At 38.7% G+C, this 144,179-nt stretch overlaps 1 pseudogene; it reads left to right on the top strand.

Annotated features, from left to right (window-relative positions):
* Positions 1 to 93,610: 93,610 nt before the first annotated feature.
* LOC138805055 (U6 spliceosomal RNA) lies at positions 93,611 to 93,707 on the top strand (annotated as a pseudogene).
* Positions 93,708 to 144,179: the final 50,472 nt, after the last annotated feature.

The following is a 144,179-nucleotide window of genomic DNA, read 5'->3' as shown; positions in this document are numbered from 1 at the left end:
GGAGGCACAAAATGGCTGATGTGATATCATCTCCTCTTACTCCTCTTCATGTTCCCTTGTTCCCCAGACTGGCTGAGTCTAGGTGCTCATTGCTGGGATGGTTTGTCCCAGTTGGTATACAAGGAGGTTTGATCTCAAGGCCTGGGCACTGTCCCTGAGCCCTTCTGCTGAAGGCTAGCACCCTACCATTTTGAGTTATAGAAACACTTGCAGTGTTTTCTGGTTAGAGATAAGAGGCTCGAGCCATTCTTCCACACTGGCTCTTTGCAGGTTAGTTGCGAGATGAATTTTTATGGATTTTTCAGCCCAGGCTGGCTTTGAATTGCAATCTTTACCACAAAAGGCCTTTGGTATTTCCCATTATAGCAACAAGGAGATCAAATGGAATAAGTAGAGCTTACCTGGTCCTTATGAAGAACTGACCAACAAATATTCTGCAATGACAAAATTGTTAGATGGGAAAATCTTAGCATACACATACTAATATGCTTGCTTTGCATGCATGAGGCCTTGGGTTCGATTCCTCAGCACCACATAAGCAAAAGGAAAAAAGCCAGAAGTGGCCCTGTGGTTCAAGTGGTAGAGCACTAGCCTTGAGCTTAAGAGTTGAGGGACAGCGCCCAGGCCCAGAGTTCAGGCCCCACAACCAGACCCCCCCAAAAAAAAGAGTCATGTAGTCAGTTCTAGATTACACAATACAAAACCAAAAGGGCAAAACTCAAAACCTAAAATTTTTGACAACAATGTTTAGACATCTTTGGTAACAAAGTACATCAGATGGTTGGGCCTCAGTTACCAAAGTCTGTGAAAAGAGCAACTTGTGAACAGGACAAATTTGAATAGATGGATGGAGAAGAAATAAGCTTGGTGGAAGGGTCAGGATTGGAGGGGGCCAAACGCTTAACCCACCATTTGGCCAAGATGGCGAACTCAAGATGGCAAATTTCTTAAAAAATGCAAAGAAAGCCTGAACAAAAAAATCAAGCCTAGTTTGGCTAGCCTTTTAGAGGGAATCTAGAGGGGATTCCTTGAACCTAGCCTATGTCACACTCTTCAGGGCACAATAAAAATAATTGTAGAAAAGAAAGGGAGAGATATAGAAAGTTGGACATGAATAGCAGAGAGCAAAGAGAGCCTGATAGTAAGCAGACTTCTGACCATGTACCGTTGCAGAGGCAAAAATTGTCTAAATCAGACAACAACATAAAAATATTAGGTGCTCTGCTATCCAAGGAGCACAAGAGGCATTTCAGAGGGGTTTCATAGTTCAGGCATGACTCGCAACACCCCATTAAATGTGTAGGATAGTCAGTCTGGTGAGTGAAGGAGAGATGAAGAGGCAGAAGCAGTGTCCTGACTTCTCCCATAGCCCACTAGAGATTAATGGTGATGGCCCCAAAACCAAGTATCCTCGGCTTCGGAAGTGACCAGCCTTTTGGCTAAAAGGCCATAGGAGTTCTCTGGTGTGGTGTCATATCTGAACAGAGATTGAGCAACATAGAACCATAGAGAGTAGTTTCACTCACCAGAGTAGAGAAGTGGTGTGGACATGGATGGGAAGGCCAGCAATGGTATTGGTGAAAAGTCTCGCGTGGTGTCTCAAGGCAGTTTGGTTCACAGAAAAGGGGTGGTTAGGAAATTCTAACATTTCCAAATCAAAAACCATATACAAGTCATGGCCCCATATGTAAGATATATTAAAAAGGTAGGTTTCATTCGGTAGCCTATGAAGAGAATGCCACACACTATTAAGGTAGGAAAAGACGTTTATTTACCGAACTGCTGCCCCCACCATACATGGTGGAGAAGCATGGCTGAAAAGGAAAGGGGGGATAGCAATTTCTATTTCTGTATATCCATCTCTGCTAGGTTTTCCTTCCTTTGTGAGTAGAGTCTGGAGTTATTTCTTTATGATTGTTTGAGTGTCCTGGATGTTTGTTGTAATTTTCCCTGTGGTATCTCTGATATTATTGATATGGGTCTCCTCTCTTATTTTGTTAGTTACTCATGCCAGTGGTTCATCAGGTTTATTGATTTTTTTCTTAAAAACAGCTTTTTAAAATTAATTTTATTTATAATTTTCTCAGTCTCTATCTCATTAATTTCAGCTTTTATTTCGATTATCTCTTTCTGCCGAGCAACTTTCGGTTCAATTTTTTCTTGTTTCTCTAGCAGTTTTGGTTGCTTCATAAGATTGCTTTCTTGGTCTCTGCTTTCTTGATATGTGCACTGAGAACAATAAATTTGCCCCTTAGGACTGCTTTTGCTGGGTCACATAGGTTTCTCTGTGATATTTCTTTATTTTCATTGAATTGTAGGAACTTTTTAATTTCTTCTTTAATTTCTTCTGTAACCCATGTATTGTTCAACTGAGTGCTGTTTAATTTCCATGCGTTTAAGTTTTTCCTACTTTATGCCTTGTTATTGAGAACTAGTTTGATTCCACTATGTTCAGATTGAATACAGGGTATTATGTCGATCCTCTTGTATTTGCTTAAATTCCTTGTGATCTATTGTAGAAAAAGTTAGGGGTTTGGCAAGAGTAAGAACCTGCTGGTGTAAATGTCTGTAATTCTAGCTACTCAGGTGGCTCAGATCTGTGTATTCAGGTTCAAAGCCAGCCCAGGCAGGAAAGTTCATGAGGCTTTTTCTGGGGTTGTTCAGCACCAAACTCTGCCTCATGTCTGGGTTTGTTCACCAACTTTGTCACCATGGGCTGGGCTGGGCTGCTTATGCAAGCCGGTATGGAGAGGCCCTCCACCCCACCAGGAGTCAGGTGTTAACCAGTGATGTTGCCTCAGGCTTGGCTGGGCTGCTTATGTGGGCCAGTATGGAGAGGCACAAAGCGACATGGGTCTAGATTTGTTCCCTGCAACTGTCCCTGTCCAACTATCGCTGAAGCCCTGGGCTGGTCTGGGCTGTTCCTGTGAGCTAGAGCCAAGAATCATTGTGCCCAGAGTCTGAGTGCTTTGCCACTACTGCCAGCTGCTGCTGCTGCTCCAGGGTAGGCTAGGTTGTTTATACCAGCAGGACAGAGGTGCCACGCTGTGTGCATAGGGTCGTTTGCCACTGCAGACAGCTGCTGCTGCTCCAGACTGGGTGGTGCTGCTTGCACCAGCCAGGAAGAGGCGCCATGCCAGGGAAGTTGAGGGGAGTCTTCATGCCAGCTCTGCCTTCTGAGATTTGTTTGTATCCTCTGGGTTGGCACCAGCTCGTGAGAGTCTTCTGGGAGTCTTGGAATGCTTATGGGTACGTGGTCCTCCGAGGGTCCAGAGCCAGGCCACTTAAGCAGCCTGGCAAGAAGCTCCACCACTTAAGCTGCTCAGCATTCAGCCCTATCACCAACAAGGGGTGGCTGAAGGTTATTTCCACTTGACTGTCTGTGTAGGTTTTTCCCTTTTCTTTTTTCACTTACTGTACCTCTCTGAGTAATCTCCTTTTTTTGTGGGTCACTTGGAGAAACTGAGCATTGAAATTCAAACTGTATTTGGTTGGGGAGAGCTGTGGTGTTTACCTACTGTTCCATCACCATCTTGGCCTCTCCCCTTCAGGTGGAGTTTTTCTTAGGTGGATGGTGGGCCTTAGTTACCAAAGGATAGGTACATAAAAGAATATGTTGTAAAGCATGCAGATTGTAGTTAGACATTTCTGTTAATATAGCCTTCCCAAATTTAGGAACCAAAGGGGTTGGTCTACCCTAAAATATTTCAAAGGGATTAAATCCTTTAACATAAGGGCTACATCTTGCTCAAAGGAGAGCAAAGTGGAGGAGGCTCACCTAGCCATGGACAGTCTCTGTATTTAATTTAGTCTCTGTATTTAATTTAATTTAATTTAACTAAATTAAATTATTTCAAATGCCTTGAACTCTGAGTTCTATAAATGGATTGTAACTTCCAATTTATTCCTAGAACGTTAGTTAATAATTGAGAACTTAGACAATGAATGCAGGGCCATCTTGGTACACCCCAAATAAGGGTAAGCCAAATCAAGAAATTATTACATGCCTCACCTCAGCCTGAAAAACTGTCCACTATTACTAACAGATACGAAGACCCATACTTTCCAGGCTTAACCTCTGTGAAGTCGACTTTCCCAAATTCACCATCTGAGGTTCCTCACATAAGAATTCTTTCCATATGTTCCAGCTTTTCAGCATTTACCTGTTTGGAAATTACACACACACATTACAAAGGATTGTCAGCCTGAGGCCCCACTGATTTTTGAACAGTTTTAGGCAGTTGCCTGGAGCAATTTACCAGGGTGCAAATATCTACACGTAAACTGAAAGAAAGCTTGAGAGGGTTTACATTTTTCACAAGTCCAGTGTCAACATTTGCCCACATATTACCACTGTTTTTGTTTCTTCCCTTAATCTTAACGAGTAGTAACTCTAGAGACCCCACTGGTTTTAGAGTGGTCTCCCAAGCTACCTGATCAGCTCAGATGTTTCCCTGTATCTTAAGGTCTCTAGGTTCTTTTACTCCTGTATAGTACTCTGAACCTTGGAGACTTCTTCCATGTTATTCTCCTTTTCTCTCAAACTTGCTTTCATGATCCCACTCTCCTTCTCAATGACCTCCTTAACCTACAAGTGTTTTCGCAGGGTCACAGGAGAGTTCGTTTGACTCACCAACTGCTTCTCCTTCTCACAACACCTTTGCTTGCTCTACAGCTCCTCACTTAAGTTCACAAAGATGCTATTGAGAGGTATTTTTTTCCATCTCTTCCTGTTCCATTGGGACAAGATGTTTCTGCATTACATTTATGGTGAAGATCTCAGCAGTCTTTTTGGCCTTTTACTCTATTAGTTTCCCTTTCTAGTTTTCGACTTCAGTGTATTTTTGCGACAGATCTTTCAACTGTTTGTTTAGCTCTTCTGTTTTTCTTCCTAATGCTCTTTCCTTTTGCCCGGCATTGTCTATCAGAGCATGTGGTCCTATAACTCTTTCTGAAGAGTATCAATCTCTTTCTTGAGCCTGATATTTTCCTGTCCACTTTTCTTGGCCTCATCTTCTATGACACAACACTTCCCCGTCTTCTCTGCTAGCTACTTTTTCCCTCTTTCTCTGTTGCTTTGAATTTCTGGTGACAGTCTTCAAGGCTTATAATAGATATTTACTTCACCCTAATACATTCTTATATTAGGTCGGGATCCATTTGCATGGCCAAAATTTCTTAATGCAGCATCAGGATCTCTTTTTGGCCTCACTTGATGTTAGCAAGGATGGCAGCATTGCTGTCTTGTGCTTCTGTCGACCTCTGACCTGTGGTCTCCTAATTTGCCTCATGCTCACCCAGGCTAATGTACCTGAATTTCATTTTATTCTAAGTGTTTTCTAGGTTCCTTTTGAGGATTTTCTTCTCATTTTGACTCTCACAAGTTTATATCTTCAAATCTTTTCTTCAGGTCAAACTATTCTCCCTGTTTTCACCAGTGTCCAGTGCTTTTAAACTCTTGGTGGGTTTGGACTGGCACATATTGGAGATTCAGTCTTTTATAAGCCTGTGTTTTGAGATAGAAGTGTGTGAATTTTTCTTTGCCTCATTTCTTAAGTTCAGAGGGCTGATTTTTAAATTGAACACAATTGGCATTCAGAGCCTCAAGCTCCTTTTCATATCTCCTGTTCTTATCTCCTCCAGAGATATGAACACATTTTCCAAGTGGTTAATGTGAATACATAAGCTGTCATTTTCTATCTTTCTCCTCCTTGGACATTGCTTTTCCCAATGTACATTTTGCTTGCAATAAGGACACTGATCTAGTCCTAGAGGTTCCCTACTGCAATTTGCAAATGAATTGTACTGTCTTTGCCAAGGGTTTCTTGATCCCTATTCTGGTACTTCTATCAAAACTCAACCCCCCTTCTTAGAGTCTTTTTTTCCAGGGTATCTCTGTTATCAAACACCTCCTGGCCAACCACTTCCAACTTAAAATACACCTTTCTTTCAAAACCTTCTAACTTTTGAAGCTTTCTTCTAATATCTGGGGCTGACTGGGTAACAAAGGCCATATTTAAGGCTCATTGATTCTCCAGGGCTTCAAGATCTATAGGCCTATAAGTCTTATAGAATTCTCAGAGAAATTTCAGAAGAGCATTTGGGTACTCACTGAGGAACTGTACCATCTCACTCACCATAGATTGATGACTTGGCTTTCTAGCCACTGTGGTATCCCTGCCAATCGAACCTGTCAATAATAGGTAAGCACTTCCATACTGCAATCACTGTTAGTCTCTGCTTGGGTAAGTATGTGGAAAGACTTGCTCCAAATGGTCTGGTTCATTAGTCGGGATAATGTCTGGTCCAAGGACCACCTTCAAGTCACCGAGCAGGATACACTCCCTTTTCTACCAGGTGAAAAGCACCTGTAAAATTTGCTGACACTCATCCAACATGTGCTTGTGTGTGAAAATTACTGTCTCTAATGAAGTAATGAGCCCCTCTTTTTTTCTGAAAATGATGCAGTTTTCTGTTTCCAGTTATACAGGTCACTAGTTGTAAAGGGAACATATATTAAAAAGGGGGCCTGCCCACCATCTCCTCCATGCTCCTATCTCAAGGGTAATAAGGGTAACTTACCACATTGTACCACCTCAGACTGGTACAAGTAACCACTTTTGGTATGTGAGGACTTAATATTAGAGGTGCTGATGGCAAAGAACAGGAGAGAGAGTACATCAATGAATCTTCCTCTGAGGGACTCTATAACCCTGGGGGAGAATATTTTTTGGATATGGCAAGTTTTAAGGCCTTGTTCCCCCATCCTGAGAAAAAGAGTAAGCAGAAGTGCATACAGGATACAGATAGAACTATCAGCATACACACACAGACCAATAGTCACAGACACTTAAATTACATGTCCCACACCACTCAATGTTGAACTCTACAGGAAGTCCCAGATGACAGAGAGAATGTCCCAGATTGCCTATTGAGAAGACCACAGATGACCTCTGGTGGATGTCACATATGTCCTCTGTAGGAGGCTCGAGATAACCTCTCATAGAGGTTCAAAATGGCCCCCGAAGATAGTGTCCTCTCAAGGAAGCTGAGATTACCTCTCAAGTAGCTCCCTGATGGCCACTCAAGGAGGATACATAAAAACTCGAGAGGAGGTTCCAGATATCTCTCTTGAGAAAGGCACAGATGACCTCCAGAGAAGGCCCTATATGTCTTCTCAAGGAAGTCCCACATGATGTCCGAAGATGGTCATACATTTCTCATCAAGGTACCCCGAGATGACCTCCCAAAGAAGTTCCAGATGACCTCAAGAGGTGGTCCTAGATTGCCTCTTAAGGAAGCACCAATGACTATTTTTGAAGAGGTCTCAGGAGGCCTCCTGAGGAAGCACCAGATGACCTCTGGATAAAGCCCAATATGGCCCCTGGAGAAGGCCCCAAATGACCTCCAGGTTAGGTCTCAGATGGCTTCTCAAGGAAGTCGCAGATGTACTATTGATAATGTTCCAGATGGCTTCCCAAAGAAACCCTACATGACCTCTCAAGGAGTTCCCAGATGGCTTCCCAAGGATGCCATAAATGACCTCCAGAAGGGGTCCCCAAAACCGGCTGGCAAGCTTGCACAGACGCACCCCTAGTGGAGTCTAAATGACTTTTATCCATGATGGTCCTCCGGAGACAAAAACTCGAGGTAGACTCTCAACCCTGAGGGTTGACACTCTCACCTATGGGGATTTTTCCCTGGGCCTGATGCCATCCAAATGGATGATCTCGATGAGGTCTCTGAAAATTAGGAAGTCTATAGTTGAAGAGAATCCATTGAGACACATATAATAAATGTTCTCCAGACCACCAACCACCAAAATTATGATATCCAAAGCTCCAAACATCAATGGGCAAGCCTTTTTTTCCCTTTCCCTTTGTCTCTCCTTCGCTACAGAACTATACTTCCTTCGAGGTCTTTCCATTTTTCCCTTCTAACAGTTCCTTCTTCTCTTTAGGCCTCTCCACTCTCCAAACGCCTGAACTGCTTTGCCTGGATCGTCAGTTGTCATCCTTCACCTCCTACCCCCTCTCAACTTCCTCTTCTCCCAGGTCTTTCCCCTTCTGCTATCACACCACTTCCTTTCTTCCAGGACTTTCCCCTTTTTCTCTTTCCTTCTATTGCTCTGAACAACTAGCCTGTAAAATATCTGTACCCATCCTACACTCCATCTGCCTAACAGTTTTCAACTGTCACATCTGAAACTGCCCAAAGCCCAATCACTTCTTAACAGCTCAATAGACGGGGATTAATGCACCAGCCCCTCCCACAGAATGCCCCACATTCTTTGGTGGCATACTTTGTCCTCTCCAGCTGTCCAGGTGATGGTGCCTGGCTGATTATCGGACCCTATAGATTATTGTGGCCCTGATGGTTATTACAGTATCCTTCTTGTAAATTAGTTGCAATTGAAATTGGAAATTTGATTGTGATATTACAAACTCATTATGACATCACAAACCCATTTTGACATCATCATAACACGACATCACAAACCCATTGTGACAATGTTGTCATTGTGACATCATGATTCCTTTGTGACATCTCAAATCTATTATGATCAATTAGCTCCTTTGAAAAATCACATGACTTTTTCAACATCATAGTCACTTTGTGTACCCATATCCTTGTTGTTAACCAATGACAATTGAGATCAGACATGCCATTTTAACATCAAAAAGTGTTTGTGACATCCTCAACAGTGTGACATCACATTTTCATTATGAGAGCATCACCAAACTCAATGACATAATCGCATTATGACAACAATTCTCATAGTGACATCAAAGACACATTGTGAATGCCTGTTCTGTGATTTCATTGTATTTCAAATGTGGCATGAGAGTTGATATCAAAAACGCATGTTTGTGCCTACACAATCATTTTGACATCATAAACACTTTGTGATAGCACAGGGCCATTGTGATATCACTAACACAATGTGACATCACAAAACTCTCCTGTCCTTATAACTTTTGTGACATGCTAACATTGTGATATCTTAGACCTTTTTGCCCTCAAAATTTGTTTTCAACCTCATATTTCATGTATGACATGAGATACCAGAAATCCACTAACATTATGACCATGTGTCATCACACTGACAGATATCATGTTCATCGTGTCACATGACATCACAAAAGGTTTTGATGTCACAATTAGTTGGTGATGCCATACAGGTAAGGGGTCACAGTAGGTCTTTGATGTCACAATTTGTTAGTGATATCCAAAATGGCATTAAGGATCTCATTTGTCATGAAATCACAGAGAATATGAGTTCACAAATGGACTGTGGTATCTTCAAAGGCATGTGTTTTCACAAGTGTGATGAAGTCCTAGGAGGAATATGATATCACAGTGTGACACAATGTGCATGATATCTGTCAGTATGATGTCACAATTGTCATGATGTCACAGTGGATTTCTGATATCACATATCATAACAAATATTATAAGGTTGAAAACAGATTACAAGCTCATAAAGGGCCTAAGTCAAAACAATTGCAGCACGTCACAAGACTTATGAGGACAGGGCAGGTTTGTGATGTCACAGGGTGTTAATGATATCACCATAGCACTGTGATGTCACAAAGTGGTTGTGATGCCATATATTTATGAGATAATAATGGTTTTTTCATATCAACCCACATGCCAAATTTGAAATAGAATGAACTAAGATAATAGGCATTTACAATGTGTCTATAACCTCACAATGACAATATAATGTCATAATGCTATGAGGTTATTATAAATTGGTGACATTGCAAGGACATAATGGTGTCATAATGAATATTTGTTGTCTTATTTGTGATGGGGTAACAAATGGTGATGTTACAATGGCATGTATGAATTCCATTGTCATGTGTTCACAATGAGGATATGGGCATACAAAGGGACTGTGATGTCACAAATGCCATGTGTGTTTTCAAAGGTACTTAACGGTCATGATAGCTTTATGATAAACTGTTGTGATGAGGTCACCAAGGGTTTTTGATGACATAATAATTTTGTAATATCTCAAACACAGGTCCAATTTCAATTGCTAGTATTTCACAATGTGCATACAAGTTCACAGAAGGATCTTGAAGTCCTAATGGACATGAATTTTTTTAAAGTGATGGGGTCATATTAGGTTTGTGAATACACAATGGGTCAGATAGCATCATGGCAATATCAACTCACTACATCATGTCAAAATATTGTGTTGTTGTCACAATTGGTGATGAGGTCACAAAAGATTGGTGATGTCACAATGTGTTGGCATGTCACAATGACATGATGGTTCCCAATGGTCTTTAACTTACAATAAGTATAGGATTTCACTAAGGGATTGTGGTTTCTCCAAAAGTATGTGTTGTCACAAATATATTGAAATCCTAAAAGGTTTGTGAGGTTAAAATTTGACACAATGGTTATGAAATCTGGCAGTGTGATCTCGCCATAGTCATGATGTCACTGGGAATTTGTGATATCAAGTGTCATATGTGAAATCTAATGAGGTTGACAACAGATTATGAGGACAAAAAAGCCAAAGGTATTAGAGTTGCAGTATGTCACAAAAGTTATGATGACAGAATGGGTTTGTGATGTCACAGTGTGTTAGAGATATCCCAATGGAAATGTGATGTACAAAGGGATTTTAATGTCACAATGGTTAGGAGTTCTTGATTTGCTTATGATATCAACCTACAGGCCACATTTTAAATAGAATGAAATACGAGAAAAGGCATTAATAATGTGTCTATGATGTCACATGACAAGGTGAAGTTATAAATATATCATATCATTTTAATTTTGTGATTTCACAATGAACAGATGGTGTCAAAATGACAATGTGATGTCACAATTGTGATAAACTCACAAACTGTTTTTGATGTTAAAATGTCATGTCTGATTCTTAATTGTCAATATTTCACAGTGGGGATATGAGTACACAAAGGGAATGCGATGTCACAAAGCTATGTATTTTTTCAAAATGCATAAGAGGTCATAATAGATTTGGGATATAACAATGCGATACTGGTATTAAAAATATCAATGTGCTGTCACAATGGGTTTGTGATGTCACAGTGGTGATGAGGTCACAATGGGTTAGTTATGTCACGAGTTTGTAATATCACAATTATTTGTCCAATTTCACTTGCTCCTAGTTCACCGTGAGGACAGTGTAATAACCATCAGTGCCCGTATAATCCACGGGAACAGATAGTCATCATGGCCTCTTGGTTTGGACCACCAGAGAGAGAGGTGTATGATGCTGTTGAAGGAGATAGGATGTCAAGCCCCACATGGTGAGCTGCCAAGAAGTGATTGGGCATGGCCATTTGGGAAGTGATGATTGAAAACTGTTATGTAGGAAAAATATTGCAGTAGGGGAAGGGTACGGCCTAAATATAGGCTGCATGTTCAGAGCAACAGAAGGGGACAGAAAAAGGGGAAAGACCTGGAAGGAAAGAAGTGATGAGACTGCAGGAGGATAAAGAGCTTGGAGGAAAGGAAATTGAGGGAGAGCAGGAGCTGAAGGATGGCACCTGGACACCTGGATAGGGCACGGCAGGCCTGTCAAGAGTGGAACAGCCTGAAGAAAAGAAGGGAATGGTGGAAGGAAAAAAAATAAGACCTGAAATGTCAGACAGGTCTGTAGTGAAGGAGGATGAGGAGATAAGAAAAAGCCTTGTCCTTTGAAATGTGGAGCTTTGGATATCATTATTATTGGGGTTGGTTGTTTGAAGACCAGTTAACAAATGGCTGTGCTGCTCTGTGGAGTTCTGAGGGTTCATGTTTGAGGCTGCATGGTTGAGGCTGGGCATCCAGCCCAGGTCAAGGTAGTAGCTTGTTATAAAATGTATAAGGACAAGACAGATTTGTGATGTTACATTGCATTAATGATATCACAATGTCAATATGAGGTCACAAAGGGATTGTAATGTCACAATGGTGATGTGGTCACAATGGGTTTCTGAAATCAACCTATATGCCACATTTGAGATAGAATGAAATCACAGAATAGGCAGTCACATTGTCTCTAGGACATCACAATGAATATGTGATGTCATAATGCTATGGTGTCATTGTCATTTAGGGATATCACAATGGGCTCATGGTATGCTATCAACAATGTGATCTCACTCTGGAGATGATGTCACAAAACGTTTGTAATGGTACAATGGCATGTCTGATGTCAGTTGCTAAGAGGTGCTAAGAGGTCACAACAGATTTGGGATATCACAAGGTGATCGTGATATCACTGTGGAAATGTGATGTCACAATGGGTTTGTGATGTCACAGTGGTGATAAAGTCACACTTGGATAGTGATGTCACAATGAATTTGTAATATCACCATTATATATCTAATTTCATTCTACTAGATCACAATGAAGATACGCATTTACATAAGGAGCAAGAAGTCAGAAAAGCCATGGATTTTGTAAAATATTATGCGGACATAAGAGATTGGTGAAAATGCAATGGGACAGAGATATCCCACTGGCAATGTGATGTTACCATTACATGGGATAGTATTGTTTTGAAGTCACAAATAGTTGGTAATGCCATACAGCTGATGAGGTCACATAGATTTGTGATTTCACAATGGGATGTTGATGTCACAATCTCATGCCAGGTCTCTAACAATAAATACCTAAGTTCACAAGGCATAATGTATCCAAAGGCATATGTTGGCACAAGTGGAATGAGTATTAACAGGTTTGTGATGTCACAATGTGACTCAGTGGTCATGACATCTGTCAGTGTGATGTCACAGTGGTCGTGATGTCACAGTGGATTTCTGATATCACATGTCATACCTGAAGTATTATGAGTTAAACAATTTATGAGCTTAAAGAGGCCAGAGTTCACACTGGCAGCATGTCAAAACATTTATGAAGATAGGAGAGACAGTGGGTTAGTGATATCATACTGGCAATGTAGCGTCATCGAGGTATTGTGATGCCATAATGGTTATGTGTTCACAATCTATTTCTGATATCAACACACCTGTCACATTTGAAATAGAATGAAATCACAGAATAGACATTCCAATGTATCTGTGACATCACAATGGCCATGTGATGTCATAATTCTATGATGTCATTGTTGTTTTATGATGTTACAATGGGATGATGTTGTCTTAATGACAATGTGATGTTACAGTGGTGATGATGTCACAAAGGTTTTGAGATGTTAAAATGGCATGTCTGATCTCAATTGTCATTAGCTCAAAATGAGGATTTGGGTAAACAAAGGTCCTGTGATGACACAATGGCCATGCTTTCTTTCAAAGCTTCTGAGGTCATAATAGGATTGGGATGTCACAATGTGAGCATGGTGACACAATGGCAATGTGATATCACAATGAGTTTGTGATGTCACCACGGTGATGAGGTCACAATGGGTTAGTGATATCTCATCAAGTAATATAACAATGACATATACAATTTCAATTTCTTCTAATTCACTATGAGGATACTGTAATAACCAGTGAGGCCAGAATTATCTGTGGGAGCTGATAATCATTATAAATTCTTGGCCTGGCCCACCGGAGAGTGTGGGGAATACCGCCAAAGGTGGAGGTGTCAAGCCTCACATGGTGAGCTGTCAAGAAGTAATTGAACATTGGGCAGTTTGGGAAGTGACGGTTGAAAACTGTTAGGCAGAAGACACATTGGAGTGAGGAGGGGTACAACCTATATATGAAGTGCATTTTCAGAACATTGGAAGGGGACATAAAAATGAAAGCTACCCAGATGGAAGAAAGTGGTGAGACAGCAGGAAGGGAAAAACTTGAGAGGAGAGGAAGTTGAGAGAGAGCAGAAGGTTGGCAAATGTTCACTGGGGCAGAGTAGGGCAGGCCTGTGGAGACTGGAGAGGCCAGAAGGAAGTGGTGGAAGGGAAATAGGGAAAGACCAGGAAGGAAGAACAAGTCTGTAGTGAAGGAGGGAGGAATGGAAAAGTAAAAAGCCTTGCCCATTGAGGTTTGGAGTTTTGGAGATCATAATTTTTTGACTGGTGGTTTGCGGACCAATAAAGAAAGTTTGGGGCTGCCCATTGAAGGTCTGAGGTTTGGTGATCAAGGCTGCTCTTGGACCTGTGTATCCGGTCCAGCATAAGGTAATCACAGTCCGCTTTCTAGTGTAAACTGGATTATTATACTAAATGTGACTTGCTGGTTTGTCTATTTGCCTTAGAAGTTATAAGTACACGAGTTCACAGAAAGAGCTTGAAGTCTCAAAGGCCATGAATTTTCTAAGATGTGATGTGGCCATATGTTTGTAAAAACACAATGGGACAGTGATATCACAATGGCAATACCACAATATCATGTCAAAATAATGCTTTGATACCACAATTAGTTGTTGATGCCATTCTCGTGATGAGGTCACAATAAGTTTGTGATGTCAGAAAGGGTTCATGATGTCAGAGTGGCATGGCAGATCTCAATTGTCATTAATTGGCAATGAATATATGATTTCAAAAAGGGACTGTAATGTTTCCAAAGGCATGTGTTGTCACAAATGTGATGCCGTTCTAACAGGTTTGTGATGTCACAATGTGACACAATACTCATGATATATAGCAGTATGATGTCACAGGGGATTTCTGATATCACATGTCATAACAGAAATATGAGATTTAAAACAGATTATGAGCTAACAAAGGGCTTAACATATGACAATGGCAGCATGTCACAAAACTTATAAGGACTGGTTTGTGATGGCACAGCAGATTAATGACGTCACAAAAGATTGTGATATCACAATGGTTATATGGTCAAAATGGGTTCCTGATATAGAATGAATTCACAGAATAGGCCTTCACACTGCTATGACTATGATGTAACAATGTCATTGTGATTTATCATGCTATGATGTCATTGTTGTTTGGTGATGTCACAACGAGACGAAGGTGTCATAATGACAATTTGATGTCACTGCTTATTTATGATGTTACAATGGTTATGAGGTCACATTATGTTTCTGATATGAACACACATGTCAAATTTGAAAAAAAATGAAAAGGCCGGGCGCCAGTGGCTCATGACTAATCCAAGATACTCAGGAGGCTGAGATCTAAGGATTGCACTTCAAAGCCACTTTAGGCAGGAAAGTCCATGAGACTATCTCCAATAAAAACCATTAGAAAACCAGAAGTGGTGCTGTGACTGAAGCGATAGATTGCTTGCCTTGAGCTGAAGAGCAGAGACAAAACCCAAGCCCAGAGATCAAGCTCGACAACCGACAAAAAAAATAAAAAACAGGCCTTCACAATCTCTCTATAACATCACAATGACAATATGATCTCATAATGCTATCTTGTCATAGTTTTGTGATGTCAAAAGTAGTTAATCCTGTCATAATGAGAATGTTATGTGACACTGGTGATGTCTCAAAGAGTTCATGATGTTACAATGGCATGTCTTATATCAATTGTCAGTTCATAATCAGGGTATAGTTACACAAAGGGACTCTGATGTCACAAAGGCCATGTGTTTTTTCAAATGTGCTGAGAGGTCCAAATAGGTTTGGGATGTCACAATGTGATAGTGATATCAAATGGCAATGAAAGCTTACAATGGGTTTGTAATGTTATATTGGTGATGAAATCAACGTTTTGTGAAGTCACATCTCATACTCACATGTCCAATTTCAGTTGCTACTATTTCACAATGAGGATATGAGTTCACAGAAGAAGACTGAAGTATAAAAGGCCATGAATTTTCTAAAATGCTATGAAGACATACTAGGTTTTTGAAAAAACATTGGAACAGTGATATCGCTATGGCAATGGGATGTTGCAATATGATGACTTAATAAAGTTTTGTTACCACAATTGGTGATGCCATACTGGTGATGAGTTTACAAGAGGTGTGTGATGTCATAATGGGTTGGTGACATCAAAATGACACATGTGATCTCAATTGTCAACTCACAATGAGTATATGGGCTCACAAAGGGACTGTAATGTCTCCAAAATCATGCATTGTCTCAAAAATGATGAAATCCTAACAGGTGTGTGTTGTCAGAATATGACAAAATGCTCATAACATCTATCAGTGTGATGTCACCATGATCTAGATGTCACACTGGATTCAGGTATCACATTTCATACCTGGATTGGGTATGAGAGGATTGGAATTTCACAGTGGGTTAGTGATATCACTATGGAAATATGGGGTCAAAAAGGGATTGTGCTACCACAATGGTTATTATATCACAATGTGTTTCTACTATAATAGGTTTGTGCTGTCACAATTGGTTTGAAATGTCACAATGACATGCCGATTCTCAAATGTCTTTAATTCAAAATGAAGATATGAGTTCACAAAAGGACTGTGTTGTCTCCAAAGTCATGTGTTGAGGCAAATATGATGAAGTCCTAACACATTTGTGAGTTCACAATGTGACACCATGGTCTTGATGTCTATCAATGTGATGTCACAATGTTCATATTGTCAGAATCAATTTCTGATATCAGATGTCATGCCTGAATTATGAATTTGAAAACAGAATATAAGCTTACTAAAGGCCTAAAACATCCTAATGGCAGCATATCACACGTTATGACTAACAGTTCATGGTCTTTGGAGCTTCAGATACTTTCTTTGAAATTGTATCCTCATTTTGAACTAGTAGAAATTGAAATTGGACATGTCATTGTAATACTACAAACTCATAGTGACATCACAAACTCATTGTGACCTCATCATCACTGTGACATCAAAAACCCATTGTGATATCACATTACTGTTGTGCCTTCACAATCACATTGTGACATCACAAAGCAATTGTGAATTCTTAGCACCTTTAAAATACACATGACCTCTGTGTCATCACAGACCCTTTGTGTACCCATATCCTCATAGTGAACTAATGAAAATTGTGATCACACATAGCATTGTAGCATCACAAATACTTTGTACAATAATTATGACTGTGAAATCACATTGTCATCATGACACCATCATCTCATTGTGACAACACAAAACCGCAATGACACAATACCATTTTTTCTCTTTTTTTCTTCTGTACGTTTTTTTATTGTAAGTGTACTGTACAGAGGGATTACAGTTACATGAGTAAGGTAATGAGTACATATCCTATCGAACATTGCTGCCTTGACATCACCTTGTCACTTTAATGTCATAGACCCATTGTGAATGCCTATACTTTGATTTCATTCTATTTCAAATGTGCCATGTGGGTTGATATCAGGAAATCATTATGAACTCATAACCTTTGTGACATCAAAATGTCTTTGTCACAGCACTTTGCATTTGTTATATCATTAATCCACTGTGACATCAAATACCTCTCCTGTCCTCATAACTTTTGTGAAATGCCATTGTGATATCTTAGGCCCTTTGTAAGTTGAAAATCTGTGTTCGACTTCATATTTCAAATATGACATGAGATATCTAAAATCCAATGTAACATCATGATATCACACCCCTGGACATCATAACCATTGTGTCACTTTGTGACATCTCAGACCTGTTAGTTCTTCACTTTCTTGACTGCATTTATTTTGGTGACATCAGAATCCCTCCCCAAACTCATATACTCATGGTGAGTTAATGAAAATTAAGATCCCACATGCCATTGTGACATCAACCCCTTGGGACATCTCAAATCTATTGTGACCTCCTCATCAGTATGGCATCACCAATTGTGACATCAAAACATTATTATAACATGATGTTGAGACATCACATTGTCATTGTGAAATCACTGTTCCATTGGGTTTTCACATAGTATGAGCACATACTATGAAGCTCCTTCTATCACCCGGTATCCTCATATTGAATTATGAGTAATTGAAATTGGATGTATCATTCTGATATTACAAACTGTGACATTACTAAACCATTTTGACCTCATCACCATTGTGACATCAAAAACCCAATGGGACATCTCATTTTCATTGTGACATTATGGATCACATTTTTCCCTTTGAAACCTGTTATGACCTCTTACCACCTTTGAAAACACACATGGCCTCTGTGACATCACAGAACATTTTTGTATCCATATCCTCATGGGGAACTGACAACTGACATCAGACATACCATTTAAACATTAAAAAATCCTTTCTGACATTATCATAATTGTGACATCATGTTGCCATTATGACACCATCAGCTCATTTTGACATGTAAAACTACAATGACTTCATAGCATTGTAACATCTCATTGTCATTCTGATATCATAGACATGTTGTGTTTGCCTATTATGTTATTTGATTCTATTTCTAATGTGGCATGTCGGTTGATATCAGAAACCCATTGTGAGTTCATGACCATTGTGATATCATGGTGCCTTAGTAGCATCATATTGCTATTGTGATGTCACATTGCCAAATTGATGTCACAAAGGGATTCTGATGTGACAATGGTTATGACATCACAATGAGTTTCTGATATCAACCCACATGCCACATTTCAAATACAATGAAATCACAGATTTGGCATTCATAATGTGAATATGATGTCACAATTACATAATGGCAAATGCTATAATGTCATTCTCATTTTGTGTTGTCACCATAAGCTAAAGATGTGATAACAAAAATATGGTGTAACAATGGTTATGACATCACACAGGGTTTATAATGTTACAATGGATATGAGGTCACAATGTGTTTCTGATATCAACTATTATGACACATTTGAAATAGAATGAAATCACAGGATATATATTCACAATATGTCTATGACAGCAAAATGGCAATGTGATGTCTTAAAGTTATGATATCACTGTAGATCGGTGATGTCACAATGAGCTGATGATATCATAATGACAGTTTGATGATGTCACAAAGGATTTGTGATGTCACAATGGCATGTCAGATCTTAACTGCCATTAGTTTATAATGAGGATATGAGAATGAAGTCACGATGACATACACAAATGAACTGTGATGACACAAAGGCCATGTTATTTTTGTCAAAAGTGCTAAGGTTCCTAACAGGTTTCATTTGTCAAAGTGTTAATGATATAAAAATGTGTAAGTGATGTCAAACGAGTTTGTAATATCACACCTTATTTCAAATTTCAATTGCTACAAGTTCACAATGATACAAATTCAGAAAAGGAGCTTGATGTTCCAAAGGCCATGCATTTTCTAAGATGTGATGAGGTCGTAATAGGTTTGTGAAAGCATGATGGTACAGTAATATCACAATTGTAATATGATGTCAAATTATAATGTCATGAGTGTTGTTATAATCACAATTAGTTGGTGATGCCATAATAGTGATGAGTTCAAAATAGTTTTGTGATGTTGCAATAGATTGGTGATGTGACAATGGCATTCGACTCCTCAATTGTCAATAGCTCACAGTGAGTATATGAGTTTAGAATGGGATTGTGAAGATTCCAAAGGCATTTGTTGGCATAAATGTGATGAAGTCGAATAGATATGTGATGTGACAATGTGACACAATGGTCATTACATCTAGCAGTGTGATGTCACAATACTTAAGATGTCACAGTACATTATTAATATTTTATGTCATACCTGAAATAATATGAGGTCAAAAATAGAATGAGCTCTCAATGGTCCTAACATAACACAGTGGCAACATGTCAAAACTTATGAAGACAGGACATGTTTGAGGTGTCACAGTTGTTTAGAGATATCACAATGGCAACATTTTGTCTCAAAGGGATTGTGATGTCACAATGGTTATGAAGTCAAAATGTGTTTGTGATATGAACCCACATGCCACATTTGAAATATAATGAAATAACATAATAGGCATTCATAATGTAAATATGATGTCACAATGAAAATGTGATGTCATAATGGCATGATATCATTATAGATTTGGGATATCATAATGACCTGATGTTGTCATAATGACAATGTGATGTCACAGTATGATTATATTGTAAATGTTTGTGATATCACAATGGCATATCTGATCTCAATTGACATTTCACAATGAAGATATGGATACAAAAAGGGACTGTGGTGTCACAAAGGCCATGTGTTTTTTCAAAGGTGCTAAAGAAGTCATAATTGGTTTGGGAGGTCTCAGGGTGATAGTAATGTCACAACAGCAATGTGATATAACAATGGCTTTGTGATGTCACATTGGTGAGGAGGTCACAATGGACAGGACAGCTTTGTGATGTCACAACAGGTTATTGATATCACAATGGCACTATGATATCACAAAAGGATTTTCAAGTCACAATGGCTTTGAGGTCACAATGGATTTCTGATATCCACCAATATTGCTTGCTTGAACTAGAATGAAATCACAAAATAGGCATTCACAATATGTCTATAATTTCACTATGATGTATGCTGTCATAATTTTATGATATTTAAGCTTGGTGATGTCAAAATGGCATGTCTAATTTTATTGGTCATTAGATTACCATGAGGATCCCAAAGGGTGTTATGTGCTGAGTCCTTCAAAAGGCGCATTGTGCTGAGTCCATTACACAGATTTCTTTGTGATATATTTTTAAAGTATGCTGTGTGCTGTCATCCAAAAGGGTGCTATGTTCTGAGTCCTTGTGAGGTAGGTATCCCTGAAAATCACACACACACACACACACACACACACACACACACACACACACACACTAACAGAGGGTAACTGTGCACCTGCTTAGTGTGTGAGGTGGATAGAGAAGAGTCTCTCCCAGCCTTTGGGCAGAGGGAGGGGTTCGATGCCATGGGCAGCTGCTGGGTTTGGGAGGAAGTCCTGAGCTGAGGTGAGGCTGCTTCTTCCATGGCCTGTTAGCCTTAGGGCAGTCAGGGCACCAAAAGGTCAGGGATGGGGGGTGTGGTCGAGTGGGGAGGGGGCATGACTGAGGAGAGGAAAGGATGTGGCCGAGGGGACACATATCTGCTGCAGCCAGGGGCACATGGGGGCTGGCTCACTTGTGCAGCGTGGGTGTGGCAGCCCAGGAGAAAAGTGGGGGTCAGAGAGAGACAGCAGAGAGAAGAGCAGGAACAAGCACCAGGGAAGGCGGCATCAATGGCTGGCTTCTGCTGCTGTAGGATCACAGGTCTGTGCCAGGAGCACAGAGCACACAAAGCCAGCACAGCAATCACATCCCTCCCACAGGCCCTGGGAGGCTCAGAGGCCAAGGAGGCACTGAGTCTGAGATTCCAGTGCCATGAGCATAGCTGGGCCTAAGGTGGGCTCAGCCCTGCCACCTGCCAGCCCCTGTCCTGGACCCCTTTCCTGCTGTCCCCGTGGCATCACGTTTCAAACATGGGCTGCTGGCTCGGACCGGCAGGGCCTCTGAGTCATCCAGTGATGTGCCCCAGGCCAGCTTGTGGCCCTGACAATGTCCTGGACCCCATCCTCTGCTCTGGGCCTGAGCATCTGCCATGATGCTGCCATTGCTTCCTGCTACACCCAGAATGGCAGGCTATAGCATCTGCCAGCAGCACACATGAGTGGCTGTCCCATAGGCCCGCACCTTGTGACCTCTCCCTTCCCCACCCCACCCAGACCCGCGACTCCCACTTCCCTTCTCACATCCCAACCTTGCCTCACCTGTGCCAGGGGCCAGCCCTGGTTATGCCACAAATACTCCCCAGGAGTGGGGGGGGGAGTGGGTGTCATCCCAAGGATCCCACCCCCATCCCTAGTGTCAGTGTCCCAGGAAATGGGGAGATGGAGGGTTGGGTGAGAAGGGGGCATCACCAAACTCCTGGCCTGGAGCAGTGGGAACCACATAGCCCCACATCTTCACACTTCCTCTCCTAGGTTGGAATTTTGTGGCTTTATAAAGAGGTGGGGAGCAGCAACTCCACACCTGCCTTCTCAGGTCTTTTCCTTTTTTCTGGGGGTGGGGGGTATTGGATGCCAAAGATAGGGGCCATTTGCTGTGTGAGTTCTTGTCCTCTGTTCTCAGTCACCCTCTCACCTGAGGAGGGTATCAGAAAATCCCACTAGGTAGGTTACAGCGCTGGGGGTCAGATGAAAGGTGAATATCTGGGAGGAACACACTCTCTCTGACACATATACACCTGGCCTGTACCCCCCACCCCAGCTGTCAATAGTACTCACAGTTTGGTCACATTTCCCAGCTCTTCCAGCATCTGCTGGTGCTCCTGGTCAATCTGTTCTCCTTGTCCCTCCAAGAATCCACCCAGTCTCCCAGAAGCATCTAGGCTGGAAGTAGGGAGTGTGTCCATGTGTGTAGCCTTTAAAACCCCATCCATTTCCTCAACACCATGCCCACCCCAGGTTAGACATTCCCTTGGGGACCCCATGACCCCCTGCTTGTTTTCAGTCCTTGCTCTGAGGAGCCAGCTGTCTGGGGATTCCTTCACCCAGTGTCCTGGCTTAGGGTTTTGGTGAATGGGGATATAAGGCTAGTTGTTCCCAAGGGGAAGAGTTTGGCGCTGGAGAAGGCGAGAGGCAGGGTGGTGCTGTGTCATTACAGTGGTGCTCCCCTTGGGTGGGAACCCTTGGTTCTGAAAAGGGAATGGGGAATGGGAACATGCATGATCTAGCTGTACATTGCCCCAGATGAGTAACCAACAAACTTAAGAGAGGCACTACTCTGAGTCTGAGTGTGTGTCTGTGTGTGTGTGTGTGTCTGTGTGTGTGTGTGTGTGCATGAGAGAGAGAGAGAGAGAGAGAGAGAGAGAGAGAGAGAGAGAGAACGAGAGAGAGAGAGAGAGAGAGAGAGAGAGAGAGAGAGAGAGAGAGAGAGAGAGAGAGAGAGAGAGAGAGAGAGAGAGAGAGATCATCTTTCTCCTTGTACAGCCTGACTGTGCTCAGGTGAGTGATCATTTGGCAAATTGTAGGTGCTGCATGGAAGACACTTCTGTCACTGTTCTGGATTTGTGTGTGTGTGTGTGTGTGTGTGTGTGTGTGTCACCATGTCTAAAAACAGCAAAAGCATTTTATTTCTCTGTGTGTATGTACTTGTTGTTGTTCTTTTTTCATCAGTACCAAGTATGAACCCAGCCACAATTTTTGTTTTCTCCTTCACAGTTTCATGGGTCCGTTATGGAAGATTTCAGTAGACATTCCTTTCCTCCCCTTTCCACCTCACTTTTCCCCTTTTCCTGTAGCCCACAATAGCTGCTGGGCCTGCGTGGCCCTCCCCTAGGAGACCTGTGTGAACTCGAGTGGACACCTGTCCTTCTATCCCAGGCCAGAAGCTTGGTGAGGCAAGTGTGTCCACAGCCACATTCTTCCAGACAGACACTTTGCTCTCAGTGTATAGTTGGAGCTAATTTAAGGGTTGGGAATGTGTCTGCCAAACATAATTAGGAAAGGAGATGGGGGAAAGGGTAGGGCAGGGGCTGTGAAGCTATGAGGTTTTGGGGGCTGGAGTACAGTATGACATGGCAGATGTTTCACCATGACCGAGGATGAGAGGGGAACCTTACCTAGGGCGATTATGGTCTCTGTGGGCATCCAAGCCCAGGGCTCCGGGGCCCCACTGGTGGTATGGATTCTCTCCCGGGGCAGTGCACCAGTGGTCAATCCTCCCTGGATTCCTGCAGACTCCAATCTGTGTCCTGTCTGGGACGTTTCATGCTGGTGGTAGGTTATTCCATTCCCCCTGCTGGAGCCCGCTTGGTATCAGGATATGGCAGTTAGATAGGGATTGATGAATGCCAGTTTCTGTAACCTGCTGTAGGCTGTCTGGAAGCAAAAGGGGACCACTGATTTTGGAACCCTTTATGTTTGATTGGGACAATTTAAATGCTACATTTTCCAGGTTTTTTTTATTTAAGCTGGCAATTTCCACGAATGCCTTGGATGAATGCCAAAAATGTCATTCAAAGTGTCACAGGCAGAGGTCCCAAGCCAGATTATTTTCTTGCTTTGAACCTTGTGCCTTGATTAAGCTTTTCTCTGGCAGCTGCTGAATCTCCTCCAGTTCTCTCTAGGGTGACCACCTAAGTCGGGGACGTCCTGGGGAGCAGAGATTGTGACCTTGCCATCCCCAGCCTGCCAGCTGTGAGTAGAGACGATTCCCAGCAACTGCACTGGATTATCGGAGATTCAGAGACCCCAGGCTGCCTCAAAGATCCTTTGTCTGCAACATGAATCTTGGGGGCGGGATGTGGTAGACCATCCTGGCTGGTCCCAGGGGGAGGAGAGGAGGCCTCTTGAGCCAGTCATTCAGCTCATGGCAAACTTGTTCATACCTGAGTGGGGAATTGAGTGCCACAGAGCTGGTCAGCCGCTGGACAGAGATCTTTGAGAAGATAGGCATCCTAGAGGCCCTGGAATACAGTGAGTACATCATAGCTCACATCCTATGAGTCAAAACAGTTAAGTGTGGTGCCACCAGGAGGGCATGAAGAGGGAGGAGAGAGAACTGTGAGAGAGCTACATCAGGCTTCATCAGAGGAATAATTACAGGGGATAGTTACCTGAATCAGATGGGACTTTTCTGTAGTATTGTCATAGACAGATGCTCATTTATTTATCCAACAAACATATACAGTGTGCACCATGCTCTGGGAGGTCTTAGACAATGAAAGGTTCCAGGCTGTTTCCACAGAACATCAAGAAACCTTGGTTTGAGCTGGATGCTGGTGCTTCAGGCCTGTCATCCTACTTACTTAGGAAGCTGAGATCCAAGGATGGAGACTTTTGGCCCAAGCAGGAAAGCCTGTAAGACTCTTGTCTTCAATTAACTACCAAAAACAAAACAACAGAAGTGGATGTATGCCTCAAGCCATAGACTGCTAGCCTTGAGTAAAAAGGCTCAGGGATAGCACCTAGGCTCCGAGTTCAAGGCACATGACTGACACAAAGAAATGAAAGACAGAGAGAGAAACAGAGAGAGAGACATAGACAGAGACAGAGAGAGAGAGAGGAGGGAAGGACAGAGGGAGAAAAAGAGGAAAGAAGGAAGAAGGGATAACATGCAAGACTTGGTTTGGTGTCCCTGGATCAAGGGAGCCAACCATTCACAAGCTCTGTAGGGACAGTTTCAGAGATCAAAGCCAGTATGTTGGATCAAGCGACTGACCCCTCAGCAAGTTCATGACATCCAGGAGCTGTGTGCTCAACCGAGTGCAGAGCAGCCTCAGTAGACCCTAGGGATCAGGGTGGGTTACCAGATTTAAATCATCCCTGGCCCCAACGAGTTTATTTTCTGGTCAGATAAGAAGAAAGTGTCCAAGGGCTAGGGAGGTATTGGGGTGAGGGAGTGTAAAGGGTGGGGGCAAGTGATAATTAGGAAGATGAAGAGGGAGGATGATCCCAGGTCAGGTGTGTCAGGATATTTTAGCTATGATCTCACCTGACAAACCAGACTACCAGTGATCGAGCCTTTGATCCAGCCACAATGCTGTTAAAATTCCTGGCACCTTGGTTTCACCGTTGACGACCTGGCTGTCGTTCACTGCAGGATGCCTGTGCAGTACAACCTTGGGGGCTGGGGCTTTCGAGTGCTCAATCGGGCTTCATCTGAAGATGACACCCCTGGTGTTCATTCCTCCATGAGAGTCAGAGGTAAGCATGCCACTGGCACAGGACAGCCTGGGAATGAGGGCGGGAGTTGGGACCCATGTTGCTCTGAGACTTCATATAGAAGGTGCTAGGGCCCTGTGACTGCCATTCTCAGTGGCAGAAGGGGGTCTCTTTGGTGGCTCAGTCTTTAATCTAGATGGCAGATTTGGGATTCAGAGAGGGCAGGCTGAAGGTGGGGCAGGGCTGGGTAGAGACTGGTGGGAAAACCAGAGGCACTAGGATCTGAGCAGGGTTGCTTTTTTGATAATACTCAAACAGAGGAACATTCCTGGGATAGAACAGCCCTTTTCACCTTCCCAAGAGAGAGGGAGCTAGAGCTCCCCAGTCTCAGTCCCTTGACCAAGAAACCCTTTGGTTCCCATATCATGTGTTTGGATTACTAGATCTCATTTTACTGTCCAGTGTTGAGGCAGGACTCTGAGAGATCCTGAGTCTTTGATAATGTCCGGGGATCCTCAGTATGAGATCATACTTGAACGTCCTAATTTGTTGCATGGTCAGTCCCATCTAAGACTGCCATGGTGTAGGACAAATTATCTAGAGAATCATAGCAGGGTGGGATCTTTTCTGAGAGTCTTGATTATTACGTGTGAGCTTTGAGCACCCGTGTGCCCACCTGCTTCCCTTTCTTGAGTGGATCTTTGCTAGGAAATGCTTAAAATTAGGGGTTGTCTTGTCTTTTATGCTCCAAGATAGGACTCTAACATTTGAACCAGAGCTTTACTTCTAGCTTTTTTGGGTTTAATTGGAGATAAAGAGTTCTCATGGACTTGGTGCCAAGGGTGGCATCCAACTGCAGTCCTCAGATCTTAGTCTCCTAAGGAGATAAGATGACAATCATGGAAAAGTATCTTTAGCCAGGTGCCAGTAGCTTATGACTGTCATCCTCGGTACTCAGGAGGTGAGATCTGAAGATCACAGTTCAAAGCCAGCCTGGGTAGGAAAGACCCTGAGACTCTTCTTCTTCTTTTTTTTTTTTTTTTTTTTGTCATTCGTGGGGCTTGAACTCTGGGCCTGGGCACTGTTCCTCAGCTCTTCAGCTCAAGGCGAGCGCTCTACCACTTGAGCTACAGCGCCACTTCCGGTTTTCTGGTGGTTTATTGGAGATAGGAGTCTCACGGTCTCTCCTGCCCGGGCTGTCTTTGAACCGTGATCCTCAGATCTCAGCCTCCTGAGTAGCTAGGATTACAGGCATGAGCCACCAGTGCCCGGCCCTGAGACTCTTATATCCAACAAACCACCACAAAACCAGAAGGGGTGCTGTGGCTCAAGCCTTGAGCTGAAGAGCTCAGGGAAAGCACCCAGGCCCAGAGTTCAAACCCTACAACCAAAAAAAAGAAAGAAAGTAAACCATCTTTGCCTGCAAAAATGTGGAGGTGTGTGTGGGGGTGCTGTGGTTGAGAGACCAGGTGTTGGCCTCACTGTACAGACATTTCTAAGAACTCCCCAAGTTTTCCCCAGTTTGAAGCCACAGTAGGATGGGCAGTCCCTTACCAAGTACTCAAGAGGATGAGGCCTTTGGCAGGCAGTGAGTGGGTGAATGGGTGCAGAGGTCGGATTGTTGTGCCTGTATTTTCTCCATTGAAGGATGGATTTGGATGCTGAGTGTCAAAGTTTGAAGTCAAGGGCTGCAAGAAGTTCGTGGCCTGACAAATTGGGTTTCCTCTGGGTATATGAATGTAGCTAAAGCAGGGTGCTGCTGGTGGCTCACAACTGGCATCCTAGCTACTCATAAAGCTGAGATGTAAAGACCAAAGTTCAAGGCCAGCTTGGTGATACTTCATATCCAATGAACCACCAGAAAACAGGAACTGGCGCTGTGGCTCAAGTGGTAGAGTGATCATCTTCAGCTGAAGAGCTGAAAGTCAGTGCCCTGACCCAGAGTTCAAACCCCATGACCAGCAATAAACAAAGAGGTGGCTGAGTTTTCAACATAGCAGTGTGTATGGTAGGAAATTCCATGCTAGGTTATGAGACATTCCAGATATGTTAGAGGCTCAATCTTGTGTCGACAGTTGGAATGAGTACGATAGTGCCATCTTCTCACAGGTCAGATATGATCCAAATGGAGGGAGTTCGAGGTTCTGTTCACAGGAACCGCTGAGGCCTAGGAATGTCCATGTGTGTGCGTGCGTGTGTGTGTGTGTGTGTGTGTCTGTGTCTGTGTGTGTGTGTCTGTGTGTGTGTGTGTGTGTCTGTTTATGTGTCTGTGTGTCTGTGTGTGTGAAATTTTCCCTCATCTTTCTCTGTCCCCTTCTTAGGTGCCTATCCTCCTCTTTCTGACTTCAGATTGTGCCCTTCCTCCACACCGACCTTGCCTTTAGCTCCCTATCAGGGTCTACAATGAGTCGTAAATTGCCAGTGGCCTGTGTTCCATATTTTCTCTGGGGCACAAGTCTGGCTGTCCAAATATTTGGCCGCCTCCAGCAGATTCTGGTACAGCAGTGCCAGCTGGCATAGGGTCTCCCATGCCTCAGAAGGAGGGCCTCAGTCATATGATGTCCTGTCCTTTTCCTCAGCTGGGCCTATGACATCCCTCTCAACAGGCTGGCAGTGGACTGGGGAATAGGGGGTGCTGGTGGCTCTGGCTAACTCAAGCTTGACATCTGACTGAAGGCCACCCGAGCAAGGAGGATCCAGGGCTACATGGGAGGTGAGACTAAGGTGGCTTGGAAATATTGGTCAGTTTCTAGGAAATGTAAATGTACTTTATCATAGGAAAGTCTATCTTCTGGCCCTACCTGGGCCTTCTAGACAATTCCGGATGCCCAGAATACAGAGGCACAGACTTTAGATTCCAGGGCCAGGGAACTGGGGGATGAGAGACTGGTATGACCAAAAACTCAATGTTCTGGGATATTAGTCTTGACCTGGCTATGCCCCTCCCTCCTTGTGTACGTTCACTTCTTAACCCAGTGTTGGCCACACACTGGCCACATGTGTCAGTACTGTGGAAGTGACGGAAGTGGAGGTGAGATCTAGGATGACCAAAATCTGGATTTATGGCCTGCGGGGCTGGCAAAGGGTGTATTAAAAAATCTTTGAGCTGTAACTCAGGACCTAGGCACTGTCCCTGAACTTCCTTTGCTCAAAGCTAACATTCTACCACTTGAAACACAGCTGAACTTTCATCTTTTTAGTTGTTTAGTGGACATAAGGGTCTCATGGACTTTCCTGCCTGGGCTGGCATCAAGCTGCCATCCTAAGAGCTCAGCCTCTTGAGTAGCTAGGATTGCTGGCACCTGCTAATGATGTTAGTGTGTATGTGTGTGTGTGTGTGTGTGTGTGTGTATGTGTGTGTGTGTGTGTGTGTGTGTGTGTGTGTGTGTTTACCAGGACAAGAACTCAGAGCCTAGATGTTATCCTTTAGCTTGTTTACACTAGGTTTGTGCTGTACCACTTGAACTACAGTAGCTCAACTTCCCAGCTTTTTGGTGAGTCATTGGAGATAAGATTCTGCCCAGCCTAGCTTTGAATCTTGATTGATCCTCAGGTCTCAGCCTTGAGTAGCTAGGATGACAGGCTTGAGCCACTTTCACCCAGCTGATAATGGCCTTTCTCCACAGTGGACTTAGAGCTTCTGAAATCTTCTTTATTTTTTCTGTGCCTGTACTGGGGCTTGAACTCAGGGTCTGGGCTCTGGTCTCTTAAAATTTTCCCTCAAGGCTGGTACTCTACCACTTGAGCCACAGCTCCATTTCTGGCTTTTGGTGGTTCATTGGCAAGAAGAGTCTCACTAACTTTCTTCCCCTGAGCTGGCTTTGAACCATGAGCTCTGATTTCAGTCTCTTGAGTAGCTAGGATTTACAGAGGATGAGCCACTGGTGTCATTGGGTAGAAGCTTTTCTTAAGCAAGTGTTCTTCCCTGCGTTTGCCCTGACTCCTCCATGCAAAGGAGGCCTTAGGGTCAGGAGCTGTGAAAAATAGGCGTTCAGCCACAGGAAATGGCTGGGGTCCATTGCGAAAAGTCAAGCTAATCTTCCCCTGGGCCCCATTCTGGACCCTACCCTCTGCCCTACCTGTGACTCAAGTACAAATCTTGACCCAGCCTTGAGTGTTCAGCCAGACTTTTCTGAAGACACAGAACCTTCATTCCCCCCCATACCACCTGCTCTACACCACACCTCAGGACCTTTGCCCATGCTGTGTACCTTCTGCCTGAGGCACTTTGTCCTGTTCCACATCTTAGAATTCCAGTGGAATTTTGGCACTAGTTATATCACCTCCTGGAGCAAGTCCTTCCTTCCATTCTCCCTCTTTCTAAAATAATATTGAGTTCCTAGAGATGGAACTTGGTAGGCTGACTGGCAAATGCTCTATATTGGTGTGTGTGTGTGTGTGTGTGTTTGTGTGTGTGTGTGTGTGTGTGTGTGTGTGTGTGTGTGTGTGTGTGTGTGTGTGTGTGTTTGTGTGCCAGTCCTTGGGTTGAAATTCATGGCCTGGATGTTATTCCTGAGTTTTTATGTTCAAGGCTAGAACTCTACTACTTGGAACACAGCTCTACTTCTGGCTTTTTGGGTGTTTCATTGGAGAAAAGATTCTCATATAGACTTTCCTGCATGCACTGTCTTGCAATTATGATCCTCAGATTTCAGCCTCCAGAGTAGCAAAGAGTATAGGGGTGAGCCACCAGCACCTGCCATCTCCCTCTTCCCTATAACCTCGGCCCTCCTCTGAGTCCCAGAAGAGTATGTCTCACCAAGCTCACATATTTTGCTAATCATGGACTTGAACTAAGGGTCTGGGCATGTTCCTGAGTTGCTTTTCCTCAAGGGTACATTCTATCACTTAAGCCACAGTGCCACTTTTGGTTTTTTCTGTTTATGTAGTACTGAGGAATCGAACCTCCGGCTTCATGCTCTCTAGGTAAGCACTCTATCACAAAGCCACATTCGCAGCCCAAGGCTCACTTCTAACAGGATCTAGGAGGGTGGGATTTCAGCACAGAAATCGATGGCCATTTTATATCTTTGCCAGGATTTGGGACCAGCCTGAGACTCGGCAATGAGGAATGATGAATGTGTGATAGCCACCAGGCCCCAGAGATCTAAGCTCACATCCTACAGAGGGATAGGAAATATGGAGCCAGAACCTTCCACAACTCCTACAGCCTAGGAACTGTGGCCTCCCTGGAGGTAGTGGTTGGCTGTTAGATGTCCCAATAAGATACCTCAGCCAGAATGTAATGCACCTATTGCATACACCAGCCCAGGCAAGCCTTCGGGGTTTCACTTATTAAATGGCAGAGAAGGATGCTTTGTTCACGCTACTGACTCATACTTAGTACTCTCTGAGTGCTTTTCCCAGCTTGCCCAGGTTGGGGGTCTGGGTAAGGGCAACCTGCTGAAAGCCCATTGTTCATACATCATCCAAAACTATACATAGAGACATGGAGTTACTGAATTCTTTTATTTCATTGGCAGGTCCGAGGTTGAAATATGAGACTAGGCCCTATTACTGATCTCCTTTTGCTCAAGGGTAGACCTCTGCCCTTGAGGCACAGGCCCAACCCATGGGCATATTTTCCTGTGATCTCTTAGAAATAAGAGTGTCTAGGACTTTCCTGCCCTGGCTGAATTCAAATTGGCATTCTCTACACCTCAGCCTCCTGAGGAGCTAGCATTAAATACAGGAGCCACTGACACCTGGCTTTCTTTTCTTCTTGTTGTTCTTTTTTAAAATCATGACAATCTGAAATCTTCACAGTGTTATTCCAATTGTTTACATTTGAAATAAATCATCTAGGCCTGGAGTTAGAATGCCAGGACTGCCACTCACAAATGGAGGGAGATCCTGACAAACTCATTCCTATTTATGTGAATGCTAATGGAATGTTATCAAAGTAATCAAAGTAATAATTAAATTTGCAGTTAATTCATGATTCTATTTTAGAATGCCACAGAAAAATTATTGAACTTAAATCTTCCATTCTAGCACCATGGTATGATTCCTCAAATGGAAGGATATTGACTAATTTTTAATTAATGCTTTTATAAGTATTCAGCCATTATATTTCATTAAATGGAGACATAACTTAAACTAATAATTGGTAACTATATATATATATATATATAATTTAATGATATACTCACATTCTCTCTCTAAGTGTGTGTGTATATGTATATATACACAGCTATCAGTATATATATTGGGCACTATTGTGGCTTGATCACAGGTCCTCAGCATTTCCTGGCAGCTCAGTTTGCCAGAGGATGGTGAGCTAGGACTGTGACCTCATTTATGGATTGGGCATTCTAGGCCATAAGTTGAAATCCCAGCATGGCCAAAAATTTATTCATGGAATAAGAAGCCACTTTTGACACATTTTTTTTCCTGAAAAATATCCTGGGTCTCAGTATGATATATAATCTATATGCAAATATATCCTGTGTGATAGGATGTAATAAATGAAATGTTATGTGTGTAATAATACTACATAAATAAGTGTAATAAACGTCATACTCACTAAACCCATGCATGTAAATAAATCTCATATATGAATATTATTTTTTTTCAGTTCTGGGGCTTCTATTCAGGCCCTGGGAACTGGTCTAAAATTTCTTGTCTTCAAGGATGGTGAGCTTCCCCTTCAACCACAGTGCCACAGAGTTACCCAGACCCTGAGTTCAAATCCCAGGCCTGCCAGAAAATGGTGCAAATTCCAAGCCAGGGCAATTTTCCTTTGGCCATGCACATGGCTTGAACTCAGGTTTTGGCATCTCTGCCACACTTGACCCTTGGATCCTAGGACCCAAGTTCAAATCTCTGGGTTGGCAAAAAATAGAAAGAAGAAGGATAAAACAGAGAAGATCTATAACGTGGTTTTACATTTTTTCCCCTTTGCATTCTGACAATCCTGGACCTAAATGAAAAGGCCCAGAAAGTGTACATGACTTTGCATGCTGATGTTTGCCTGGCTATTAGGGAAGCCATAACCAAAACTTCAACTTAGGCCTGGAGGTCGAATCCTGAGACTGCCACTAATGATTGTTGGGAGATTCTAAGAAATGCATGCCAATATACATCCATTCAAATGGAATGTTATAAAAGTAACAATTAAATTAGTAGTTAGTGTATGAGTATACTATAAAATTATACACAATAATTATACTACTTTGACTAATTTTCAATTAATACCTTGTTATATATTCAACCATGGTTCTTAAAACTTGAAGGAATAATTTATTTGTTAATAATTACTAGTAATATATGTAATTTCATAATATACAGACAACTTCCTCTTGTTTTATACATATGTATATATATATATATACATATATATATATCAATCTACATATTTATCTGTTTATACACTTGTCATTCCTGGGGCTCAGTTGTATAGTGATGGCTTGTACATACAAAGCCCTGGATTCGATTCTTCACTACCACATGCACATAAAAATCTGGAAGTTGTGCTGTCACTCAAGCAGTCGAGCACTAGCTTTGAGCATAAAAACATAAGGATTGTGTCTAGACTCTTACTCAAGACCCAGGACTGGCACCAAAGATTGAATGTTGTGACTGCAACTCTATAAGTATAGGACTTCAAATACCTCATCACAGAGCAAGCCATGAGTCTGGTGCTGACAGCTGCCATCTAACCTGACTTAGCCAGAGGTATGCCACTGCAACCCAGCTCCACAGAACCACATGCTGCTGGCTCGCTCACCCCTGTCATCCAAGATATTCGGGGGCTGAGATCTGACATTGATGGGTTTAAAACGCAGCCCTGGCAGGATGTCTGTGAAGCTTCTTTGTCCAAGGATAGTGGCTTACCACTTGAGCCATTGTTCCACTTCTGGTTTTTTGGAGATAATTGCATGTATTTTCATGATTGGACTGGCTTTGAATAGTGGTCTTCATATCTCAGCCTCCAGAGTAGCTAGCTAATCTTACTCAGCCCCCAAGTAGCTAGTTAAAATTCGGCCTGTCCTCTATACTTCACTGCTTTTTTATTCTTGTCCTGAGGTGTTCATATGCCTAAGTCATATATATGTCTGAACTCTTAACTACTGAGGAGGCTTGAGAACAGAACCCAGGCCAAAAGTTTAGTGGACTTCTTTCTCAATCTATAGTTGGGTGCATTGGATCATTTCTACCATCCTGCACTATCTACAGGTTAAGATTGGAAGGGCTGCCGAATCCAGGCCAGCCAGGTTAGGAAGCAAGACAATTTGGTGTGCAACTCTTATGCCCTTGATAATGAGAAGGTTAAAAAGTCAGATCAGATGCATGTTCTTTTGAAAGGGAACCCCTATCCTAAAATTAACCACTGATATGACACCACTCTACAAAAACAATACCCAAGTTGAACACAATTTCCCACAACCAAAATAAGCATATACTTTAACATGCAAAAACTTAGTACAATCTGCTCTTTGCTCTAATATCAGCTTCATCTAATTATCATATCATGTGACAGAATAGTTTCTTCATTAAACTGATTATATATTTTAAGAAACCTAGAAAATTCTTTCTCACATATTAAATCAAACGAATGGCAAATTGCCTCATTTCTTACCTATTTGACTACCACTATAAATTCATCTTATGACTATTATTAATAGTAATATATTCAGATTTATTAATTTACTTTGTAACAGTTTTTAAACTTTTGGCTTCTCTGCTGAAGTTGAAGTATTTAAATAGTATCATCAAATTTTATTACTTGGGTACTTAGGGCAGTTTTTTAAAAAGTTTTAAACCAATGGTTTCTAGTAATTCTGTTTTTTTTTTGGGGGGGGGGAGGGTGTCGGATCATGGGACCTGAATTCTGGGCCTGGGTGCTGTTCCTCAAGGCTAGTTCAAGGCTAGCACTCGACCACTTGATCCACAGCGCCACTTCCAGTTTTTTTTTCTGTTTATGTGATGCTGAGGAATTGAACCCAGGGACTCAAACATGCAAAGCAAGAGTTCTACCACTGAGCCACCTTCCTAGCTCTCTATGAATTCTTAATTGGTATATTATTTAGTTTATTTTTAATTTCAATTTAATTTTATTGTAAAGGTAATTTACAGAGGGGATACAGCTACCTAAATAAAGTAATGAGTACATTTATTATGGAAGGAACATATTTATCGCTTCCATTGATTTTTTTGCACACTCAAAAAATAAAACTACTGATGCTTTTCCTGTCGATATTGACCAATGGGTACTTTTATTTCTTCATGCATTTTTTATTATAAAATTGATATACAGAGGGCTTACAGTTATTTAAGTCAACTAAAGAGTACACTTCATTTTATTTTCTAAATTTTGAACTTAATTATTTTCTTTTGTTTCTTTAGGGTAATTCTTTTTTCAGAGTTGTAAGATTAGTTAATTTAGTTTTGCATAATTTTAACACATGTAAATTATTCAGAGATATATTTTTTGCTTTCAAAATAGTTAACATGTGAATATTTAAAAATTATTTTCTTAAATTTTATATGGTTGATGAATTTAAATAAATTTAATTTCTTAAAGTTCTAAACATATTTGTTCAGGTAATGAATACTGTATTTTCAAGAAGCACATACTTAATAAAAAAGGCTGCATTACATGGTCACTTTTTGGAAATATTTATACTTGAATTAAAAAAAAAAACTGAGCTGGGCATAGTGATTTGTAGTTTCCATTTTCTAACTATGGTGGGAAGTGTAAATAGGGTTTGCAATTCGGGAGAGACTGGGAAAATATGAGACCTTATCATAAAATTTCCAGAGTGAAATGATTAGAGATATAGCCATGCCTAGCAAGATATAAAGCACCTGGTTATCATATACTAAATCTTGAGTTAAAACACCAGTAACATCAATCTTTTATCAAAATAAAAGTATACATGTTTCAAAATGTTTATTATTTAAAACTTGTTTGCAAATTTCTCATGTCTTTTATTTCTTAATTTTCAATTTACTTAATCTATAAGAATCCAAGTATCTTGTGACTTTTATTTCTACTAAACTTTTAAATAGTATGAGCAATATTATGATTTCATATATTAAAATACTTTTACTGTTTGTGATAATTTCCTCTGTTTAATATGATAATAACAGTATTCCAAATGTGTGTATGTGCTATGTGTGTGTGTGTTTATGTGGGTTTTGTGTGTGTGTGCTTTGTGTGTACTTTGTAATGCTTGGGAGATCACACAATTGTTTCACATATGTTAGGCCAAAGTTTTATCACTGAACTATACTGTCTAGTTATAATACAATTTGTGTTTTAAGTTATGACTTTTTAAAATTTTCATTCCTAGTATGCTTTTCAAAATTATATATGATAAAATGTGATCCATCTTCTATCCACATTAGCAACTGTTAGTTTTATTCTTTCTCTTATTTCTTTGGAAATGAATTATATTCCTATTACAACTTTTTTACATTGTAACAGCTCTATACAATGCTTTGTTTTCTATTTTATTTTTTCCATGTTATCTGACTTTCAGTCCAAACTATCAGGTGGATTAAAAAGAAACTTGATTCAGAACACTTTATTTTTCTCCTTCTCTTCTCTGAAGTCTTTCTGTTTTTTGAAACAATACCAATGACATACAGCTCCTATGTGATCCACCATTCTTCCCCATCTCTCTCTCTTCTGCAGTACAGCTCAAGTCGTTATCATTCAGCTTTATTATGCTATAATGTTATCTAAAGCTTAACTCATTCCTAAATTAATTTTAGTTGCTTTGAGCAATCTCTAAAGACATTTATCTATATATAATATCAGGGGTTTGTGTTTCCACAATGTGCGAAATATGAGTGACTATCAAACATCCAGATATCTCTGGAGAATATTGGTCCACCTGCTCAATAATACCGTATGTAAATTCAAGGAATTCATAACAATCTTGTAAAATGGTGTAGCTTGAACCTTCATACAAGCTTTGAATCGTATTACCATGTTTAGTGAAGATAACCTAGTTCTATTATAAGAACAGACGCATAGAAGAAGGTAACAGATTTTTCAAAAATAAATTCTTAGTTTTATGTTCCACAGATAATGAAAAGGATGCTATGAGACTTTATGAAATAAAAACAGAATCTTAAATGGTTGTATTGGCACTATTGCCTCTCTAGATTTAAAGAATGATCTTAGAATATTACCTCAATCCTTTGTTTGTGTGTATGTATGTCGGTCATGGGGTTTGAACTCTGGGCTTGGGAGTTGTCCATGTGCTCTTCAGCTCAAAGTGAGCACTCTACCGCTTGAGCAACAGCAAAACTGCCAGTTTTCTAGTGGTTTATTGGAGATAAGATTCTCATGGACTTTCCTGCCCAGGATAGCTTTAAACCACCATCCTCAGATCTCAGCCTCCTCAGTAGCTAGGATTACAGGCGTGAGCCACCGGCACCTGGCCTACCTGAAACCTTATAAAGAATGATTATCAAACTAAATGTGAGATGTAAAAACCTGTAAAACATAAATGTAAATATTCATGACATCGGATTAGTAAAGGTTTCTAAAAATTTGACATGGAAAACATTAGTAGCTAAAGAGAAGCAAGAACTGGATTATATCAAGTGATAACCTTTCATAATTCAAAGGACACTATAACAGAAACGAAACCATATCCAACAGATAGAGGGCATATATTTGTTAATGCTACAATGTTAATGCTACAATGATTCTGAAACTTAAGTGTTTTTTGGGAGGGGTCCGGTTGTGGGCCCTGAACTCTGGGCCTGGGCCCTGTCCTTCAGCTCTTCAGCTCAAGGCTAGCGCTCTACCACTTGAGCCACAGATCGCTCTACCACTTGAGCCACAGAGCAACTTCCAGCTTTTTGTTTGCTTATGTGATGCAAAGGAATCGAACCCAGGGCCTCAGGCATGCAAGGCATCGCTCTACCACTGAGCCACCTTCCCAGCCCCTGAAACTTAAGTATTTTTATATCTTCTAATTCTATATAAATTTTTTCCTGAATAGTATATTTCGTTAAATAACATATGCAAATTAATAGTCAATAGGAGGAGCATATGAAATAAGCTCCTTTTTAGTGTCTAAGAAGTAATAAAAACTCACTAATAAGTCCATAATATAAAAAGAGGACACAAAATATAGTAATGCATTTGTGGAGAAATTGATATACTTCTGACAGTGATCGATTTGTATAAAACTACAATCATTTTAGCAAATAAGATTTCAAGTCTTCAAAAGGTGAAAGAGAATTTTTATAGGATCCAGGCATTACACTTCTATGAATGTATTAAACAGAAGTAAAAAACTTTTTTGGATAGAGAATGTAGTTAATTGACAGTGAACTTGAAAAGTATGTGTGAGACCCTGGAAATGATCCGCAAAAAACAAATTTGGAAAAGACACACTATAGAGGATGTATGCTGGGCAAATTCCTGTAACTGAATTTTATATCTATTTTTAATGTCTGTTCTAAAATTTACAGCATTTCTATTTGAAGGAATGCAAGTTTGTGAAAATCGGGCTTTGAAAACCTATGAAGGCACAATTCACTTCCAAAGCACTAAAATGTATACAATAAAAGGAGATAATATATTGTAAGTGAATTGCATGTCAGGAAAAAAAAAACTATTGTTAAAACTTCTTCACACAAAATGCAGAATAGCTAAAAAGATGTTTTGGTGTTGGCTAAAAACTCTTTGTAAACTACTGCATTTAAAACAAAGATGTGATTTCTGTTTATTTTGAGGGTATTTTGGCGGTTTGGATTTATACAGAGATAACTCAATCCAAAAGTATATGTGATAACTGGAATACCTAGGAATTATGCATCAATTCTAAGTAATTTTTTTATTATTTTTTATTGTGAAAATACTGTACAGATGGGTTACAATTACCTGGGCAAGATAATGAGTACATTTCTTATCAAGCATTGTAGCCTCCCCCTTTGTTTCTCCTTCCTCTCCCTTCCCATCCTCCCCCTGTCCCCCCACCCAATCCTCCCTCTTCCCCCCCAAAGTTGTAAAGTTCATTTTTCAACATAACGACTTTTACATCTCATTGTTAAAATGAGTCCACCTGTATCCCTATTGTTTTCCCATGGTTTCCCTTATTTGCAATATCTAGTATATGTCTGAGTCAAGCAGAAAAGGCCAGATAAGGTGATGTTAGGGAAATGAACCCTAAGGTAGGTATTCAAATGTTTTCTTTTCTTTCGTACGATTGTTTCTAACACATTTATGATTATTTCTTTGTTGCTTTGTATGTCCCTCCCCCACAGTATAACCCCTGCTTTCACTGTAGTTGATGTCGGTATAATTGTGGAGGGGAAGGGGTAAAACGTCTAAGTAATTGAGAAACTTTTCTGGAAGAAACTTTTAGCAAATGACAAAAGACACAAATCTATGCATCTGCATTTTATGAAAGTCATATGTTACATGCTCAATCCAATTGCTTATCTCTAGTTTTCTAGGAAAAACGTATTCTCAAGATAAGAAACAAAAGCAGTGAAAATAACAAAATACACAATCATCTTGATTTATTTGTGAAAGTAACAAATGAAATAAAATAATTCCACTGAAGGGAATCCAATATTAGTGTATGTGAAGATCTTCCTAAATGCCAATATCCATTACATTTTTGGAATTTTAATTTCTACTAACATAGGAAAACTAGAACAAAAAAAACAAATACAGACTTAGAGTGAACGAGCCTTGAAATCATTTTCTTAATTGTTTTGAAATTACAAAAGAATTGATACTCCTTTGCTTTGGAAATCATTTAAAAATATTTATCACTTATGATAATTCAAATACCAAGCAAGAGTAATTTTATATAATCATTATAAATATCATTTTATTACTATTGTAAATTAGAATAAAAAAATCAGTCCCAATATATGACGTACCTATCATTATTCTTAACTTCTAATCATTACCTAAATATTTTAAACAATCTAAATAATCATGTCTTTAACATGGACGTAAATGTTCTATACTTTTTTACTTAACATTTTCCAGGGGTATGTATTCATGTTTCTAAGAAATGTTCACAGCAGTTAAAAGATGCTTTTGTGAAATTAATGTGCTTGCTACATTTTTTGTTGTGGGTGTTGTTTTTAGTGGTTAATTGGAGATAAGAATCTAACAAGTACTTTTCTGTCTGGGCTAGTTTCGGAAACAATTCTAAGATCTCAGCACCCAGACTAGCTCTTATTATAAGGGTGAGTTACCGGCACTTGATTTCATGAAGTTTTTTTAAATTTTAATTCTATTTGAAGATACTTGTTTCACTAAAATGTATATCATTCTACACATAAATTTAGATATATGTATATATTTCTGAGGACAAATATTCTCTGAAAATATACTATTCTACACATAACATTTATATATAGAGAGAGAAGACAGATATACATATATATATAGAGAGAGAAGACAGACTCACTCTAAAAATTATATGCGACTATTTTTGACCTTTTTCATTTCAAAGATATACAGTCTATTTTTCTAAAAGTTTTCTAGAATAAAATAACTAATATTTCAATAGAAAGTAGAGTTTATTACTTTCAAGGGAATTTTAGATATACACATGATATTATAGTAACATTTACAGTATATTACTTGAAAAGGTTCTGCCCAAACTCTTAAATATTTGATTGTAGTTAGGGGAAGAAAGGAAGTTAATTCATACTGATTAGGAAATTGCAATGCTTCAAAAAATCTATTCCATAATTTGTTATAAGCACATAGTCAAACTACCTGATATGGTTTAGGTTTTTTGTTTATTTGTTCAAAATTTCAATATGAATTAATGCACAGTGGTAACATTAAAATTATTAATCAAAAGACAAATAATAAAATCATAGACACATATCTGATGTTCAATAATTAGCACTTATGTTGCTAATAATAATTTTGATGGGGAGGATGATGACCACAGTGTAGCCTGATAATGACGATGTTGTGATTGAAAAGGAAAAAAAAAAATACGTAGATATCTTTGAAGCTGGATTTCCCACATTGAATGCATAGTTATAAACAGCGTTGGATTACATACAATAAGAATAAGAGGAGGAGGGCTGGGAAGGTGGCTCAGTGGCAGAGTGCTGCCCTTGTCTACATGAGGCTCTGGGTTTGATTCCTCAGCACCACATAAGCAGAAAAAGCGGGAAGTGGCACTGTTGCTCAAGTGGTAGAGTGCATTGAGCGAAGAGCTGAGGGACAGTGCCAGGCCAAGAGTCCAGGCCCCATGACGAACCAAACAAAACAAAACAAAACAAAACAGAATAACAAAAGGAGAGTTTGAATATCAAGAATTACAATCACATAAACAGGTACAGACAGTAAAAACCCTAATGTTATTCCAGCAGTCTTTCTAATGTATATACACTCACTGTTCTTGGTGGTATTATTTTCTTATAAATAAAATCGTTTATTTCCACATTTTGATGGACTAAGATGTAGGTTTCAACTTAGTGTGATTAGTTCAAATAACATTCTCATATAGATACCATTCAATAACCAATGTTTTCAAATGATATATTAAGAGTATGTTCTTCATTACAGCTGTAAATACATGACACAATTTACATAATACTACTTACATTTCTGCAGTTACCATAAAAGGACACAAGCTGCAGAGCCAGGAGTTAAAATTTATTTTTATTTCTGCATAAAACTATTTCTGACTTTATACCAACAAACTGAATTTGACACTTTCCTTATTTGTAAGCTAAGGTAGAAAATGTATTGACTGTTTACTTTCTTTTTCCTTGCTCTAGACGTCAACAAATATATTCTTCAATATTTCTGGCAGATTACATCCATTAAATGTAAGACCAACATTCAATGTTGTGAGTAATTAATGGTACTAGAGTTTTTGTCTGAGTTATTCACTCGGTGTGCTTACAAGGAGACTCATTGGGTGATAGAGAGGACCAATATGAAAAGCTAGAAGTCAACAAATATATTCTTCAATATTTCTGGCAGATTACATCCATTAAATGTAAGACCAACATTCAATGTTGTGAGTAATTAATGATACTAGAATTTTTGTCTGAGTTCTTCACTCTGTGTGCTTACAAGGAGACTCATTGGGTGATGGAGAGGACCAATATGAAAAGACTGGGGAGAAATGCATACTTAGTAAACAGTTGGTTTAGGACTGAGTGACTGGTGATGGGTATTTGCAATAGGCTGGTGTGTCAGGGTCATAAAAAGAAGTACATAGAAATTACATTAGTGACAGAAACTGAGAAAATCTTGATCATTCATCTTATCTAATGGATGGAGGTAGGGTAAGAGGAAATCTAAAGTTTTTCCACATCTCTGTCTCCTAACTGTGTTAGTTACATTCTTGGTGATAAGGATGGATTTAGATGGATTTATCTTGGTGATAAAGATGGATTTAAAGGAAAAAACTCTCTGATAGTTCTAAGATTTATGTTAAACAGATGCAAAGATAGGTCTGTTTGGACATCATCAAAATATTCATAACCATGAATATGAAAAATAATAAAATCAGGGACATTATTAAAGGGAAGAGGAAAAGGAATGTTTTGACGAAAGTGTGAAGAATGTGAGTACCAGAGTGGACAAGATTGGAGGAAAGTGATAAATAAGGAAACAAAAAAGGAATAAACACAGATTTACAGAAGAAAAGGAAGGAAAGAATTTTCAGGAAGATATTGAAGGAAACCTACTATTTGGATTTGAAAAGTAAAAGAACATAGACAAGTTCAATAAGAACAGTGTTTTGGTGAAAGTTATATTGATAAAATGTTGAGATGTGAATGTGTGGACAAAATTCTGGATCGATTAATTCAACAGATCCTGTTGATTCTAAATGTTGGGAACAAATGCTTTAATCCTGACCTTAGAAATATTATACAGATATAACTGTCATGAACTTTTCTTAGTGGTATTCTGTGAATATTTTTGAAAACTTTATTTAGCTAGGAGATTATAGATTGAACTACAGCACAAAAAAGCCTAATTTGTCCTACAGTTCCAATTAGTGACCCATCTATGCATATCATTTTGGGATTTTATTGAAATATATATAGATACGTTTGGATATCTTATCAGCCTACTCATTATAAATGTAGGACAAGTAACACCAAGTATTAGGTTGAATATACAACTTTAATGATGTGACTGAAGACTCCTGGAATTGATTCCTCTTTAGAATAGAAAATGCCTCAATAGCAATTGACACATCATAACTTCCATATACACTATTGAAATCTAAATCTTGCTAGGTATATCTCCATGCTAAAATAACACTGTCAACCAACCTGACACAAGTTCTTATACGTAGGAAAATGTTCTTATAAACTTCAAGCTTTTATTGAATGGAAAAATTCAGACATTACTCTCACCACGAGGATTAAATGCCTAACAAGATAAGAACTTTTGCTTTAATGCTTTTCTTTCACTTTCTCATACACATTGTCAAGTAGTGAAGGATTCTGATTTAACAATAAGACAATCGTGACTTGTATTAACACAACATCTAGGATCTAATGTTAATTTGGATACTTACTAATTAGCTCCAAATTTTGTGGATATATATATTTCTTCTGGGTAAACTAATGAACTCCATGAAAATGTCCCTAAGGAGCCTTTCAATTCTAATATCACTGTCTCAAAATGCTTTAAATTCTACATCCTTTAATGTGGGCATAGGGTTGAGTATTACCCTATTGCTTAACATGGACAAAGTACCTTCATACATAGACTGGGCGTGTACAAACAAGAAGTGGTAGTTGAACAATGTTCTTAGCAGTTTGTATAGATGAAATGGAAATAGAGCAACTATGAACTCAAAAGGAATGTGCAAAGAAGACAAAGGCACAAAGTAGAATGTTCCAAGAAAAGCTAAAGTATAATTTCAAATAATGTGCTCAGGTGTGAGGGTGTGTTCAAAGTACAGGTTCAGACAATATAGTTGGATATCTTGGGCGGAAAACTGCTTTAAACTGTTCTGGGATAATTGTACAAGTAGAAGGCCCTAATTTTGACTCTAATCAGCCACAACGTCATCAATTTACCAAGTGCAAAGTGAGAAAAAGAGGGCTGATCACAGTTAGTGTTGAAACAATGGCAATAACATAACTTTTCTTGTAAGTGTTCATTTATTTTGGAGCATTTAAGTAGGGAAAAGCCAAGTAAATATTTTGCATGTACCTAAATTAAGTGGGACGTATTATATTGGTATCTCTTTAACTTGGAAGTTTTAGATTATGTCTTTTTGTACTCTAACTTGGGATAATGATCTGCTGTCAGTTATTTTCTTCTCTTACCATTTTTTTGCCCTTCCACTTACATAATTATTATTTAAAGAGACATAGTTGAGCTTGCCCTTCTAAATTCTTCAAATTTATCTGAACTACTTCATACTTCTGGCAGCCTCCTATACCTTTCTCAAGGGAAACATTTTGTCACTACCATTTTTATCCTACATGATATTGGATATCTTCCTGGCTAATTCACGCAAGATATACATTAGACTCATCCTATATCTCAACATTTGTACCACCATAAAATACTATCTTACATAGAAATCATGATATTAGTATATCTGTTGAGGCAGCATCTGTCATTTTTGAATGACCTTAAGTGATACTTACATGCAATCATGTTTTAAAACAATATGCCACTTAGTAGATGAATGAATTGACAAAATGTGGTTTAAATATGTACGGAGTACTTCTATGCTTCCTATTCATAAGGAAATGGAAAGACTTGGAAAAATCCTACTAAAAAAATAAGCAAGACACAAAGAAACAGATTTCATGGTTTCCCTCATTTGTAATAACTAGGAAATATCTGATAGTCTTAGCAGATGAGCAGAATGAATCAGTAGCTATGTATAAATGACCATATAAAATGATGCTGAGCAAAATAAACTCCTAGATATGGAAAGAGAGGTTTGTCTTTGTGGTTGTTGTTTTTAATGTACTATGTGATTTCTTTTTTCTTTTGTGTTTTCCCATATGGTTTGTCCATTGTTGTATTTGGATTCAGTATCCTGTGTATTGTATATACATTTATCTTCATTTGGCAAGCGAAGCAGAACAATAAAATGGCGAGACAAAGGACAAAAGGCAAACCAATGCAGTAGCAATAGTCACAGGACAATATGTTGGAAATTTACATTACAATTTGTGAGTGGTATTGGGGTGAAGGAAAAGTGAGAAAAATGAGGGAGGGGGTAAAAAATTTGACATGTTATTTATTCAATACCTTACAATTACTGCAACCCCTTCTATATATCACCTTGACAATAAAATTAAGTTAAAAATGAGCTACATAAAATATAATTTCACTGTATTGGTATAGTAAATATTATTCTATGTGTATTACCTTTAAAAATGAACATTTTGGTTGCTAATTTGAATTACCTCTTTCTTTGTCAGACATCAACTGGAGTGTTATCAAACTATACAATATTTTCAGAATATACTTGGCATTATTTGGAAAAAACATCATTTTTAGTGTTGTCTCATACTAAAACAGAAAACCGTTCAATTCTATGGAAACTCCTAACTTTGAAAACTTACTAATTGTTAAGAGGAGAGAATATATCTGTTCCTCAACATTCCTATGACTACTAACTACTCATTTTCAAATTCTGAACATGCCATACCAGAGACATTCAAAAGAGTACCTGTTTGTATTTTATTTAATTCTGCAATAGATGCAATTTTCAATGAGGCATTACATATTTAAAAGTCAACAGAAAAAATAGACACGTTCTTGTAGAGGATAAAACTATGAAGTAACTATAATAATTAATTTTTTTTGGTAAGTCGTGGGGCTTGAAATCTGGGCTTGGGCACTGTCCCTGCACTCTGCAGCTCAAGGTGAACGCTCTACCACTTGAGCCACAGTGCCACTTCCAATAAAAATTCCGTAAGAGTAAACTTTTGTTCATCAGATTAACTATTATTTCTATGACAATCAATCCCAAGTTTTTATGCCGTAAAGTCATCCTAGTCCAACAGTTTCCAACTTGTAAGGTGCACGTTATGAATCCCTAAATTCACATCATGACTAGTTTATCAATATTGTGAAAAAATACTACACTTTTGCTAATGTGATGCCCTTCCTATTGTGGAAAGAATAATACACTTAACTTTGCTACATCATTTTCCCAACAGTGGTATTCTTGAGATCAGAACACTTGCAAATAGAATTTATTTTATTTTTATTTTATAATTATTTTACTATATATATATATATATATTATCTATCATAGATATTCAGGAGATCTGTATATCTTAATATTAAGATTTGAAGATTATGGTTGAAAGCCCACCCAGGCAGGAAAGTTCCTTGGATTCTTATATCCAATAAACTCATAAGGAAAAGCCAGACCAAAGTGGCACTGAGGTTCAAGTGGTAGAGCAGTAGCCTTGATCAAAAACAGGCTCAGGGACAGTGCCCAAGCCCAGGGGCTAAGCCCTAGGACAAACCAAACAACAAAATCAAAATTTAAAAACCCCTCAAACCTAGCATTTTTCTCATTGTATACAGATGGACATAATTAAGAAATTACTTTCTGTGTTATGTAAAGGTAGGAAAAAAAGATGTCACACAATTACTCTCTTCATACCATGTTACACCAAAGTCTCAAAAGATTGCTCTTTTTCTATATTTATAAATTAATATCATCAATTTGTTGACAATTTGTCTAGATTATTCACATTATCATTTTACACATGAACTGTTGGAATTATCTATTAACTAAGTTCTTATTATACCTCACTTGAAAGACTACTCTAGTCAATTAGAATGCCAGAATCATTTGTGAATTTGTAAATTAAATATTTTATTTGAAAAGAATTTTGCAGTATCCTATAGAATATTAAATTACAAACAAAAATTATCTATTTTAAATCTAATTCTAATTTAGGCAAGTCTACAAAGTCCTATATTAAATGAACTTTCCTATTTCTCCAGGCTTAAACTTTTGTAATTCTTCATCATTTCTTTGGAATCTAACAGAATGATGCTTACTTTTTCAAATTTTTGGTTGGGAATCATGAGCTCTTTTACATCTAGAAATGTTATGTAATTAAGACAACATTTAAAACACAACTGAGGATTATATATGAGTTGCATTTCTATAGGAAACTTGAATTCTCAAAACATAATGACAAAATTACCCCAAATTTCCAACTGTGTCTTCCTTTCTTGTTTATTTTTTATTCTTTTCTTGGTTGGTTTTATTGAGGCAAAGTTATATTCTGCTACTTAGCCAATGTTTCTAATCAGCTCAAGTAACTTGGGAATGGAGTCCATGGAGTCCATTAAATACAAGATAATATCATCTTCATGATTTTTTTTCTTTTTAAAAATTTATTATTTTTTCTTCTGAAAATACTGTACAGAGGGGTTAAAATTACCTGTGGAAGACAATGAGTACATTTCTTGTCAAGCATTGTATCCTCCTACTGTGTTTCTCCTATCCATCCCTTCATATCCTCCCCCGGCGCCTCCACCCAATCCTCCTCCCCCCACCAAAGTTGCAAAGTTCGATTTCGACATAATGACTTGTACATCTTATTGTTGCAATGAGTCCACCTGTATCCCTATTAAAACGATTTGTTTTTGCCCTTCCCCTCCAGAAATTATACCAACATCAATACAGTTAAAGCAGGGGTTATACCATGGGGGAGGGACATACAAAGCAACAAAGAAATAATCTTATAAATGTATTAGAAACAAGCCCATGAAAGAAAAAAAAACATTTGAATACATATTTTACGGTTCATTTCCCTAACATCAACTTATCTGACCTATTCTGCTTGACTCAGACATATTCTAGTTAGTGCAAATAAAGGAGACCATGGGAGCTATGTTTCTTTGAGTCTGGCTTATTTCACTTACTATATTTTTTCCAAGTCTTTCCATTTCCGAACAAATGGGGCAATGTCATTCTTTCTGATTGAGGAATAGAATTCCATTATGTATATATACCATATTTTCTTGATATATTCATCTACTGAGGGGCATCTGGGTTGGTTCCATATCTTAGCTATGGTAAATAATGATGTAATAAACAAAGGCGTGATGGGAGCTTTAGTGTGGTCTTGTTTGTATTTCTTACAGGGACACAATAATTTCAGGACATTGATTTAATTAATAGTTTATTAAGGATGAAAACAATAATATTAATTATATGGAAGCATAATAAATACCCAAGAATTGTTAGGAATTTAGTCTATATTACTGAATAATGGATAGACATCTCTGGCACACTGTAAATAGGATGTTTGCTAGTGGTGGGGATAGATTTCAGGCATAAGGAACAGACTTAAATTTCTTGACTTCAAGAAAGCAAGCTTCCCCTTCCTACACAGTGCAACAGAGTTACCCAGACCATGAGTTGCAATCCCAGTCCTGGCAGAAAAACATGGCATCTCTATGCTATGTGACAACCAATTCTTAGGTATTTCATTATTTCTCCTTTTAATGAATTTAATTTTTTAAATGTTTCATTAAGTATTGATTAATATCAATCAGTATCCTAGAATATAATTGTATATAATTTTATCATAGAATCATTCAAGAATTGCCCATTCAATCATGACAAATATCACATTCCATTGGTATTCATATGGATAAAAATGAGTTCCTTGGGACATCTTCATCCTGCAGTTTGCAGACCAGAGACAACCCAGGAACCAAGACTCGGCATAAGTAAAAGCCTGACGTCCTCACTCTTTCTCAGAGAGCAGAGGAGGGAAGGCTACCCCTCCCACCCCCAGTACCGGAGATCTCCATCTTGGATACCGACAAAGCTCGGCGGAGCTGCTAGCTTCAACTCAGTCCTTTGAATAAAACTAGAGTCATTTAGCAGGTCACAAGAACTTAACCTGACCTGCCAGACTCAGCTACACCCAGGGAAAAGTCACCCAGCTCAGGTGCCAGAGCTAGGAGTGGTTTTCTTCACTGGGTTATCAAATCCAGAAGCTGCCACTCCCTTTAGCAGCCTCGACAATCAATTGAAATTAAGTAAAGAGAAAACCTGAGAATGGCTCTATGCTTGGCTCTGTGAGCTTCTCACAAACTACTATCCCCCGGCAAAGCTACTGTTTGTTGAAGTGCCTCAACTCTACTCAGAACCTAGCCTCATCACAGTATCTCCAAACTTGAGGAAAAAGTCATTTCCCTCTTTTGTAATACTCAAAGCAGATCCTACTCCCATTGAACTACCCTGGGAGGATGATCGCAAAACCCTGGTTAAAGCAGAGCATTTTTCTGCCTGTTCGAACAAACTGACTTAAGAAACCAACCAAGCCACAGGACCAAAAGCAGACCAGAGACTACAACAAGAGGCTGATTACAGACACAAGGGAGATACAAGATTTTCCCCACCCCTCCCAAAAAAATTAAAGAACTATTTCTTCTTCTTCTCCTTCTTCTTCTCCTTCTTCTTCTCCTTCTTCTTCTTCTTCTTCTTCTTCTTCTTCTTCTTCTTCTTCTTCTTCTTCTTCTTCTTCTTCTTCTTCTTCTTCTTCTTCTTCTTCTTCTTCTTCTTCTTCTTCTTCTTCTTCTTCTTCTTCTTCTTTTGGTACCTTTTATAATTTTTTTTTCTTTTCTAAAACTTTTTTTAATCTATAATTTTTACATTTTTTGAAATATATTGTTTTCTAGTAACTTTATTTTCCTCTTATAATTTTTATTTCAGGGATACATATGTGTTTGTGTTTTTCTTTCTTTCTTGTTCTTTCTTTTTTTTTTAATTTTCTTTTTGTTTTTTGTTTAGCTCTACTGGACTTCTGTTTTTTTCTTCCTTTCTTATCCTTTTCACCTTTTCTTCTCGTTCATTCTTCTTTATATGACTTAATTGTTGTCCTGCACATGCTCAGATAAACCCGTAGTTGATTATTAGCCACTATCCCCCATTGGGTACACACTTAATCCACAAATTTATTACTCAATTTAAAATCTCTGAGACTTAAATTGCTTAATAGCAGTACTAACTTTTTATACCTATATAATATTTTAAGCATTTTTATTTTTAATTTTTTCACATCTCCTTTATATCCCTTCCCTTCTTCCATGATATTCATGTTCTCTTCTGAATAGTTTGTTTTCGATATGCATAGTATTATTAATTATTATTTTCCATTTTTCTGGTCTCTTTTCTTTTTCCTTTCTCTTTCTTCTTTTTTTCTCTCTCTCTACTTTCATCTTATCCAACCTATTTCCTGCTTTGATATAAGGACTTAGTTAACTCTACCTTTGCCTTCCCACATCACTCTATTCCTATTTATAACCCACATTTCTACCTAACCCTAATAATTTCTGGTTTTCCAAATTCATCTTTGCGGTTCATAGCCCATTAATATACAGTTGTTTGATGTTGAATAGATGTATCTGTTGAACTAGATTGTATCTGCAGAATATTGACTGTGCAAATTCAGATTTTGGTTGATGCTTGCCTTAAGTTAGTGTTCTAGCACAAAACTGGTGCTATTTTTATCACAAATGGGCAGAGTAAGCCGGAAAAACAGAAGAAAAATGGCAAGTCCGGGTATCTCAACTCCCACTCATGATAAGCAGGGGACAGAACAGATAATTAATAATCCAGAGGAGAGTTCCCAAATAGCTCTACAAACACTGCTGGCAAGCATGATAAATGAAAAGTTTGAAAACATACAAAGGACCCTGTATGAGCGTGATGGGGGGGGGGCAAACAAAAGGTCAATGCAGGAAAAGATTGAAAACCTACAAAGGACTCTGTATGAGCGTGATAGGGAGAGAGAGAAGGCAATCCAAAGGTTTATACAAGAATATCATGAGCGTGAGGAAGCTACTCAAAAACTGATACAGGATTTGCATGAGCAGCTTGAGAATACTCAAACAGAAAGGCAGGAATGGCGTCAACAGGCTGAGAACACTCAAAGAGAACTACAGGAATGGCATGAATGGGAGTGGGAGGAACCTAAGGAAAGAGTAATACAGGAATTGAGAGTGCAGCATGAGAATACACAAAGATCACTAAAGGCATTCATGGGATCCATTAACAAAGAGTTGAAGGAAATCAGGGAGACCACAAAGGGAATGCTGAATGGAAACCAACAGAAGGAATGGGAGCCCAAGGAATCCATAGCCCATCAACTAAGTGATTTGAGAATAAACACTGAACACCAAATTAAGGAAGTAAAGAAGTTCATACAAGATCTAAAACAATGCTTCAACAAAGAATTTAAAGCCATCAAAGCTGCCCAATTAGAAGGAAAAGAAATAAAAAAAGAAGTAGAAAGTTTGACAGCAGGTTAGACCATGCAGAAGATCGAATCTCGGGGATTGAAGACATACTGGTATTATAGAGAAAGAACATAAAACCATCCAAGACAAGTCCAAGAAATATGATAGATCTATCCAAAACTTGGAAGACACCATCCGAAGGCCTAATCTAAGTATAATGGTTGCAGAGGAGAACCTAGAAACAGAAGTGAATGGTCTAGGAAATTTGTTTAACAGGATCCTAGAAGAGAACTTCCCAAACATGCAAAAAGATAGGCCTATTCAGATATAAGAAGCATTTAGAACTTCAAATAGACAAGACTAGAATAGGACATCCCACCATAACATTATAATCCACACAGGATCAATTCAGACCAAGGAAAAGATCATTAAAGCTGTGAAGGAGAAAAGATTAATCACCAATAAAGGGAAACCAATTAGAATCACCTAACATTTCTCAGCAGAGACAATCCAACAAGAGTCTGATATGATATATGCCATGCCCTAAAATCAAACAACTATCAAGCAAGAATACTGTAACCAGCTAAACTCTCCTACATAACTGAAGGCCAAATACAAAACTTCCACAGCAAGAAACATTGAAACAATACATGTCCGCCAAACCAGCCCTACAAAAGATTTTTAAAGATATATAGAAAACCATATAGAAAACCAACAAGACCACAATAAAGACCAAGAATCTGCACCCAAACTGAGAATCCAAGAACTATAGGAAGGACCCAGTTTTCAAAACCCCCAAGAAGGTGGATAACATGGCAGGAACTCCCAAATACCACTCAATCCTATCTATCAACATTAACGGAATTAACTCTCCAATTAAGCCACATAGACTGTCTAGTGGATTAAAAAACAAGATCCTTCTATCTGCTGCCTTCAGGAGCATACTAATTAAGGGATCTCTCCTTCAGCAGGATATTAACATTCTAAATATCTATTCCCCAAACCATGGAGCACTCAAATTTATCCAAGAAACACTACTATCCCTCAAATCCCACATAGATCCAAAGACATTAATTGTTGGTGATTTTAAAACACCACTCTTCCCACTAGAGAGATCAACTCAGCAAAAACTCAACAGAGAAACCACAGATCTAAACAACTGCATAGATCAACTAGATTTAACAGACATCTACCGAATATTTTACCCAGCAGCATCAGAATACACGTTTTTCTCAGCAGCACAGGGAACGTTTTCTAAAATAGAACACATTTTCGGCCACAAAGCAAACTTGTCTAAATTCAGAAACTTGGAAGTTATACCTTGCATTCTCTCGGACCACAAGGGAACAAAATTAGAACTCAACACCAAAAGCCACCAAAAAAGCTCAGTAACACATGGAGGGTGAACAACACACTGCTGAATCACGAGTGGAAGAGATTAGAAAGGAAATTCAAATGTTCATGCTATTCAACAAAAATGAGCACAAAATTATCCAGCTCCTCTGGGACACAGCAAAGGCAGTACTCAGAGCCAAATTTATAGCTCTGAGCTCCTACATCAACAAATTGGGGAGATCTGAAACCAACAATTTAATGACACATCTAAACCTCCTTGAAAAAGAGCAGCAAGATAAACCCCAATCCAGTAGATGGAAATTAATTAATTAATTAATTCTGACTGATCTGAATTAAATGAATTAGAATCCAAAAAAACTATAGAAAGAATAAACAAAACAAAGAGTTGGTTCTTCGAAAAAATTAACAAAATTGACAGAACCTTAGCAAATCTTATCAGATAAAGAAGAGAATGCACCCAAATAAATAAACTCAGAGATGAGAATGGAAACATCACCATGGAAACAAACAAGATTCAGAACATTATAAGGGAATACTTCTCAAAACTTTATGCTAATAAGTTTGAGAACTTGACAGAAATGGACATTTTTCTAGCAAATACTGACATGCCAAAACTAAACCATGATGAGTTAAACCATCTTAACAGGCCCATATCAAGCATTGAAACAGAAACTGCAATAAGAGACCTTCCAGCTAAGAAAAGTCCAGGACCAGATGGTTTTACAGAGTCCAAGTACCGGGCTTGAACTCAAGTCTTGGCATCTCTGCCAAAGACGATCCTGGGATCTTAGGTCCTTAGTTCAAATCTCAGGACTGGCAAAAAAAAAATAAAAAGGAAAAGGATAAAACTGAGAAGTTCAATAAGGTGGTTTTACTTTTTTTCCCCTTTGTATTATACCATCCTGGGGCTAAATAACAATGCCCAGACAATGTACATGACCTTAACTTGCTGATGTTTGGCGGGATATTAGGGAAGCCAAGCCGAAATCAGCAACTTAGGCCTGAAGGTTGAATCCCGGGACTCCCAATAATGAACGGCTAGCGGGAGATTCTAAGAAACGCTTTCCAGGGCTGTGAAGGTGGCTCAGTGGTAGAGTGCTTGTGTTGCATGCTAGAGGCCCTGGGTTCGATTACTCAGCACAACATATGCAAAAAAAAAAAGCCACAAGTGGCGCTGTGGCTCAAGTGGTAGAGCGCTAGCCTTGAGCTGAAGAGCTGAGAGACAGCGACCAGGCTCAGAGTTCAGGCCCCACGACCGGACCCACCAAAAAAATTAAAACAAATTAAAATTAAAATTAAAAAAAGAAACGCTTTCCAATAGGCATCTGTACAAATAGAATGTTGTAAAAGTAACAATTACATTAGTAGTGTACGATTATATTATAAAATTATTCACAACAATTATACTACATTGACTAATTTTCAATTAATACTTTATTATGCATTTAATCATGATACTTTAAAAAGGAAGGAATAATTTAATTGGCAATATTTGTTAGAAATATCAAATATGCAATTTCATAATTTACAGACATCTCTCGTTAAATATATCTACATCTATCTATCTATGTATGTATGAATCTATCTATCTATCTATCTATCTGTCTGTCTGTCTATCTACCAATCTACACATTTATCTGTTTATACACTTGTCACTACTGGGGCTCAGTGGTAGAGTGCTCACCTAGTAAGTACAGAGCCCTTGGTTCGATTTCTCACTAGCATGTGCATAGAAAAATCCAGAAGTTTTGCTGTAGCTCAAACATTCCAGGACTAGCTTTGAGCATAAAGGCTTAGGGACTGTGTCTAGACCCTTACTCAAGACCGAGGACTGGCACCAAAAAAAAAAAAAAGGAAAAGAGAATGTTCTGACTACAACTATATAAGGATAGGGCTGCAAATACCTCACCACAGAGCAAGCTGGGAGTCTTGTACTGACATTTGCCATCTAACCTGAATTAGCCAGAGGTAAACCGCTGCAACCCAGTTCCATGAACTAGATGCTGCTGGCTTGCTCATCCTGTCATCCAAGATGCTCGGGGGCTAAGATCTGACACTGGTGGGTTAAAAACCCAGCCCTGGCAGGAAGTCTGTAAAACACTGAGCTGTGGCTTAAAGTGTTAGAGTTCTAGTCTGATCAAAAGACCTTAGGACAGTACCCCCAACATTTCAGTGCAATCCCTGTGCTGACTCCCCCCCAAAAACATCTCACCCCTCTAAAATTTAAATTTGGACTGTATGTGGCGTGTTTCTGAAAGAATGGTGATACTGATGAAAGCCCCCTATTTCTAATGACATTATGTGAGTTACAGCTATGTGATGAGTCTTTCATGAGTTGTGTGCTGAGTCCTTCATGGGGTGCAATTTTTCATTTTTTCATCTCGTTCTTTTAAGAGCTACACAAGTAAGATGATTGTGCAGATGAGAAATTTGTGGCTCAGATATGTCCTCATGTCAGGGCCAAAATTATGTATGTACCTAACTCTAGTGAGTTGTCTCCTGCAGACAATTGTTTTGGTTTATGTTTCTTGATCATGAACCTTGAACTCAGGGCCTAGCCACTGACACTTACCAGTGGGGATCATGGTTAGCGCCCTACCATGTGGAGCAAAGGACCCCCTTGCAACAGAGTGTTACAGTCTAGTCATGTAGTAGCTGAAGTCTGTCATCCTGCCTACTCAGTAAACTGAGATCTGATGATCTGGGTTCAAAACTATCCCAGACACAAAAGGTCCCATGAGACTATTATCTCCTATTCACCACTTAGAAACTTGAAGTGGAAGCTAGTCGCTGCTGACTCGTGCCTGTCATCCTAGGTATTCAGGATGCTGAGAGCTGAGGATCAGGGTCCAAAGCCAGCCTGGGCAGGAAATTCCTTGAGACGCTTCTCTCCAGTGACCCACCAAAAACGTGAAGGTGTGCTGTTGCTCAATTGGTAGAGCGATTGGCTTTCGCTAAAGAGTTCAAGGATAACACCCAGGCCTAGATTTAAATTCTTCCAATTTCCAACAAAAGAAAGAAACCTGAAGTAGAGTGCTGGGAATGTGTCTTAGGAGTACAGTGCTTTGCATGTGTGAATCCCTGGGTTAGATTCCTTAGTACTACATCTCTAGAAAAAAGTGTGAAGTGGCTGTGTGCCTCAAGTGGTAGAGTGCTATCCTTGTACAGGAGAAACTCAGGTACAGTGTTCAGGTCCTGAGTTGAAGCTCCAGGACAAGTATATGAACACACATACATGCACACAAACATACACACACAGATACCAGAAGTAAAGCTGTGACAACAAATGATAAAGAACTGAGCTTCTGCAATGAGTTCATAGTCAGTACCCAGGTCCTGTGTTCAACCCTGAAACACAGCCATCCAGGGCCCAACTAGGAGAGGTCAGAATTTCAAAATCAGATGAGTTTTACCAGCCCTAGATGACAGGAAGCATAGTGATATTACACATGTGCTTTGATTTAGCAAGCTTCTGAAAACGCAGGGAGGATCATTGCCAATAATGAATCATTTCATTAGGTTCAGCTCCCTAGTTGTCTGCCAGAAGGACCCTTGAATTAATTGTAGCAGGTTATTTCAACACTGGAACATAGTCTAACAAAGACAGGATAATTGCAGGGAACTTGGCCATGGGAGGTGCACAAATGAAGTCTTCCTGTCACAACAGAGCTCTCGGCAGAGAGATAGGTTGAGGTACATAGAGGCCTTTTTCTCCTGGCCTTCAGAGCCCACCCACACTCCTCACTAATTGGCCTAGAAGGAGTTTTTTTTTAAATCACTCAGCTGTACAGGAGTGAGGCCTGTTCCAACAACGAGGAAGACTATTTCCAGCAGTCCCTGATGTGGAGAAAACCTCAGGCTACAATGGGAACAGTGAGAGGAGCCCTGGAAGATGCACTGTCTTGCAAACTCTCTCTGTTCTATGAAATTATTCTATTCAAACTAAATTTCCTAGCTGGATACCTTTTATCATAGGAACTCTAGACCTTCACCAATAGAAATACATGCATACATACAAGGGGTGACATGTTGTTACTGGCTTTTTTTTATTGGAAGGTCCCGGGGTTTTACTATGAGCCTAGGCAATGTTCCTGAGCTCCATTTGCTCAAGTGTAGTGCTTTGCCCTTGAGTCATAGCCCCATTAATGGGAATTTTTATTCCTGTAATCCCTCAGAAATAAGAGTGTGGTGGGATTTCCTGTCCTGGCTGAATTCAAACTGGCATTCTCTACCTCTTAGCCTCCTGAAGAGCTAGGATTACAGGTAGGATTCACTGAAACTTTGCTTTCTTTTCTTCTCATTCTTTTCTTTCATCCTGACAATCTGAAATCTTCACAGTGTCATTCCAATGGTTTGCATTTTGAAGTAAAATACCCAGGCCTGGAGTTGAAGTGCCTGGACTGCCACCTACAAATGGAGCGAGATCTTGAGAAATCATTCTTATCCATGGGAATGCCTAATGGAATGTTATAAAAGTAACAATTAAATTTGCAGTTAGTTCATGATTTTCTTATAGAATGCCACACAAAAATTATTGTCTTCCATTCTAGCACCATGGTATGATTCTCCCAATTAAGGAATACTGACTATTTTTACATTAATGCTTTAATAAGTATTCAACCATGATACTTCATTTCATTCAAAGGAGGCATAATTTAATAACTAATAATCTATAATATATATAATTTAATATCCTCACATTCTCTCTCATATACATAGCAAACTATCTATCTATCTATCTATCTATCTATCTATCTATCTATCTATCTATCTATCTATCTATCTATCTATCTATCTATCTATCTATCTATCCGCCACTACTATTGCTTGATCTCAGAAGTGGCTGGTAGTTCAGTTTGCCAAAGGCTTTTGTTTTACAACTGGCCCATTCATGATTTGTGTATTGTGGGCTGTGAGTTCAAATCCCAACATGGCCAAAAGTTTATATGTGGAGTCAGAAGCCAATTTTGACCCATTTTTTTCCTTCTCTGTGAAAGTCCTGGGTCTCTGTATGATGTATAATCTGTATGCAAATAAATCCATGTCATAAGATGTAATAAATGAAATAAATGCTATATATGTAGTAATACTAAATAAAATAAATAAGGGTAATAAATGTCATGTGGAGTAAACACATGTATGTAAATAGATCTCATGTATGAATATTATTTTTTCCAGTACTGGGGCTTGAATTCAGTCCCTGGAAACTGGTCTGAAATTCTTGTCTTCAACGATGGTGGGTTTCCCCTCCCCCACAGTGCCAGAGAGATAATCAGACCCTGAGTTGACATCCCAGGCCTGTCAGGAAAATGGTGCAAATTCCAAGCCACGGTCTTAAATTTTTTTTGACAAGGAACATGCACTGTCTTGAAAGCACTCTCTGTGCTATGACATCATTCTATTCAAAGCAAATTTGTTAGCTGGGTGCTATTGTTCATAACGACTATGGATGTTCACTGATAGAAATACATGCATATATACACAGACACATGCAATTACTGGCTTTTTTTTAGTGCAGATCCTGAGGCTTGAACTATGAGCCTAGAAATTGTCCCAGAGCTCCATTTACACAAGGAAGCATTTTATTGTGCCTTAATCCATGATACTTCATTAAATGGAGGCATAATTTAATACCTAATAATTATTAGTAATATATTACATGTAATTTAATAATATATAGACATCTCACATTCTATAAATATATTTATATTTAAATGTACAGTGGAATATACATATACATCTCTCTCTCTCACTATATATACTTATATACACGTATTTGCAGCAATTTACACATCTATCTATTTATATATTGGACACTCATGTGGCTAGAACTCAGGTCCTGAGAACTGCCTGGCATTGAATTTATTTGAGGCTGCTCTCCTTAAACTGACCCCTTGATGATTTAGACATTCCAGGCCCTGAGTTCAAATCCCAGGAGTGCTGAAGTCAATAGGTGGAGTAAGAAGCCAATGTTGACCTGATTTCCTTTCTGTGGAAATATTGTGCCCTAGATACAATATGTAATATCTATGCAAATACCTATATATGATAGATATTATACATGTATATAAGTATTTTTTTGCCATTTCTAGAGCTGGAATTCACACACTAGGAAATGCTCCGGATTTTTTTTTCTTCTAGGAGGTTAGCTTTCATTTCACCCAGAACGCAATAGTGTTACCCAGTCCCTGAGTTCAAATTCCAGGTATGGCAGATAAAATGGCCCAAACTCCTAGCCAGGACCTTAACTTTTTTGGGAGGGCAGGCATGGGGCATGAACTCAGGTCACCACAACTCTGCCTTAGCCTTGATTACCCTAGGCTGGGGTGCAGCTTTTACACCTACAGATGATCCAGGGATCCTACGACCTGAGTTCAACTCCCAGCTCTGGCAAAAAAAATAAAGCAACCAAGATGGAGGAGGAAAATCCAGGAAGTTTTAGACAATAGTTTTACCTTTGTTTCCTTTGCACGGTGACCACCCTGGCTCTCAATGCCTCGGCTTGAAAATTGTACATGTCCTTGCATGGCCGAAGGTTGGTGGGCTGTCAGTGAAGCCTGAGCCCAACCAAGACACCTAGGCCCTCAGTTTGATCCTGGGACTTTCACCTACTTGTTCCTATCTATAAGAACAATGATAGAATCTTTGTAATGTACCAATTGAACTACTAATTAGCTAGTCATTGTAGTCTAAGATTGTACACAATAAATATAGTTCATTGATTAATTTAATTAATACTTTATTAAGTCTCCTACCGTGATTAATTAATGGAGGCATAATTTTAGACCAAATAATTCATAGTAATAGAATATATAAAAATAAGATATAGGTCATCATTCTTTGTATAGAGTTATACACTAGAATCTACATAAATGTCTATTTGTCTCTCTATATAACTTTATTTATAGATTCATATACATATGTAAATACACACACACACACACACACACACACACACACACACGCTTTAATCTACACATATATCTGAATTTATATATTGTCCACACCTAGGGCTTCATCTCAGGTCCTCAAATTTGCTCAACAACTTCACTTGCATCAGACTGGTGGGCTAACATTGACCCATTCATGAAGAGTGCCTTCTAGGCCCAGAGTTCAAATCACAGAACTGCCAAAAACTTAATCCTGGTGGAAGAAGGCAAGTGTCCCACTTGTTTTCCTTATCAGTGAATGTCCTGGGTCTCAGGAATGATGTATAATACATAGGCAAATCTATGTTCTGTGTAATAGGTTGTAAAAAATGTTATACATGTAATCATACTCTCTAAAATATATAATGAATGAATAAAAAACAAAATAAAATGAATAACTACACTAACTGCAATATGCAGTAAATATGTGTATGTAGGTATAAATCATGTATTTAAAATGTATACAAATATTATTTTTACGAGTGCAAGGAACAGGCCTGTCTTTCTTATCTTCCAGCACTGTGAGCTTTCCCTTCCCCCACAGTACTGCAGATTTACCCAGACCCTGAGTTCAAATCCCAGGCCAGGCAGAAAAAATGGCGTGAATACAACTCCAAGTAGCCTAATAATTTCTAAATATTTTTAATATATATATGTACGTATGCATGTATGTATTACGTATTTTTATTTTGCCAAGCACAGGGCTTGAACTCAGGGCATGGCAACCCTTCTCAGCTTTGATCACTCTAGCCTGGGTTGCAGCCACTGGACCCACAGCCGAACCTAGGTTCCTGGGCCTCAAAGGCTGACAGGAAAAATAAATAAATGAAAAGACACAGAAAAAAAAAACCCAGTAACTTGCAGATGGCTGCCAGTTTTACATTTGTTTTATTTTCAAGGTGACCATCCTGGGTCTAAATGACAGGGCTGAAAAGTGTTGGTAACCTGCCATTGCTGAATGCTGTCGTTCTTCCAGAGAAGCCATGGGCCAACACCACAACATAGGCCCTGTGTTTGAAGCTGGGTCCTGACCCGTACCAATGAAGGGAGATCCTAAGTTTCTCATTCCTATTCATAGGAATACCGATGGAAAGTTATGAATGTCAAGGTTGTATTACTTGTTCCTGAATGATACTAGCATAAAATTACAGAGTGATTTTAGGAGTCCAAAGGATTTTAATGAATATTTTTAACACATTAAAAGAATACTATTAATTACATGGACACAACAGTTTCTGGACAGTGGTCGATATAATTAATAATTCATTAAGGATGAAAACAGTAATATTAATTACATGGAGGCATAATAAATACCCAAAAATTGGTAGGAATGTAGCCTATATAACTAAATACTATATAGACATCTCTGGTACTCTATAAAGATCTATATTTATTTGTAAACTACCATCTGCAGGTCCATCTGTTCTTGTTTTGTCAACCCCTGGGGCTAAATCTCAGGGGCTGGGAACTGCTTGTCAGTTCAATATGCCCGAGGCTGGCATGCTGACACTCACCCATTCATGAATTGGGCCTTGTAGGTTGTGAGTTCAGATGCCAGCACTAACAAAAATTGAATCATGCAGTAGGACACAGGGTGACACATGTTTTCTTTTTCTGTGAAAGTCCTGGGTGTCAGGTGTAAAGTTTCATGCATAGGCAATTCTATATCCTATGTAATAAATGTAGTAAATATTCCATGTGTTATAGCAGTCAATAAAATTAATGGTAAATGAATAAAAAAATAAAATGAATAACTACTTTAAGCACAATTTGGAGTCAACGTACAGGGCTCAATCTCAGGACCTGGGCACTGCCAGGCAGCTGAATTGGCTAGGGGCTGCTGTGCTGGCAGTCACCCATTCATGAACTGAGCCTTCTTTGTCCTGATTTTAGATCCCAGCACTCCCAAAAATGTAATCTTGGAGTGAGAAGCTGAGCACGACACATGTTTTCCTTTTCTTTGAAAGTGCTCAGTGTCAGGTAGGATGTATAATTTGGATGCAAATCTATATGCTATGTAATAGGATTTAATAAAGGTAGAAAACATCATAGGTAGAAGAGTTACCACTACAGTAAATGATAAACAGATTGAATTAGTAGTGAATCATTCTAGGATAACATTACATGCAATAAGTGTAGGATGTGCACTAAGTTTAATTAATATTTTATTAAGCATTAACAAAATAAAAATTACAAGGTGACATAATTAAACAACTAATAATTGGGAGTAACACATGATGCATAATTTAATAATATATAGACATTGTTCTCATTCTATGAAATATCAAATTATATGTATGGATATATGTATATATATGACAAACAGTTATGGGATATTGAGTAATTATTAATTAATGCTTTATTAATTGTTAACTGGGACACATCATTAAATGGAGACATAATTTAATACCTAAGTATTGGTAGCAATATTATCTATAATTTAATATTATGCAGAAATCTCTTTTTGTGTATAAAATATTTATATACAGCAATCTCTATCTATTTATACCTCATTCACTCGTGAGGCTCGGTGGTTGAGTGCTTTCATAGTAAGCACAAATTCCTGGGTTTGATTCCTCAGTGCCACAAAACAGAAAACTCAGAAGTTCTGCTGTCTTTCAATCAAGTGCTAGCCTTGAGCACAAACGTTCAGGGACAGTGTCTAAGCTCTTACTCAAGCCCCAGGTATGATGCCAAAAAAGGGTACGATATTCTATAGAAGGACAGAACTTCAAATACCTCATTACAGAGCAAGCTAGGAGTCTGGTGCTGACAGCTGCCACCTAACCTGACTTAGTCACATGTAAACTGCTGCAACCCTGCTCCACGGGTTACCCATGTCATCCTGGCTTATGCCCGTAATCCTAGCTGCTCAGGGGCTTTAAAACCCAGTCCTGGCAGGAAGTCTGAGAGACACCTCAAATGTGGCTCCAAGTGGTAGAGCTTTGAGTTCAAGCCCCATGGCTAACACCCTCTCCCCAGAAAAACACCCCACTAAACCATTAAATGTGAACTTTTATGGTTTGTAAATTTTCCTCAAAGAATGGTGATACTGATGAAAGCACCCTAATTCTAATGACAGCTTGTGGAATGGAGCTATGTGCTTAGTCCTCCATTGGGTGCTCCATTCTGAGTCCTGCACAGGGTGCTATGTGCTGAGTCTTTCACAGGATGCAGTGTACTGAGTCCTGCATTGGGTGCTGGGTGCTGAATCTTTCACAGGATGTTGTGTGCTGAGTGGTGCAAAGAGTGCCATATGCTATGTCCTTAACCGGGGGCATTCTTTCATCTTGTCTATGTAAGAGCTCCACAACTTAGATGTTTATATAGACAAGAATATTGAGGCTCAGATAGGCCCCCATGTCAGGGACAAAATTATGTATTACTGAAGACTCGTGAGTTGTCTACAGCAGATAATGGTTTGGTTTGTTTTTTCTTGGTCATGAACCTTGAACTCGGGGCTGAGGCACTGACCCTTATCTCTTGGGCTCATGGCTAGCACTCCACCACGTGGAGCCATGGACCCCCTTGCAGCAGAGGCTATGGCCAAGGGGTCAGTAGCTGAAGTCTGTCATCCTGCCTTCTCGGGAAGCTGAGTTCTAAAGATCTTGGTTCCAAACTATCTCAGACACAAAAGGTACTATGAGACTATTATCCCCAATTCACTACTAAGAACCTGAAGGGGAAACTGGGTGCTGGAGCTCATGTTGGTTATCCTACCTACTCAGCAGGATGAGATCTGAGGATCATGGTTCAAAGCTAGCCTAGGCAGGAAAGTCCTTGAGAAACTTAGCACCAATGAACCACAAGAAAACCGGAAGTAGCTGTGTGGCTCAAGTGGTAGAGCACAAGACTTGAGCTGAAGGGGTCAGGGACAGCACCCACACCAAGACTTCAACTCCTTCAATTGACAACAACAACAATAAAAAAGACAGAACTAAACTAACAAAGCTGAAATAGAGGGCTGGGAATGTGCCTTAGTGGTAGAATACTTTGCATATATAAAATCGTGGGCTTCATTTCTCAGGACCATATGACTAGGACAAAGCCTGAAGTGGCTCTGTGGCTAAAGTGGGAGAGGGATATCATTGTACAAGAGAAACTAGGTACAGTCCTCAGGTCCTGAGGTCAAGCTTCAGGACTCATGTATATGTGTGCACGCACACACCCACCCACGCACACACACACCGTGGTGTACACACATACACACCCACACATACACGCACAGACCAGAAGAGATGTTGTTACACAAAATGGGAAAGCACTGGGCTTCTGCACTGAGCTCATGGTCAGCACTCAGGCCCTATATTCAACCCCAAAACCTGGCCACCCAGGGACCAGCTAGGAGAAGTCAAAGGTTTCAAAACCTGATGAGCTTCACCAGTCCTAGATGACAGGAAGCTTTGTGATATCCAACATGTGCTTGGATTTCCCAAGCTTTCGGAAATATAGGAAAGGCATCATAGACCCAACATTGCTTGCAATGAATCATTTCATTATGTTTAGTGCCTTAGTTGTCTGCCTGAATGACTCTTGAATTATATTGATCACTGTAACTGAACAACAGAATATAGTCTCACAAAGGCAGGATAAGTGCACAGAACTTGGCCTGCCATGAGAGGTGGCACAAATGAAGGTCTCCTGTTAAAACAGAGCACTGAGGAGAGAGATAGCTAAGGGTACAAAGAGGCCATTTTTTCCTGACCTTCAGAGCCAACTCACACTCATCCTCACTAACTGGCCCAGGTGGAGTTGTTTGTTACCCAGCTGTACAGGAGTGAGGACTTTTGTGTTCCTGTCCAGACAATGAGAGAGACTTCCTCCAGCAGGCCTGTGTTGCAGAGAAACCCTCAGGTTACACTGTGAACAGTGAGGGGAGCCCTGGAACATGCACTATCTTGAAAGAAGTCTCTCTGTTACGAACTCATTGTACTGAATACAAATTTCCTTGGTTGGTGCCATTCAGTATAGCTACTCGGGAATTTCACCTATAAGAATACAAAGACATGGAAGTACAGGCTCTTTTTGAGGGGGCAGGTCCTGGGGTGGAAGTATGATCCTATTCATGGTCCCTGGGCTCCTTTTGCTCAAGGGTACTGCATTAAGCTTGAGTTACAGCACCACTTCTGGGTATTTCTGTGATCTCTTAGAAATAACTGTGTCATGGACTTTCCTACACTGGCTGGATTCAAACTCAGTTTCTCTACATCTCAGCCTCCTGAGGACCTGGAATTACAGACAGCAGCCACTGGCACCTTATTTCTTCTCTTCTTCATTTTTTAATCTGGACAATCTGACTTCTTAACAGGGTCATTCCCAAGGTTTTAATTTATAAGCAAACTATCCAATGTTAATTATAGCTGCTTTCCCTTAGAAGGATTTTCTCTCCTCATCTTCCCCTCTGGTCACAGGTTTGAGGCCAAAAGGGAGAAATGAGTGTCACAGGATTTGGGAGCAAATATCCACAGTACATGCCAGTTCTGTCACTTAGCATTGAGCTGCTGTGAATTTACTGTCTCAGGATATGAGGACTGAAACCTGGAGTGATCCTCATACAGTCTGCATTGCTCCTTTTGCCTATAAAATGATCTAATAATTATGAGTGTTTTGTGTCTCCAACATTAAGTGTCTAGAACACACTAGTAGCATCTTCATGTGAAGGGTTAAAGTTTTGAGGCAGTGACCACTTGTTGCTTGTTTCTAGCAGAGCAACACGTGGTGGTAATCCAAACACCTGGTTGGTTGTGTGCCTTTATAAACCCTGCAAAACTTTAGCTCGGGGTTCTCCTCCTAGGCTCCACTGTGTTGGAGTGTAGGATGAGACCCAAGCTGCAGCCCGTTTAAATAAAACCTTAAAACAGCTGTAAAGTCTGACTCTCGATGGTCTTCTTGGTGTGGATCCTGCGACCTGGGTATACTATATTAGTGAGGGCTTGTCCTGGATCCCCCCAAAGACCCTTGAGCTCTCAGTCTCCAAAGGTAATACAGAGCTGTCTTTGTTAATTTGTCTTGTCCTGTCATTTGTCTGTTTTACTTTCGTTTTCCTTTGTGAGGATGGCCACTCCGATTTGTAAAGGGTTGTTGAGGCAGATGCGCTTGCACCACAACCGTGGAGGAACTGGGAGATGTCCAAGATCCTCTTGTGGGGCAGGGGTCCTTGGAACCCCACTGTGTGGGGCAGCGGGGGGCAGTCCTTGGAACACCGCCGTGTGAATTGTGGGGTGGGGGTCGGTTCAGTGTTGGGCTGGAACTGACCAAGAGGGCCTTCTAACAGTGGCGCAACTCGCCCACTCTGGCTCTGCTCTTTCTCCTGTGTGGCCTGGGTGTGGAATCCCACACTGTAGTCAGTGGACCAATTTGGGAGATCTCCACTTTGTAAGCCCTTTTTTGTAACTGTCAGGCCTGCGTGTGTTTTGTTTGTACTGTTTATTGTTTTTTGGACTGTACGTCTGATGGGACTGGAAACCATAGGCACCACTCCATCTAGCCTCCTAGACTTACAAAAAGTAACTGAGACAGAGGGAAAGAAAAGGTACCCCCCGGTTTTTCAGGGAGATAACTTGGAAGAAGGAATGTTTCCTCCCCCATATTCTCCTTTCCAGGTTCCTTTCGCAGAACCTGAGAATGGTCAAGAGGAGGAGGGAGCTATAAAACACTCAGCACTTGCCCTTAAAGTTTCTGAGTGGCCAGTCACTCCACGACAAAGTGGGATCAACCCCCCTTCTAATGCAGCTATTTATCTCATACGAACCATAGGTCGTGTGGATGCAGATGGTCAACAGCAACTCCAATATTGGCCATTTTCTACCAGTGATCTACACAATTGGCACACCCAAAATGCCCCCTTTTCTGAGAAACACCAGGATTTAATTTGTTTGCTTGAAATTATTCTCTTTACTCATCAGCCCACTTGGGATGATTTTAGTCAGTTTTTACCGGTCCTTTTTACCACCGAAGAGAGAGACTATATCCAAGAGGCAGCCCAGAAACATATCCCTGGCCCCACAGGAGCACCTATCACGGATCCTGCCCTGATCACTGCCTATTTTCCTGAGATCCAACCAACAATTGAAACAACAATACAGTTGAAAGTAGGGAGCGACTCCTCGTCTATCACCAGGCTCTGTTGGCATGTCTCAAGGTGGCAGCTTGCCAACCTACTAATATGGCCAAAGTTTATAATGTTAGACAGGGAGGAAGTGAAAGTCTGGCAGCATATCTTGAGTGGCTCATGGAAGCTTTTAGTCAATATACCCGTATGATCTTGAGACCCAGGAGTTGGCTCAGATGATTATGTTTGCCTATATAAATCAAGCTGCACCAGACATAAAGCGAAAGTTGCAGGCTCTAGACAGACTTAGTGAAAAGTCTATTAGGGATCTAGTAGCTGCAGTGGAAAGGGTTTACAATAAGAGAGAGACCGTAGCAAAGACAGGAATGGAAGGGCAAAGAACATGAAATTGAGTGTGAAAAGAGCGACCAGGCCAAAGAAAAGAGGCTAGACTGGTTGGACTTGCCACTATCGCATGCTGAGCATACCTGGTTCACAGATGGCATCAGTTTCATTTGAGAGGGAAAAAGGTACGCCGGTGCAGCAATCACCATGGACACTGAGATAGTGTGGGCAGAAGCACTCTCCCAGGGAACGTCTGCACAAAGAGAAGAAAACAAAAGCCCTACAGATGGGATAAGGGAAGAGAATAAACATTTACAAGGACAGTCGGTATGCTTTTGCCACTGTGCATGTCCATGGAGCCATTTACCAAGAGAGGGGGCTGTTGACAGCTGAGGCAAAGGTTATTATAAACGAAAAAGACATTTTAAGCCTCATTCGGGCCTTATGGGAACCAGCAAATATTGCCATGCACTTTCCTGGCCATCAAAAGGTAATTGATTCAATAACCAAAGGAAATAACTTGGCCGATCAGGCAGCTAAGGAGGTGGACCTCCAGCCCAGGGCCACAAGGTTTGCCTCCTGAGCCTCAGTACTCCCAAGAAGACTTGGAGTGGATAAAGAAAATTTCCATGGCCTATAAACCCCCAAACAGAAAAAGAGAAAAAGATTGGTGGAAAACTGGTGAGGGAAAGCTTATCTTGCCACAAAGATTGGGCAAGAGGTTTCTTATGAGAATCCATCGGGTCTCTCACATGGGAACCCAAAGAATGGAGAACTTGCTCCTACTCTCAGAAGTAAAAATCAGGCAAGGAAATCAACTCATTGAGGACATTGTTAAAAATTTTAAAGCCTGTCAGCTCAACAATGCCCCTAATCAACTGGTTACAAAAGGAGCTCATCTCCATGGAGATAGGCCAGGTGTGTATTGGCAAGTAGACTTCACAGAAATTAAAACTGGAAAATTTGGATATAAATATTTGTTAGTTTTTGTAGACACCTTTTCAGGATGGGTAAAAGCCTACCCAACAAAGCATGAGACTGTGAACGTCATATCTAAGAAGATCCTGGAAGAAATCCTACCCAGGGATGGCTTCCCAACCACAACTGGGTAGGACAATGGACCAGCCTTCGACTCAAAAGTAAGTCAGGGAATAGCCGCGGCACTGGAGATGGATTGGAAATTGCACTGTGCTTATAGACCCCAGAGTTCAGGGCAGCTAGAAAGAATGAATCGGACTCTAAAAGACACCTTAACTAAATTGGCCTTGGAGACTGGTCCAGACTGTGTATCGCTGTTACCTTTTGCCCTGTTTAGAGTAAGAAATTCACCCTATCAGCTTGGCTTTACTCCTTTTGAAATAATGTATGGACACCCTCCACCCATTATCCCTACCCTTCAGACTGAATTGCTTGCTGATTTGGATGATATTGAATTTCTGTGTAAGCTTGACTACAGATGGTGCATAAGAGGATGTGGACCCAGCTTAGAGCATTATATGATTCTGCTTCTATTCCTACCCCCCCCCCCCCCGCCATTTGTTTAAACCAGGGGACTGGGTGTTTGTTGGAAGACACAACCTGATATTTCTGGAACCACGGTGGAAGCGAACTTACATGGTGCTACTGGCTACACCTACTGCCCTTAAGGTGGATGGCATTGCTGCTTGGATCCACTGCTCCCACCCCAGACCAGCTGACCCCTTTGCCCTGGACAACCGTGGGGAAACATGGGAAGTCTCCAAGCATCCTACCCAACTACTCTGCATAAAACTCAAGAAAAAATGAGCTGATTTTTATTGGTATTGTTGTTTAATAGTATGGCTAAGGTCAGTTAGGGACCATACCCATTCAAGATCAAGAGCTGTTGGAGTTTAGTTTGAGGCTGGAGCCACAAGACCATTAGTCAAGGTGGGGAATGAAGGGTTAAAGTTTTGAGGCAGTGACCACTTGTTGCTTGTTTCTAACAGAGCAACACGTGGTGGTAATCCAAACACCTGGTTGGTTGTGTGCCTTTATAAACTCTGCAAATCTTTACCTTTGGGCTCTTCTCCTAGGTGCTGCTGTGTTGGAGTGTAGGATGAGACCCGAGCTGCAGCCCGTTTAAATAAAACAAAACAGCTGTAAAGTCTGACACTCGGTGGTCTTTTTGGTGGGGGTCCTGGGACTGGGGTATAACAATGTTTCCATTTTTCTCTAGTAGTCCTCGAGATTTAGACTAAGGGTTTGTGTGGAGTGGCTCCTCAGTGAATTCCTCAGGAAACCATTTGAAGCCTTCTCAGGAGAACGCCATTCAAGCCAGCAGAGCAGGAGAGTCTCTGAGACTATTTTCTCCAATAAACCACCAGAGAACCAGAAGTGAAGCAATGGCCCAGAGGGTAGAGCTCCAGCTTTGAGAGAGAAAACTGAGTAGGAGATACAATCCAGACCAGGCAGGAAAGCCTCGGAATTGCTTAGGTCCAATTAACTACCAGCTGGCAGGAAGTGGAGCTGTGGTGGTGGTAGAGACTCAGCCTTGAGCAAAACAGCTCAGGAACACATCGGGCGCTGAGTTTAAATCCTGGGATGGCCACAAAAACATTCAAAAAGAGAAGGCCAAGTTTATGTATCAGTGCCCTTCCTACTTATGTGTGTATATATATATTACCTCCCATAGTGCAAACTCTGCTTTTATTTACTGGTTTATTTTTCAGATATGCTAGTTGTACATACTGCATCATTCTCTTCATTTCAGGCCCATTGCTTTTCTCTTCCAGGGTTCTAGGCCTGTGTCTTTACATGATGCACACTGAAGCTCTCAGCAGCCTTTATTTACATTTTATTATGAGGGCAATCCAGGAACAATCACAAATCTGGCAAGGGAAGAGATCAGGTTTCTTAGAAGTAACCGGTATTCAGAAAATTAAACTTGAGAACATAAAATGGTAGCATACTTATGTAAAAACTACCATTAAGAAAAAAATGAAGGAGCTGGGAATATGGATTAATGAGAGAGTGCTTGCCTAGCATGCAAGAAGCCCTGGGTTTAATTCCTCAGGCACCTGTACACAGACAAAGCCAGAATATGTGCTGTGGCTCAAGTACCAGAGTGCTAGAGACAATTCCCAGGCCTTGAATTCATCCCAACCACTGGCAAAGAGATAGCTACCTAGGTAGGATGGTAGGTAGATAGATAAAAAGAAATAGAGAGAGAGACAGAGAGAGAGAGAGAGAGAGAGAGAGAGAGAGAGAGAGAGAGAGAGAGAGAGAGAGAGAGAGAGAGAGAGAGAGAGAGAGAGAAAGAGAGAGAGAGAAAGAAAGAAAGAAAGGAAGGAAGGAAGGAAGGAAGGAAGGAAGGAAGGAAGGAAGGAAAGAAAGTTGATAGATGAATCTGTTTTTGACGTCAGAAGGAAAGAAGGGAACATTCCCAGTCATGAGGCTTTCTGCAGTGTGCCAGGACACCAGCATCGCCTTCACACAAATGCAGAGCAGGATTACTGTCTCTGTCCGACTTCTCAGGCATCCAAGAGCCCCAGAGTCAAGAGGGCAGAGCCAGGTTCTAACTCAGGTGCTTGGAGACAGAAGAGAAATGGCCCTGCCCCTCCTTGGACTGGGGATTTGCATTAATGATGTAGAGAATGAAGTAAGGAGAATGGAAGGGCCTTCAAACGACAAATTGAGAGTCAAAAACCTACTCCCTAAGACCAGAGAGCAGGGTTTTCTACTCTGTTCCTCCCCTCTCCAGCACTAGACTGGATCTCTATTGGTAATCTAAAGATAGCCTGAGGCTCCCTTCACATGAGGAAGGAAGGTTAATTAGTCATTGTTTGAAGAGAGTGAGAAAAGCCTGATCCTGCTGTAACTCTAACAAATGTTTCAGGTTGCCCCCATTGCTGGCTGTGCCTGGAATGAATGAAGTGGTTTTGCAGCTCACTTCTGTGATGAATGTGTATATTCTGCCTCCTAATCCTGGAGGCCTAGTTCTCTGCACCTAGCCTGGCTTTTGAAACTGTTTTCTGTCCTTCAAATACAGTGTTACACTGGAGTTCTTCCTGCTAACAGAGTTAGGGCTTGGATCCTGAGAACTTCATTTGAACCCTGATTGGGTCAATAATATTTCTTTCCTTCTTCTGTAGCTCAAGAACTCCAAGAACATTTAGAGTGCAAGTAACTTCTCATCACCAAGTGAAACAGGAATTTCTTAAGCATCTGACCTTTCAGAACAGGAAATCAGAATGTCCTAGACTTCCCTTCCTTGGCTGGTTTCACCCAATGAGAGACCTAAGCCTCCTGAGCAAGCTTGATGGGCGTGAGGTATTGGTTCTCTGCTAGGGTCAGAACTGTAATGACATTGACAATACAAGTCAACTGCTTATCACAAAGTGCTTGGGGAGCATATTAACACTTTCAACAATGTGCCTTTCAGAACCCTGTAGGACATAAGTTTATAATGCTAGAGTCTGAGAGGCTGGGCTTATGGATGTGCTACACTTGAACCTTGAGGTCTGACTCCAATTCTGGTGTACATCAGCATTCATTTTCCTAAAAATATTTTCATAAGTAGCAAATAGGAAAATTATTTTGATTATCCCTCAATCTTTTTCTAGTTGTGTGTCTCAAACTGAAGCCTGGGTGCTGTCTCTGAGCGCTTCAGCTCAAGGCAAACACTCTACCACTTGAGCCACAGTGCCACATGGGGTTTTTTGATGGTTCATTGGAGGTAAGAGTCTAACAGGCTTTCCTTCCCTAGGCTGTCTTCAAACTGTGATCTTCAGATCTCAGCCTCCTGAGAAAGTAGGTTTCCAGAGCCACTGGAATCTGGAGTATTGTTTTTGCCAGACCTGGAGCCTGAAATTAGGGCCTGGATACTGCCTTTGAGCTTCGTTTTCTCAAGGCTAGCACTCTATCACTTGAGCCACACCACAGCTTCTGGCTTTTTCTGAGTATGTAGCACTGAGGATTCAAACCCTGGCATTCATGCATGCTGAGCAAGATCTCTACCACTAAGCCACATTTCCAGACCCAACCTTACGATTTTATCCCTCAACTTGCCTATCCACAAGAAAAGGCTTCTGAGTATAAATCATCTAAACAAATCCGTATAGGAAGTTGTCCAAAGATAAATAAGACAAAACTCATACTGGGGACAGACTCTAACCATGTGATGACTTGACAAATGCCTCCATTTAATTAAGTATTATATTTCAAAACTTAATAAAGTATTAATGAAAATTAGTCAATGTACTGAATTATTGTGTATAATTTTATAATATATATACACAACATAATAAATATTATGTGTATAATAATACTAAATACAATAAACAATAAAATGAGTAAAATGAAAATTAAATACAAAATTAATAATAATAATCATAATATGAAATATACATACTTATTTACCTATATATCTTATATTACACATGTATACAAATATTTTTTCTATTGCAGGGTCTTAATTCAGGCCCTGGGAACTCTAGCTTGAAAATCTTTTCCTCAAGGACAGGGATCTTAGCCTTCACCCAAGGTGCAAAAGAGTTACATGGACAGTGAGCTCAAATCCCAGCAATGGCAGAAATACTGGCCCCAGTTCCAAGACAGTGACTTAATATTTGTAACAGAAACAGTTATGTTTATTCAGTTACATACTGAACACTGAAAAAAAATCAGTATAGAATTTTGTACAGCTGTTCAGACATACATCCCTTAACCACAAAGTGCTTTTTGAGCACTACATAAGTTTTTGTACGTTTTTTATTTTAAAAATGTTGTACAGATTGGTCACAGTTACATGAGCAAAGTAATGAGTACATTTCGTATTGAGCATTGTTGCCTCCTCGTTTGTTTTTCCCCTACCATCCATTCCCTCCCATCTTCACAACTAACTTCCCTGGTGAGGTCAGTGACTTATTTATTTTAGGCTTGGCATGGGGATTCAACTCAAATATTGGACAACTCTGCGCATTCTGTCACATTGCTATGGATTCATCAAAACTCTGAGTTCAAATCCCAGGCTATTAAAGAATACTGGCAGAAATTCTAAACCAAGGAGCTTTATTATTTCAATTTAGTTAGTTAGTTAATTAATTAATTAATTAGTTAATTAATTTTGCCAACCATGGGGCTTGAACTCAGGTCATGGTAACTCTGACTCAGCTTCACTCTCCCTAGGCTGGGGTGCAGCCTTGAGACCCAAAGCTGATCCTGGGACCCTAGGCCCAGGGGGCTTGCAGAAGGAAAAAAAGCAGAACAGCACAAAAAGTGGGGAGCTGTAGAGGGCTCAGGGTTTTACAATTTTTTTCTTTACATGGTGACCGTCCTGGGTCTGAATGACATGGTTTCAAAGTGGACCTGGCCTGCCATTGCTGATGGCTGGCAGGCTATCAGGGAAGCCATAAGCCAACATGTCAACATAGGCCCTCGGTTCAAATCCTAATCCTTACATTTACCAATGGCAGGAGATCACAAGAGACTCGTTCCTATGCATAAGATTACAGATTGAAAGAGTAGTTCATGCATTTGTCTAGTCTAAGATTGGATGCAATAATCCTAGGATGCTGTTTGACCTTAATTAATAGTTTATTAAGCATGAAAAGAATAATATTGTTTCAATGGAGATATAATAAATACCTAAGAGTTGGTAGGAACGTAGTAGATGTCATTCAGTTATAGATAGACAGCTCTGGAACTCTTTAACAATATATATTTATTTGTATACCACCTCTGCCTAGCCATGTATTGCTGTTTTGGCTAAACTTGGGGCTTGATCTCAGTGCCTGGGAACCACCTGACAGCTTCATTGGCTAGAGGCTTCTGTGCTCACCCTCACCCAATCATGAATTGGGCCTGCTAGTCCCTGAGTTCAGATCCAAGCACTGCCAAAAATTTAATCTTTGAGTAAGAAGCCGAGTGTGACACATGCCAGGGTGTCAGGCATGATAGAGAACACATATACAAATCTAGATGATATGTGATATGATGTAAAAATTGTAATAAGTGGATAAATGGTATAGGTGTCATCAAAGACAATAAAATAAATTGTAAATAAATGGATAAAAAAAGAAATAAAATGAATAACAACACTAAATGTGATATGGACTGAACATCTGTATGGAAGTATAAATCCTACCACACCAAACAGTATCTACTGAACATCTGTATGGAAGTATAAATTCTATCTCTAATATTTATATAAGGAGTATGTTTTCCATGCCTGAGGCTTGAATTCAGCCCACCCCCATGAGAAAGCAATGGCAGGAAATCCTGAGAAACTGGTTTCTGGACCAGGAAAAGTCATGGAATGTGATCGATCTCATCGAATGAGTATTTCATGCATGATGTGACTAGGAAATGATAGGCAAGACTCATGGGGTATCACTTATTTGTAAAGCAGTGTTGATTAAGCGTGACAATAATCATCACAGTCATGAAATGAAGACATCTGGAAAGATCCAAGAATCAGTATACACATGGTAGATTGGATTCCATCACAGGTTATCGTCTCTCCTAATCTATACAAATGTGTACTCATTTGCATACTACCTTCAACTTATGAATGGATGACTACTGTGTACCCTCCTCCCCCCCCCACCTGGGGGTCCATCTCAGGTCCTGGGAACGGCCTTACTCCTTAGTAGCTCACGGGCTGGTGTGCTCACATGGACCCATTCGTCAGTTGGGTCTGCTAGGGCTTGAGTTCAAATCCCAGCACTGCCATAAGATTCACCTTGATTTGAGAAGCCAATCGATCCACCTGTTTTCCTGTCCTGTGAAAATCCTGGGTCTCAGCGAGGATGGAAATTCTATATAGACAACTCTATAGGCATTCGAATAGGTTGTTATCCATGTCAGCATAGTTATATCTATCACCATACTCAATAAAATACACAATACATCCATGAATAAGACACAAAATAAAAAGAATAACTACACTGAATGCAAGATGCATACCAAAATTGTAGGTAAAGAGAGATCCTATGTTTAAAAAAGGCGGGCTTGTTATTTTGTCCAGTACTGGGGCTTCAAATCAGGCCCTTGATGAGGCCTGACATTCTAGTCTTCAAGGATGGTGAGATTTCCCTTTCCCCAAAGTGCAACAGAGCTACCCAGACCTCAATTCAAATCCCAGCACTGACAAAAGTTTCATTCTGTTGTCAGAAGCCAGTCGTTGAACATGTTTTCCTCTCCTGTGAAAGAACCGGGCTTTCACTAGGATGTAGAATGCATAGGAAACGATATAACTATGGGAACAGATTGTCATCCATGTCAGCACAGTATACCTGTCACCATACTCAGTAAAATACACAATAACTCCATGAATTAGACACAAATTAAGGAGAAGTGCACCGAATGCAAGATGCTGTCCACACATGTATGTAAATATAGATCCTATATTTGAATTACGAATTTATGACTATCTGGACCTCCCTGGGACTCGATGTCAGTTCCTAGGAATGGCCTATCTCCTTCGTTGCTCACAGGCTGGTGTCCTCACCTTGACCATTTCCCCAATTGGGCCTGATAGAGTGTGAGTTCAAATCCCAACACTGCCAAAAGATGAATCCTGATGTGAGAAGCCCATTGATTCACCTGTTTTCCTGTCCTGTGAAAGTCCTGGGTCTCAGCTTGGATGGAGAATGCATAGGAAACCCTATAGCCAGGGCAATAGGTTGTCTTCCATGTAAGTTCTGTTATATCTGTTACATTATTCAGTAAAATACACAATACATACATAAGACAGAAAATCAGGAGAAAAGTACTCCAAAGGCAAGATACTGTCCACACATATATGTAAATATAGATCCTATGTTTCAATCATTAGTTTATGACTATCATGGCCACCCTGGGGATCAATGTCAGATCCTGGGATGGCTTAACTACTTTGTTGCTCACAGGCTGGTGTGGTCACCTTGAACTATTCACCAATTGGTCCTGCTAGGCCCTGAGTTCAGATCCCAGCACTACCAACAACTGGATCATGCAGTAAGAAGCCAAGTGTGAATTTTTTTCCTTTTCTCTGAGAGTCCTGGGTGTCTGGCATGATGGAGAACATGTCTACAAATTTAGATTCCAAGTTAAGAATGAAAACAATAACATTAATTATATGGAGGCATTATAAATACCCAAGAATTGGTAGGAATGTAGTCTATATAACTGAATAAGGTATAGACATCTCTGGCACTCTATAAAGATATACATTTACTACCATCTGTATGTCAATCTGTTCTTATTTTGTCAACTGCTGGGGCTCGATCTCAGGTACTCGGGACTGCCTGTCAGCTCAATTTGCCACAGGATGGCAGGCTGACACTCACCCATTCATGAATTGGGCCTTGAAGGCTGTTAGTTCAGATGCTAGCACTCCCAAAAAATGAATCGTGTAGTAAGAAGCTGATGATGACACATGTTTTCCTTTTCTGTGAAAGTCCTGGGTGTCAGGAAGGACGTGCAATACATATGCAAACCTATATCCTATGTAATCAATGTAATCACTGTTCTATGTGTCATAATAGTTAATAAAATGAGTAGTCAGTATATGAATAAAACAAAAAATAAAATAACTACACTGAATGCAATATGGAATCAACATATGTTTAAAAATATAAATCATATATTTAAAATGTAAACAAATAGTATGTTTTCTAGTTGTGGGCATCGATTTCAGGCCTAAAAAACAGACTTGAATTTCTTAAATTCAAGGAGGCAAGCTTCCCCTTCCCACAAAGTGCAACAGCAGGGTTACCTAGACCATGAGTTCAAATCCCAGTCCTGGCAGAAAAAAAATGGCATCTCTATGCTATGTGATGCCCAATTCGTCGGTATTTCATTTGGCCTCCATTTAATGAAGGTGATTGTTTAAATGCTTCATAAAGTATTAATTAATATCGACCAGTGTCCTATTATGTAATTGTGTATAATTTTATCCTCGAATCATTCAAGTACTGCCCATTTAATCATGATATACATCACATTCCTTTGGTAATCATATGAATAGGAATGAATTTCATAGGATCTCCTGCCATTTGTTGGTGGCAGCCCAGGATTCAAGCTGTGGGCTCCAGCTCCTACCACTTAAACCTGAGGATAGGGAACTCACAGGTCTGTCCAAGATCATCAGCAAAACCAGGCATCAGTGGCTCTCAGCAGTCCTCCTTAAAACTTACAAGGCTGTGAAACTCAAAGTCACCCTAGGCAGGACAGTCCTTGAGACTCCTGTCCAACTTGTGCCATCAAAGACAGAAGTAAAGCCGTGTGGCTTCAGTGGTAGAGAGCTAGCCTTGATCAAAAACAACTCAGATTGTGCCCTGATCCTGAATTCAGGGTCTGGGAACAAACAGACATACACAACAATCTGTGCAGCCATCCGGCTAAAGTGGGTCACTCTCTTGTCCCCAACTGGATTGGACAGAGTTCCCTGGGAAAGGGGCTGCCTTCATTTTGACTCCACCCATTCTGCCTGCATCAGAAGATTCCAGCCACACCTCTATTGTTTCATGGTTCTTTCTGACCAATGGGATACAAGAATGTGGCCACGCCCACATTCCTTGCTGCCCAGTAGCACCTTGATTCTCTCTGTTTGTTGACACCACTACCTCCCCTCCGACTCGGACCTCGCCTCCCCTGTGCCCCACAGTCTGGCCCACGCCCTGCCACAAATGTGCCCCAGGGGTGGGGGTGGGGGTTGACCCGAGGATGCCACCCCCATCCCCAGCGACTAGTGTCCAGGATACGGGGAGATGCAGGTTGGGTGAGGAGTGGGCGCCAAAGATCCCCTGGCCTGGAGCAGTGGGAGCCACACAGCAGCACATCTGCGCCCTTCCACTCCCAGGTGGGAGCCCAGTGGCTTTAGTCAGAGGTGGGGAGCAGCATGTTTACACCTGCCTTCTGGGTTTTTTTCCTTTCTTTCTGGGATGGGAGGTGTTGGATGCAGAAGATAGACACCCTTGCTGTGTGAGCCCTTCTCTTCTGTGTTCAGTCAAACTTTCACCTGAAGACAGAGAGACAGAGAGACAGAGAGAGAGAGAGAGAGTGTGAGAGAGAGAGAGAGAGAGAGAGAGAGAGAGACAGAGACAGAGACAGACACAGACACAGACACAGACACAGACACAGACACAGACACAGACACAGACACAGACACAGACACAGACACAGAGACAGAGACAGAGACAGAGAGACAGAGAGACAGAGAGACAGAGACAGAGAAAGAGAGATAATCATTTTCCTTGTACAGCCTGACTGTGCTCAGATGAGTGATCAGTTGGCAAATTGCAGGTACTGCATGGAGGAGTCTTCTGTCACCTGTCTGGATGTGTGTGTGTGTGTGTGTGTGTGTGTGTGTGTGTGTGTGTGTGTGTGTGTAGAACTGGGTTGTAACAAGGAGGCCGAATGCTTTGGTAAATTCTACCTGTTATCTTTGGGGCATGTATGGGCTTCACAGCTGAGGTCTGGGGGCATGGAAGGGTGAGAGGCTTGAAGGGGACACAGCACAATTAAATTACAAGAACAAGGGATCTGTGTGCAATGGAGCTGTGTACTCCCTTGGGCCTGGTTGGTGGCAGTGGGAGCTTGGGAGGATCTGGAAGTGTGACCTGCAGGGGATGGCTTCCCAGGAGGACAGAGAGCATGGCCAACTCTTAGTAAGGATATGAGTTCTGCTAGTATGGAGCGCAACAGCATAGGTCAGTCTCCGGGTCTTCTCATAATGATGTCTGATGGGCAAGGCCAACCCTATTTTAAATCTTGAGCTGTGATCTTCAGATCTCAGCGTCCTGAGTACCTAGTATTATAGGCATGAGCCTCTGGCACTGGGACTCTGGTTCTTTTTGGTATATTAGGGTTTGACCTCATAGCCCTAGGCTTGCCAGTCAAGTCTTCTACCATGCGAGTCAAGCTTTTCTGTCTTGGGCATTTCTGAGATGGAGAATTAATATATGCTCATTCTGGGCTGGATCATGGTCCTCTGATCTGTGACAGGCCTGAGCCACGAGGCCCGTTCTTCTGTAGTTGGGATGGTAGATATGTAGCGACATGCTCAGTCATTGGTTTAGATGGATTGTTCCAAACTCAGTCCACGGCAGCCAATTCTTGACCAGAGGTGAATCTCTGGGTTGGGCCTCAACCATTGGACTTCAATCTCTTCATGGGACAGTTTTGTGAGGAAACAAGGGATTGATACAGAGGGATCTCTGGAGCAGGGACAGGCACAGAGGGAGGGGCCATCTGATACTGTTCTTGGCAATTCTGTGAGCATATGATAGGAAGATACCCGGAAAGATCTCAGATGGTGTGTGTTATTAACAGTGCAACATTTATGGGATTATGAAAAAAAACATGGCTCTCTTTCTTTTTTTTTTTTTATTTGTATTTTATTTTATTTGAGAACATACTGTACAGAGGGGTTACAATTACATGGGCAGGATAATGCATACATTTCTTACCAAGCATTGCAGCCTCCTCCTTTGTTTACCCTTCACTTCCCTTCCCCGCCTCCCCCCTCCCCCCACCCAATTTTACCCCCCTCCCCCCACCCAATTATACCCCCCTCCCCCCCCACACCGACATTGTAAAGCTGGTTTTGACATGACATTTTGTACTTCTCATTGTTGCAACAGATCCACCTGAATCCTTAAACGACTTGTTTGTCCCCATCTCCTCCACATGTTATACTGACATCAAATATAGTGAAAGCGGGGGTTACACTGTGGGGGAGGGACATACAAAGCGACAAAGAAATAATCTTATAAATGCGTTAGAAACACATGCATGAAAGAAACGAAAACATTAAAATACATATTTAAGGATTCATTTTCCTAACATCACATTATCTGACCTTTTCCGCTTGACTCATACCTATACTAGATATTGCAAATAAGGGAAACCATGGGACCTATGCTTCTTTGGGCCTGGCTTACTTCACTTAATATAATTTTTTCCAAACCTTTCCATTTCCTAACAAATGTGGAAATGTCATTCTTTCTGATGGAGGCATAGAATTCCATTGTGTATATATACCACATTTTCTTGATCCATTCATCTACTGAGGGACATCTGGTTGGTTCCATATCTTAGCTATGGTAAATAATGCTGCAATAATCATAGTTGTGCTGGTAGCTTTAGTGTGGTCTTGTTTGTAAACATTTGGGTAAATGCCCAAAAGTGGGATTGCTGGATCATAGGGGAGATCTATGTGAAGTCTTTTGAGGAACCTCCATACTGCTTTCCAAAGTGCTGGAGGAATATCAATACCAAATTTCAAACTCTACTATAAAGCCATAGTAATCAAAACAGCTTGGTATTGGCATAAGAACAGACCTCAGGACCAATGGAATAGAATTGAAAACCCAGAAATGAACCTACAGACCTATAGCCATCTAATCTTCGATAAGGAAGCTAAAACAATAGAATGGAAGAAAGACAGCCTCTTCAGTAAATGGTGCTGGCAAAATTGGTTAACTACATGTAGAAAACTAAAGCTAGATCCTTATATATCACCCTGCACCAGAATCAACTCCAAATGGATCAAAGGCCTTGAACTCAAAGCAGACACTCTGAAAACATTACAGGATGGAATAGGAGAAACCCTAGGTCTCCTTGGCTCATGTCGAAATTTTCTGAATAGAGACCCAGAAGCACAACAAATCAAAGAAAGGTTGGACAAATGGGATTGCATAAGATTGCAGACCTTCTGCAGGGCAAATGACGTAGCTGGCAAGATCAATAGAAAGCCCACCGATTGGGAGAAGATCTTTACTAGCCATACAACGGACAAGGGTCTCATATCTAAAATATACTTGGAACTCAAAAAATTAAACCACCCAACAACAAATCCTCAAAGAAACAACTGCCCAATAAATAAGTGGGCGAAAGACTTAAAGAGAAGCTTCTCTGAAGAAGAAAGAAGGATGGCCAATAGACACATGAAGAAATGTTCAACATCCCTAGCCATAAAGAAATGCAAATCAAAACAACATTGAGATATCACCTCACTCCAGTTAGAACAGCAAAAATCAAGAACTCTAACAACAACAGATGCTGGAGGGGATGTGGACAGAAAGGAACCTTACTTCATTGTTGGTGGGAATGTAAAAATGGCTCTCTTTCTTTATTACTCTATCCCCATGAGTAACGGGATCCTTCACTTTGTTCAGTTTTGAAGCTGGGGAAACTGAGGCATAGAGAAGCCGGGTGAGCTACTAATGACTCCCAGCTGACAGGAAGCTCGGCCTGACTTCTCTGCCATGCTCCCTAGGACAATGGGTGCTATTCAGTCCACTTCTTGTGGTGGGAAGTCCACTTCTTTTCAGTTATGAGGCTTGAACTTTGGCCCTAGGGCAGCTCTCTGAGCTCCTCAGCTCAAAGCTACCACTCTACCACTTGAGTCACAGCACCACTTCCAGTTTTTTGGTGGTTCTTTGGAGATAAGAGTCTCACAGGTGTTCCTGCCCAGGCTGGCTATAAACCACATTCTTCATATCTCAGCTTCCATTGTACTTAGGATTATAGGCCTGAGCCAACAGCACCTGGCTTAAGTGTAATTCTGACCTTCTTTCTTTCGCTTTCTCCTCAGGAACTGATTCAATGGGTGCTGGAGGAGGTGGTCCAGCATCCCCATGTGGCTGGAACCAAGGTGGTCCTCTCATTCTCGAGGTAGGCTGTGGGTCAGGAGCTGTCTCGCTCAGTCTGTTGTACCAGCTCCATGAGGTAAGTCCCTCTGTGCCCTGGCTACACTGTGACAGTTATCCATTGTCCATCTAGCCTTACTGGACTCAAGTACTGTGTTCAATGCTCTTTTCTAGCAAAAATTCCTGGCTAAAATTATGATACAGAGTTATAGAATGAAAATGTAATGCCATCTTAAGAAAGTCATTTAGGGTTCTGGGAATGTGGCTTCATGGTATGGTGATTGCCTAGCATGCATAAAACCCTGGGTTCAATTCCTCAGTACCACATAAATTGAAAAGGAAACACTGGAAGTGGTCCTGTGCCTCAAGTGGTGGAGGGTTAGCCTTGAGGAAAAAAAAAACGCTGAAGAATAATTCCCAAGCACCGAGTTTCAGCCCCAGGACTGCCAAAACAACAGCAACAACAACAATGAACATTTAGTTATTAAATGCGAAATAAAGAACCCATATTTGGAATATATAATTGCTCCTTCCATACTGATACCTGACAATAGTTCCTAATACATGTACTTTACCTATGTAAGGATACTGTGTTGAAAAAAATGTTTTGTTCATTGGGTCACAGCAATTAATGCTAGGAATGTGCTTAGATGTCAGGTGAAGATTAATTCTGGAAATTCAAATATTCCAGGCTTTTGAGTGGGGTCACTGCTAATCACAATGAGAAGGATAGTGTAAGTGAGATTCAGAAACTATTTTGGCCAGTCATCTTACAAAACAGGCAGAGGCTAATTAACAGTTGTGACAGAAGAGAAGGAATAATGCCAGATGGAAAGAATAAATGATAGTAACTAAGGTATAGCAGAAACCGTTCTAGGGAACCATTTTTGCTTATTAAAGAACTAGTTATCAACTAGGCTTATTCCTCATTGCCTTCGGCATTCAAAATCTCCTAGGCTAGTTCTTAATCTCTGTGTGATGAATGTATCTCCTTCTATGCTGATCTTTCATACCTGATCTCCTTTGCTTTCTAAAAATCTGTCTTGCTGTATTTATCTATGAACATTTCCTAATACTAAATACACCTATAAAGATGAAAGAGGATGCTAATGTAAGAGTCCCATAGCTCATGAGTTATTTATGTAACAAAATGGAAAAGGAGGACATATTTATTGCTACCTTAATTATTCTGAAAAGCTGCAATGTCACATCATATGCTTCATATTTCCATTCTTTGTCTACATAGTGACATTAAGTGCACATAAATGCAAATATGAGTGGGGTGCTGGTGGCTCATGCCTGTAATCCTAGCTACTCAGGATGTTGAGTCCAGAGGATTGTGGTTCAAAGCCAGCCTGGTCAGGAAAGTCCATGAAACCCTTATCTTCAATTAACCCCAGAAACCCGGAAGTTGTGCTGTAGCTAAAGTCCATGAAACCCTTATCTTCAATTAACCCCAGAAACCCGGAAGTTGTGCTGTAGCTAAAGTGGTAGAGTGCTCAAGTTGTGCTGAAGAGCTGAGAGACAGTGCCCAGGATTAAGGTTCAATCCCCACAACCAACAAAAAAGTGCAAATATAGGTTTAAATTTCCCCCAAAGAAATGATGAAATCAATAGTAATCTTCCCAAATGATTTAGTAGTGCACCTACTTTTACTGAGTTATTTGTTATGGCTTCTTTGCTAAACATATTCTCTTCTTTAAAAATTGTCAAATATTAGCTTTATAATAAACTTCATCTAATATTTCTAGGTTCAAAAGAGAAGTCCATAGAGTTGATGTCACTTAGCTTTCTTAATGTCTTAGTTCAAAGCCAACCCAGGCAAGAGAGTCTGTCAAACACTTATCTGTAATTAAACACCAAAAAAGCCAGAAGTGGAGTTTTGGCTCAAGCAGTGGAGTACTAGGTTTGGGCCAGGTAGGAAAGAAAGACAACTGTTCAGGGACAGGGGCCAGTCTCTAAGTTCAAGCCCCAGAACCAGCACAAACTAAACAAACAAGCAAACAAAACAAACCCTGGGTATTTCTTTGGGACTCTCCTTAAAATAGTGGTGCTCTGAGAAGAGGCTGCTTTTGCTGATCATACTCACTGGATCCTGCTTTTTTGGAATTCTTATTGCTATGGAAAACTCAAGACCAGACTAAAGGAATTAAAAACTGATTCCTGCAAAAAGAGAATCATCTCAGGAGTGAAACATCCATCCATTAGACACTTTAAAACCTCCATGTCTTTGCTTCTTTGCAGTAGAACACTTTTAAAACAAAGTTATTTCCTTTTGTTCTATGCCTGCCTTCAAATGGCATATTGTTTCCTTTTGCAAAACTCTCAACCAGAAGTTTACAGACAAGTTTTATATGAGTAAAGGACAAACTCAAAAAAGTCAGGGACAGAGTTTCCTTCCAGCCTTGGATTCTTTTCTTGTACAGTACAAAGGAACGCAATAGTTAACTTGAACTTTGTCATTTCTCTATGTTAAATTCCTCTCCTGGGATCAGTTTCCACATCCAGTAACAGTTACTTCCACTTACTTCCAGTAACAATTTATGGTGCTGCTCCAGAAAAAAATGAATGTTTTCTGGCTTCATTGAAATAGCACAAAGACACTTTTGGACATGAGGTAACACGTGTTTCAGAGACAACTTAGTAAAGACAAATGCAATTTAAATTGCTTATAAATACATTATCCATGAGAATATATTTTGTTCAAACTTCTCATGTGCTCTGTAAATTAAGGTGAATTTTAAATGGTAAGAAGGTTCTCAGATAATTTTTTGTGAGTCTATATGCTGTGCATTAATTTCCCAACTGTACATGAGTTAACCGTAAAAGAAACAATAGCAATTATAGGAGAAAAAGTTCTGTGTTTATGTATAAGTGTTCAATACAATATACAAGACTCTACAAATAAAAAATTGAAACAATAAAGCCAAGTCCCATATGTAGATTTATAGGAGTGATATAGAGAAAGCATTACCCCTAAGTGGAACATGAAGCATGAGGCCACTCCCTTTCTAAATCATGCTTGCTAATCATGTAATTGTGCAAAAAGGAGAATGGAAGAATGATTCTTTTTCCAATGCAAGTCACATATGGGAGAACAGACTTAACTGGAAAAAAAGAGTCTATCTTGAGGGAACAGGAATTATACTAGCAATGAACCTGGTGGCTAAGATCACATTTCTTGTTCTTTCCTTTTCTTATATTCCTTTTTATTGTTGTTGTTTTTCGTGGCACTTGAAATATGGGACAGGGCGCTGTCCCTCTGAAACGCAGCTCAAGGCTAGTGCTCTTCCACTTGAGCTGCAGTGCCGCTTCCAGTTTTCTGGTAATTATTGGAGAAAAAGAGTCTCCAGGACTTTCCTACCCGTGCTGACTTTAAAACCCAATCCTCAGATCTCACAACAACTTGGTTTATGATCACATTTCTAACAGTGTACACCCAGGATATGTAATGTATATGTTCATCTAACTTTATATGAATTCTTGAGTTAAAAATCTGGGCTACAGTTAGACTTTACACTCACAAAAGTGTTTGAAGTTTAAAAGTTGATACTCCTAGAAAAATAAAACCTAAGAATGTAAAGGAGTCTGGGAGGTTCAATTTGCACCCAGCTTGGACAGTATAGGCTTTGAGACACTACCTATAATTAACCAGCGAAAGCTGGGATACCAGTCATGAGCAAGATTGCTGAATTACAGCTTTAAGTTTTTGCATACATACATACATACAAACATACACATACACACCTATAAGTGTATAGGTGCACACAAAAATACACAAATGAAACAACTCTCAGAATATGTATAAAAGTTAGAAAACAATAGAAAATTGGTCCTGAGTAAGACTAGAATCAAGTGATAATTTTTAATATTAGAAAGCCCTCAAGTGAACTTTCCCCCAGAAGTTGAGAATATTACATAGGTAGGGACCAGAGATAGTAAGAGAGTCAAGCAATCATTCTTAATGGGATAGGATACATAGTGGAATGAATCAGGGAAGCCTGCAGGTGCATCAAAAAATGTTCATATCCTATGTCAATTGTTAAAACACCTTTGAAAATAGTACATAAACAGTCTGAGCTGTCAGTCTAGTGGATAAAATCATAGGAGAAGTTCTGAATTTCTAGTCTGTTTCTAGATTAAATAAACAAACTATGGCAGGGCAATGTGATACAAGCCTGGAATTCTAGCACTCAGACAAGAGATAAGAGAGTGGAATTACATAATGATACCTTCCCTGGACCAGATAGAATAATTTTGTCTCAGTAAAACTAACCAAACAACAAGAAAGGAATACACAGTTGGAAGTTTGGCCTAATTTTGTCATTATGTTTTGAGAAGTCAAGTTTCCTATTGAATACACCTCATATATATCCTCACTTGTGTTTTAAATGCTCTCATCATTACAGAACATTCGTAGATGCAAAAGAGCTCATGATTCCCATCCCTCATTCTGTTGGATTCCAAATAAATGTTGAAGGATTACAAAAGCTTAAGACCGGAGAAATAGCAAAGTTCGTCTAATGTAGGATTTTGTAGACCTTGTTAAATTAGAATTTAGATAAAAAATATATTTTTGATTTGTTTGTAATTTCATATTCTATAGGATACTACAAAATTCTTTCAAAGTAGAGGGATTAATTGAAAAATTCACAAATAATTCTGGCATTCTATTTGCCTAGATATTCTTTCACGACAGTTATAATTAGAACATAGTTAATAGATAATTCGCAGAGTTAACGTATACCATGTTAATATGAATAATCTAGACAGAGTTGCCAAAAATGGATGACATTAATTTATACATTTAGAAAAACCAATTTTTAAAGGTTTGGTTTAATATGGTATGAAGAGAGTAATTGTGTGACATCTTCTTTCTTCTACCTATATGTACCACAGGAAGCCATTTCCTTATTTACGTGCCTCTGTATACATGGAGAAAAATGCTAGGTTTGGGGTATTTTTAAGTTTGTTTTTATTGGTTCATCCTAGAACTTGAACTCTTGGCATGGACAGGGTCTCTGATCCTGTTTATGCTCAAGGGTCAAGCCCTACCACTTCAACCTCAGTGCCACTTGAGTCTGGCTTTTGCAGAGAAGTTTTTTGGAGATAAAATTCTAAGAAACCTTCCTGCCTGGGTGGGCTTTGAATCATAATTTTCCTATCTTAGCATACTGAATATCTATGATAGTTAAAAAAGTCTAAATATAAATAATATTTGCAAGTGTTCTGATCTCAAGAATACCAGTGGAGGAAAAATGATGCAGCTCAGTTTATTGTGGTGTTCTTTTCAGAACAAGGAGGGTGTCACATTAGCAGAGGTGTAGTATTTTTTCAAAATAGAGATAAGGTATTCATAATGTGAATTAAGGAATTTTAAGGTGTCCCTTACAAGTTGGAAACTGTTGGGCTAGGATGACTTTATGACATAAATCTTGGGATTGATGGTCATAGACATAATAGCTTACTCTTATAAACAATTGCTTACTCTTGAAGAATTAATTATTACACATGCTTCACAGTTTTATCCTCTACAAGAATGTGGCTATTTTTCTGTTTACTTCTCAATCTGGACACCCCATTGGAAACTGCATCTATTGCAGAATTAATTAACATGCAAACAGGTACTGTTTTGAATCTCTTAGGAATGTTGAGAATTTAAAAATGAGTAGTTGTTAGTCATAGGAATTTTGAAGAACACATTTATTCTGTCCTCTTAAAAACTTACTTACTTTTAAAATTATGGGTTTCCATAGTATTAAACTAGGTCCGGTCATGGGGCCTGAACTCTGGGCCTGGGCGCTGTCCCTCAGCTCTTCAGCTCAAGGCTAGCGCTCTACCACTTGAGCTTCTGGCTTTTTTCTTTTTGCTTATGTGGTGCTGAGAAATCGAACCCAGGGCCTCAGGCATGCAAGGCAAGCGCTCTACCACTGAGCCATCTTCCCAGACCCTGTTTTATGTTTTAGAATGAGAAAGTAATAATTTTATTCTTTTTTGAAAAATTTGGCAAGTATATTGTGAAAATAGTGTCTAGTTGGATAACATTCAAGTTGATGAACCTCTGATAAATAAGGGGTAATTAATTCAAATTAGAAGCCAAATATTATTGATTTTTAAAATGTTACTACATAAAGAATAATATTTACTGTGCCAATAAAGTAAAATTACATTTTACACAGCTTATTTTTTCAATTTTATTATCAAATTGATGTACAGTGACTTTACACTAACTGTAAGGTAGTGAATAAAAAACATTTCAATCTTGTTACCCCTCCCTCATTTTTCTCACAGTTTTCCTTCACCCCTTCACCCCTCACAAGTTGTAAAATACATTTCCAACATATTGTCTTGTGAGTATTGCTATTGCATTGGTTTGCCTTTTTTCCTTTGTCTCACCATTGTTTCACCATACAGCAGGGATAAACCATAGGGGAAAACCCCAAAGAAAACAGAAATCACATAGTTCATCAAAAACAACAACCACAAATGAAAAAAAAATCTGGTTCCATATCTTGGAATTCATTTTGCTTAGCATCAGCTAATATGGTTAAATATATGCATAACAAAGCCACTGGAAAATAATAGCTGCATGGTTACTATATCATGAAAACAGCATGTTAACATTTTGATGGTAAAGGTGGAATTAGGATTGGTGAATTTGCGGTTCTGATAAAGGATTTTCAACAGTTTCAAATTTATGACAGGTAAAATTCAATAGTTCAAAATTTTTAATAACTTAGCCTATTAAGAAAATTTAAAATTGCCTGGAAGAATAGGCTCTCATGCAAAGAAATCCAAGGAGACTTAGTAGAGAGGGAGCAATATGGATGAAGATGGCTCTTTTTGAAACTAAACAAACAAACCTCAGAAACCTTGCTGTAAATCCTGTAGGTTCCCATGGAATTGTCCTTACCCAGGAACTATATTCTCACTGTTTGAAAGAAGGTTGTATTGGAATTTAAATTAAAAGTTCTTTAAAAAATAAGGCATCAAAATTTGTCAATGTACCTTCAATTACCAAATAGTAATTCTCTGAAAAAGATAATTTGAGTCAAAATATTTAGGGAGAAAGTGCCCTCCACAATGAAAGAAGGTGTTGGGATTACACATTTCTGTTTATAGCACTTTCCACAATGTCTTTGGACGTGAAGCAGTGAAACACAGAAAAAAATTTGATTGGATACTTCAAACCAATGATTTCACATTTCTAAGTGGCTCACAAAAAATAATATTCTTATTAATATGAGGTAGTCTAGACTTCTTTTATTACATATGCCAAAAAGTTCAGAAAAGAATTGAAAAAATGGAAAAATTAATAATAAAATTTTTCTTAGAAGCCTTAGCTAAGCGTATTGACTTCAGCAGTGAAGGGAGGCCAAAACTTTTTGATGTAAATTGTGTTAGTATTTTTTCTCCCTAAAGTGATTTTACAGAGCCCATTTGGCTCACTACAATGCAGAACTGATTGAATGAAGACATGAAAATACATTCCACATCCAAATGAGGCAACTTGAAGAGTTTTAAAAGAGAAATAATGAAGATGTAGCAGTGGTGGAGCCCGTATGGTCCTTCAGCTTCACTAGACTGGAAGCCAAGAAGCTGTGATTAATTGGAACTCTGGCAAGAGCTAAGAGTAGGACATAGAAGTAGGACATAGAAGCATTTTCCTTTTGTAACAGACACTTTCTTCCAAGGTATGGGTGATTTAACTCTATTCTCCTCCATACACCTTGGTGAACAAATGCAAGACCAAGAGAAAAATAATCTATTAAAATAATTTTGCATGGAATAACTTCACTGTTCCTGATATGGTATCTAAGGAGAATCTTAAGAGAGAAGATTAAAAAGTGCAGTATTTTTTGGTTTCCTCTAAGCATCTTCTTAGCAAAATATATCTTTGATGTTAGACAATTCTGATTGAACCAACAAGTGATGGAGTACTTATTTTTGTGGGCACTTTAGACACAAGAAGTCTTTCAAGGTAAAAGAAAAAAATATATAGCCAAATATTTGTGATCACAGCATCTTGGACTGTTTTCTGGATACAAAGTTTTACATTAGATTTCTCCTTATTAACATAGATGTTGTTTCATGGCAAACAAATACAAGAGGGAAGTTTTATGGACTCACTTGGCCAATTAAACAGCATGAAAGAAGAAAATGGCAAATAATATTTAATGAAATTACTTTGACCAATTACTTTGCCAGAAGAAAGAAGGAAACATATAATTGAAAATCAATTGACTTAAAAGTATGAAGAAAGAGTAGTGAAGAGAGATTAGAGAAAATATAGAGGATCATTTTCTCTCCAGTGGAGTAATGCGTTCTTGATCTTGTTTCTTCCATTCTACCTCACAAGTTACCAAGTGTTTCTCAGGACTGGATTATCCAGTTCAGACAGAAATCTCGTAGAAGTAAGATACTGTATGCAGCAGATATAGGTGATTTATAACCTTAATCTATTTAATTCTGTTGAAAATTCTCCCCTATTCCAAACTTCCCTCTTTGAACAGCTTTGTTTGCTTTTCCCAAGACTGCCCTTCATTAACTGATTAAAATTTTGAGTGGTCATATTCATACTCTCTAGAGATTGCTGTTTGGTTGTGATTTTTGTGTGTTTTTGTTTCTAGATGTGTTTTTAACTGAATTTTAAAAGTTTGTGCAATTGTGTTACAATTAAATATATCCATCTAATTGTCCAATGCTCCTAGATCAGAGTCACTCCTTCTATCATTCTCAAACGACCCTTTCTCCAAGATTTATTTCCAATTTACCACTTCCTTCATCATATGTGTACATTCAGTATTCTAGCTGTATTTGCTCCTTGTTCTTTTTTCATTCATTCTATGTCTTTTTTTTTTTTTTTGCCAGTCATGGGGCCTGAACTCTGGGCCTGGGTGCTGTCCCTCAGCTCTTCAGCTCAAGGCTAGCACTCTACCACTTGAGCCACAGCACCACTTCCAGCTTTTTCTGCTTATGTGGTGCTGAGGAATCGAACCCAGGGCCTCATGCATGCAAGGCAAGCACTCTACCACTGAGCCACCTTCCCAGCCCCTCTATGTCTTTACTATAATTCCTCTTTGGTTTCAACTTCTGATAGTCATTCTGTTAAACTGTCTATTAATACTTTGAAAGGTTTATATACATTCCATGGAGTTTCAATCCTGCATATTCTTGAAATGATGTCAGCTTATATTTCCATAATTCATTCATCTGCAGCAACAATTTGCAAGACTGGAGACGGGAAGCACCTAAACATGATTTTTTCTCAACCGTTTGAAAGATTAATCTTTAGTCAAAAAGAAAGTTAAAAAATGGCTTAGAATGTATTCCTAACTATGCATTTTTATAAATGGCTTTGTACAATCGTGTGATTCTTTTATTTTACATGGAATAATATTTTCTACTACCTATAAGTTTTGGAAAAAGAAGAACATTATAATTTATTCCTAGATAGGAATATGATAGAAATAGAAGACAGATATTATGTTTGTCATATCTCTGATTAGTACCCATATTCAAGACATAAAGTCATATTTCTTACTATGTTAGACAGAGGGAAAACATAAAATAACATATGATGAGGCAACTATTTGTGATTGTTTAAAATGTACCTTATTAAATGATGAAATTTATTAGCTAAGGTTTAGGTTTGAAATTTAGGAGGCTGACATATTAAACACATTTCTGAAAGGCCCATACTGAAAAACACAAATTGTGGGTGGTACTATTTCTACACTTTAATGAATGGTTGAACATGTTTGGCATTAGTGCTGTGTAAATAATTCAACTCTATTGTACTTGCTCCCTACACTTGAAAAACTTGTAATGTCACTAAGTATCATCAACTTGTCAAATGTTATTTTGGCGAAAGTGATTTTTTTTAATTTAATTTTATTTTATTTGTGAACATACTGTACAGAGGGGTTACAATTACATGGGCAGGATAATGCGTACATTTCTTACCAAGCATTTCAGCCTCCTCCTTTGGTTTACCCTTCACATCCCTTCCCAGCCTCCCCCCTCCCCCGCAATCCCAATCCTTCTCCTTCCCCCCACTCGCCCCCCCCCCGCACCGACGTTGTAAAGCTCGTTTTGGACATGACAACTTGTAATTCTCACTGTTGCAAGAGGTCCACCTGTATCCTTAAACACTGTTTTTTCCCCATCTCCTCCAAAAGTTATACTGACATCAAATATAGTGAAAGCAGAGGTTATACTGTGGGGGAGGGACATACAAAGCAACAAAGAGATAATCTTATAAATGCATTAGAAACACATGCATGAAAGAAAAAAACATTAAAATACATATTTAAGGGTTCATTTTCCTGACCTCACATTATCTGACCTTTTCCGCTTGACTCATACATATACTAGATATTGCAAATAAGGGAAACCATGAGACCTATGTTTCTTTGGGCCTGGCTTCCTTCACTTAATTTTTTCCAAGTTTTTCCATTTCCTAACAAATGGGGCAATGTCATTCTTTCTGATGGAGGCATAGAATTCCATTGTGTATATATACCACATTTTCTTGATCCATTCATCTACTGAGGGACATCTGGGTCGGTTCCATATCTTAGCTATGGTAAATAATGCTGCAATAAACATTGTTGTGCTGGTAGCTTTAGTGTGGTCTTGTTTGTAAACATTTGGGTAAATGCCCAAAAGTGGGATTGCTGGGTCATAGGGGAGATCTATGTGAAGTCTTTTGAGGAACCTCCATACTGCTTTCCAAAGTGGTTAAACAAGTTTACATTCCCACCAGCAATGAAGTAAGGGCGAAAGTGATTTTTAAAAGTTTATTTGAAAAGGAATATACTTTCAGGAGATTATATGTAGATTATCATTGGTTTGAGAGTGACATTTTTATACCACAGAACCATGTTGTACTGAAGTCCCAGTGTTTTGAAGCACTTCTTAGTGCTTCAAATGATTTTCTGAATTACATTTGACCTCTAAGTCAAGTTTTCGGGCTTTTGTAGACCAATTATAGATCTATCTTTCTAGGAACTATTTTTTGGCCCACTTATGTTGGAATAAAATCTTTCGTTAATCATAGGTGAGGGGTATTAAAAATAATCTTATGACAATTTGTGAACTTGTTCACTCATATGGGCTGGTCATCTGTAAGTTGAATGTTTGAATTACAGTACTTTCTCTCAAATTTTGTGATCTCATCCTTCATTTTAATTTGCCTTGCATTTCACAATTGCTTACTGCTAATTCCTGCATCTCAAGGAATTGGGGCCCTGAAATATAGGAAATGCATAATTGAGATGGGTCTTCAATTACTTTGCGTTGATATATTGCATGGGCCTTGGTGAAAAGTCTTGCCCCTGTTATCTGATGATGCAGGTAAAGGGGCGTTGGGATCCTAGGATCCATGGGTACTGCAGAAGAATAATATTTTTTAGACATCTTAGCAAAATTTGGGCATAATCAGTAAGAATGCTTCAGAAATATGGATAAAAACAGTTTGGGACAAGCGAGTTAAAACAATAAACAGAGCAGCAGAGTAATATCCATTACAGATTAGAGGAAAACATTGTTTTTTATCATGTGGATTCGGAAGACCAAGAAGAGTTATAATGTATCACAAGTTTATACTAAAAAGATTGCATTGATACGTTTTCTAGTCTAATACATATTTGAAACCTAAATATTTATATTCCAATTCTGTTTATTGGAGTAAATAAATATCAATTTATTTGTCAAATTATCAACTAATTCTAGTAAGTTTCATTGTGTGAAATATAAAATCAGCACATATAACTATATATAATATGATTAAAAGACACACGTTGTGTATTCTTCTGTTGTAGTTACTGTATCAAAGGCAACTCTGTTTTAAAGTATGATTCCATTATCTCTACTTCAGTGTTTGATAGAATTAGATCTAAAGCTTTATCATTTGTAGATTTACAGCATGGAGGCAAGAGGAAACACTGTGATTAAAACATTATCAATTTAATGCCTAATAACGAGGAGAAACATATGCACTTCTCCTGCAACTATGAAAATATTTGGTGATAAAAAGGTAGTAGTGTAAGTTCCTGCCAGGAACTTACAGACAGGCCAGGACATTAAGTAATCATGCATAAGAACAATTTTTTCACTTCTTGGCTTTAGCTACTTTTAAATGGAAGGTATAATAAACAATTATATTTTGATAAAATACCTTCTTGTCTGAACAGTTCTGTTTGAACTGTTCATCTCTCTATGATCCCTTGTAACCAAGATTAGTTTTGCTCTAGTAAGACAATCTATGCTGTCAGGGTAAGGTATTCTGGTTGGTCTGTTCCCACATGGAAGAAGGGTAAAGGCTCAGGTAGACATTTGTTCCAGTAACACCTCATTTGGGAAAATGTCAGCTGAAGAAGTTTAGAAGTAGCGCTTAAGCAACGCTTAGTTTGAATCCATTAGGTCCACAAAGCTGGACAAATAAGTACTTGAAAAAGCCATCACCTTTGGACCTAACTATAAATAATAGAGAGTATGATCAAATTCCAAATAAAAAGACTTAAGTATTCATTGGCAAAAATAGTTTGGAAATGTGAGCAATCGACTGATCAATATAATTTTTTCCAATATTCACAGAATTTTAGGGAAATAAGATCGATAGCATTGTTAGGAACAATAAGGTTTCCTTGTTACAAGTAGGCACCCATAGATATAAGCCTGTATAAAGATTGCAGCATTAACTATTAAATTTAGAGGATACTACATGCTTCAGCAGCACGTATACTCAAATTACAACACAGAGATTAACATGGCACTTGCACAAGGATAATATGAAAATTTGAGAAGTATTCCAAATTTTTCATTCTTCAGATGCAAGAAATGAAAAAAAGTGATTAAAAAGTTGATTACAAAATTACAAGTGTAACAATACACGTAATTCATATAATTAAATTTAGTTTGACATCAGTGTATTAAATCACCTCAGAAAGGCGTTTACATAGCATAAACTTTACAAAACTTTTCAAATTAGACAACATTGTCATTTTATCCCAAAGAAAAATAATATTAAGACCTAGAAAAAAAAGAATCAAACTGTTTCTATATGGAATACAATCGGAAAGGACACATTAATGAACGTATATATTATAAAATAATATAGAATTCAATGTATATCTAGGAGAAAATAAATTATGAACATTATGCAAACATAGAATATAGAATATTTTAAAATATACTTTTTCAGACAAGCACCAGAAATATTTTAGTTTCTGTACTACTCATTTCAACAGGTAAATTAAAATTATTTCTTATTAAAAAAATCACAAACTCTGAAGAAATTATTATACATGTTTACAAAATCTATTGAATACATTTTTCCATCCAAGGCAGGCAATTAACTTGGAAGAATTCCGCGGAATCCATGAATTTTTACAGTAAAATATTGGTGCTGCGGGGCACTGGTGGTTCATGCCTATCATCCTAGCTAAACAGGAGACTGAGATCTGAGGATCATGGTTCAAAGCCAGCCTGGGAAGGAAAGTCTGTGGTACACTTATCTCAAATAAACCACTAGAAAACTGGAAGTGGAGCTGTGTCTCAAGTGGTAGAGGGCTCACCTTGAGCTGAAGATCACAGGGATAGCTCCAGGCCCAGAGTTCAAGCCCCATGACCGACCAAAAAAAAAAAAAGATATTGCACTTATTTGGATTGTGAAAATATTTTGTAGGGACACAAAAGATGAACTTGCATTTTTGAAATTTAAGAAACTTAACCCGACCATTAGGACTTCGGTGAACAATTTGTACAGCCTTTTACAACTTCATAGAGGTAGTGATACATACTTATGCTTTTGGCAATGTCAAATAGAGTTTCTTCTATGTTGTTCTTGAGGCCTGGATTTATGTAATGGTTCAACAGAAGGCGATCCAGCGTATCTTTGCTATCTCAATTCTCAACAGCAAGATATAAGAGTGTCAAGAGTCCTTTAGTTTGGGGAAGTGTTACTGTGGCTCAAGCGGTAGAGCACTCCCCTTGAGCTGAAGAGCACAGGGACAGCACCCAAGCCCAGAGCTCAAGTTCCATGACCGACCAAAAAGAAAAAAACCACAACAACAACAAAAATCAAACAAACAAAAATATTTGGGCTGGGAAAGTGGCTCAGTGGTAGAGTGCTGGCCTTGCATACATGAGGCCCAAGGTTCGATTCTTCAGCACCACATAAGCAGAAAAAAAAGCGGGAAGTTGTGCTGTGGCTCAAGTGGTAGAGTGCTAGCCTTGAGCTGAAGAGATGAGGGACAGCGTCCAGGCCCAGAGTTCAGGCCCCACGAACAGACCAAAAAAAATTTTAAAAAAAAGTCCGTTAGTTTGGCCATTGGTATCTGTATCATGATGAAGTAAGAAAGAAGCGACTCTGGTATTATTCCACGTGTATGCACTGTTCAGGGGTGTCCAGTCATCTACAGTTATTGCATGTGCCGCTTGAGACACCAACTCACTGACAATGTCTAAGTGTCCACCGTAGGCTTCTTGAAGAGGGATATACTGATCATCATCCCTACTATTCACATAAGTGGCCTTTTGAGAAAGAAGTCTCCGCACTGTAGTAAGCTGAATATTTTCGACAGCCCATTGAAGAAATATGGTTGGATCCTTCTCCAATTTTTTTCTTGCAATTGATACCATTCCTTACTTTTTCATCTTGTTCCCCATATTCCTAAGAATTGCCTAACCAGAGACTTTGAGTGCCAGTGGGAATGAGGTGTCCATGTATTTCCCTCATAGTTCACATTGGTTGAACTGGTCAGAAATATCTGGTGAATTTTCTGCAACTGTTTATTCACCATGATTTATTTTCTCTTTTTCCAATTTTACTATTCGAAATTATTCTAACTGGAGAGTAGGGAATTGATGGAGAGCAGAGGAAAGATATTCCTCCATATTCAAATGTACACACTGAAAATGAGGACCAGTGATGTCTTCATGTGCAGCTTATTCTAGGCATGAGAAAATAGGAAATAATGCCTTCCATATAAATGATTTGGGAAATGGCAGAGCAAAAAGTGAAATGATACAACCAAAAATATAAAAGCAAAATAAATTAGGATAATTATGGAGCAATCGTGTTATATATGAGAACCATGAAAGGGAGAGAGAAAGAAAGAGAAAGATGTGTAATGACGTAGCTAGCCACATAATCCATGCCTCTGATCAATTTGTAGAGCAAACAAAATTTTATTTTTTAAAAGAGATGGAAATCGAATTTATGTATTTACTTGAAGTTAGTAAATACATTTTTAGTAGCCTACGTAAAGAGACATAACTTTCCCAAACTACAGACAGTAAAATAAATCCTTGATAGTTCTAGTAACAGATCTGACTGAAATCAGTTGAATCATACTTTTCTTGTACAATGAAGGAATAAGAGGATAGTAAAGCAGCTAGAGAAGGCAGGGAGATTGTATCTGTGACAAAACTTTGTGGAAATTGGTATTGAGGATTTCTTACTGGTGATCCACTTGCACTGGAAGCATGATTCTGAAGTATTGCTTGCCGATTCTGAACTATTGATTTGATTATTATATTCTCCAAGAAGAAAATGAGAATTGATAGTGAAGGACTACTAATACATTTTGACCTTCTCACTAAGCACTTTCAATCATCAAAATCACATGAAGACAATAGACAGGCCTACTTTTTAGATGAAAGCAAGTGTCTTATAAAAACAAGGAATGTATGTAGTCATGCAAAGGACTTCTATTTTACCAATGCCGCATACATTTTTCTAATGTTGGGTACCAATAAATAATGGATCTATTAGAAAGCTCTTAAGGCTCCTATGTTCAATAGTGAGTTCTCTTACACAATATCATGGTATTTTTTGTGTATGGTTTTAAGAATAAATTTACATTACTAACTTGAATTTCTGACAGGACAGTATCATCACTGTACATCTTGCTTCGATACTCTCATTTTAAAATTACCATCTAAGTATGTGCATTAGATAACTATATAGGAAAAAGTAGCAGCCACACTGATGGCTTATGTCTTTAGTAGTAGTTAATCAGAAAGATGAAATCTGAGCATTGTGGTTTGAAAACAGACCAAGAAAAAACAGTGCATTAGATTCTGATTTGAATGTAACCAGCAAAATCTAGAAATGGAGCTCTGGTACAAGCAGTAAAATGCTAGCCTTGAGAAAACTGAAACAAAAAATAAATTCTGGGACAAAGCCAGGCCCTGAGTTCAAGCCCTAGTAGTAGCACCAAACAAATAAATTAATTAATAAGGTAATTAATTAGTTAAAACTAAATTAAGTGGTCACATATGGAGAGGCAGGTAAAATGTAACATGCGTGGTAATGGTTTATGTATTATTTTGTAATAAGGCATATTATCATTTGTCCTAATCACTAATATTTTATGTGGACTTTTTGTACAATAAACCCTGAATTTAGCATGCGTGTATATGTGTGTGTATATGTGCAAACATGTGTGTATGTGTATATGTGTGCGTGTGCTGTTGCAATGTTGCTTGCCAATGTGGACAGGGTGAGGCTGAAAAAAGCTAACCGTGTTGCAATGTTTTTATTTATCAGTGTTCTGTCATGTCATTTCAGTGGAACCAGCCTTTGTACATATTTTTTGTCTAATAATAACATCATAATCAAAGCATTTACAATATTAAGTTAGAAAAAGAGACCGCTTTCAGCTCTTATTGTATGTTAGGTAAGAAGATACAGACATAATTAGTAAGTTGTTGCTATAAGATGATTGTCAGTACAAAATACGTACTTGACCTCTTAAATTGGTTATACTTTTAAGATACACTCATAGAGTGATTTGGACTGACTTGACCAAACAGGTATTACTCTCTGATTATTCCTGTGAAACACAAGTTGGATAAACTCTTTCCGGAATTCTGTTGAAAATCACTTTCTTTGCAAGATTATATCTATTCTCACTAAGAGATAATCCAATCCATATTATGTTTGAATATCCCATCTTATTCATTGAAAATAAGTATTGTGGATATGCTTGTTAGATATTCCTTTCAAAAACGAACAAACAAAAAGCAAGTGTTATGTCCATATTGTGGATGCATTTGAAGGTGTTTTGTACATGCACAGGTATCTTTACTATTGGCTCTTTTGTGGGAGAAACTACGGCAACTTTAACAAATAAGGCTTTTTGAATATCTGTTCCAATATACATAACATCTCAGAGCAAGTCTTGCAATTTCTGAAAATCCTTTGAATCTTTTAGTATTATTTCAGTTCATTGACTGTAGAGCTAAAATTTCTGAAATATTGTTAAGATCTGAAAAAATAAGTGGGTATATATGCTTTTTTATGCTTCATTTTATGAAAACCCAGTTTTTATGAAAATAAATGGAATAGAATAAAAGAATTAAGTGAATTGGGTAAGCTAATTATTAGTATAATTTTGTTTTCTATTAACAGTCTATTGAATGTAGATGATGCAGTTAAATTATTTCCTCTCTATTTCAGTTAGTTTTAGAATCTTTATAGTTATGAGTGAACTTTTAAATAAAGGTTTTTAAAAATAATTAGGATTAACCTTATGCTTTTCGTCCTACTCCCAAGAAAATGAGTTATTTTTAAGTGTTAATAGTTTATCATTATGATTATCATAGCGAATCATTATCATTATCATAGGGACTTAAAAATGCAGTAGTATTGATGTCTTTTTAAACCAATTGTATTCACAAGTTGGAGAGTCTTTAATTCATAATTAGGTCTTGGTGTCAATGATTTTTAACCTCTCATTCCTAACATTAATGATAGGTAAGACTGCATTTTTGGGTATATGAAAGGTAAAATATTTATCTGGGGTCAAATGTGATTTTATATCATTCTTTCTTTAATAACATTTTAAAGTAGTACATTTCTCTCAAAATGGTGGGTATAAAAAGCAATCAAAATACTTCAAATGGTAAAAAATTTAGGTGAGCTACAATGTGGAAACGATTGCTCCAAAAGGCCTGCAGTCTGTTTCCATCAGGAATTGGGCAGGTCATTCTTTCAGTAAGACTGTGTTAACCACAGATGGGGTCCCCAGGCAGTGCAGTGTTGAGTGAAGGCATAAAATATGATTTCTACTATTTTGAGCTAGAAATCAAGAATGTTATAGTTTAGCAGTTCCTTTCACTGGGGAGGTATAAATTGATTATGAACGTAGAGTTTTCTTCTTACAGTTACTTATTGTCTTTTTTGTTGTTGTTGGTCATGGGGCTTGAACTCTGGGCTTGGGTGCTGTTCCTGCGCTCTTCTACTCAAGGCGAGCGCTCTACCACTTGGACCACAGTGCCACTTCCAGTTTACTAGTGGTTTATTAGAGATAAGAGTCTCACTGTCTGTCCTGCCCAAGCTGGCTTTGAACCACAATCCTCAGATCTCAGCCTCCTGAGTAGCTAGCATTATAGGCGTGAGCCACCGGTGTCCGTCTTAGTTACCTATTTTCTAACAAAGATAAAGGAAATATTATTAGAGTGTGCACAATAATTTTGGGAATTTTCCTAGAATTAGTAGACTGAGTGCTAGTATTTAGTTATAAAATAGAATGAGGCTAGTTCATATAGTGGGAATGGAACACGGGCTAACACCGTGTGTAGAATGTTGTACTAGTAATTCCAACTCTGAAGACTTAAATATCATCATCTTAGAATTAAAAATAGAAATAGTTTCACTTTATGGGATTATTGTGAGGATTAAATTAGATACCAATTGTAAAGTACTTGGAAAAACAATCAGAGTTTGATACTTTCTACCTTTTATTTTATCATGTGATATATTCTAATATTTTTACTGTTTTTTTATATTGTCTATTTAGGATATGCAAAGTGATGTATTGATATACATTGCGTTGTTCACTTTTCTGTCATTATGAGGAAAATACCTGCAAAGAAAATTTCTGAGAAGGCAAGTATCATATTGACTCATGGTTTAAGATCAGATGTCTCCATTGTTTTTAATTATATTTTTATTAAATAGGTGTACGAAATGTTTTCCATTCAACGAATCAGTTTATAAGTACAATGGATCTTTACATAACTTTCTCACATCCTTCCAAACCTCAATCCACTTTCGTTTTTATTAGTTTCATACTATCTGCATTGAATATTATGGCTTCACTCTCTACTTCCATAAGTCTCTTTATTTCTTCCCTTTGATTTTCCCTCACATTTTCCAAGTGGTAGCCTCCTGGTATTCATTTTGTTGGATTAAAAGTTCAATTTTATAAGAAATTACACCTGTTAAATACTCCTCTACAAATAGCATGCTTTGATTAATACTGTTTTTTAACTTGTATAAAATTCTGGCTTCTAAATACGCGTTCTTTTTGTGTCTGGCTGTGACTTCGTTTATTTAACATAATTTTAGTTCTATCCATTTCTTTGCAAATGCTGTAACAGTCTTTATAATGGATGGGTGCAATCCAATTGTGTATATATGCAACACTTTCTCCAACCATCCCTCTGCTAAAGTGCATCTGGGCTGTTTCCATAAATTCTCTACGGTGAATAGTGCAGTAGTGAACATGATTGTGAGAGTGATTTTATTCTCTCTAACCTTTTGGGAAAATTCATCACTGTTTTTCTGGGAGCAATCCTCTAGCCAATTTTCCAGAATTAGCACATCCCTTCCTTCATCTACATCACAACGTTTTTCAGGTCCTCAAAAACACACTACCCCCTACATGTACCAATCAGCTAAAACCAGACTGTGCCCATATTCTTTTGTTGTTGTTATTGTTTTCTTTCCGGTCGAGGGGCCTGAACTCTGGGCCCCTCTAGTGCTGTCCCTCAGCTTTTTTGCTCAAGGCTAGCAATCTACCACAGCGTCACTTCTGGCTTTCTTCTTTTTGCTTATGTGGTGCTGAGAAATCAAACCCATGGCCTCAGGCATGCAAGACAAGAGCTCTACCACTGAGCCACTTTCGCAGCCCCGATGTGCCCATATTCTTTTAATACATTTTTCATAATTTTACACATAATTTAGTGAGAACCTTCTATGTACTTTCCTAATGTGGGAATGAGGTATATGACAATAGAGCAAAAGTAAGAGATATGGGATTAAATTAGCTATTATCATATTTAAAATAATTTTCAGCTCTAACTCATAGCCTCACTTAGTATTATTTTAATCTTTATTTGATTTGATTACTTCACCTATCCCCTAAATTATAACATGTGATTTAAATACAAAGGCAAAAAAGTGTGGTTTGACTTTGACACTCATATGTGAGGATGCACAATATGGGCAAATAAAGGGATTGGAATTAATAGCCATTATCCATTTTGTTAAATGGTTTTCTCAAACTGATTCTCACAATTCATATTTCATTCAACAACAAGAAACATGTGACAATTCCCTTTGTTTTGCTCCTCATTAAACTTGTTTCCATGTTATTTTATAATGAAGGATGATTTCATAAATCTACTATAGATACAAAATATGTTAAAATATTTCTATATGTATGCATTGATATAAATATAAACACATATATTATAAAGGTTATAATGATAAATTATAACTTCTGTAACTGTACAATTTACTAAATTATTAAAAACATGGACGACTCAGGCCTGGAATCCTGGTTACTCAGAAGGCTGAGAGCTGATGATCATGGTTTTGAAACCATCCTGGTCAGGAAAGTCCATGAGCCTCTTATCTCCAAACAACCAACAGAAAATCAGAATTGGAACTGTGGCTCATAGTAGTAGAGTGATAGCCTTGAGTGAAAAGACTCAGAGATATCACCCAGACTCTTAGTACAAGAACTAAAATCTACCCCCAAAAAGTATTTAATTTACATTTATGTAAATAGAGTATTTCCTTCACACAAATGCACATCCATGCTCATTTGCAAGGTAACTCTGTTATGTCTGGAGTATCACATAATATTATCACTTAAGTAGAAAGTATTACAACATGGGTAAACTCTACCTCTCTCATGGATTTTTCTCCACTCAAATATTCAAATCTTGCAATTATTCCCATTATTTAAAGTCATAGCTTTTTTTCTTTAATACACATAAGATTGGAATTTGAATTGAGTGTCTTGTGTCTCCTAAATGGTTGTTCTTACCACTTTGGCATGCCCCCAGCCCTAAATTATCCTGATTAATTTTCAGATAGAATCTTGCTTCCTACTTGTGTATGATCGTGGGCTCAGTCTACTTTATGTTATTCTTCCTGGAATTTAGAATAACAAGTGCCTGGCATTGTGTACAGATCTTTCTGCCCAGTCTGAGCTTTAACCACTATCCTCACAATAGTAGACTCCCTCGTAGTCAGGATTTTCATAAACTTATCATAGCTATTTAAAAAAAAAATCTTTGCATTTCCTGCAGGTTCTTGAGTACTGAGTTATTTGGTGTTTTCTTGGGTTGTTTTGTTTCTTTTGAATGTATGTGTTGAGTTGTTCCTCATTTTTCCTTTTGTTTCTTTCACTCAAGTTCTTACCTATAGTGCTGAGAAACCAGTTCTTCTTTCTCAAGATAGTCAAGGTGAACATTATTTATTCCAAAACAATTCCAGTAATATTTAAACACCTTCAGAAATTTCGAGAAAATGGCGGAGGAGAATCTGGTGGCTAAACAAGCTCTTGCATAGAAAGCAGTTCTAGTGTTCTAATGAACAGTCCTAGGCACACCAAGTGTGCCATCACATTACAGAGAGTTTGGGCAGAGAGGAAAAATCCAGGTAAGGAGACAGATCTGAGCATTTTCCAGCAACCATGGCTGAGGTTGCTGTGGCGGCTGTGGTGCCATCCATAGCCGCCATAACTACAACCCAGAGAGTCTGGGACAAATGTGCCAGATGCAGCGGGCAAGCAGATTTTACTCAACACGAGCAAGAACTGACAAGTAGCAGATATCTTCATCCTGCAGATAGCAGACCAGAGGCTACCCAGGAACCCACACTCCAGCGTGAGTACAAAACTAACATCCTCACTCCTTCTCAAAGGGAGCAAAGGAGGGAAGGACACCCCTCCCCCCAACACCGGAGATATCCACCTTTAATGTAGACAAAAGCCTGGCTAAGTAGCTAGATCCAAATCAGTTCTTTGAAGAAAACAAAAGAGTCATTTAGCTAGTCACAAGTACCTACCCTGACCTGCCATTCTCAACTCCACCCATGGGAAAGTCACAACAACAAGGCAGAGAAAGCTAATCCCACAAAGGAGTGGCTTTCTTCACTGGGTAAACAGAGCCAGAGGCTGCCCCTCCCTACAACAGCCCTGACAATCAATGGAAACTCAGTAAACATAAACCCTGAGAATGGCTCCAGGCTGGGCTTTGTGAATGTCTCAGAAGCTAGCCCCTCAGGGAAAAGCTACTGTTTGCTGAAAGGCCTCAACTTTACCCAGAACCCAGCCTTATTACAGTAACTCCAAACTAGAGGAAACAGCCACCTCCCTCTTTTGTGATACTCAAAGCAGATCTCCCTCCCACTGAACTAGCCTGGGAGGCAATCACAAACTTCTGGGTAAACCAACAGAATTTTTTCTGCCTGCCCAAACAAACTGACTTAAGAAACCAATCAAGCCACAGAAAACCAAACACCACAAGCAAACCAGAGACTCCACCAAGAGACTGGTTACTGACACAAGGGAGATACAGGATCTTCCCATCAACCCTCCCAAAACAAAATCAAAGAAGTATTTTTTGTATCTTTTTAAATTTTTACTTTTTAATGATAAAAATTGTTTTCATTAATCTTTTTTTCTTCCTCTTATAACTTTTATTTTAGGTGTATGTGTGTGTGTGTGTGTGTGTGTGTGTGTGTGTGTGTGTGTGTGTGTGTGTGTGTGTGTGCTTTTTTAAAAAAAAATGTTTACTGACCTGTTGGTCTTTTTTGTTCTTTCTTTCTCATTCGTTTTACTTTTTCATCTTTTGTTCTTTTTGCATGAATTATTTGTTGTTCTGTTCACCTCCTATATACCTGTCATTGATTATAAGACCTTATCCACAATTGTGTACATTCTTAATCCAAAAACGTATTACTCAATTCAAAACCTCTTAGGATTAAATTCCTTAATAGCAGTATTATTTATTTATACCTATAAATTATTTGAAGTATTTTTATTTTTTAGTTTTTCAGGTCTCCTTTCTATCCCTCCCCTCCTCTCATCCTTGTCCATCTCTCAATTTTACTTCTTTAAATTTTCATTACTTTTAAGAGTTTCACTTTTTAAATTTAAATATTTGTCTTTCCATTTTTTCTTGTCTCTTTTTTAAAATTTTTTCTTCTCTCTTCTCTATCATTCTTTCCAATCCATTTCCCTCTGTGAGATTAGGACTTGGTTAATTTCACTCTCCTTTTACCTTTCCACGTCCCTCTAACGCTGTTTTGCCCACCTTTCTCCCTAAACATAATAATTTCTGGTTTGTCAAATTATTCTTTGGTATTCTTTGCCCATGAAAATATAGTTATTTAATGTTGAATGGACTGTATCTGTTGAACTAGATTGTATCTTCAAACATTTGACTATGCAATTACAGGACTTTGGTTGATGCTTGCCTTAAAATGGTGTTCTAGCACAAAACTGGCATTACTTTCATCCCATATGGGCAGAACAAGCAAGAAAAACACAAGGAAAATGGCAAGTCCGGGTATCTCAATTCCCACTCAAGATAATCAGGTGACAGAACAGATCATGAATAATCCAGACGAGAGTTCCCAAAAAGCTCTACAAACACTACTGGTAAACATGGTGAATGAAAAGATTGAAACCCTGCAAAGGACTCAGTGTGAACGTGTTAGGGAAGAGAGGAGGCAAACCAAAGATCAAAACAGGAAACTCATGGGCTTGAGAAAGCTACTCAAAGATTGATACTGGAATTGCGTGAGCAGGTTGAGAATACTCAAAGAGAAATAAAGGAATTGTGTGAGCAGGCTGAGATCAGTCAAAGAGAACTAGAGAAGTTACATGAACGTTAGAAATCTAATCAAAGAGTAATACAAGAATTGCAAGAGCTGGATGAGCATAGACAAAGATCAATAGAGCCATTCATGGAATCCATAAACAGTCACCTGAAAGGAGTCAGGGAGACCACAAAGGGAATGCTGAATGGAGCCCAACAGAAGGAATGGGAGTCCAAGGAAACCATAACCAATCAACTAAGTGATTTGAGAGTAAACACTGAACACCAAATTAAGGAAGTAAAGAATTTCATACAAGATCTAAAACAAAGCTCCAACAAAGAATTTGAAGCCATAACAGCCAACCAATTAAAAGGAAAAGAAATGAAAAATAAAGTAGAAAGTCTTGACATTAGGTTAGACTATGCAGAAGATTGAATCTCCGGCATTGAAGACAGCCTAGGTATTATAGAGAAAGAACATACAACTATCCAAGACAACTTCAAGAAATATGATAGATCTATTCAACACTTGGAAGACACCATCAGAAGGCCTTATCTGAGGGAAATGGTTGTAGAGGAGCATATAGAGACAGAAGGTAATGGTCTAGAAAATTTGTTCAACAGGATCCCAGCAGAGAACTTCCCAATACACAAAAAGATAGGCATGTTCAGATACAAGAAGCTTTTAAAACTCTAAATAGACCAGACAAGAACAGGACTTCCCATCGTCCAATTAATTATAAGCCACACAGGATCAATTCAGACCAAGGAAAATATCCTTAAAGCTGTCAAGGAGAAAAGATCAGTCACCTATAAAGGAAAACCAATTAGAATCACCTCAGATTTCTCAAAAGAGACAATTAAAGCAAGAAGAGCCTGGAATGGTGTATGCCATGCTCTCAAGACAAACAACTATCAACCAAGAATAGTGTACACAGCCAAACTCTCAATCATAATTGAAGGTCTAATAAAAATATTCCATAGCAAAGAAAAACAAACAATATATCTCCACCAAATCAGCTCTACAAAAGACACTAAAAGATGTCCTAAACATAGAAAACCAACAAGACCACAATAAAGGCCAAGAAATCACATACAAACAGAATCCAAGAACCAGAGAAAGAATCCAGTAGGCGCAGCACCCAAGAAGGTGGATAAAATGGCAGGAGCACCCAAATACCTCTCAGTCCTCTCTCTCAATATTAAGGGATGTAATTCTCCAATTAAGTGACATGGACTGTCTAGTTGGTTTAAAATGCAAGATTCTTCTATCTTCTACCTTCAGGAATCACAACTTGCCCATAAAAATCAAACACATTTTGAAAGTGAAAGGCTGGAACAAAATCTACCAAGCAAAAGGCCCCCCAAAACAGGCAGGAGTTGCAATCCTAATATCAGATAAAATAGACTTCAAATTAACATTATTGAGAAGAGATAAAGAAGGTTACTACATACTAATTAAGGGATATCTCTTTCAGGAGGATATTAAAATTCTAAATATTTGCCAAACAATAGTGCACCCAAATTTATACAAGAAATACTACTATAAATCTCACATAGATCCAACGACATTAATTTTTGGGGACTTTAACAAACCACTATTCCCACTAAATAGATCAACTCGGCAAAAACTCAACAGAGAAACCGCAGATCTAAACAAGTGCATACATCAACTGATTTAGCAGACATCTAGCAAATATTCATCCAGCAGCATAAGAGTACACTTTTTACTCAGCAGCACATGGAAGATTTTCCAAATCAAACTTGTCAAAATTCAGAAACATTGAATTCATATCTTGCATTCTATCAGACCAAAAGGGAAAAAAATTAGAACTCAACACAAAAAGCCACCAAAGAAAGTCCAGTAAAAGATGGAGGCTGAAAAACACACTGTTCAAACACGAGTGGGTCATGGAAGAGCTTAGAATCGAAGTTCAAATGTCCATATTATTCAACAAAAACTAGCACAGAGATTTTCTGCTCCTCTGGGACACAGAAAAGGCACGATTCAGAGGCAAGTATATAGCTCTGAGTTCCTGTTTTAACAAATTGGAGAGACCTGGAACCAACAATTTAATGAGATCTGACACTCCTTGAAAAAGTGAATCAAGATAAACCCCAATCAAGTTGATGGAAAGAAAGAATTAAAATTCAATCAGAATTAAATGAATTAGAATCCAAAAAAAACCATATGAAGAATCAACAAAATGAGAAGGTTCTTCAAAATAATTAACAAAATTGGCAGACCCTTAAAAAAGAAAAAGAAGAGAACACACCCAAATTAATAAAGTCAGAGATGAGAATGGAAACATCACTACAAAAACAACCAAGATTCAGAACCTTATAAAGGAATACTGCTCAAAACTTTATGCTAATATGTTTGAGAACTTGGCAGAAATGGACATTTTCCTGGCAAATATTGACATGCTGAAACTAAGATGAGTTAAAACATCTTAACAGGCACATATCAAGCATTGAAATAGAAAGAGCAATAAGAGAACTCCCATCTAAGAAAAACCCAGGAATAGATGGTTATACAGCAGAATTCTACAAGGCCTTCAGAGCAGAAATCACACCAATACTCCTCGAAATCATCAATGAAATTGAAAGAGAAAGTTCACTACCGAACTCTTTCTATGAAGCCATCATAACCCTCATCCCCAAACCCTCATCAAAGAAAGAGAACTATAGACCCATTTCTTTGATGAACATTGATGCAAAGCCTCTCACCAAAATTTTGGCTAATCAACTTCAACAATTCATCCAAAAATTCATACACCATGAGCAAACAGGATTCGTTTCAGGGATGCAAAGCTGCTTCTATATACACAAATCAATTAACATAATTCATCACATCAACAAGAGCAAGGATAAGAACCACATGGTTATCTCAATAGTTGCAGAAAAAGCTTTTGACAAGATCCAACACCCTTTTATGGTGAAGGTCCTGGAAAAATTAGGAATCTATGGAACATTCCTCAATACAATAAAGGTTGTGCATGACAAAACTACAGAAAGCATTATACTCAATGGTGAAAATCTAAACCTATTCCCTCTAATCTCTGGAACGAGACAAGGAGGCCCACTCTCTACTGCTCTTCAATTCAAACATAAAGAAGAACCCAATAGGGAAAGAAGTATAACTTTCCCTCTTTGCAGATGACATGATCTTGTATTTAAAGACCCCGCTCCCAAGTTACTCCAGGTTACTCAAAACTTAGGCAAACTAGAAGGGTATAAAATTAACCCTCAAAAACCAATGGCTTTTCTGTATGCCTACAATGAGAAAATTCTGGCTGAAATTAGGAAAGCAACTCCATTCGTAATAGCCCCACAAAAAATAAAATACCTACGAATTAACTTAAGCAAAGGAGTGAAGGACCTCTATGATGAAAACTTTAAATACCTGTAAAAGGAAATCAAAACAAACTTAGAAAGTGGAAAACTCCCATGTTCCTAGATTGGAAAGATCAAATCGTGATAATGGCAAAACTTCCCAATGCTATCTACAAATTGAATGTGATACCTATCAATATTACAACCTCATTTTTCAAGGACATAGGAAAGGCAATCCAAAAATTCATATGGAACAATAAAAGACCCTGAATAGCAAAAATGATCGTTAACAGAAAGAACAGTGTTGGAGGAAAATCAGTACCAAATTTCAAACTCTTCTATAAAGCCATAGTAAGCAAAACAGCTTGGTACTGGCACAAGAACAGACCTCAGGACAAATGGAATAGAATTGAAATGAACCTAAAGACCTACAGCCATCTAATCTTTGATAAGGGAGCTGAAAAAAATAGAATGGAAGAAAGACAGCCTCTTCAGTAAATGGTGCTCTCAAAATTGGTTAACTACTTGTAGAAAAATAAATCTAGATCCTTATATATCACCCTGTAGCAGAATCAACTCCCAATGGATCAAAGACCTCACAATATGAAGACACTCTGAAAATATTACAGGATGGAATAGAAGAAACCCTAGATCTCCTTGGTACAGGCTGAAAATTGCTTAATAGAGACCCAGAAACACAACAAATCATAGAAAGGTTGACAAATGGAACTGCATGAAATTGCAGAGCTTCTATATGGCAAAGGACATAGCTAGCAAGATCCATAGAAAGTCCACAAATTGGGAGAAGATCTTCACTAGCCATACAATGGACAAGGGTCTCATATCTAAAATATATCTGGAACTCCAAAAAATTAAATCCCCCAAAAACAAATCATAAAAGAATCAACAGTCCAATAAATAAGTGGGCTAAAGGCTTAAAGAGAAACTACTCTGAAGAGGAAGGAAAGATGGCCAATAGACACATGAAGAAATGCTAAACCTCCCTAGCTATAAAAAATGCAAATCAAAACAACATTGAGATACCACCTCATCCCAGTTAGAATGGCTATAATCAAGAACTCTAATAACAACAGATGCAGGAGGAGATGTGGATAGGGGAACCCTACTGCATTGTTGGTGGTAGTGTAAACTTGTTCAACCACTTTGGAAAGGGGTATGGAGGTTCCTCAAAAGACTTCATATGGAGCTCCCCTATGACCCAGGAATCACACTTTTGGTCATTTACGCAAATGATCACAAAGAAGACCACACTAAAGCTCCCAGCACAACTATGTTTATGGCAACATTATTTACCATAGCTAAGCTTGGAACCAACCCACATGCCCCTCAGTAGATGAACGGATCAATAAATTGTGGTATATATACACAATGGAATTTTTGCCTCCATCAGAAATAATGACATTGCCCCATTGTTAGGAAAATGAATGTCTTGGAAAAAATTATATTAAGTGAACTATGCCAGGTCTAAGTACACATAGGCCCCATGGTTTCCCTTATTGGCAATAAATAGGATATGTCTGAGACAAGCAGAAAAGGTCCGATTCGTTGATGTTAGGTGAAATGTACCCCAAGATAAGCATTCAAATATTCTTTCTTTCATGCGATTGTTTCTAACATATTTATAAGATGAATTTTTGTTGCTTTGTATGTCCCTTCCCCACAATATAGCTCCTGTTTTCACTGTATTTTATGTTGGTATAGTTTGTGGAAGGGAAAGGAAAAAACAAATCTTTTAAAAAAGGATAGAGTTGGACCCATTGTAACAATGAGATGTACAAGATGTTTTGTCGAATAATGAACATTAAAATTTTCTCAAGGAGGGGCATAATGGGGGGAGGGGCAGGAGGGATGAGATGGAAAGTGATAGGAAGTGGAAACAAAAGAGGAGGCAACAATGCTTTATAAGAAATGTACTCATTATCTTGCCCATGTAATTGAAACTCTTCTGTATGGTATTTTCAGAATAATAAAAAAAACCTTCATACCTATTAATGGTATACGAATTCTATGTGCTTAGAAGGGTCTTTTTATTTTCACAGCCGTTTTTGGCATACACAGACATATCATTGATTATATGAAGATAATAAATTTCCAGATGCTTGCCAGGAGGAGTAAAACCTATAGTTTTTTTTTTTCCAGAGGCTTCCCATTTCATGAAAGAAATATGCTGCTTGATGTAGGATTTCACAAAATTATATTGCTAGGAAGAACTTAAACAGTCATCTAACATTACAGAGATGAGGGAGATGAATTGATCTCTTGAATAATTTACTTTTGGGTCAAATAAGAGCAGGCTGCCCAAAAGAGAGTAGACTTTAGAGAAACATGATGAGTTGTATGTAAATAGGTGCTTAGCTGATTTTGTTAATTTGTGAACTAATACAGGGAAATAAAGTACAGCAAGGTAAAAAAAAAATAAAGAACTCTGCATTGAAATACTCATCTGTGTGTGTGTGCACACACGTGCCTGTACACACACGTGCATGTTCATGTGCTCATGCATGCATTCATCATTCCTGCTCTAAGCATCTGTGCCCAAAGTAGTGGTCTACCACTTGAGCCACTGATGCACTTCTGGTTTTTTGGAGATAATCACATGTTTTTTCATGATTGTACTGGCTTTGAAAAGTGGTTTTCAGATCTCGGCCTCCAGAGTAGCTAGCTAAGCTGATTCATCCTGTGAGTAGCTAGCTAAAATTCTGTTTGTCCTCTATGCTTCATTGCTCTTTTATTCTTTTCCTGAGGTAATCACAAACGTGTCATATAAATGTCTAATTGCTTTAAAAATACTGTTACTGTTTGGCACCAGGGGCTCCAATCTGTACTTTTAACTACTTAGGAGGCTTGAGAACAGAAACCAGGCCAAATTTTAGGGGAGTTCCTTCTCAATCTATAGCTGGGTGCATTAGATCATTTCCACCATCCTGCACTATCTAGAGACTAACGTTGGAAGGACTGCAGGATCCAGGAAGCTAGACAAGTTGGTGTGCAACTCTGATGCAATTGATGATGGGAAACTTAAAAGGACAGATCAGGTGCATGTTTTTGTGGAAAGGGAACCCTTATCCTAAAATTAACCACTGACATAATGCCAGCCTAGCAAGAACAATACCCCAATTTGAAATCCTCACAATTTTCCAAAACCAAAATAAGTACATACATTAACATCCCAAAACTTAGTACAATCTCTTCTTTGCTCTAATATCATCTTTATCTGATTATCATATGACATGACAGAATAGTTTCTTCATTAAACTTATGATATATTTTAGAAGACCTAGAAAATTCTTTCTCACATATTAAGTGCAAACGAATGGCATATTACCTCATTTCTTACATGTTTGACTGCCACTAAAAATCCATTCAATGATTAGTATAGTAATATATTCTGATTTATTACTTTATTTGTAACAGTTGTTAAACATGTTGCTTTTCTGCTGAAGTATAAGTATTTAAATAGTCTTAACACAGGGTGCTATATGCTGAGTCCTGGGAAAGAGTGCTATGTGCTGAGTTTTTCAAAGCATGCCATGCACTGAGTCCTATACAGGGCGTGCTATGGACTCCCTCCTTCAAAGGGTGTTGTGTGCTGAGTCATCCCAAAGCTACTATATGCTAAGTCCTTCAAAGGACACATTGTGCTGAGTCTTTTACATAGTGTGCTTTGTGCTGTTTTGTGAAGTATGCTGTGTGCTGAGTCATCCCAAAGTGTGCTTTGTTCTGAGTCCTTGAGAGGTAGTTATCCCCAACAATCTCTCTCAGTCTCTCAGTCTCTCAGTCTCTCTCTCTGTCTCTCTCTCTAACTGGGTCACTGTGCACGTTCTTGATATGTGGAGTGGAGAGGCTTGGAGGAGAGTCTCCTCTAGAGGTGGGGCTTAGGGGAGATTTGATCCCCTGAGCAAGCGCTAGGGTTGGCAGGGAGTGCAGAGCTGAGGTGAGGCTGTAATTCCCATAGCCTGGAAGCCTTAGGGCCCAGTCAGGGCTGATGTTTTGGGCAAGGGTAGGGGGCGGAGCCAAGGGGAAGAGGGGACTGGGCAGAGGGGAGGTAGGGGGAGAGTCGGGGGCCTCAATGTGGTGTCAGCAGTGGCCAGGGTCTCCCAGGGGCAGATGTACATGCGCAGAGGATGTGAGGCGGCCTGCAAGAGGAGTAGAAGTAGAGAGAGAGAGCAGAGAAGAGCAAGGATAGGGACGAGGGTAAGTGGCTTCACATGCTCTGTTCGTGGATCAATAGAAAAATAGCCAAAACAAGAATAAAGGAAACAAATGTACTGCCAAGAAAAATATAGTTACAATAAAGGTAGAGGCAATAAAGGTGCAGCCAAGTATAGAGGAAGCCTTGAACCAACACCCCTTCCTGCAAGCATGCTTCCATGAAGCTTATGCTTTGTCTGGCATGATCTCTCACGCAGATTCAGCAGGAGGTGTCATGGCATTTCTTCCTTTTTTATTTTTTAATTGAAGCTCATGAATGTCTTGGTGCACAGAAGAGATAAATCTAAAGATCATCCGGAAAATGACTGGAAATATAAGAATAAGAATTGGGAGAATTGATCTGACAATGGTATTTATTATTATTACATTAATCCAATCCAGAGGATTGAGAGCCTCCACGTTATGCTTAAATAATGCTGCCAAAGATTGTAAGGATTTTACATGTAAATGAGCTTCACTAACTGCTATAATTTTATCCTGTAAAGCCTCCATAACATGAGAGATATCTTTATCTCTCCAGACTCCTAACAAATGATTTTTGGTGGCATTCCAATTAAAAGAAAAGCTATATTTTAGAACAGTAACACAGATATATTTCAAACTAGCATGACATTTAACTGAGAGTTGTGTTTTTAAATTTTTAACTTCCTGACCTATAGCCAGAACCACTTCCTCCAGAGGATTTATTTTCATTTCTAACTTTTTGTCTATATTTTGTTGTTCTGCTAGGGCTAATGAAACATATTTGTTTAAATCAGTAACAAAATGAGCAGTGTTTACTTCATTTACTAAGGCTGCTGTAGAAATCGCTAAAGAGCTAATTATTGTTAATAAAGCATTTATTCCTAAAATCAAGGCCGCAACAAAGCGTTTTGGCTGCAACATAATATCCAGAATTTTCAGCATTTGTAAAGCAGAATTTTTAAACCAAGGGTCATTTTATAGATCTACACGTAACATTACATATGAAGGTCTTTTTAAAATAAAAATTACAGAATATGTTTTATCCAGAGAAGTAAGACAATTAGTAAAAATATAATCCTTACAGCTAATATAATAAGATTTTCCTTGATTAATAATGATTAAATTATCTAGTTTTCTAGATAAAATTCTCATAGGATAATCTACACATGCTCTTACCCCAATTGCAGTACTCTTAGTTTCTTTGGGCTTTTTCAGTAAAATCATGTTTGTTGCTGCAAAAAGTCTAAACAAATACAGATGAATGCCCATTTTATTGTGAAAGGGAGAGTGACTCACCAAAACAGAAGCCACCCACGCTGGAGTGAGCCATCTTTTCAGGGGTTCCCCGTGCCTATCAGGAGCATAGCCATTAAACTTTCCTGAATTATGTTTTAAGTAGGCGGCATAATCATAATCGGGGTTAGCAATGGAAAAATAAAAAATACTATCTGGTGCCCCAAAGGCTTGTTAAAAGAAGCCTTTTGAAATCCACATTCTCACCATTTCAGTGAGGTTAATTAATACATCCCCAAACTGATCTTTGTCATGATATTTTGTAGGCAGTTACCTAAATGTATATTCCTCTTGGGAATGAAAAAGGATTCGTTATAAGTATGAAAGCCTAATGTCATCATGCCAATTTACCACATCAATCTTTTTTAGAACTTTTTATCATTGGATTGATCAAGGGTATCAGTCAAAATAGTTCTATAGTTTATAGGCCAACACCCATGGAGATTTTCTCCTGATAGCGTTATGCAAATTGGAGTGGTATCTGTCATTCCTTCATAATTAATTGTTTGAGAAGTCATATGAGAATTAGAATAGTCCTCCAAACCCCCTAGCAGGTCACTATTATTTGTCATTACTTGTATTATATCCTCATCCCCCCACCCCATCCCATAGGATGTAGAAGAGGAGGATTAGGAACATATGTCCAGTATTGTTCTCCTGAAACAGACACTGCCTGCACAACAATAATGGCAAGCATAGCAAGAAACCTATGTTCAACAGTGATAGTCTTTCCTGTAGAAACAACAATCTCCTCCGCAGAATGGGTGAGTTTCTTAATTTATTCCCAGTTTGGTGGTTGGGCTTCTTTTGTTGTCTTCGCCTGTTGAGGAGAAAGGGGAAGACTTTTGAGCTTTGGCATCGCTTTCTTCATTTGCATCTTCTGTTTTGTTTTTTTTTTCCCCAGGGTTTCTCTTATTTTTGTAGGGCACACAAGTCGGTTGCGATTCCAGATGGGTGACGCGGCTCCTGTGGAAACACACATGTATACCCTCTTCCCGAGGTGATTAATACATCAGGCCCTTTCCAGGTGCCTCTGAGCAAATCTTTCCTTTTAACTTTTGGCTGAACTTTAAATCCAATTTCGCTCCAATGTTTTTGCATAAGTGTAAGATTTTGTTGATTAGTATTAAGGTGATTAATTACAAATAAAGCATGATGGTTTCTCTAGTTAATAAGTCAGCCATCATATTTCCAAATGAAAGAGAACCTGGTAAATTTGTATGTCTCTTATGTGTTCAATAAATAATTTTTCTTTTCTAAGTTGAATTAATTTTTGTAACTGTTGTAACAAGTCTATAATTTTTAATTGTCCTGATAAAAGAGCTGTCTCTATGGCAGGAAATAAGTTAGCCATATGCTTAGAGTCTGTGCAAATGTTATGCTGCTGGCGAAATATGGTTAAAGCTAAAATTACAGCAATAATTTCTTCCTGTTGCTCTGAAATGTCAGATCTCTTTTAATAATAGGGAATGGTCTGGAATGTATACCACTGAAGTTCCATTTGAGAACCCATCAGTAAAAACTGTTAGAGCTCCTTCGAAAAGTGTTGTTACCACTAATGGAAAAATGGTTTTTACCTCTTCCACAAATTTTAATGAAGGATGTTGAGGAACATGAAATTTTATTTGTCCTGTATAATTTAATAATGCTAATTTCCAATTCTCATCATTCTGTAATAATATTTTAATTGTTTTTTATTATAAGTTATAATTATATTATACATTTCTTTCTCAAGTAACTCTCAGGACCTACTCCTTGCCTTGCCAATGAGTTGGCTGCACAAATATACATAAGAAGCTATCATTCTTGTCTGACTGTGAGGCACGTGAAGCTATTCCAGGACTCCATCTTGCCATAAACATCTTGTATAAGATGTCTTTAATATTATAATATCCCAGTCTTTATTATAGTCCAATTGGACCACTTTTGCTTGTAACTTTTCTTCCACCAATGAAATTTTTCTAACATTATTGGAGTGAATTGTCTCTTAGATTTAAGATTAGAATCCCCTTTTAAGGCTTCAAACAATGGGTGTAATTCTCCTGTGGTAATTTTCAAGTAGGGTCTAACCCAATTTATGTTTCCTAGTAATTTTTGAAAATCATTTAATGTTTTTAATTTATCTAGCCTAATACTCATTTTTGTGACATGATGTATTGTTTTTCCTAAATAGTTTGAAGGTTTATTATGTTGAATTTTATCTGGAAAATAAGCAAACCAAAGTTTGTTAATTACTCAATGGTTAATTGTTAAAATTTGTTCTGTTAAATGTTTACTTTTAGCAGCTATTAAAATATCGTCCATATAATGAATAATATAAGCATTAGAAAACTCTTCCCTAGTTTTTTGTAAAGCTTTATCCACAAATTTTTGACACAATGTAGGAGAATTTTTCATGCCTTGTGGCAAGTCCTTCCACTGATATCTCTGCCAGGGCACATGAAATGCAAATCTTTGAAAATCATTAGGATCCAATTTTATTGTTTAAAAAATCCTGACAATAAATGATTATTATATAATGTCCTTTAGGAACAGCCACAGGAAATGGAAGTCTTGGCTGAAGAGCCCCCATGTCATACATGGTGTTATTAATGGCTCTGAGGTCTTGTAACAACCTCCATTACCCAGATTTCTTTTTAATTACAAAAATTGGAGTATTCCAAGGGCTATTGGATTCCTCTAAATATCCTTTCTGTATTTGCTCATTTACCAATTATCCCACAGCCTGTATCTTCTCTTGAGTTAGGCACCACTGATCAACCCACACAGGCTGATCATTTTTCCATGATATTGCATCAGCAAACTTCTCATCAGCGGTCCCTATGAAAAATTTTGTACAGTAAAGGAATCCGCAGTAACGAATTTTAGTTCAATATTTTGCAAAATGTCTCTGCCCCATAATGTAAGGGCAAAGAAGATATAATATAAGGTTGAAAGTTTCCAAATCTATTTTCACACTCCCACTTTAAAATCTTTGAACTTGAGCAACATTGTTAGCCATACCCAATCCCATTAATGTAGATTCTGTCTTCATAATTGGCCAGGATGAGGGCCAGTCTTTTCCTGAAATACATGTTGGGTCTGCCCCTGTGTCCAAGAGATCTTTAATAGGCTTTCTATCCAATTTTATAGTTTTCATGGGTCAATCCTTAGAAATAGATTGTACCCAGGCCACAGTTTCTGTGGAACTGAAACCTCCTGTACCTCGATCTTGTTTTAGGATTTGATTTGGAAGATGGACATAATTTAAAATTAAGATTTGAGCTAATCTTTGATCCATAGGTATTTGCATATTTTTTAAAGACCTTACCGTTACGTTAATTTTCCCTTGGTAATCTGCATCAACTACTCCGGGTAATACCTCAAAGTTTTGTTATAATTTGAGCTTCTACCAATTATCAAGCCCACAGTTCCTTCAATTACAGAACCATAAACTTGAGTTTCTATTAGCTGAACAGCATGCATGGTAGAGATGATGTAATCTCTTTTTGCTGCCAGATCAAACCCTGCACTTCCTGGAGTAGCTCTTGGTAAATCCCATACTGTAAATGGAGGAGACAAGGGATTTAATGGAACTGATCCCTTAGGGGATTTTTGTGTAACAGTAGGTATTTCCCCTCTTTCGTTTAAGGGGCGTAGGGAGCACCCCTCTTCTTGTTTTTTTGCCTCCTTTTCTTCTGCTGTTAGGAGAATTCTATCCTTATAATATTTTGATCTACACTCATTTTTCCAATGATTGCCTTTCTTTCATCGTGGACAAAGTCCAGGAGCTTTACCCTTTTTATTTTTACTAGGTTTATTTTGCTTTTGTTGAAAATCTTTACTCATGTGTTCTGACTGGCCACATGAGAAACAGACCCCATTTCTGGCCTGAGGTCGTGTCTTATGTAATTTTTGTTCATAAGCACTGAATGATTCTCCTTTCATTGCTGCAGCATATGCCATTCCTTGAGTGACTGCTGGTGAGGCATCTATGCATGCTTTAACATTATCTTGCAATGATCCCGTCAGTAATTGAAAAGTACTTAATACATAACTTTTCATACTTGTTACCTCCTCCCTCATTTTTCTCACAGTTTTCCTTCTTCTCAATACCTCTCACAAGCTGATATGTACATTTCCCATATATTGTCTTGTGAGCATTGCTATTCCATTGGTTTGCCCTTTGTCTTTTTTCTCACCATTTTGTTTTTCCTCTTTCATTCCCTAATTAAGGTAAATGTATACACAAAATACAGGGTACCAAAATCAGGGGGATAAACCATAGGGAGAAAACCCCAAACAAAATAGAAATCATATACTACCTTAAAAACAGCAACCGCAAAAAGAAAAAAAGCCTCTGTTTTCATATCTTGGAGTTCATTTTGCTCTGCTTCATCTTATATTGTAATATATATGCATAACAAAGCCACTGGAAAAGAATCGTTGCATGGACACTATATCATGAAAACAACGTTAACTGTTTCTGATGGTAAAGGTGGAATTAAGATTGGTGAATTCACGATTCTGATAAAGGAATTTCAAAAGAGTTTTACAATTATGACAGGTAAATTTTAATTCTTCAGGATTTTTAACAACTTATCCTATTAAGAAAATTTAAAATTGCCTGGGAAAAGAGGCTTTCATGCAAAGAAATCCATGGAGACTTAGTGGAGAGAGATCAATGTGGGTGAAGTTGGCTCATTAAACAAACAAACAAACAAACCAATAAACCTCAGAAAACTTGCTGGAAATCCTGTAGGTTCCCTTGAAAATGTCCTTACCCAGGAAATATATTTTCAGTTTGTGAAACAAGGTTGTAGTGGAATTTAAATCCAAAGTTCTTTAAAAAAAAAAAAAGACATCAAAATTTGTGAATTGACCTTTACCAAACTGTAATTCTCTGAAAAATATATTTTGAGTCAAAATATTTAGAGAGAAAGTGTCCTGAACAATGAAAGAATGTATTGGGTTTACATTTTTCTGTTTGTAATTCTTTCCACAATGTCTTTGCACATGAAGCACTGAAACACAGAAAAAAAAATCTGATAGGATAATTCAAACCAATGATTTCACATTTCTATGTGGCTCACAAAAAATAATATCCTTATTAAGATGAGATAGCCAACACTTCTCTTATTACATAAGCCAAAAAATTTTGGGATCAGAAAAGAATTGAGGAAATGAAAAATGTAAGAAAACTCTTTTTAGAACCCGAGCTAAGCATATTGGCTTCAACAGTGGAGAGAGGCCAAAACTTTTTGATATAGATTCTCTTAATATTTTAGCTACCTAAAGTGATTTTACAGAGCCTATTTGCCTCACTACGATGAAGAACAGATTGAATGAAGACATGAAATAAATTACACATCCGAATAAGGCAACTTAAAAGAATTTTAAATGAGAAACAATGAAGATGGAGCAATGAGGGAGGCCGTATAGTCCTTCAGATTCACTAAACATGAAGTCAAGAAGCTGTGATTCATTGGAAATCAGGAAAGAGCTAAGAGGAGGACATAGAAGTAGGACATAGTAGCATTGTCCTTTGTAACAGACACTGTCATCCAAGGTATGGATGATTTAACTCTATTCTCCTCGATACATCTTGTTGAACAAATGCAAGACCAAGAGAAAAATAATCAATTGAAATAATTTTGCAAAGAATAACTTCACTTTTCCTGATATTATATCTAAGGAGAGACTTAAGAGAAAAGATAACAAGTGGAGTATACTTTGGTTTCCTCTAAGCATCTTGTTCCCATAATATATCTTTGAGGTTAGAAACGATTGAACCCAAAAGTGGTGGAATACTTATTTTTGTTGGCAATTGAGACACAAAAAGACTTTCAAGGTTAAAAAAAAGAAAAAAAGTATAGTCAAATATTTGTGATCACAGCTTCTTGGACTGGTTTTTGGAGACAAAGTTTTACATTAGAGTTTTTCCTCATTAAAATAGAAGTTGGGTATTCATGACAACCAAATTCAAGAGGGAAGTTTAATGGACTCACTAGGAAAGTAAAAAGAAAACCATTAGAAAACCCGAAAGTGGTGCTGTAGCTCAAGAGGTAGAGTGCTTGCCTTGAGCTGAAGAGCACAGGGACAGCACACAGGCCCAGAGTTCCAGCCCCATGACCAACAAAAACAAAAACAAAAAAATAAATCAAATTAGTAACAGAAACTGAGAAAACCTTGATCGTTCATCTTATATAATGGGTGGGAGAAGAAGGGTAACAAGAAATCTAAAGGGTTCTACATCTATGGCCAGGCAAATGTGTTAGTCATGTTCTTGGTGATAAGGATTACAGGTGAAAATGATCGATTTAGGGGAAAAAACTCTCTGATAGTTCTAATGTTTATATTAAACAGATGCAAAGATTGATCTGTTTAGATATCATCAAAATAACCATGACCATGAATATGAAAAAGAATGATAAAATTGGGGGCATTATTAAAGAGAAGAAGAAAAGAAAAGTTATGACATAAGTGTAGCAATGTGAGCACCAGTGTGGACAAGATTGGAAGAAAGAGATAAGGAAACAAAAAAGTAATCGAAACAGATTTACAGAAGAAAAGAAAAGAAAGAATTTGCAGGAAGAGAAGGTCAAAACTGTTACAGAGACATTGAAGGAAATATGCTATTTGGATTTGAAAACTAAAAGGACATAGACAAGTTCAATAAGAACAGTGTTTGGTGAACTGCTAGATATGTAATTCATATTGATGAAATTTTGAGATATGAATGTGAAGCCATAAAATTCTAGATCCATTAATTCAACAGATCCTTTTTATTTTAAATGTTGGGAACAAATGCTTTTATTCTGATCTTAGAAGAACTAATGAGCTCCAAGAAAATGTCTCTAAGAAGACTTTCAATTCAAATATCACTGTTTGTCTCAAAATGCCTTAAATTCTACATCTTATAATGTTGGCATAGAGTTACACTGTGGAACTTTTATCCGCAGAGAGTGAGTAATACCCTATTGGTTAACATGGACAAAGTACCTTCATAAATAGACTGGGTGTTTGGAAACAAGAAGTGGTAGCTGAACAATGTTCTTAGCAGTTTGTACAGATGAAATGGAAATAGAGCAATCAAAAGGAACATGCAAATAAACAAAGGCACAAAATAGAATGTGCCAAGGAAATGCTGATGTACAATTTCAAATAATGTGCTCAGGTGTGAGGGTGTGTTCAAAGTACAGCATCAGACAATATACTTGTATACCTTGAGAAAAAACTGCATTAAACTATTCTGGGATTATCATACAAGTAGAAACCTGTTACACTGACTCTCTAATCAGTCACAACATCATCAATTTAGGGAGTATTTTCCAAGAGCATACTGAGAAAAAGAGGGCTCATCACAATTAGTGTTCAGGTTGAAGTAACAACAATCACATAACGTTTCATATAAGTTTTCAATTATTTTGGAGCATTAAAGTGGGAAAAAGCAAAGTAAATATTTTGCATGTATCTGAATTAAGTGGGATGAATTATATCGGTCTCTCTTTAACTTGGAAGTTATAGGTTATGTTTTTTTTTATACTCTACATTGGGACAATGATCTGCTTTCAGTTATTTTCTTCTCTTCCCCTTCTTTTGCCCTTCCACTTAAAGAGACATACTTGAGCTTGCATTTCTAAATCCTTCAAAATTATCCATACTTCTGTCAGCCTCCTATATCTTTCTCAAGGGTATATCTTCTTACTACCATTTTTTTTATCCCATATGATATTGGATATCTTCCTGCCTAATTCAGTGAAAGATACACATTAGACTCATCCATATATCTCAACACTTGTACCACCATAAAATCCTATCCTACTTAGAAATCATGATTTTAGTATGTCTGGGGAAGTGACATCTTTCATTTTTGAATGACCATAATTGATACTTACATGCAAGCATGTTTTAAACCAATATGCCTCTCAGTAGATGAATGAATTGGCATGTCCATTGCGGTGCTGTGGGCTGTGGCGGGGACGAGGAAGAAAAATGGTTAGCTACCCTCAGTTATTAATCCTGGGTCCCAGGGCTGGCCAGATGGAGAGTTTTCCTGCATAGGGTAAGCATTTTTATAGGAATTCTTTATTGTCTATTTTTTATCTATACACTTGCCCAGTGCTTTCCTTTTTATATTTAGGGCAAATTCCTGGTCCTCTCTTGTTAACATCAGTAGCCTTTTTACAGTTCTTCTTTATATGTCCCATTTGACTACATCCAAAACATTTTAGATTAGATGGTTTGTAAAGCATTCCTGGTAGTGGGCATAGTTTCAGCAAACAACTGCAAACGCCGGGATTCGGATGTAATGTCTTTACACGCCCTTAAATATGTATTTACATCCCCAGATTCTTTAATAGGCAATAGGGCTCGTTGACAGTCCTCATTAGCATTCTCATAAGCCAACATGCCTAGTAGTTGTTGCAGTGCAGCCTCTCCCACAACAGTATGTTCCAAGGTCAGTGTCAATCGTGATAAAAATTCAACATAGTGTTTATTAGGTTTTTGAATTTCTTTAGTCCAGGAGCCATAATGCTCCCCTACCAGCCGAATCCTCCCCCCATGCCTCAATACCTATGTCTCATAACTGCTCATGGATCTCTTCAGGAGAGTTCACTTGCATATGAGCATCTGCATATGGTTCTGTTCCACTCAACATAGGACAGGTTATGATCTGCAGGCGTGGATTATTGCTCTGTGCATTTTGTCTAGTCCTTTCTGTATATAAGTCAGTAAACTACATTTGCCATTGTAGGTATTCTGGTTCCTTAAGCAAGGCTCTACAAAGCATCTTCCAATCCTCGGGAGCAAAATTATCGGGCAAGCCCATTAAGTAATTCCTTAACATAATGAGACTGAGGACCATAAGTCACTGATTGTTAAGTTTACCAATATCATCGACAGCAACACCCTCATATCTGGTTGGTTGATCTATACCATTCATAGGAGGTGGTCAAATTACAGGATAAGAAAAAATAGGCATTTCTTCATCAAACTCACTGAGCCTTCTGTTTTGTGAAGGAGTGATGCGGTAAAAATTGCTTCCACAAGCTGAGGATAGGAAGGCTGTTTTACTTTCACCTTCTCAGATTATCCTTTCACTCTGCTAATTTCTAACTCCATATGTAGTAATCTTGATAAAATCAATTCCATTTGCTCAAACATTCTATTTACGCTTTCAGTTTGTTCATTTTCAGCTTTCTTTACCTCTTGTTTTTTCTCCTAATTGTGATGCAGCCTTATCTATTGCATCCTTAACCTCCGAGTCCAATAGTAAACCTACAATAGAAGGCACTGCCTCTTTCTTTAAGTCCGCTATTAATCTTTTCTCATTTAAAGCTTTAAAAAGGGTATGTAAAATAGCCTAAATGGACCAAAATCTAACAGGAATCCTTTCCCCTTCTCGAACATCTCTTTCTACAATACTTTACTCATTTCCAATTATCAACATCTAATGCCCCATCAACGGGGAACCAAGGATTCCATTCCCTAACTACATTAATACACATTTCTATGTCAAAAGCAGAAATAGTTACACCATAAGCAGCAAGCAAATATTTTAGCATATGTAAGTACGGAGTAGACTTAACTTGTTCCATCACCCTGTAATTAAAAGTACTTACCTGAATATCCCTTCCTGTATTCAACACTGCAGGGTCCCTGTTTGTGTGCCAGTTGTCAACGTCTCAGGCATTGGGGTCCCTGGGTAAGGGTCGCAAAATCACCAGGACACAGGGGTTGCAGAGTGCAAACTACAATTGCCACTGCATGCTGTGCTTTATTGTTAGTGGGTATTTAAAGACAAGCAAGTATTATCTTTGCCAATATTTATTCAGGAGACATTCACACAAAGAATTTCAACAGATAAAATTTTGCTTAAACTATGAGATAAATCTTTGTATATTTTTATCTAAACTATTTTAGAGCAAGCTCAAACCATTTCCCCGTACTCTGGAAAATGCTTGACTAGCTGTTCGTCTATGCGTAAGTAAGCAGAAGAGCTACTTCCTCAGCTTTGAGACATGATAGCTTTGAGATAGGGAGAGAGAATATGTTCCCTCTCTAGGTTGGTATGCCAAGAGCTTTCCACATACACAAACACAGTCCTCAGATAATCCTGAGGCCGGAGCCAGCATCATTCTGCCCCTCCAACACAGACCCTGAGTCTTCACAGAGATTGTCTCACCAAGTCTTCTATTACTTTAAGCAAAAACAAAGCAAAGCAAAGCAAACAAAATAGACATTATTATTAATTAAGCTGCTATTAAAGATTCTAGGCACAATTATACTGTTAAATGATGTTAGTAAATATGTTTTGTAGATACTGATCTCATATGTGTCACAAAAATATCCATGGATTCATAACTAGAAACTCTGAAGTGTAAAGTATATTAATTAGGTGAGTTTCATTAGGTAGCCAATGAAGAGAACACCACAGGGTTTTCAGTCAGGTAAAGAAGTTTATTTACTGAACTGCTGCCCATGCCATACATGGTAGAAATGCATGTAAAAAAAAAAATGGGGCGATCCAACCTCTGGCAAGGATGAATCTATGTGAAGGACCAGATGAGGTGTGCCTGTTTGGGGGAAACTCTGGCCACACTGGATCTGGATGTGACTTCAAGTTCTAGGACTCACCTCTGGTCAGATGGAAAGTGGGACCAGAGGCTGACCAGGTTGTGACTTAACAGGATGGGGAGGTGGCTGCCTCCAGGTGTGCCAGATACTAGGCAACACATAAAGGGTTGAAACTTAGCCAAGAATTGGCTGCATAGGGTCTGCATGACCTGGGGCAGACCTAACAACAAATACAGGTAGTACTTCTGACATATGACTCCTGACTCCAAACAATTCATTCTCAGTCATGTTCTTTCTTTCTTTCTTTCTTTCTTTCTTTCTTTCTTTCTTTCTTTCTTTCTTTCTTTCTTTCTTTCTTTCTTCCTTCCTTCCTTCCTTCCTTCCTTCCTTCCTCCCTTCCTTCCTTCCTTTCTTTTCTCCCTCCCCTCTCTCTTTATTGTTTTATTGGTTGGTCGTAGGGTTTGAACTCTGGGCTTGGGCAATGTCCCTCAGCTCTTGAGCTCAAGTCGAACACTCTACCACTTGAGCCACAGCGCCACTTCTGGTTTTTGAATGGTTTATTGGAGATAAGGGTTTCACGGACTTTCCTGCCCAGGCTGGCTTTGAACTGCAATCTTCAGATCTCAGCGTACTGAGTAGCTAGGATTACAGGTGTCATCCACCAGCGCCCAGCTCTTTCTCTCTCTATCTCTCCTCTCTTTCACTCACCCTCCCTCTCTCTCCTACCTCAACATTCTCAACTCTCAAATAATGAACACTTGCTGAGTTGAACTCACAGGCTGGGAGAGGAGCTCAATTGGCATATGTGAAATTTATTTAATGTTTCCTTCTACTTCTACCACAGGTCACTGGAATCAAATAATGAACACTCAGCAGCATGGCTTCTCAAGCTGTTTGGAGGAGGAAAGCAAGCATGCTCACTTCATTCTGTGAGGTTCACCCTGGGAAGGTGGGACAGACTCCTCCCTCCTCTTGCTAAATCTCAGCCAAGATTCTGCATCCATAGAGGTGACTGCCTCCAAGAGTCCCAGTTACTCAAGTGAAACAGTTACAAGGCAGAGACTTAGCTTCTTGTGGTGCTGAGATTAATGGCAGCATGATTCAACATGACTCACTAGTTTGAGATTGGGACTTCTTAAATTTTTGGTTAGGCTATGTTCAAATTGTGATCTATTTATTTCTGATTGCTAACCATGATTATAGATGTGAACCAGCACATCAGACCATTCAAAGTTCTTTATGCCACATGGAAGACATGAAGTTTATTTTACCAAATGACATACAACTAGACAGACAGAAAAAGTAAGTCCTTAATTCTGGTCAAGATGTGTTGTTAATGTGAAACAAAATTACTTAGCAAAATATCTGACTACTGCAATTATACTTTCAAACTTACCCTACACTTTAATATCAAATCACTTATATTTAGCCAATGATTCACTCAAATTACCTGTAATCATTTATGTCTGGCCTATCTTCTAGAAGTAGGGAGAACAGGAGCTCACACAATTAACTAAAGTGGTAGAATTTGAAAGGATCACAATTCTGAATAGGTCTAGGAAGGAAAGTATCAGCCATATCAACCTACTAGGTAGGGACATTGGAATGCAATCCTGATCCCTGCTTTTTGGGCTGGGTGCAAAAATTGCTACTCTATGCATAAAGTAACTTAAACTAGAAAGGAGTGGTGGAGTGACTCCAGTGGTGGAATACTTATCTAGCAAACAACATCAAAACTCAAATCAACTTCCTAAAGATAAAATAAGACAAGGAAAGAAAGAACAACTCATACTGAGCTTGTGTTCATTGTAAAGATTTACACTAAATCATTGTAGTTATAAATGCCATCATTTTTTTCTAGGAGCACACACATTTTGTGTGAAGACTAAATGAAAAACTAACACCATATATATAAAGCTTTGGTAGAACACGGGTCTAGCTTACAATGGTGAACACCTAAGTTTGCATGTGCAGTGGTGTTGCAGGGTTGTTAAGGTTTATGGAAGTCCATCTTTTTGATGGACTTGACATGATGAAATTACCTAAACATAGATAACCATACAGTTCACTGGACAGATACTGCTGATATATATATATATATATATATATTGCACACACATGTATGCATTTATATATTAAGTGACAGGTAAATAAAAATTTAAAAAATATAATGAATAAATTTAGTGAACAGATAACTTTTCCAAAGTATTACTTTACCTTAACCAGTTCATTTCATAAAGTCTACAATGCTATATCACACTTTCATGGCTGCTGATCCCCTTCAGCTTTTTTATGAAATTGTTTTTTCTTTGTTTTACAGGTGAAAAGCCTGCCAATAAATATACTTTCATGACATTCCTTTCTTTAGAAAATGTAAAGCACGTTGTGTTATCTGGCTCTTTATGTATCATCAATATAACTTTTTTATAATTTCAAGTACATATTGTCTAAGATCTCACTCATTCTCTTCCAATAGTACCTATGGGAAGGAGAAAATGAAGGATTATTCTGTTACTTTGGGAGTTTCTGTTATTAATAACTGCAATAAATATGAAAATGAAACTCTGAAATTACTTAGAGAGGTAACTTGAAAGTTAAATTTCTACACGCTTATGTTACTCCCTCAACTAAAAAACAAAACTTAAAATAAGTAACATTTTTAGGTGGGTGGCAGTGGCTCATGCCTGGAATCCTAGATACTCAGGAGCTGAGATCTGAGGATAGTAATTCAAAGCTAGCCCTGGCAGGAAATCCATGACACTCTGACTTCAAATTAACCACCAGAAAACCAGAAGTAGCACTGTGGCTCAAGTGGTAACATGCTAGCCTTGATCTGAAGAGCTAGGGACAGCGCCCAGACCCAGAATTCAAGCCCCTTGAACAAGAAAATTAAAAAGGAAAAAAGGGGGAAAAAGTAATATTTTAATGCTAATGTGCATATATACACAAAATTTGTCTAGAAATAAAATTATAACAGCCCCTGGACTGGCAAAAAAAAAGAGATTAAAGTGAAATTGCCTTCAATAATTCATTTAGACGATCTAAACTGAGGGCAGGCTACTGGAACTCACATCACTAATTGAAGAGGTAGAATTTGAGAGGATCACAGATCAGAACCAGTGTGCAGAGGATTTGGAGCTTGGGGAAGATGGCGGAGGAGAAGCTGGAATCTGAACAAGCTCTCGCATAGAAAGCAGTTTTAGAGTTCCAGTGAACAGTCCTAAGCCAGAGAATCACACCAAGTGTGCCATCACAGGACAGAGAGTTAGACAAGAGAGGGGAAGCCAAGGCAAAAAGACACAACTGAGCGCCTGCCAGCCGCTGCCTTGGCGGCGGCGGCAGGGTCGTGGTGGAGAATGCAGCCCCGGGGCAATAACTGAGCGCTCACACAGAGAGTCCAGGACGAAGGAGCCAGACGCACCGGGAGAGTGGATTCTACTCAACACCAGCAAGAACCGACAAGGAGCGGACATCTTCATCCTGCAGTTCACAGACCAGAGACGACCCAGGATCCAAGACTGGACGTGAGTAGAAGCCCGACATCCTCACTCCTTCTCAGGGAGCAGAGGAGGGCAGGCCACCCCTCCCCCCCCAGCACCAGTGATCTCCATCTTGGATACCGACAAAGCTCGGAGGAGCTGCCAGCTCCAACCAAGGCCTTGGAATAAAACGAGTCATTTAGCAGGTCACAAGAACTTAATGGCGGCGAAGTTACCTGCCAGACTCGGCTCCATCCAGGGAAAAGTCACCCAGCTCAGGCACCAGCCATTGGAGTGGCTTTCCTCACTGGGTAACCAGAGCCAGAGGCTGCCCCTCCCTCTAGCAGCCTCCACAATCAATTGAAAAACAGAAACCCTGAGAATGGCTCCAGGCTGGGCTCTGGGAGTTATTTTTTTTTTCTTCACAAAATAGCCCCAGGAAAAAGCTAATGATTGTTGAAAGGGCTCAACTCTACCCAGAACCTAGCCTTACCACTGCATCCCCCTCTTTTGTGATTCTCAAAGCAGATGACCCTCCCAGTAAACTAATCTGGGAGGGGGATCTCAAAATCTTGGGTAAAGCAGAGGATTTTTCTGCCTGTTCGAACAAACTGACTTAAGAAAGCAATCAAGCCACAGGACCTCAAGCTGACCAGAGACTCCAACAAGAGGCTGTTTACAGACAAAAGGGAGATACAGGATTCTTCCCACCCCTCCCAAAAAATAAAAAAAAAAAAATCAAAGAACTTTTTTTTTCTTCTCTTCCTCTTCTTTTCTTTTTTTTCTCTTTTTTTTCTTTTTTTTTGGTACCTTATATATATATATATATATATATATATATATATATATATATATATATATATATATATAATTTTTTTCCTTTTCTAAAAACTTTATTAATCTTTAATTTTTGCCTTTTTTGAAAAAATAATTGTTTTCCAGTAACTTTTTTCCCTCTTATAATTTTTATTTTAGGAATACATGAATATGCATTTTCCTTTCTTTTCTTGTCTTCTTTGTCTTTTTCTTTCTTTCTTAACTATCTTTTTGTTTTTTTGTCTAGCTCTACTGAATTTCTGACCTTTTTCTCTCCCTTTCTAATCCTTTTCACCTTTTCCTGTTTTTGATCTTCTGTATGTGACTTAACTCTTGTCCTGCACATCATTAGATAAACCCATAGTTAACTAGTAGACCCTATCCCCCATTGTGTACACAATTAATCCACAAATTTATTACTCAATTCTAAACCTCTGAGACTTAAATTCCTTAATAGCAGTACTACGTCTTTATACCTATATAATATTTTAAGCATTTTCTTAAGTTTTTCACTTCTCCTCTATGTCCCTACCCTTCTATTAATATACTCACATTCCTCTCTAAATAGATGGTCTTTTAATCTCCATAATAATATTAATTTTTACGTTTCTATTTTTTTCTGGTCTGTTTTCATTTCCCTTTCCCTTTCTTCCTTTACTCTCTCTCTCTACTTGCATCCTACACAACCTATTTCCTGCATTGAGATTAGGACATAGTTAACTCTCCCTGTGCCTCCCCACACCAATCTATTCCTATTTTTTACCCACATCTCTCCCTAACCCTAAAAATTTCTGGTTTTCCAAATTCTTCTCTGCGGTTCGAAACCCATTAACATATTGTTGTTTGATGTTGAATAGATGTATCTGTTGAACTAGATTGTATCTGTAGACTATTGACTGTATAAATGCAAACGTTGGTTGATGGTTGCCTTAAGATAGTGTTCTAGCACAAAACTGGGGCTATTTTTATCTCAAATGGGCAGAGTAAGCCAGAAAAACACAAGAAAAATGACAAATCCGGGAATGTCAATTCCAAATCTTGATATTCAGGGGTCAGATCAGATAATTAACAACCCAGAGGAGAGTTCCCAAATAGCCCTACAAACACTGGTGGCAAACATGATAAATGAGAAGTTTGACAAGTTACAAAGGACTCTGTATGAGCGTGATAGGGAGAGAGAAGAGACATTCCAAAAGTTTATACAGGAATATCATAAGCGTGAGGAAGCTACTCAAAAACTGATACAGGATTTGCGTGAAAAACTTGAAAATACTCAAAGAGAAAGGGAGGAATGGCATGAGCAGGCTGAGAACACTCAAAAAGAACTGCAGGAATCCCACGAATGGGAAGAAAGAGAACTGCAGGAATCCCACAGACGGGAGGAAGATAATCAAAGAGTAATTGAGGAATTGAGAGACCAGGTAGAGAATACAAAAAGATCACTAAAAGCATTCATGGAATCCATTAACAAAGAGCTGAAGGAAGTCAGGGAGACCACAAAGGGAATGCTGAATGGAAACCAACTGAAGGAATGGGAGTTCAAAGAAACCATAACCAATCAACTAAGTGATTTGAGAAAAAACACTGAACACCAAATTAAGGAAGTAAAGAAATTCATACAAGACCTAAAACAGAGCTTCAACAAAGAACTTGAAGCCATCAAAGCTGAGCAATTAGAAGAAAAAGAGATAAAAAAACAAAGTAGAGAGTCTTGACAGCAGGTTAGACCATGCAGAAGATCGAATCTCAGGGATTGAAGACAGCCTAGATATTATAGAGAAAGAACATACAACCATCCAAGACAAGTCCAAGAAATATGATAGATCTATCCAACACCTGGAAGACACCATCAGAAGGCCTAATCTAAGGATAATGGGTGTAGAGGAACACCTAGAAACAGAAGTTAATGGTCTAGGAAATTTGTTTAACAGGACCCTAGCAGAGAACTTCCCAAACATACAAAAAGATAGGCCTATTCAGATACAAGAAGCTTTTAGAACCCCAAATAGACCAGACCAGAATAGGACATCCCACCGTCACATTATAAGCCACACAGGATCAACTCAGACCAAGGAAAAGATCCTTAAAAATGTCAAGGAGAAAAGGTTAATCACCTATAAAGGGAAACCAATTAGAATCACCTCAGATTTCTCAGCAGAGACAATCAAAGCTAGAAGAGCCTGGAATGATGTATGCCATGCCCTAAAAAGAAACAACTATCAACCAAGAATACTGTACCCAGGTAAACTCTCCTTCATAACTGAAGGCCAAATAAAAACCTTCCATAGCAAAGAAAAATTGAAACAATACATCTCCAACAAACCAGCCCTACAAAAGATTCTTAAAGATGTCCTACATATAGAAAACCAACAAGACCGCAACAAAGGCCAAGAAACTGCACCCAAACTGAGAATCCAAGAACCATAGGAAGAACCCAGTTTTTACAGCCCCCAAGAAGGTGGATAACATGGCAGGAACTCCCAAATACCTCCCAGTCCTATCTCTTAACGTTAACAGACTGAACTCTCCAATTAAGCGACTTAGACTGTCTAGTTGGATTAAAAAACAAGACCCTTCTATCTGCTGCCTGCAGGAGTCACATCTTGCCCTTAAAAATAATCACATTTTCAATGTTAAAGGCTGGAACAAAATCTACCAAGCAAACGGCCCCCATAAACAGGCGGGAGTTGCAATCCTAATAGCAGATAAAATAGACTTCAAATTAAAATTCGTGAGAAGAGATAAAGAAGGTCGCTACATACTAATTAAAGGATCTCTCCTTCAGGAGGGTATTAGAATTCTAAATATCTATTCGCCAAACAATGGAGCACCCAAATTTATCAAAGAAACACTACTTTCCCACAAATCCCATATAGATCCAAAGACATTAATTGTTGGGGATTTTAACACACCACTCTCCCCACTAGATAGATCAACTCAGCAAAAACTCAACAGAGAAACCGCAGATCTAAAGAGCTGCATAGATCAACTAGACTTAACAGACATCTACCGAACATTTCACCCAGCAGCATCAGAATACAGGTTTTTCTCAGCAGCACATGGAACATTGTCTAATATAGACCACATTTTAGGCCACAAAGCAAACTTGTCTAAATTCAGAAACATTGAAGTTATACCTTGCATTCACTCTGACCACAAGGGAATAAAATTAGATCTCAACACCAAAAGCCACTAAAGAAAGTCCGGTATCACATGGAGGCTGAACAACACACTGCTGAATCAAGAGTGGGTCATGGAAGAGATTAGAAAGGAAATTCAAATGTTCATGCTATTCAACAAAAATGAACACACAAATTACCAGCTCCTCTGGGACACAGCAAAGGCAGTACTCAGAGGCAAGTTTATAGCTCTGAGCTCCTACATCAACAAATTGGAGAGATCTGAAACTAGCAATAAGAGACCTCCCAGCTAAGAAAAGTCCAGGACCAGATGGTTTTACAGCGTAAATTTACAAGGCCTTCAAAGCAGAGCTCACACCAATACTCCTCCAACTCTTCAAGGAAATTGAAAGAGAAAGCTCACTACCGAACACATTCTATGAAGCCATCATAACCCTCATCTCAAAAACAGGCAGGGACTCATCAAAGAAAGAGAACTATAGACCCATTTCTTTGATGAACATTGATGCCAAACTTCTCAACAAAATTTTGGCCAATCGACTTCAACAATTCATCCAAAAAATCATACACCATGATCAAACAGGATTCATTTCAGGGATGCAAAACTGGTTCAATATACGCAAATCAATTAATATTATTCATCACATCAACAGGAGCAAGAATAAGAACCACAAGGTTATTTCAATAGATGCAGAAAAAGCATTCGACAAGATCCAAAACCCCTTTATGATGAAGGTTTTGGAAAAATTAGGAATCCATGGAACATTCCTCAATACAATAAAGGCTGTATATGACAAACCTACAGCCAGCATTATACTTAATGGTGAAAAACTAAAGCCATTTCCTCTTAACTCAGGAACAAGACAAGGATGCCCACTCTCTCCACTTCTTTTCAATCTAGTATTAGAATGCCTAGCTACAGCAATAAGACAAGATGCAGACATAAAGGCGATCCAAATAGGGAAAGAAGAAATAAAACTCTCCCTCTTTTCAGATGACATGATCTTGTATTTAAAGAATCCCATAGAATCCACTCCCAAACTACTCAAGCTGATTCAAAACTTTGGCAAAGTAGCAGGTTATAAAATTAACCCCCCAAAACCAATGGCTTTTCTGTATGCCAACAATGAGAAAAGTGTGGCTGAAATTAGGAAAGCAACTCCATTTGTAATAGCCCCACAAAAAATAAAATACCTAGGAATTAACTTAACTAAAGAAGTGAAGGACCTCTATGATGAAAATTTTAAAACCTTAAAAAAGGAAATCAACACAGAACTTAAAAAATGGCAAAACCTCCCATGCTCCTGGATTGGAAAGATTAACATTGTGAAAATGGCAATTCTTCCCAAGGCTATCTACAAATTCAACGCAATACCTATCAAAATTCTAACCTCATTCTTCAAGGAAATAGAAGAGGCAATCCAAAAATTCATATGGAAAAATAAAAGACCCCGAATAGCAAAAACGTTCCTCAACGGAAAGAACACTGCTGGAGGAATATCAATACCAAATGTCAAACTCTACTATAAAGCCATAGTAATCAAAACAGCTAGGTATTGGCATAAGAACAGACTCAGGACCAATGGAATAGAATTGAAAACCCAGAAATGAAACTACAGACCTATAGCCATCTAATCTTCGACAAGGGAGCTAAAACAATAGAATGGAAGAAAGACAACCTCTTCATTAAATGGTGCTGGCAAAATTGGTTAACTACATGTAGAAAACTTAAGCTAGATCCTTATATATCACTCTGCACCAGAATCAACTCCAAATGGATCAAAGACCTTGAACTCAAAGCAGACACTCTGAAAACATTACAGGATGGAATAGCAGAAACCCTAGGTCTCCTTGGCTCAGGCCGAAATTTTCTGAATAGAGACCCGGAAACACAACACAAAGAAAGGTTGGACAAATGGAATTGCATAAAGTTGCAGAGCTTATGCAGGGCAAATGACATAGCTAGCAATATCAATAGAAAGCCCACGGATTGGGAGAAGATCTTTACTAGCCGTACAACGGACAAGGGTCTCATATCTAAAATATACTTGGAACTCAAAAAATTAACCCCCCCCCAACAAGAAATCCTCAAAGAAACAACTGCCCAATAAATAAGTGGGCGAAAGACTTAAAGAGAACTTCTCTGAGGAAGAAAGAAGGATGGCCAATAGACACATGAAGAAATGTTCAACATCCCTAGCCATAAAAGAAATGCAAATCAAAACAACATTGAGATATCACCTCACTCCAGTTAGAACAGCAAAAATCAAGAACTCTAAAAACAACAGATGCTGCAGGGGATGTGGACAGAAAGGAACTTTACTTCATTGTTGTTGGGAATGTAAACTTGTTCAACCACTTTGGAAAGCAGTATGGAGGTTCCTCAAAAGACTTCACATAGAACTCCCCTATGACCCAGCAATCCCACTTTTGGGCATTTACCCAAATGTTTACAAACAAGACCACACTAAAGCTACTAGCACAACTATGTTTATTGCAGCATTATTTATCATAGCTAAGATATGGAACCAACCCAGATGCCCCTCAGTAGATGAATGGTCAAGAAAATGTGGTATATATACACAATGGAATTCTATGCCTCCATCAGAAAGAATGACATTGCCCCATTTGTTAGGAAATGGAATAACTTGGAAAAAATTATATTAAGTGAAGGAAGCCAGGCCCAAAGAAACATAGGTCCCATGGTTTCCCTTATTTGTAATATCTAGTATATGTATGAGTCAAGCGGAAAAGGTCAGATAATGTGATGTCAGGAAAATGAACCCTTAGATGTGTATTTTAATGTTTTTTTCTTTCATGCATGTGTTTCTAACGCATTTATAAGATTATCTCTTTGTTGCTTTGTATGTCCCTCCGCTGCTTTCACTATATTTGATGTCAGTATACCTTGTGGAGGCGATGGGGAAAAACCAGTTGTTTAAGGATACAGGTGGACCTGTTGCAACAATGAGAAGTACAAGTTGTCATTTCCAAAACGAGCTTTACAACGTCGGGGGGGGGGGGGGGATGGAAGGATTAGAATTGGGATGGGGGAGGGGGGAGGCTGGGAAGGGATGTGAAGGGTAAACAAAGGAGGAGGCTGCAATGCTTGGTAAGAAATGTATGCATTATCCTTCCCATGTAATTGTAACTTTTCTGTACAGTATGTTCACAAATAAAATAAAATTAAAAAAAAAAAGAACCAGTGTCCAAGGAAAGTAATGAATCTCATATCATCCTAAAGGTTCGCATGTTTGAATGCATTTGTGATCCCCGCTACTTTGCAGATAGAGGAGAGGAACGTAGCCTGTGTTCAGCCCTCAGCAAAATGGATAACCTATGAACAAATAAATAAATCGAAAAAGGATTATTCTAATGGTAGAATACTTGTTAAGCAAACAAAATATTTAAATTCATACTCATTTCCTAAAAGAGGAAAGAAAAGGAAAGAAAGAAAGAAAGAAAGAAAGAAAGAAAGAAAGAAAGAAAGAAAGAAAGAAAGAAAGAAAGAAAGAAAGAAAGAAAGAAAAGAAAAGAAAAGAAAGATAGAGAGGAAGAAAGAAAGGGAGGAAGAAAGAAAGGGAGTATGAAAGAAAGGGAAAAGGAGAGGTATAAAGAAAAACCTCAGCATGCGTTAGATGTTAACAATGACCCTAAATCATTTTAGCTATAAATGCCTTCATTTATTTCTGGGCAGAAACATTTTGTATCAAGCCTGAAGAAAACCATAGCATACCGCATACAAAACTTGGGTTAAATACAGGTCTGCCCTACACTGTTGGACCAATAGGAATATATGTCTAGTGCTGTTGCAGGTATGTTAAGGTGTGTGGGAGTTTATCATCTTGATGATCTTGCAATGATGAAATTGACTAACTACACAATTACCTTGACAGATCCCTGCTGAGACCTATATTATGTCAGAGGTTAAAAAGGAACAGTATATACAATGAAATATATTGAACAACCAGGCATTGTGTCCAAAATTATTTTTACCTGATTCAGTGTATTTTTATATTCTATATCACATGTACAAGTTTCTCATTCCCTTCTGTCTCATTATGTTGTCTTTCCTTGGTTTTGTTTTGTTTTCAGAACCGTGGTATAGGAGGGCATTTCTTATATTTTTGTCTTCTAGTCTTCAGAAAGTCTGCAGTTAAATATGCTTAAGTTCCTTTCATTAGAAAATTTAAACCACATTGGGGAGGGTCTTTATCATGATTTTGTTATGATCTCAAATACGTTTTTATTTCTGGCATTCTACCTGTATAATCTCACTTCAATCTTTTCCAAAGGGCACTTTAGTGGAAGTAGGAAATTCAAAGGGGATTCTGGTAGAGAATTTCTGTTACTAAAAACTCTGGTACATAGTAAAGTAAATAAGTCCAAAATTATTCATTAGAGAGATGATTTGAAAGTCATCTTTTTACATCTTAATACTCTTTCCTCAACCAAACCAGAGGATTTAAAATAACTTATATTTATAAGTTAATGGACACAAATGTGGATGAAAATTCTAGAAATAAAATGATCACTCACGAAACCTTACTGATACTTCAAAGAATGCTTTCCAGTTAGAGGAATCATCTTCACACATTTTCACACATTGTGAATCTGCCTGTTACAGAACCCCAAAGTAGAATAAGGCATCTAATAGCTATCTCATTTTTGTTGTCTTTTGTCAATACTGCTTTCTTATCATATTGACTAGTATGAATTCTGTGACCATTATAAAATCACATTTGTAATAAAAGTTCCTAGGTGGGAACTTCAAGGATGAGGTGGTGTGGGGTTTCTGGTGGAGCCCTGTCTGGTTTAAGGGAGGAGTTGGTATTGGCACAGCCTCTGTGGTAAAGCAGGGCGGGGCTTTGAGGGTGAAAGCCAGTCTGTGTAAGGCTTTGAGACTGCAGGGAGGGGACAGGAAAGACTAGACTTGTTAGGAGCAGGGTCTCTTGTGGAGTAGGTGGGACTTTAGGATGGAGACTGGCAGGTGGATGGGTTTCCAGTGGAAGAAGGCAAGGTCACTGGGGAAGAGGCTGTTTGGGGCAGAGCTTTGAAAAGGAAGAACAAGGCTACAGAGGAGGAGGTTACTTAGAGTAGGGGTTGTGGTGTAGCACTGTGAGCCCTGGTGGGATATGTAGGGTGAGGTTTCCCATAAGGCATGGAAGATAATGAAGGCAAGAGGCTGACAAAAGGTGGAGATTCTGGTGCAGGAATGCAGAGCTATGAGGGAGAGACTTTTCAAGGTCTGTGAGAGGGCAGAGTGGTGCTAGAAAGAAGTGGGCTAGTAAGGGGCGGGCCTTTGGGAAGTGTGTTAGGGTGGAGGTGGGGTTTCTGGCAGAGCAGGATGTAGTAACAATGTATGGAGGAATTTTTCAGGACCAGAGCTTTGTGAGAGCAGAGATAGGATCCAGTGGACTAGATTTGTTAGGACAGGGTGTCTGGTGTAGCCAGTTACCACTTCGAAAAGAGCAGTAAGTTTGGGTGGGGATTTCAGTGTTGCAAGGCAGGACATTAGACTTGGACAGGGTTTCCAGTGGGGCAAGGCAACCTTCAAAAAAGGGATTATGAAGGGACAGGGATTTACAGTTGAGCCTGGCGAGGCTTCCAGAGGGAGGCTAACAGATGCAGTAGTTTGCAGTGGAGCAATGTGGGTGTCGAGAGATGGGATAGTGTGGTGGGGGTTTTCTAGAGCAGGTCAGGGCTTGGAGCCATGGGGTTAATTGGAAGAGGGACTTTGAGAAGGAGTGAAAGGTCTACAAAGGTGTAGAGTAATTATGGGCAGGGTTGAGTAGGGTGTGGCTCTGTGGGAGGAGCCAATAAGGGGAGGATTCATCACGGGAACGATGAAGCCATTGAGAGAGTAGATATGGGAGGTAGAGAGGCCTCTGGTGGAGCAGGGCTGGCTTTCCAAGCAGGAGATGGGCTGTGTGAGAAGCTTCTGGTCAACTAAGGTCGGGCTACAAGGGCAGTTATAGAGAGGTGGAGGGTTTTTGGTGTAGCATGAAGGGAATTGTGGGAAGAGGTAGGTTCAGGGCTGGGCTTGAAAAGTTCAGCTACTTAGACTAGTTATGGATCGAGTTTCTGATGAAACCAGGAGGGTTTGAGGGAGAAGTTTGGTTGGGAGTGGGGTATGAAATGGACGGGAGGATCTTGGAAGTAATAGAATATGGGAGCAATGGGACTCTGAGGGAATAGAGTAGTTAGGGACAGGGTATCTGGTGGATGAAGTTAGGAGTAGAGGGAGGAGCCCAATGTAGGCGGAGTTCTTGTTACAGCAAGGTGGATCTTAGGAGGAGATATGGATGTGGCTTGGTTTCTGGTGGTGCAGAGCAGGGATTCCAGGAAGGGGTGGAGTGGAAGAAGGATTTCCCTGTAGCAGAGGAGGACTTTCAGGAAGGATTCTGGTTGCAGTCAGGCCTTTGAAAGTTTATAGAAGGACTATCAGGGGGTAGGTTAGTTAAGGTTTGGCTTTTTAAGGACCAGGCTGACTGGAAGTGGGTTTCCAGTGGATCCAGTCAAGTTTTATGGGAAGGGGAGATAGGAAAGGGACAAGACTTAGTGAAGAGTGGGGCTACAAAAAATAAACAATTACTCTAATAGGAACACCATTTTCAGTCAGTGTAGAATTATATTACTTTTATGTATGCGAGAGATATTGGAGAAAGTAAGCAAGTAATAATTCCTTCCTATTGAAATTTTTTTAAATTCCTGATGAGTGAAAATAAAACCACAAGTCACATCAGGATCAGAGGCCCACAGTAGACTAAGAATATGAAGCACTGGACTGTATTCCCCAGCACAACCTTTAAGGACTACAAAAAAAATTTAAAATATCTCACTTGGTCATAATGGACACTCTATTATCTTAAAATTGTGAATGAATAGAACTTTTACTCTGACCGTTTTAGAAATCCTAAAACTAAGTAAGTGATAATGTTTTAACTTTATATAATATGGGAAGTATATTAAAATAATTAGGAAAATATAAAATTGTACACAGAATATTTGTTGTCCAGCATCAATTTTAATCTAAAAGAATTTAAAACCAGAAAATTGCCATATAGTGAGATTGCAGCATGGTTTCTTTTCAGTCATCAAAATGGTGACTTAAGGAATGTGTCTTCATCATTGGATGCATCGATGTTAAAACATATTTAAAAATGTGAAGCACTATACAGACCCTGAAGAAACTCAGAGGGATCTGTGCAATGAGGTTGGAATTAAATTAATGAATAGTTACAGTAAGAATTGATCTTCACTAAGCACATAAATATTTTCCAGAAAAAAAGACTACATTGAAAAATAAAGAAAACATTGAAAAGGAAGCAGGCAGGCAGACCTTGAAATACACATTATAAAATGAAGAATATCTATTGAAGCATGATTGCAATAATCTTTTACCTAAGTTACAGTACTGATCTATGTTCTTCCCTAATGCCAAATAACAAAGCCATGAAAATGCAGTAATAATTTTCAAGACATTAGACTTTACAGAAGGAATTCAATGAATGTATTTCTAGAAAGTAAAGATAGATGTCTGAGATAAAGATTAAAACAAATATCCCCAATTCTTAGCCCTTCGAGGTCAGAGGGGTACAAGCCGAAGCACAAGGAGAATGGACAGAAGTACAGTAATGCATACCAGTAGTTCCTAAGATGCAATGATGAATATAAGAGTGTAAAAAATGAACCTATCTGCCAGGACTATACTAAGCATATATTAATTAATAAAAATGAGGGAAACCATAGAGCCTATGTTTCTTTGAGTCTGGCTTACTTCACACAATGATTTTTTTCCAAGTCTTTCCATTTTCTTAAGAAAGGGGCTATGTCATTCTTTCTCATAGAAGCATGAATTTCCATTGTGTATATATACCACATTTTCCTGATCCATTCATCTACTGAGGGGCATCTGGACTAGTTCCATATCTTAGATATGGTAATAATGGTGCCAAAAACATACTTGTGCTGGTAGTTTTAGTGTTTTATTTTTTGGAGTCCGGTCGTCTGTCTTGAACTATGGACATGGACGCTGTCCTTCAGCTCTTCAGCTCAAGTTTAGCACTCTACCACTTGAGCCACAGCGCCACTTCCGGGTTTTTTCTTTTTGCTTATGTGGTACTGAAGAATTGAACCCAGGGACTCTTGCATGCAAACACTACCACTGAGCCACCTTCCCAGCCTGAGAGAAGATATTTTAACTTATTTTCTACATGTAAATTAATATTAAGCAAAGCTAATTAAAATAATTACTTATTTACTCTTCAGAGGATGAGTATATTACTCTTGGATATCTTTGAGGAAAAGACTTTAGACTCATTACAACTGATGCCTTGCATTGAAATTACAGGCTAAACTTTCTTCATTAAACAAAAGCTTCAGTTCTTTCGTATTAGAATTATAAAATCATAATACCTGAATGTTGATTTGTTTTCCTTTGCTATTTTCAATTCCATTTTTTATCCATTAGCTATCTAGAGATAATTTCGACAAATGCCCATGAATGGGATTGCTGGCTCTAGAGCTATGTACATTTGACCATACAAAATGATGCTAATTGAAATGAACTCCAAGACATGGAAACAACAATTACCTTTTTTTTCAGATATCATCCTTGATGTCGGTAAAGAAGTGTAACTAGATGTTATTTTATTTCATTTGTCTTTGATTTATCTCTGGACATCTCTGTCTTGATTCTGGTACCTTCCATCTTGTATATACATTATCTGATTTGGAGAAGGAAAGGGAAATAACATAATGATGAAAGAAGTGACCCATTGCAACAATTATATTCACAAGATAATATACCGGCAATGAACTTTACAACTTTGGGGTGGGGGGTATGGTTGAGGGTGGGAAAGGATAGGAGAACAACAATGGAGTGGGTAACAATATTCATCAAGGAATGTACCTTACTCATGTAACTGTAACCACTCTGTACAGTACCTTTAAATAAAATAAAATTTTAAAAAGTGACCCTACCCTAGAAAAAAATATCCCTTTCCAAATAACCCATCTGTAATAGTACTTGTGAGGGATTCTAGAGTCAAACTGTTATACCTGGAAAGGGATATATTGGGAAGCCATATCAAACAGCAATCAAAAGGCTGAGAGCTGTGCTGTGGAAAGGTCAAACAGTTAAGGGAAGACAGGGGTATGGGGTATTACCTCAAAAGTATTTAAGTTAGAGCTGTTGGACACTAAAAGTTTAAGACTTTGGAAACAAGATGGATGTCTGTGCTATGCTTTTAACGATTATTGCTCCCTTCTGCTCCTTAAAAATAAGGGATTCAATTATCACTATGTATACAAACAATACATCAGTTAATAGTTGTAACCACAAACTAGATTGATGCCTCAGTTTGTGGACATACCTGTAGCCACTCATTACCCCACACCTATAGTAGAATGAATATAAAGCATTTTAAACAGGATTTGGGGATCCAGAAGCTGGCAGTGAGGCTTTGGGTCCTCTGGTGTCTTCTTTCCTATCACTTCCTTTGATTTCTCAGTTCTTTGGCCAGGTATCCCATCATCTTTGCTGTTTCATGGTTGTGGTGAGTGACAGTACTGATATTCGGAACACCTCAAAACAAACTATGGAAAACACTTCCTCAGAGAAGATTCACAAATGTATAGGAGCACCTGGAAAGAAACCAAACATCAGCAGTCATTCTGTGATCCTCTAACAAGAAAGTATAATTCAGGTGTATCTTTACTTTGGATATATATAAGAGATGGACAATTGTCCCTTTTGTACATTTGGTATTTGGTATTGCATAAATTTTCAGAAACACATATACATTGTGAAATAATGTTATTAATTTCATAGGTCACAAACCTTGTCACTGGAGTGATGACCCAAATGTCTTATCTCAGTTGCCTGATTCAGACATAGATGAGTGTGAATTGCATAATTGTGAACATTTTTCCATGAAACTTAACAACACAGAATGAAGTTTGAAGGTCAGGTCACTCCATACCTCTAAAGATTTTACATATATTACAGTAATACACACCTAAACTGCTCAGCACTCACAGCACATTGGTGTGTTATAATTGTCTTCAGATCAGAAATATTCTAGAGTTTAAAGTAGAATGATGGGCTGTACGTTTTCAATGGAAGAGTGATGATCACCCCCTGCAATTATTCTTAGTGGAAAATCCTTCCTATACATTTTACTGACTTAGCTTCTACTCTGTGCTTTACCATTATCAGGGAAGGTCACACTGTATAGAGCTACAATACTGCAGCAACCTTAGCTGTCTTTGAATTTTACCTCTAATCTTAATACCAAGGTCAACTCCGCAACTCTAATCACATCATTAGTGGACACCTGAACTTTCCAAGCTTGGTTAAAAATTCAGCTATCATTGCTCATTGCCAGTGTTAAAGATCTCACTCTATTAGATTTATTGTGTTTCTTCTTGTATTTCCAACACTGCCTTAGATGTTGGTTTTTGATATAGAGCTTTTAGTTTGCATTTGATTTATGGAAGTGTTAGTAATGCCAGTTGAACTGCATATATTATAATGTAAGAAATTTGATGTTTTGACATATGAATTTAATTTTCGCAATTGAGGAAGTCAATTCACATCACTCACAAAAGTTTCTTTATATGTACTGGTATTGCTTTATTGTGAACTTCCTAAAAGCCAGTCATAGGAGCACATGTCCTAATCCCATCACTTCTGTCACTGAGATGAGGCTTGAAATGTCCAGACGACTTGGCACTTCATAGTGCGAAAGTTTCTACAATGAAGGGTGAGAGAATAGAAAAAAGAGCAAATGAATCTTCCAATTGTTTTGTTACATGTTCTTTACACTTAACCATTAAGACACCATAATAGTATTTTTATAACTTCTTACCTACTTTTTTCCTGTTCTGAGATGTTTTATTTATGGATCTCTAAGAAATCATATAAGAATCATAAAATAAATCTATAAATCATATAAGAAATCTGAAAAAATAGTTTGTTAGGGATTTATAACCTACAAGGAATAATTTCAGGAAAGTATTAAGCACATAAAATGTAATGCACACCTAAAATTGTCTCTTTATTTAAAACTTCAGCAGTGGTAGTATATTTATTCTAATAACAAAGATTATAAACTAAGTTACAATAGTATTCCAAATGGAACACAGAATTAGAAAAATGAAGGGGAGCACTAAAGAATGCTACTGCTACTACTAATAGTATAAGAATAAAATTTAGGCAAAACTCCTTCAGACTAAAAGCCACAGGACAGCCCCAACATTACTTTGTTTCATATGAAGGCAAGACCTTTTTTTGTAAAGATAAGTTTTCACAGATATTAACATCAGTTGGGTATATATTTCTTAAGGCCTTCAGGAAGGATGCTCTGACAATGTTGATGGAAGCTGACTTCTTTTGGACCTACTACACAATGTGCAGACACCATTCCAAGCACTGCACCTGCATTAGGGTAATTTTCGTGCTCAAGATATTTCTTCCAGTTAGGAAATGAATTAAGTATTTTATTAAAAAAAGAAGTAGGCAACAAGGCCAAACAAATTTCCCAAGTACCCAATATGGATCAGCTGTAGAACCATAATTCAAATCCAGTTTTCCACCAGGCATATCTGAGGATATTCTGTAAGTTTGACATTCATTACCTTTCAAGATGTATGGAGCAGATGAACCCACATTATCTTCCTAATTATGGTTATAATGGCAATGACATTGCTACAGAATATACATATTTTTAAATTAAAAGGGTGTGGGTAATGACATTGTAGGTGATCTTTATACCAAATAAAGACTGAACCAAAAAGAAAAGAAAGGGGCTGGGACGGTGGCTCAGTGATAGAGCGCTTGCCTTGAATGCATGAGGTCCTGGGATCAATTCCTCAGCACCACATAAGCAAAAAGAAAAAAGTTGAAAGTGGTGCTGTGGCTCAAGTGGTAGAGCACTATCCTTGAGCTGAAGAGCTGAGGGACAGCACCCATGCCCAGAGTTCAGGCCCCAAGACCGGACCCCCCCCAAAAAAAATAAAAGAACCTAGGCCGCAAATTTTAGTCATAGTACTAGCACTCATATACCATATATATATATATATATACATATATATATATATATGTATATATATATATATACACACATATATATATATATACACATATATATGCTTCCTAAAATATACAGTGAGTTAATTTTTCGAAACCTGGTCATAGATTAAATATGAGGTATGAAAAAGTATGTAAGTCTGAAATGACTCCAAGGTATTTTGAGAAGACAGCTGGAAGAGTTATCACTTAATCAAATAGTAATTAGGGATTGGTTTGTAGATAGAGATCAAAGCTCACTTTGGGATATTTTGAGTTTGTTAAAATCAGTAGTTAGGAGTTGTCAGTAGACAGGATGCTATTAAGGACTTGAATTAAACAGAGATGGAGAAAAAATACAGAAATAATTACTGTACTCAGTGGTAAAAAATATGAGAAGGAATATTACAGAGCTAAGCCCCGGGATACACAAATATGTAAAACATAACAAATGAAGAAAAACAGTAATAAGTATGTAATGCAGACTTATATGGGTAGGTATTTTTAATGTTTAAGGGCTATGAAGTGATTGTGTGATGACCTAAAATT

The sequence above is a fragment of the Dipodomys merriami genome, unplaced genomic scaffold, assembly GCF_024711535.1.
Source record: "Dipodomys merriami isolate MVZ:Mamm:240054 unplaced genomic scaffold, mDipMer1.0.p SCAF_383, whole genome shotgun sequence".
NCBI lineage: Eukaryota > Metazoa > Chordata > Mammalia > Rodentia > Heteromyidae > Dipodomys > Dipodomys merriami.
This window is presented reverse-complemented; position numbering and strand designations above follow the sequence as displayed.